Below are 104,078 nucleotides of genomic sequence, written 5' to 3' on the forward strand. Positions count from 1 at the left end.
ATAAAGTGGAGAATTCAAATAAATTATTTGAAATTCTGCAGATTTATCCCTTCTCCTTCATTTATTTATTCAAACATTTATTGGCCAGGTGTGGTGGCTCACACCTATAATCCTAGCACTTTGGGAGGCTGAGGGAGGCTGAGGCAGGCGGATCACTTGAGGTCAGGAGTGCAAGACCAGCCTGGCCAACATGGTGAAATCTCGTCTCTACTAAAAATACAAAAATTGGCCAGGCGTGGTGGGCGCATGCCTATAGTCCCAGCTACTTGGGAGGCTGAGGCAGGAGAATTGCTTGAACTCGGGAGGTGGAGGTTGCAGTCAGCCGAGACTGTACTACTGCACTCCAGTCTGGGTGACAGAGCAAGACTCCATCTTACAAAAAAAACAAAAAGCAAAAACATAAACAAAACAAAAACCCTTTATGTCAGTATGGATGGCCTCATGGATATTTATTTTAGGCTTTGGGTATTTATTTTGTTGCTCAAGTTGTTTCAGTTGTGGCCGCTGGAGCTCTTTCAGTTGGCGTGTGTGTGTGTGTGTGTGTGTGTGTGTGTGTGTGTTCGTGTGTTTTAAAGAACTTTCTGCCCAGTTTGGTGGCTCACCCCTTTAATCCCAGCACTTTTTAATCCCAGTACTTCTGGAGGCTGAGGCAGGAGATCACTTGGGCCCAAGAGTTCAAGACCAGCCTGGGTAACATAGCAAGACCTCACCTCTATAAATCAGCCAGGTGTGGTGGTACACAACTGTAGTCCCAGCTACTCTGGAGGCTGAGGCAGAAGGATCGCCTGAGCCCAGGAGGCTGAGGCTGCAGTGAGCCGAGATCTAGCCACTGCACTCCAGCCTGGGTGACAAAGCAAGACCTCACCTAAAAATTAAAAAAAGAACTTTCTTATTTTCTGGCAGTACAAGCTGCTCCAAAATCTTTTTAATTTTTTTTTTTTAGATGGGGTCTCACTCTGTCACCCTGGTTGAAGCTGCAGTGACATGATTATGGCTCACTGCAGCTTCAACCCCCGACTCAGGTGATGCCTCAGCATCCGAGTAGCTTGGGATTACAGGCGCAGGCCACCATGTCCAATTTTTTTTTTTTTTTTTTGAGACCAAGTTTCTCTCTTGTTGCCCAGGCCGGAGTGCAGTGGCGCCATCTCTGCTCACCACAACCTCCTCCTGTTGGGTTCAAGCAATTCTTCTGCCTCAGCCTTCCTGAGAAGCTGGGATTACAGGCATGCGCCACCATGCCTGGCTAATTTTGTATTTTTAGTACAGAAGGGGTTTCTCCATGTTGGTCAGGCTGGTCTTGAACTCCCGACCTCAGATGATCTGCCCATCTCGGCCTCCCAAAGTGCTGGGATTACAGGCATGAGCCACCGCGCCCGGAACGCCTAATTTTTGTGTTTTTTTGTAGAGACCAGGTCTCCCTATGTCACCCAGGCTGCCCTTGAACTCCTGAGCTCAAGCGATCCGCCTGCCTTGGCCTCCCAAAGTGCAGGATTACAAGCTTGAGCCACCGTACCCAGTTCTCCAAGATATCTTGTATATTTCTTGCCCCGGTTCAGGGATCACCATTCCTCCAAAGATCCCTGGTTCCTTTTATTGGAATATGGTATAAGAAACCAAATCTGGGTGCTAGGTGTATGCCTTGCTACTGGTGTATCATGGATTCTAGGATCTCTCTGGCTAAGATTTTTTAAAGTTTATTCTACCCCTATAGAGGGGTAAAAACTCTTCTGATTTTTTGCAGCTACAAATTTTTTTTTTAAATAATTAAATTTAAATTTAACGTAATTTAGTTTTGAGTCATGCTCTGTCACCCAGGCTAGAATGCAATGGTGCAATCTCGGCTCACTCACTGCATCTCCGCCTCCCAGGCTCAAGCAATCCTCCTGGCTCAGCCTCCCAAAGTGCTGGGATTACAGGCATGAGCCAGCTCGCCTGGCTGAACCTTATTTTAAATTAACATTTTTTACCTGATCAGCCAGCTTCTAGTCATTCTACTTCCCCTGCACCCCCTGGAGTTTTCTGCCCTCTTTGTACACGTCGAATGTAGGGAAATGCTGGCAACTGTCTCAATGCTAAGATGACTGTGGCTCAGGACCTAGCTGTTAATTGTTTTACATTGCCATTTAACATTAATGGTAGGTCAGAATGATACCAGTAAGAGTTCAAATAAAATAGTTGCATATCATATATTGGGTCTCCCCAAGCTTCATATCTGTAAAACAAGAGCATGACTACTGTTCAGACCTTCAATTTTTTTTTTTTGAGACAGAGTTTTGCTCGTTTCCCAGGCTGGAGGGCAATAGAACGATCTCGGCTCATCACAACCTCCGCCTCCTGGGTTCAAGTGATTCTCCTGCCTCAGCCTCCCAAGTAGCTGGGATTACAGGCATGTGCCAATATGCCTGGCTAATTTTCTTTCTTTTTTTTTTTTAGTAGAGATGGGGTTTCACCATGTTGGTCAGGCTGGTCTCGAATTTCCGACCTCAGGTGATCCGCCCACCTTGGCCTCCCAAAGTGCTGGAATTACAGGTGTGAGCCACCGTGTCCGGCCCAATTTTTTCTTTTCTTTTTTTTTTTTGAGATGGAGTCTTGCTCTCTTGACAGGCTGGAGTGCAGTGGCATGATCTCGGCTCACTGCAACCTCTGCCTCCTGGGTTCAAAGTGATTCTCCTGCCTCAGCCTCCCGAGTAGCTGGGACTACAGGCGCCTGCCACCAGGCCAGGCTAATTTTTGTGTTTTTAGTAGAGACGGGGTTTCGCCATGTTGGTCTTGAACACCTGACCTCAGGTGATCCATCCCCACCTTGGCCTCACAAAGTGCTGGGATTACAGGCGTGAGCCACTGCACCTGGCCAGACCTTCTATTAGTCTGAGCTAGATACTATTGACACCGTAAGCTTAACTAAAGGCTCGATATAAACTATATACTTTTGAATTTAGTATGCTTCTTGGACAAGAATCTAGAGTGGATTATTAAAAGGATGTTTCCACAATACAATTAAATAGAAGTACTATTCACAAAGGACCAGGAATTTTTCAATTATGCCAAATTTTTGATAGTATAACTACAGCACATTTTCTCACAATAACCTTGGAAATAAGATAAATGGAATGAAATGTCAATAAATTAGGTTGTTTTATAAATATTTCAATAACTGTAGCCAAATACCAAAGATTCATGTTTCATTGATAATTGAGAAGACTCCAGCAGTGGGCCTAAAAACTTCATTTCATTTAACATCTTTCTGGCTGGGCATGGTGGCTCTTGCCTGTAATCCTAGCACTTTGGGAGGCCAAGGCAAGTAGATTGCTTGAGCCCAGGAGTTCAAGACGATCCTGGGCAATATAGTGAAACCCCAACTCAATAAAAATTGCAAAAATTAGTCAGGCTTGGTGGTACATGCCTGCAGTCCCAGAAACTTGGGAGACCGAGGTGGGAGGATCACTTGGGTCCAGGATGTCAAGGCTGTAGTGAGCTGGGGATCACACCACTGCACTCCAGCCTGGGTGACAGAGTGAAATCCTGTCTCAAACATCTTTCCTAATCAATGGGATGAAAGTGGAGAGAGCATGCTGAGCTAATTATGGAGAAAATAATAGCTTCTACAAAAGGTTCAAAGAAAATAGTCCTTTCCCATATTGAAATGAAATTTTTCTTAGAACAAGAAAGGCCCATATTAAGGATTAAAAACCATTTGTATTAACTTCCGAATATAGGAAGTGTGGCTTAGGAGTATCACATGTGAACACTTCAGAAAGCTGAGACAGCATTACAAAGGAATATCATTCCTATTAACAGGATGGCAAGATTTCTGTCATAATCAGCAAGGTAGACAATATATGAAAAAGTGTTTATCTTGCAAGTCACACTTAAAAGAGGGCCTCTGGCCGAGCACAGTGGCTCATGCCTATAACCCCAGCACTTTGGAAGGCCGAGAAGGGTGGATCACTTGAGGTTAGGAGTTCAAGACCAGCCTGGCCAACATGGTGAAAGCCCGTCTCTACTAAAAATACAAAAAATTAGCTGGGCGCACACCTGTAATCCCTGCTACTTGGGAGGCTGAAACAGGAGAATCGCTTGAACCTGGGAGGTGGAGGTTGCAGTGAGCTGAGATCGTGCCATTGTGCTCCTGCCTGGGCGACAGAGCGAGACTTAAAGTGTCAAAAAAAAAAAAAAAAAAAAAAGCCTTTGACGAAGAGGAGTAATTTTTAAAGGGAAAACCAGATTGTGAAAACAAGGTCAATTAACAGTGACTCATTGCTTACTATGGTTCAGATACTGTTAAACACTGTTACACTAAGACATGGGCCCTGTTCTTGATCTTGTGGCCCAGTAGGGGGAGACAGGCTCCTTAACACACTGCTTTGCGCACAATTTAAGTTCTGCACAATGGGCTTTTGAAGTAGAGTGCAATTTAGTCCGGATTGCTGGAGGCCAGTAAAAGCTGTCTGGAGAAAATGACACCTAGAAGGAGTCTTGAAGGATAAGAAGGATTTAGCCAAAAATGGCAAGAAAGAATGAGAAGGAAACCTTCACTGGAGAGACTATAATAATCAATTTTGAATATTTGAATATGTGATGAGAGGAATTTTGTGTGTGTGGCTCCTGAGATAAGACAGATGGAAGCAAATTTCAGTTCAGTATATGAATATTCATTTATTTAGTGAAACCCTACATTAAAGCATCCCAACACAAAGCAGATTCGAATATAACAACTGGTGATTGGCTCATCTCATAGGCTCACATATCAGTGTGTTAACATACAATAGGACTGTACCCTTTTACAGGATTGAGTGTTTTGGATCCCACTTACACACTAAAACCCTGCCATAAAGCTGTATCAATTAGAGCTGTTCAAATGTGAAACTGTATTGGAAAATGGGAAACTTTGTCTCCATATATATGTATATTTTTTGAGATGAAGTTTTGCTCTTTTGCCCAGGCTGGAGTGAAGTGGCACGATCTTGGGTCACTGCAACCTCTGTCTCCTGGGTTCGAGCAACATTCCTGCCTCAGCCTCCCGAGTAGCTGGGATTATAGATGCCTGCCACCATGCCCGGTTAATTTTTTTTTTTTGCATTTTTAGTGGAGACAGGGTTTTGCCATGTTGGCCAGGCTGATCTCAAACTCTTGACCTCAGGTGCTCCACCCACCTCAGCCTCCCAAAGTGCTAGCATTACAGGTGTGAGCCACCGTGCCTGGCCACCATATGTTTTTAAGTATACGTTGGATGATAATTTGTTGGGAATACCATAGAAAGGATAATGAAATTTAGGCTGGAGATGATCATCAAGGTACTTCCTACCTCTAAGATCCTGCAACCCTTGAAAGACACTCTATTTGATAGTTTCATGAATAAAGGCAGTGACAATGAACAAATTCATAAATTACGGTGTTATATTACATAAAGCTTAGTTTCTTATTAAAATTGGCAGAACTTGTCAACTGGCATGAAATGTAATGCTGTTAAAATATACTTTCTCTTATGGTTACAAATACTCAGTGGCTCACGCCTGTTATCCCAGCACTTTGGGAGGCTGAGGCAGGCTGATTATCTGAGGTCGGGAGTTTGAAACCAGCCTGACCAACATGGAGAAACCCCATCTCTACTAAAAATACAAAATTAGTTGGGCATGGTGGACAGGACAACATGATGTTGTCTTAATAGCGCAACTACAGGACAATATGTTGTCATTTAACGTGTTCTTTTGTCTCCTGTAGTGTCTGTAAAGACAGGTAAATCAGGTTCAGTTTTGTTGCAAGGAGTTGGGGAAGGACAGCTAGGCTGAAAACAGTCCTTAAAATGATATTTAGGGTAACAGCAATTATCTAAATTATCTGGTCTACTTTTCAGTGCTAGGAAAAAACCTACGCTGAGCTGAACAAGTGTATGGTTTTTACTTACTCCTGGAATGCCACAAAATGAAAGACAAGTAGTTTCTTCTGGGCAAGAGTATTTCATAGGTGGTGTTATTTATTCCTTTTGTATTACATCAGGAAGCACATAATATCTACTTGTCTACTTTTGTGATATTAGGATTGACAAGAGGCCAGGCACAGTGGTTCAGGTCTGTAATCCAAGCACTTTGGAAAACCAAGGCAGGAGGATCGCTTGAGGCTAGGAGTTCAAGACCAGCCTGGGCAATATAGTGAGACCCTATCTCTACAAAAAAAATTTTAAAAATTAGCTGGATGTGGTGGCACACACCTGTAGTCCCAGCTACTTAGGATGCTGAGGTGAGAGGATTGCTTGAGCTTGGGAGGTTGAGGCTGCAATAAGCTGTGATCATGCCACTGCACTTCAGCCTGGGTCACAGAGTGAGACCCTGTCTCCCCTACCTACCCCCTGCCCAAAAAAAAGTGTGTATGTGTTCCTCATCCTTCAGAGATGTACAGTGAAGAATTATGATTGAAATGCCATCTGGAATTTGCTTTACAGTGATCCAGAGCAGGGGTGGGGAATGAACAGCAGCAAAGACTGGCTGTGTGTTGTTAATTGATGAAGCTGGGCGATGAGTACATAGGTTAATAAAACCATCCTTTTCATATGTTTGAAATTATCCATAATAAAAAGAAAAAAACTTCAGATGCATTAAATTACATTCCAAATGCAATCATTACATGCAAAATACAAAACCACAAAATAAAAGGAATTACAGGTTATTTATATTAAAAGGAATTACAGGTTATTTATATAAACCTAGGACAGGACAGCATGCCAGGGAACAAAAAGTATTAAGAAACACATCAAATGATTTGGCTGGCATGGTGGCTCACACCTGTAATCCCAGCACTTTGGGAGGCTGAGGTGGGTGGATCACCTGAGGTAAGGAGTTCGAGACCAGGCTGGCTAACATAGTGAAACCCCGTCTCTACTAAAAATACAAAAAATTAGCCGGCTGTTGTGGCGCACGCCTGTAATCCCAGCTACTCGGGAGGCTGAGGCAGGAGAATCGCTTGAACCTGGGAAGTGGAGGTTGCAGTGAGCTGAGATTGCACCACTGCACTCCAGCCTGGTTACAGAGCAAGACTCCGTCTCAAAAAAACAAAAAACAAAAAACAAAAACAAAACACCAAGAATAAAAGCCAAGTTTTAAAAGAAATGCAAATTAAATCAAATAGGCGTTATAGCACTAATCATAATAATGAGAAGCTGGAAACATGAAATAATAATAGGCAACCAAATGAAATAAATTATGGTACACACACATATACCTTAGAATATTACATAGCAGTTTAAAATGATAATAGAAAAAATGTTAGGGAACGTGCATCCACAAATATGTATATTTCATTTTATTAAAAAATTATACACATTGATGGATAGAAACGGATATGAAAAGAATATTGTCTGTTTGAAATTCTAAGTACTTAAAATTTTCTTTTGACTTTGCTTTTTCTGTAATTATTTAGTAGTAACAAAAAGTCTTTAAAAAATTAGTCCCAGCAATAATACTATAGACAGATCAAAAACCCAAAACCCCTGAGGTAAAGTGGCATTAAAAGACTTGAAAATAGGTAGGGCGCCGTGGCTCCCGCCTGTAATCCCAGCACTTTTGGAGGCCGAGGCGGGCTGATTACCTGTGGTCAGGAGTTTGAGACCAGTCCTGGCCAACATGGTGAAACCCTATCGTCTCTACTATTAATACAAAAATCAGCCGGGAGCGGTGGCTCATGCCTGTAATCCCAGCATTTTGGGAGGCTGAGGCAGGTAGACCACGAGGTCAGTTCAAGACCAGCCTGGCCAACACAGTGAAACCCCATCTCTACTAAAAATACAAAAATTAGCTGGGTGTGGTGGTGAGCACCTGTAATCCCAGCTACTTGGGAGGCTGAGGCAGGAGAATTGCTTGAACCTAAGAGACGGAGGTTGCAGTGAGCTGAGATCATGCCATTTCACTCCAGCCTCAGCAACAAGAGCAAAACTCCATCTCAAAAAATATATATATTTATTAGGACAGAAAAGCAAAACCTTACCATAATTCCATAACTATGATTATTGGAATTACAAAGTAAATGAACACTTCAATTGTCTAATAGCAGTGATTTGTCATTAAGGTCTCAGGTCAATAATACATTTAAAATCTAACAAAGTTTGGAAAGATAGTATCATTAAATTATCTTAAAACACTACATTAGTTCATTATTATCCCTGCAGACAAGGATAAAGATGGTTGGTAAGACTATAGGTGGCTAAAACAAAGTAAAAGAATTAAAATGGCAAAATTATTTACTCTGATCATATCATTTGATGAATCACACTTTTATCTATCACATTTTTAGTTTGGAAATAGTTCGCTTATCAATACAGAATTCTACTTTATTGCACAATGTCCAGTTTGGCAACTTTCAGCTATGCTGTGAAGCTAAACAAAAGCAAAGTTGGGTCTAATGAGCTGAAAGAGTTCTGCTCAAAAACCTATTCTGAAAAAGGAACTTGTCAAAACATTTTCACTTTAAAAAAATTCCAGGCCGGGTGCAGTAGCTCACACCTGTAATCCCAGCACTTTGGGAGGTCGAAGCGGGTGGATCATGAGGTCAAGAGATCGAGACCATCCTGGCCAACATGGTGAACTCTGTCTCTACTAAAAATACAAAAATTAGCTGGGCGTAGTGGCGCACACCTGTAGTTCCAGCTACTCAGGAGACTGAGGCAGGAGAATCGCTTGAAACTGGGAGGTGGAGGTTGCAGTGAGCCGAGATTGCACCACTGCACTCCAGCAGAGCAAGACTCTGCCTCAAAAAAAAAAAAAAAAAAAAAAAATTGAACACAGCTATACATTTTTGTCATTTTTGCTCTACTCAATTCTTTCTGAAAAAGTTTATTATTATAATTAAGGAAATAAAGTGTGGAAGGATCATAGGAAATACTTGCAATAAAAAGAATAATCGTTAACATTGGCAACTGCCACTAGGAAGGTGTATACTCCACATGCTACTGATAAAAATTGTAGGAACCCATTGGTAGTTCCCATAACCACCAATGATGTGTTAATTCCCACAACATCAAAAATACAGAACTAGTTCCACAAGCTGTCTGTCAATAATACTCTGAAGGCAACCTATTCATCAGCACCAGAATCCCATTGATTTTCTTCCGCATGTTCACAATCTTTTGCCATCAGTCATCTACTGGATTCTACAACTGTTTGGGAGTGTCAGGCTAACAAAAGTCAAAACTGGGCATTGACATTAATGGTAGTTTACTGATGTTTCCCCTGCAAATCTCGTATGTTCTGATAATAAAATTTTGCACAGAAGTTGGATTTCAAAAGGCTAATGTTCTATCTGAAATCTTATAATTATAGTACTTCTAAGAAAAAAGATGTCTAGTAACATAAATTGCTTCTGCATCGGTTCCACAAACAAGACAAGGACCTAAAACATCCAAACTGTTGACAGACAGAGACCTACTGGGAAGTAAGCTTGTGATTTCAATTCGGTCTTTTGCAGGATCAGTGCTGAGCCAGGAGCTAATGGCAGACTGGTGAACATTAGCTTGGTTACTAATGCTATGAGACAAAAAAGTACTGCTTCTTCCTCCTGGGAGAAAAAAAGAAAAGGAAGAAATCTTTCAAGATGACTTTTATATTAGTAAACATCCAAACTTCTACTGATATTTAGAAAGGTGATAATATCAATGTGTTTAGTTCTCAGAATAATAGGCTAATAATTCCATTATTATACATCACCACTTTGGACCAAAGGCTTATTCAGTGATATTAAATATTCAAATTTCCATAGGATAATATGGATACCAAACTTGAAGTCTTCAGGAAAAGCAGATTATTTCAACTGACTGTCTTTCTGTTCATCTTTTAATGGAAAGTCTCAGAAAGGTAGCAAAACGGCCAGCAGACAAGTTGAATAAAGAAAGAAAAAAAGAAACCAAAGATGTAGGTAATATATGGAAATATAAACTCTTGGGTAATAACAAAATAAAATGATCATGAGAAAGAATTTCTAGACATATTTCTAGATGAACATTTCTAGAAATATATTTCTAAATATATATTTGTTACTATATTTCTAAAAATATAATTGCTTTACCTCAAATCTTTCATTCTTATGCTTTTTAGATAGACGTTCTTACAAGTAGATTAGAACACTACTAGATTATAAGGTTTTATCTCTAACAGTGCATTGTACTTACTATAGAATAAAGTGAGGCAGAGGCAGTATATTTCAATTTTAGTCATTGTTCGCAACTTACTTTCCTCTCAACTTGCTATCGTATCAAATAAGTACAAATTTAATTCACTCAACAAATGACTGAGTACCTACTATGTGCCAGGCTCTGTGCTGAGTGCTCTGTGCCAAGTCCCTATGTCTTGAAGCTTAAAGATTAGTACATTTAAAATCTTACTGATCCTTTAAAATATGGCTGAACTTCCTTCTCTAAGAAACCTTTGAAGACAACCTCTACTTCATGTTTTTCTCTTTCCTCGAACCCTCAGCACTTGTATGTACCATTAATTTACTACTTTATAACAATTCTTATATCCTAATTGAACTATCCATGCCTCTGTCCATGACTAAGTATGTCTTAAGAGCAGGATGCATATTTTATATTTGTTTTACCTTTTCACAGTGTCTAATACTGTGCCTTGTAATAGTAGACACAGAATAAAGTTTTATTTCCAGTCTAACCAAGGTTCCTTAAAAGTAAACTTGCAAGTTCAAGACTGTGCGGTTAGGGGAGGAAGGAAGTAAAAACGAAGTACATACTTAGTTAATCCTTAGATGAAACTGTTTGTTTCTCTGTAGATGAAGTTATAGCATGCACATGCATGCATGCTCCACACATGCTCTCCGCTCCAGAATTTTTCTGGAGAAGTTTTAGAATTTTTTTCCCCTTAGTTTTTCTGTTTATCTTTTACTGCCCCTACATTTTACATTGCTCTTGGACACTGTAAAGATTAACACATTATTCAAGCCACTGTGATAAGACTCCTTTCTCATCTCCCTGTTTCCACTTTTCTCCTCCCCCTTCAGTAAGTCTAAAGTCCTTATCATGGGCTACAAAGTCCCAGGGCTCCTCAGCCACCAGTCCTTATCTCCCACCACTGTACCCTGCTGCCTGAGCTGCAACCATGGTGTCCTTGCAGTTCTCTGTCTCAGGCCCTCAGCATTTGCTGTTTCCTCTGCCTGGAATGCTTTCATGTCACTTACGCCTTCACTTCTCTTAAGTCTCTGCTCAAATGTTCCTTCTGCCAAGTGGCCTCTTCTTATGACTCTCACTAGAGTGGCTCCCCTCACCCGTCTTTATTCTTTATCCTCCTACTCTGCTGTATTCTTCTTCATGGTAATTAGCAGTGTATTTGGCCATGTTATTTTCCTTTTTCTTTTCTTTTTTTTTTTGAGACGGAGTCTCGCTCTGTTGCCCAGGCTGGAGTGCAGTGGCGCGACCTTGGCTCACAGCAACCTCCAACTCTTGGGTTCAAGCTATTCTCCTGCCTCAGCCTCCAGAGTAGCTGGGATTACAGGCACCCACCACCACGACCGGCTAATGTTTGTATTTTTAGTAGACACAGGGTTTCACCATGTTGGACCACGCTGGTCTCAAACTCCTGGCCTCAGGTCATCAGCCCGCCTCAGCCTCCCAAATTGCTGGGATTACAGGTGTGAGCCACTGTGCCCGGCCTCCTTTTTCTTTTCAGTCTCCTTTTCCACTTTTCTGTGCTCCACTATATACTGTAGGAGGTGGAAGTCGGCAAACTCCACTTTCCAGGCTGCTTTGCCATCTGCCATCCAGATGGGCCTTGCCAATAGCAGGTATTAATAGTGGGTGACTGGAAGGCGGAGGGGAGAAGCAGCTCCTTCCTGCTCCAGGTTTCTGGCAACAACACTAGTGGTAGTTCCAGCCTGGTTGAGGGAGCGCCTTTTCTCCTAATTCAGAACAAACTTTAACAGCATTTTCAGCAGTGCAGTAGCAGGGGTACTAACAATTATTATTTCTGGGTGTTCCCTTTTCTTTCTATTTGTTCTCCCAGCACCCCTCCTATTACCTTTTGTTTTCCCAGCCCTTCTAACACATGAGACCAATTCCTTCCACATCTAAGGTAGTTTCTGACATTCTAATTGGACTCTTAATGATACATTATCTATTTTTTAACTGTCTACTAGAATATTTGCTCTATGTATGTCGACATTTCGTTCTGCTCACTGTTATATGCCCAACACCTAGAAGAATGCCTACCACATGGTAGGCATTCAGTAAATATTTCTGAATGAATGAATAAGCAAAAGAACTTTGGAACCACAGACAAACCCTCAAAAACAGGAAACTTGGAAAATGCAAAAACACATAAACCCTGATTACAAGTGCATGGTTTTTGGCTGACCATAACCTACCACTGACTGTAATGAGGAAAGCAGGCCTTTTTTTCTTTTTGAGATGGAGTTTCACTCTTGCTATCCAGGCTGGAGTGCAATGGTGCGATCTCGGCTCACTGCAACCTGTCTCCCGGGTAAAAGCAATTCTCCTGACTCAGCCTCCTGAATAGCTGGGATTACAGGCATGAGCCAGCACACCCGGCTAATTTTGTATTTTTAGTAGAGACGGGGTTTCTCCATGTTGGTCAGGCTGGTCTTGAACTCCCAAACTCAGGTGATCCACCTGCCTCGGCCTTCCAAAGTGCTGGGATTACAGGCGTGAGCCACCACACCCGGCCTGAGACCAGGCCATTTAACTTGAGAAGAAACCAGTACCCTCAGTTACATCAAATATCAACTTTTTTCTTGCCATTCACACAAACTTGGCAATGCAATATAAAAGATTTGCCTGTGTCTATGCTATGGCATGAGGGTCCAGGTTAATGGCACTCACAAAGGAGAACCTTGGCTGTCTCAAGTGAGCCAGCTTATAGCATTTCTAGCCATCAGCCATACAGTAGTAAGTAACTTGACAGATTTCAAGCCCTGTGATACTCAAATTTACTGAGGCAAGAGAATAAAAATGTTTTGCCATTAAGTAAAAAATACGAGGATGTCTAATTTGGTACTTAAAAGTATAAAATGGCTGGGTACAGCGGCTCACGCTTATAATCGCAACACCTCGGGAGGCCCAGGCAGGAGGATCGCTTGAGCTCAGGAGTTTGAGACCAGCCTGGGCAGCATAGTGAGAGCTTGTGTCTACAAATATATATATATATAAAAAATTAGCTGGTTGTGGTTGCAAGCATCTCTGGTCTTAGCTATTTGGGAGGCTGGCGCAGGAGGATCGCTTGAGCCCAGGAGGGTAAGGATGTAGCGAGCTGTGATCATGCCACTGCAGTCCAGCCTGCATGTCAGAGTGAGACGCTGTCTGAAACAAAACAAAACAAAATAAAAGTATGATAAAATTACACATAACGGGCTGGGCACAGTGGCTCACACCTGTAATCCCAGCACTTTGGGGAGGCTGAGGTGGTCAGATCACTTGAGGCCAGGAGTTTGAGACCAGCCTGGCCAACATAGCAAAACCCCATCTCTACTAAAAATACAAAAAAATTAGCCAGTTGGCTGGGCGCGGTGGCCCACGCTTGTAATACCAGCACTTTGGGAGGCCGAGGCGGGCAGATCACGAGGTCAGGAGATCAAGACCACAGTAAAACCCCGTCTCTACTAAAAATACAAAAAATTAGCCAGGCGTGGTGGCGGGCGCCTGTAGTCCCAGCTACTCGGAGAGGCTGAGGCAGGAGAATGGCGTGAACCTGGGAGGCGGAGCTTGCAGTGAGCCGAGACTGCGCCACTGCACTCCAGCCTGGGCGACAGAGCAAGACTCAGTCTCAAAAAAAAAAAAAAAAAATTAGCCAGTTGTGGTGGCACACACCTGTAATCCCAGCTACTAGGGAAGCTGAGGCACAAGAAAAGCTTGAACCTGAGAGGCAGAGGTTGCAGTGAGCTGAGATTGCACCACTACACTCCAGTCTGGGTGACTGAGTAAGACTCTGTCTCAAAAAAAAGGTCAGGTGTGGTGGCTCACTCCTGTAATCCCAGCACTTTGGGAGGCTAAGGCAGGCGGATCATTTGAGGTCAGGAGTTTGAGACCAGCCTGGCCAACATGGTGAAACCCCATCTCCACTAAAAATACAAAAAAATTAGCCGGGCATGGTGGTGCGTGCATATAGTCCCATCTACTCGGGAGGCTGAGGCACAAGAATCGCTTGAACCCAGGAGGCGGAGGTTGCAGTGAGCTGAGATCGTGCCACTGCATTCCAGCCTGGGTGATAGAGTGAGACTCTGTCTTAAAAAAAAAGTACACATAACAGTATTCATTAAAAAGTTTTACCTTGGTGAAAGAGTGACGACTTTTCAGGTACATCTGTGGAAGCATCCCAGTGCCAGAGGGATCCATCTTCAGAGCAGGTAAACAGATGATCTGGGTTGGATGGGTGAAAGTGAACTTCCCACACTAAGAGACAAGAATCAAGAAGCTCATTCCTGTGTAGATTAGCTGAACAAACAACATTAAACCCCCATCTCTAGGCACCATCTTCCATTATCCTCCATCACATACCTTCAAGCCTCAAGTCTGTCATAAAAATTAAAGCCTTCAGAATTAAAGAAAAGACATAACTTTCCAATGGCTATAACACATAGAAAGGAAAAAGAACCCTATGGGAGGCTAAGGCAGGTGGATCACCTGAGGTCAGGACCAGCCTGGGCAACATGGTGAAACACCATCTCTACTAAAAATGCAAAAGTTAGCCAGGTGTGGTGGCGCATGGTTGTAGTCCCAGCTACTTAGGAGGCTGAGACAGGAAAATCACTTGAACCTGGGAGGCAGAGGTTGCAGTGAGCCGAGCTCGCACCACTGCACTCCAGCCTGGGCGACAAAGTGAGACTCTGAGGAAAAAAAAAAAAAAGAAAGGAAAAAGAAGCCAACTAAATTTGTGTACTGGGTAAGGAAATAAATGAAAATAGTAGCCGGGCGCAGTGGCTCACGCTTGTAATCCCAACACTTTGGGAGGCCAAGGTGGGTGGATCACTTGAGGTCAGGAGTTCGAGACCAGCTTGGCCAACATGGTGAAACTCCGTCTCTACTAAAAATACTAAAAATTAGCCAGGCATGGTGGTGGGTGCCTGTAATCCCAGCTACTCAGGAGGCTGAGGCAGGAGAATCGCTTGAACCCGGGAGGCAGAGGTTGCAGTGAGCCAAGATCACACCATTGCACTCCAGCCTGGGCAACAAGAGCGAGACTCCGTCTCAAGGAAAAAAAAAAAAAAAAAAAAGTCCAGGCTCAGTGGCTCACGCCTGTAATCCTACCACTTTGGGAGGCCGAGGTGAGTGGATCACCTGAGATCTGGAGTTCAAGACCAGCTGACCAACATGGTGAAACCCTGTATCTACCAAAAATACAAAAAATTAGCCCAGCGTGGTGGCAGGTGCCTGTAATCCCAGCTACTTGGGAGGCTGAGGTAGGAGAATTGCTTGAACCCGGGAGGCAAGGTTGCAGTGAGCTGAGATTGCATCACTGCACTCCAGGCTGGGCAAAAACAGCAAAACTATGTCTCAAAAAAAAAAAAAAAGAAAGAAAAAAAAATCATTGCTAAAACATTTAACCCTATTACTTTATGAAAATGCTTCATTTTATTTTTTTAAATAGAGACAGGGTTTTGCTATGTTGTCTACCTTGGTCTTCTACTCCTGGCCTCAAGCAATCCTCCTGTCTCAGCCTCCGAAAAGTGCTGGAATTACAGGTGTGTGCCCAGCTAGGAATGACTGTCTTTTACGGAAAAGTTTTTTTTTAATTGGTAAGTTGTCTTATTTTTCAATTCCTGTGTCATTAATATATGAAGATTATATTATTGGAAAAACTGAGAAAGACCCTAATGAAATATAAAAATGAATTTCTAAGAGGCAATATCCAATATTGGTTAATGCCAAGATGCTGAATACTTCTGGTCTTTATCACAGAAATAGCAACTGACTTCTAGCAAACCAAAATTTGGAAATGTTCCAAGAATTTGGATCCAGTTGCAGATGGAGGGCTTTTTATTTTTTACTTGTTGATTATTTATCAAGAGAAACTATTTCTTAGCCCACATATTTATGCTTCATACTTTAGGAACATAGGGCAGTGACAAACTTCTACACAATTCAACTCAAAGAAATTCTCTCTCTTTTTGAAACAGGGTCTTGCTCTGGCACCCAGGCTGGAGTGCAGAATGGCATGGTCATGGCTCACTGCAGCCTTGACCTCCGAGGCTTAAGCAGTCCGCCTATCTCAGCCTCCTGAGTAGCTAGGACTACAGGCATGCATCACCATACCTGGCTAACTTTTGTATTTTTAACAGACAAGGGGTTTCCCCATGTTGCCCAGGCTGGTCTCAAACAACTGGGCTCAAGCGATCTGTTTGCCTTGGACTCCCAAAGTGCTAGAATTACAGGCATGAACTACCGTGCCCAGCCCCAAAGAAATTCTATATATTTCAAAATCACATTCAATTCTGAAAGATACCAGTCTTCCTCATTTCCTCAGAATCTTTTTTTTTTTTTTTAAGACGGAGTTTCACTCTTGTTGCCCAGGCTGGAGTGCAATGGTGCGATCTCGGCTCACCACAACCTCTGCCTCCCAGGTTCAAGTGACTCTGCTGCCTCAGCCTCCCTAGTAGCTGGGATTACAGGCACGTGCCACCACGCCCGGCTAATTTTGTATTTTTAGTAGCAACGGGCTTTCTCCATGTTGGTCAGGCTGGTCTCGAACTCCTGACCTCAGGGTGATTGACCTGCCTTGGCCTCCCAAAGTGCTGGGATTACAGGCATAAGCCACCGCCCCCGGTCATCATTTCCTCAAAATCTTTTATGGAATCATAATTTCTATAGAAATCTAATAATAAAAAAATTAGCTAGGTGTAGTGGCACATACCTGTAGTCTCAGCTACTCAGAAGGGCAAGGCAAGAGGATCACTTGACCCCAGAAGGTTGAGGCTTAAGTGAGGTACCATGCCACTGCACTCCAGCCTGGCCAACATAGTTAGACCCTGTCTCTACAAAAAATAAAAAATTAGCCGGATGTAGTGGGGGTGCGTGCCTGTAGCCTCAGCTACTCGGGAGGCTGAGGTGGGAGGATTGATTGAGCCAGGGAGGCAAGGCTGAGGCTGCAGTGGGCTGTGATCACACCACTGCATTTTAACCTGGGTGAGAGAGACCCCATTTAAAAAAAAATACACAGGGCTGGGCGCAGTGGCTCACACTTGTAATCTCAGCACTTTGGGATGCCAAGGCAGGCGGATCACCTGAGGTCAGGAATTTGAGACCAGCCTGGTCAACATGGTGAAACCCCGTTCCTACTAAAAATACAAAAATTAGCCACACATGGTGGCACATGCCTTTAGTCCCAGCTACTAGGGAGGCTGAGGCAGAAGAATGGCTTGAACCCAGGAGGCAGAGATTTCAGTGAGCCACGACTGCCACTGCACTCCAGCCTGGGTGACAGAGCAAGACTCTGTCTCAAAAAAAAAAAAAAAAAAAAAAAAAAAAAAAAAAGTATAATCCATTCTGGCATGATATCAAAGACAGAGTGAGAAAATGAAAAATTTCTGTCTGGCTACATCATCTCCACCAGAATCAAAAGAAAAAAAAAAAAAGCTATAAATCTATTGTTCATGTTAAAAAAATGATGTGATGCAATAATAAATTGAGGAGCACAACATTTATTAACAAATATGACAAAGAGCCTGCATTTGCATGGGAAAAGGGCATTCTTGCACACTTCACTACAGCATATAAAATGGTATAATTTTTATCACCTTTTTTCAGGGAGTGGGGTCTCACTATATTGTCCAGGCTGGAGTGCATAGGTACAATCATAATGCACTACAGCCTTGAATTCCTGGACTCAAGCAATCCTCCTGCCTCGGCCTCCTGAGAAGCTGGTGCATGCCACCCACCTGGATTAAACTAGTATTATTAACTTTTTAAAGAGGTTATGTTGCCTAAGCTGGCCTCAAACTCTCGGGCTCAAGCAATCTTCCTGGCTCAGGCTCTTGAGTAGGAGAAGCCTGGATAGGCATGTGCCAATGTGCCTGGCTTAAACTGGTATTATTTTTGTGTAGAAAAATCTGTCAATGTGCTATGCAAAATGTTTGGCCTAGCAATTCTACTTCTAAAACATTATCCTAAGAAAATAAGTACATAAGGCCGGGCATGAGCATAATGGCTATGCCCAGCACTTTGGGAGAATCGTGTAAGTCCAGGAGTTCAAGGCTGCAATGAGCTATGATCACACCACTACTGCACTCTGGCCTAGGCAACAGAGACCCTGTCTTCAAAAAAATAAAAAATAAAAAAAATACACAGAGATAAATATCTAAGGATTCTCACTACAGTTTTGGGTATAAGAATGAAACCTGTAGTTGGTGTGGTGGCTCATAACTCATACCTGTAATCTCAGCACTTCCTGAGGATCACTTGAGCCCAGGAGTTTGAGACCAGCCTGGGCAATAAAGTGAAACCCCATATCTACAAAAAAACCAACAAACAACAACAAAAAATCAGCTAGGCATGGTGGCACACACCTATAGTCCTACCTACTTGGGAGGCTGATGTGGGAGGATCACCTGAGCTGTGGAAGTCAAGGCTGTAGTGAGCCGTGACTGCACCACTGCACTCCAGCCTGGGCGACAGAGCCAGACCCTGTCTCTTAAAAAAAAAAAAAAGCCGGGCATGGTGGCTCATGCCTGTAATCCCAGCACTTTGGGAGGCCGAGCTGGGCGGATCACCTGAGGTCAGGAGTACAAGACCAGCCTGACCAACATGGAGAAACCCAATCTCTACTAAAAATATAAAATTAGCCGGGTGTGGTGGTGCATGTCTGTAATCCCAGCTACTCGGGAGGCTGAGGCAGGAGAATCGCTTGAACCTGGGAGGCGGAGGTTGCAGTGAGCCAAGATAGCACCATTGCACTCCAGCCTAGGCAACAAGGGTAAAGCTCCATCTCCAAAAAAAACAAAAACAAACGTTAAAGAACTTAAATATCAAGTAAAAAGAAATTACATAATTATTTAAATGTACACAATTCAGCCATTAAAAGCTACGATGTAAAATGATCCACATGTATCATTATGGAAAGGTGCTTATTAGCTTATTATATGTCATATAACTCACCCAATATAAACTTTCTGTATCTCCACAATACTTACTTTCAGCTTCATGAGCCTTCAGCAGAGATACAGGCATAGTACCTTGTCTAACATCCCAAATACTCAACATTCCATCTTGGCCACCAGTAGCTACAACATGCTGTTGGTTGGGATGTCTATCAACACAGTGGAGTGGCACTCGGTCACCAGTCCTTTTGTGGGAGATAACGATGACATAAAAATCAAATAAAGTATAATTTATCTTTGTGTAACATAGGAAACACGTTTTTTGTTTGTTTTGAGACAAGGCCTCACTTACCCAGGCTGGAATGCAGTGCTGCAATCATTGCTCACTGTAGGCTCAAACTCCCTGGGCTCAGGTATCCTCCCACCTCAGCCTCCTGAGTTGCTGGGAGTACATGTGTGTACCATCATGCTTGGTAAACTTTTTGTATTTTTGTAGAGATGGGGTTTCTCCATGTTGCCCAGGTTGGTCTCAAACTCCCAGGCTCCAGTGATCTAGCCACCCTGGCCTCCCAAAGTGCTGGGATGACTGGTAACTGTGCCTAGCCTGCTTTTTTTTTTTTTTTTTAAGAGGCAGGGTCTTGACCAGGCTCAGTGGCTCACACCTGTAATCCCAGCACTTTGGGAGGCCAAGGCAGATGGATGACTTGAGGTTCAAGACCAACCAGGCCAAAATGGCGAAACCCCATCTCTACTAAAAATACAAAAACTAGCCAGGCGCCGGGCGCGGTGGCTCACGCCTGTAATCCTAGCACTTTGGGAGGCCGAGGCGGGCGGATCACAAGGTCAGGAAATCGAGACCATCCTGGCTAACACGGTGAAACCCCGTCTCTACTAAAAATACAAAAAAAAATTAGCCGGGCGAGGTGGTGGGCGCCTGTAGTCCCAGCTACTCAGGAGGCTGAGGCAGGAGAATGGCGTGAACCCCCGGGGGCGGAGCCTGCAGTGAGACGAGATCGTGCCACTGCACTCCAGCCTGGGCGACAGCGAGACTCCTTCTCAAAGAAAAAAAAAAAAAAACCTAGCCAGGCACAATGGCACATGCCTGTAGTTCCAGCTACTTGTGAAGCTGAGGCATGAGAATAGCTTGAACCCGGTAGGCAGAAGTTGCAGTGAGCCAAGATCATGCCACTGCACCCCAGCCTGGGTGACAGAGTAAGACTCTGTCTCAAAAAAAAAAAAAAAAAGGAGAGAGAGACAGGGTCTTGTCTTGTCACCCAGGCTACAGTGCAGTGGCCTATCTACAGCTTGCTGCAAGCTGGGCTCAAAAGAGCCTTTTGCCTCAGCTTTCCAAGTAGCTAGGACTACAGGCACATGCGACCGTGCCAGGCTATTTTAAGAAATTTTTGTAGAGATGGGGTCTCACTGTGTTGCCCCAGCTGGTCTCAAACTTCTCACCGCAGATGATCCTTCCAAAATGTTGGGATTACGGGCATGAGCCACCATGCTCAGCCAAGAAACACGTTTTATATGGTAACTAACTAAGTGACAACTTAGTGGCTGGAGCTACTGGCTGAATCTTTTTTTTATTTGAGACAGAGTTTTGTTCTTGTTGCCCAGGCTGGAGTGCAACGGCGAGATCTTGGCTCACTGCAAACTCTGCCTCCCAGGTTCAAGTGATTCTCCTGCCTCAGCCTCCTGAGTAGCCGGGTCTATAGGCACGCGCGACTATGCCTGGCTAGTTTTTGTATTTTTAGTAGAGACGGGGTTTTACCGTGTTGGCCAGGCTGGTATTGAACTCCTGACCTCAAGTGATCTGCCCGCCTCGGCCTCCCAAAGTGCTGGGATTACAGGCGTGAGCAACCACGCCCGGCCTGGCTGAATCTTAATGATACCAAAAAAATGAACTAAATTAGATATATTTCTAAATAGTACAATTTTGAAATAATTCAAGGCCACAATTATTCATTTTCACTTCAATTTGGAGACATGGAATGAAAGACAATCTGATGGTAAGATATACAAATCACATTTCCACTTATTAGATTATTTAAAAACTCATACATCAATTATACTAAATATTATTTAGCATCTTATTTAATGCTTAGTTTATGTAACTATTTTTTCAGTGTGACACATTGTTTTCTTATGAGAGAAGGTTGTACACCTAAAAAGGGGGATTTCTGCTCAGAAAAAATATTTGGAATTATATTTTTCCCCCAATCATTACATCTGGAGTATATTTTATCTACTAAACAATCACTGAAAGAGCAGAAATAAGTTCTCCATGAAATAATACAAACTTCAAAGACTAAAGGCTCTGAATCACTATAACTAATTACTAAATGAAGCATAGTAGTATCAACCCCGTCAAGTTATGCTTGCTCTACCAAATTTTAATCAGGGATCTCCCTCTTAAAATGCAATTAAAATACAATATGGCTTAAAGCCAGTAGCTATAAACAACCTAACACATTAATTTGTGGATTACATTACTGAAATTACAAATCAACACTTACAGTGACAATATCTGAGAAGGCTCATTTCCTTGTTGTCTGAAATCCCATATTTTCAACTGTCCAATTGAATTTACAGTAAGAATCTCAGGAGTTCGAAGAAAGGTTACAGCATGGAGTGTACTACTATCTGCATTGTCTAGAAATTTAAAAAATGGTAGTATGTGTTAGTGAGTCCCCTTTTTTTCCAAGAAAATCTTAAATCACACTCCTTTCATGGATTGATATATTACAATTTCCAGTAACTTATAATTTAAATTTCTATAGAAAAATGCATGGTTAATGTATATATTTAAATGGATTCTCTTTGGATGGGAAAAATATTTACTCACAGGACATCTGAACTGTTTTCTGTTTCTTTTTTTTTGCTGTTGTTGCCCAGGCTGGACTGCACTGGCGCGATCTCGGCTCACCACAATCTCCACCTCTCGGATTCAAGCTATTCTCCTGCCTCAGCCTCCCGAGTAGGTGGGATTACAGGCATGTGCCACCACACCCAGCTAATTTTGTATGTTTAGTAGAGACTGGGTTTCTCCTTGTTGGTCAGGCTGGTCTCGAACTCCCAACCTCAGGTGATCCACCAGCCTCGGCCTCCCAAAATGCTGGAATTACAGGCGTGAGCCACCACGCCTGGCTTACTGTTTTCTTTTTCTTTTTCTTTTTTGAGACGGATCTCGCTCTGTCGCCCAGGCTAGAGGGCAGTGGCGCACTCTGGGCTCACTAAAACCTCCCCCTCCCAGGTTCAAGCGATTCTCTTGCCTCGGCCTCTCTAGTACCTGGGATTACAGGTACATGCCACCATGCCTGGCTAATTTTTGTATTTTTAGTACAGACGGACTTTCACCATGTTGGCCAGGCTGGTCTCAAACTCCTGAGCTCAAGTGATCCGCCTGACTCAGCCTCCCAAAGTGCTGGGATTACAGGCGTGAGCCACCAGGCCCGGCCTTGAACTGTTTTCTAAATGGAAGGCTGAGTTTTCATACGTTTCTTTTTAACTCTTAAGATTGTTACCCCACATTTCTGAGAGAGTTGTTCAAGCTCCTCTAAACCCAATCTTACTTCCCACTAGTCCCTGACCTACAACTTCCATTTTACTGAGCCAAACCCCAGTGCTTCCTACAGAGCTCATTCTAACCTTGTGTTATTCTGCAGACTCATCCCAAATCTACTCATTTTCACCCTCATCAACTCTCGCCCTCTCCATGAAGTCATTCCTTATTGTCATAATGGCCCTTTTTGTTGATTTCCTAGTGTTTAGAACTTACGCCTCATAATTTAACATACACTTTATGGACTTTAGTTTGTGCCACTCCTCTACACTGCCACCAGGCAATGGTCATTAATTAACAAATAAGTGATGTCGCCCAGTGCAGTGGGTCATGTCTGCGATCTCAGCACTTCGGGAGGCCTAGGTGGGCAGACCACTTGAGCCCAGGAGTTTGAGACCAGCCTGGGCAACATGGTGAAACCTCGTTTCTACAAAAATTAGCTGGGCATGGTGGTGTGCATCTGTAGTCCCATATCCCTGGAAGGCTGAGGTGGGAGGATCGCTTGAACCTGGGAGGCAGAGGTTGCAGTGAGCTGGGATCATGCCACTGCACTCCAGCCTGGGTGACAGAGCAAGACCCTGTCTCAAAAAAAAAAAAAAAAAAAAAGTAATGCAACTTAACTCAGAAATGAAAATCATAATAAACATCACAAAAGGCCAGGTACAGTGGCTCACGCCTGTAATCCCAGCACTTTGGGAGGCCGAGGTAGGCGAATGACAAGGTCAAGAAATCAAGAACATCCTGGCCAACATGTTGAAAGCCCGTCTCTACTAAAAATACAAAAATTAGCTGGGTGTGGTGGTGTGCGCCTGTAGTCCCAGCTGCTCAGGAGACTGAGGCTGAAGAATTGCGTGAACCTGGGAGGTGGAGGTTGCAGTGAGCTGAGGTCATGCCACTGCACTCCAGCCTGGTGACAGAACGTGACTCCATCTAAAAAAACAAACAAACAAACACACACACACACACACACAATGGATTCATAGGCTTAATTCCTAGAGATTCTGATTTAAAAGGTCTAGAGTGGTCAACAGTTAAAAAATTTCCTCAGAGAAGTCTGGCTGAAGCATAGTTCAGAACCAATACACTTAGTTTTCCACCTAAAAGATATAACCTCTGTGATTTTGCATTATAGACTCTTTGCAATCTGGCCCCAGTTTACTCCTCTCTTGCTTCATCTTTCATCTCTCCTACATAAATATCTAAAGTCGGGTCAAACTATACTTTTTGTCATTCTCTGAATGTCTTTATCCTGCCTCTGGCCTATTCCCTTTGTCTAGCACGCCATCTTTTAGTATTACTTATGGTCTAGAACCTAGAAAAACTATTAATTACTACCTGCTTCCAGATGTTTTATCTGATAATGCCCTCTCGCCAAAAGAAAAGGTTTCTGTTTCCTCTAGTCAGTCATTCGTACTGGCCTCATCAACACACTCTCTTGACAAAGGGATCCTGCCTTGCGTGTGTTTGTGTGCATGTGTACATATATTTTTTTGAGACAGAGTCTTGCTGTCACCCAGGCTGGAGTGCAGTGGCGTGATCTTGGCTCACTGCAGGCTCTCAGTCTCTCAGGTTCAAGCAATTCTCATGCCTCAGCCTCCCAAGCAGCTGGGATTACAGACGTGTGCCACCATGCCCAGCTAATTTTTGCATTTTTAGTAGAGAAAGGGTTTTGCAATGTTGGCCAGACTGGTCTCAAACTCTTGGCCTCAAATGATCTGTTCACTTTGGCTTCCTAAGGTGCTGGGATTATAGGCGTGAGCCACTGCACCTGGCCATATATTTTTATATCCCTCAATCACTTAACATTGTGTTTACTTTTTTTTTTTTTTTGAGATGGAGTTTCGCTCTGGCACAAGGCTAGTGTGCAGTGGTGTAATCTTGGCTCACTGCAACCTCTGCCTCCCAGGTTCCTGTGATTCTCCTGCCTCAGCCTCCCGAGTAGCTGGGACTACAGGCATGTGCCACCACACCCAGCTAATTTTTGTTATTTTCAGTAGAGATGGATTTTCACCACATTGGCCAGGATGATCTCGATCTCCTGACCTAGTGATCCGCCCGCCTCAGCCTCCCAAAGTGCTGGGGTAACAGGCATGAGCCACCGTGCCTGGCAGTATTTACTTAGTATATGGTAAATACTCAATTACTCTGATGGATGAAAGGAATACAATGATTTTTCCTTTTTTGAAACAGAGTCTCCCTCTGTCGCCCAGGTGGGAGTGCAGAGTGCCATCACAGCTCACCGCAACCTCCACTTCTCAGGTTCAAGCTATTCTCCTGCCTCAGCCTCCTGAGTAGCTGGGATTACAGGCATGTGCCACCACGCCTGGCTAACTTTTCTTTCTTTTTTTTTTTCTTTTAAACAGAGTTTCACTCTTGTTGCCCAGGCTGGAGTGCAATGGTGCAATCTCCACTCACTGCAACCTCCACCTCCCAGGTTCAAGCGATTCTCCTGCCTCAGCCTCCCCAGTAGCTGGGATTACAGGCATGTGCCACCATGCCCGGCAAATTCTGTAGTTTTAGTAGAGACAGTGTTTCTCCATGTTGTTGGTCAGGCTGGTCTCGGACTCCCTATCTCAGGAGATCCGCCCGCCTCGGCCTCCCAAAGTGCTGTGATTGCCAGGGTGAGCCACCACACCCAGCCTAACTTTTGTATTTTTAGTAGAGACGAGGTTTTGCCATGTTGGCCAGACTGGGATTTTTCTTACCTATGGTTCTTACAGCTTCCTTGTGATCAGCTCTGAAGAGATTTATTCGACCATCCTCTCCAACTGTAACGATTTCTGGGTTGTTGCACACAACACCTGTACATGGTGCACTGCTATAGGAAGGACTGCCAGGGCCTGTGTGGTAATGAGCTGTAGTCCACTGCTGGTTGAGTGACAGAGTCTAGGCATCAGAAATGAGGATACTATTAAAGCAAAGTACTAAGGAACTAGCACTTCTTCCCAACAAGAGTATCTTTAAATTCTGACTCACACCCTTCTACAAGAATAAATCTCTCCTTTTTCCTTTAGAATAATGAAATCTATTAACTACTGCCATCAAAGTTCTATATACACTGAATTAGATTCAAAAGGAATATTGTTTAATAATGCCCCACATTTATCTCAAACTACAGTAATGACTTTTAGGTATCAAGCAGTTGGATGTTCAAAAGCAACTCTTTGTATTCTTATGGGAATTAACCTACATCTAAAATATACATATCTGGCCCACGGCTGTGGCTCATGCCTGGAATCCTAGCACTTTGGGAGGCCAAGGCAGGCAGATCATCTGAGATCAGGAGTTCGAGACCAGCCTGGCCAATATGGCAAAATCCTGTCTCTACTAAAAATGCAAAAATTAGCCAGGTGTGGTGGCACGCGCCTGTAATCCCAGCTGCTTGGAAGGCTGAGGTGGGAGAATTGCTTGAACCAGGGAGGTGCAGGTTGCAGTAAGCAGAGATCGCGCCACTGCACTCCAGCCTGGGTGACAGAGACTCTGTCTCAAAAAAAAAAAATAAATAAAATAAAAATAAAATAAAATAAATAAAATATTAATCTCTATAGCTTTTTCTAAATGACTCAAAAAAAAACCTTAACATGAACTGGACCTTATATTAACTAGGCATGTCTATTAGAAAGGTTATCTTTGGCTGGGCGCAGTGGCTCACACCTGTAATCAAAGCACTTTGGGAGGCCGAAGAGGGCTGATCACCTGAGGTCAGGTGAGACCAATTTGACCAACAGGGAGAAATCCTGTCTCTACTAAAAATATAAAATTAGCCGGGCGTGGTGGCATGTGCCTGTAATCCCAGCTACTTGGGAGGCTGAGGCAGGAGAATCACTTGAACCCAGAAGGCAGAGGCTGCGGTGAGCCGAGATTGCGCCATTGCACTCCAGTGCTTGGGCAACAAGAGCAAAACTCCGTCACAAAAAAAAAAAAAAAAAAAAAAGAATCACTTTCAAACTAAAGTTCTTTACCTGGTTATTTGGATGGTGAAGGAAAACTGTTACACATCCTGTTGATGAAGCAGCGACAATTCTTTCCTGGTCAAAAAACTAAAGAGAAAATTTCTGCTTGTTAAAGATTCAGAAATATCAGCAGGGAGGAAGTCCATTTGTTTATTTAACTCAATTAGTAGCAAATCTTCTAACAATTTTAAAAAGCAAAGAGCCTATGAGTGTTAAGCAAATAAAATGTGCAAATAAAGCTGAAAGGCCAAACTGCCATACAAAGTATTTTCATGAATAAACAATATTTTTTCCTAGACACATTCACCCACAATTGATTTAATTTGGGACCAACACAATAAAACCTTAGGAAAATATTATTCCTGGCTGGGTGTGGTGGCTCATGCCTGTAATCCCAGCACTTTGGGAGGCCTAGGCGGACGGATCGCTTGAGCTCAGGAGTTCAAGACCAGCTTGCGCAAGACGGCGAGGCCTTGTCTCTACAAAAATACAAAAATGAGTTGGGGTTGTAGGGAAGCGGAGGTTGCAGTGAGCCAAGATTGAGCCCCTGCATTCCAGCCTAGTTGGCAGAGCAAGACTCAGTTTCAAAAAAAAGAATAAAAATTTTAAAAAAGAAAAGCCAGGCACGGTGGCTGATGCCTGTAATCACAGCACTTTGGGAGGCCGAGGCAGGCAGATCACGAGGTCAGGAGTTCGAGACCAGCCTGGCCAATATGTTGAAACCCTGTCTCTACTAAAAATACATAAATTAGCTGGGCGTGGTGGCATGAGCCTGTACTCCCAGCTACTCGGGAGGCTGAGGCAGAAGAATCACTTGAACCCAGGAGGCGGGGTTGCAGTGAGCCGGGATCGTGCCACTGCACTCCAGCCTGGGTGACAGAGCAAGACTCGTCTCAAAAAGAAAAGGAAAATATCGTCTGGGCACGGTGGCTCACACCTGTAATCCTAGCACTTTGGGAGGCCAAGCCAGGTGGACCACGAGGTCAGGAGTTTAAGACCAGCCTAGCCAACATGGTGAAACCCCCATCTCTACTAAAAATACAAAAATTAGCCGGGCATGGTGGCATGTGCCTGATGTCCCAGCTACTTGGGAGGCTGAGGCAGGAGAATTGCTTGAACTCAGGAGGCAGAGATTGCAGTAAGCTGAGCTTGTGCCACTGCACTCCAGCTCGGGTGACAATGTGAGACTCCGTCTCCAAAAAAAAAAAATGTATCTTTCCTAGAGCTAGATAGCTTTCTTTTTTATTTTATTTAATTTATTTTTTATTTTTTATTTTCGAGACAGTTTCGCTCTTGTTGCCCAAGCTGGCGCACTGTCGGCTCACTGCAACCTCTGCGCCTGGGTTCAAGCGATTCTCCTGCCTCAGCCTCCCAAGTAGCTGGGATTACAAGCGCGCGCCAGGGCTAGGTAGCTTTCTATGGAAAATGCAGGGGCTCTCCACACCAGGATTTGAAAACTTAATTTCGGCCGGGCGCCGTGGCTCACTCCTGTAATCCCAGCACTTTGGGAGGCCGAGGCAGGCAAATCACCAGGTCAGGAAATCGAGACCATCCTGGCTAATATGGTGAAACCCCGTCTCTATCAAAAATACAAAAAATTAGCCGGGTATGGTGGCCTGCGCCTGTAGTCCCAGCTACCCGGGAGGCTGAGGCAGGAGAATCGCTTGAATCCGGGAAGCGGAGGTTGTAGTGAGCCCAGATCATGCCACTGTACTCCAGCCTGGGTGACAGAGCGAGACTCCATCTTAAAAAAAAAAAAAAACAAACTCAATTTCATCCCCACCACTCACTACTGGTTTTGAGACTTTGGCCAAGTTAAGTTCACTAAATCGTGGTAAATCTTTAAAACGGGAGCACTAATCTCTACTTAGGGAGTTGTTATGAGAATTCAAAAAACAAAATGTTATCCCCCTGCACAGTATCTGTCACATAGTACATGCTCAAGATATAGTAGTCTCAGTTTTCTCATTAGTAAAACAAAGTAACGATACTTGATTCACTGGCATGCAACAATTATTAATTTTTGTAAAGCTCCCCAAACGGTATTTAGCACATAGTCGATAGTCAATTAATAAAAAAGTATGATTAAATCTACATCCCCTTTCCCAGTCCTTTTTCTGCCACTAAATGGCTAAATGATGTTGGGCAAATCATAACTTACAGAGCACTCAGTTTTCTGTAAACGATGGGTGACACCAGACAACTTTTACGATGCTCTGCTTGTTTAAATGTATTACTTAGGACTTTCAAAGTTAGCTTTTGGATGATACACAGATTTACCTGTAAATCCATTACATCACCATGGTGTCTGATATCACACAATAACTGATGGTCTCCTTCAAACCCTCCATCAGAGTCCAAGTTTCCAAAATCTCCAATAGACCACAGTGAAACATAATTTTCCTGTAAAACAAAAAGTTTTGTCTTGAGATGACATAAACGTCAACTCTCGGAAAATAAAAGTTGTGCTCCCGTCCGGAAATGTTGCTCCAAAACATCTCAAATGGTATGGTAAGCTTAAAACACAACGAGATACGAGGCTCAGGCATGCCATCACCGGCTCTGAGCTACGGAGCAACCGCGCCTGAGACAGGGTTCCGGGGGACCTAGAAGTGCGAGAAGAACCAGCCAGAAGGTGGGAGTTGGCGCGCGGGAGGCCAGGTGTCAGCGCAGCCGGAGAGAAGGAGGAGGTAGGGGCTCGTCCCTATCAGCGAGGATACCTCATTGTCCCAAGATCCTGTAGCGAACGTCTCCGCGGTCTGTAAACTTCCCGGAGGCAGCGGTCGCCAGCGGGTTTTGCTGATTTTCTGAGACACAAACTTCGCATAAATTTCCTCCATGCCGAAAGCAGCCGCAGCAGGTACTGCAAAAAGCAAGCACAATGCGCGCCTCTCAGCCCCGCCTCTTCCCGCGGAACCCTGATTGGATGGGACTTTAGGAGGGAGACGGTGGCTGCAGAGAGTCAATTCTCGTCGGTAGCCAGTGTGGGCACAGTCAGTATGCAAACTGGGAGAACCTAGACTGAGAGGCCCATCCATCTCACAGAGCGGCTCTGAGCAAAGGCAAGAGCGCTTTGGCCTTTGAGCAGTAGGACTTGCTCCTAATCTGCAATATCAGTATTTTCTTGTGTTCAATAATTGTGCAGTGTAAAATTTAAGAGCAAATATAGAACAAAATCGATGCAGTAGAAACCACCTTGAAACCACACCTAAGCAGTTGCAGGTCACTGCGCATAGAAAACGATTCAAAAATCCTTAAATACTCGTGGAAGTGCCTCGAATAAAGTGCCAACCTACTATCCTAAACCTCTCCCTCTTGTCGCCCAAACAAATACTTTGCTTCAAAGTTAATACACACTGTCAGAGCCTGGAGTTGGAATTCTGAAAGACTCCAGTTTTAGTTTTGATGCCAATTGCCTAGCTTTGGTCAATTCAATATGTACATGATTAAGAATGAAGTTCGTGATACTTTTTTTTTTTTTTTTTGAGATGGAGTCTGGCTCTGTCGCCCAGACTGTAGTGCAGCGGGGCGATCTCGGCTCACTGCAGGCTCCGCCCGCTGGAGTTCAGGCCATTCTCCTGCCTCAGCCTCCCGAGTAGCTGGGACTACAGGCGCCCGCCACCTCGCCCGGCTAATTTTCTGTATTTTTAGTAGAGACGGGGTTTCACCGTGTTAGCCAGGATGGTCTCGATCTCCTGACCTCGTGATCCGCCCGCCTCAGCCTCCCAAGGTGCTGGGATTACAGGCGTGAGCCACCGCGCCCGGCCGAAGTTTGTGATACCTATTGTCAACGGCCCAGGAATCAGTTTTCTAGGTTCCTTCTGTGCTTTTGGTTACATCTATAATATTCTTCCCTTCCTCTTTACTCCTCACAATCCTGCCTATCCTTCAAGGATCTGTTCTTTCCTTTACCATTTCCTGATGACCCCAGCCAATGTTGATATAAATCAACACCATTTTTTTTCTTTTTTAAGACAGGGTCTCACTCTGTGGCCCAAGCTGGAGTGCAGTGGTACAATCTCAGCTCACTGCAACCTCCGCCTCCGCCTCCCAGGTTCAAGTGATTCTCCCACCTCAGCTTCCAGGGTAGCCGGGACTACAGGTGTGCGCCACCATGCCTGGCTAATTTTTTTTTTTTTTTTTTGTAGAGACAGGATTTCACCATATTGCCCAGGCTGGTCTCGAACTCCTGACCTCAGGTGATCCAACTGCCTTGTCCTCCCAAAGTGCTGGGATTACAGGCTTGAGCTAGCATTTGATATCTAGACCACTAATGACATGTATTTTGGATATATTTTATTGTTAGTTTTCTTTAGATGCATATTCCTCCCCCATTAGAATGTAAATCCTACTGAATACAAGAGGTATGACTTATTCATCTAAAAAATGAACCTCTTTTACACTATAGGTATTCATAACTGTATGTTGGTTGTTTTTTTAAAAAGGGCCATTATGCTACTGTTGTTTTTATGTGATATTGGTAGTCCTACTTCACAGGGACACTGCATGTAAATGCAATCCATCTGGGTCAGCTTTAGAGTTATCAGTTTCCTATCAAGGATTTGACTTTTTTCTTTTCTCCAAATGGAAGATCATCAAGAAACTGTAGAAAGATGAAATGGAAAATATTAAGTGGGTTACAGTCCCAAATCAACAATTTTATTCATGTTTAATATTGAAGTAAAGAACTCTGTTTTGGCCAGGCACAGTGGCTCACGCCTGTAATCCCAGCACTTTGGGAGTCCAAGGCAGGCAGATCACGAGGTCAGGAGTTCAAGATCAGCTTGGCCAACATGGTGAAACCCTGTCTCTACTAAAAATATAAAAATATTAGCTGGGCATGGTGGTGCGTGCCTGTAATTCTAGCTACTTGGGAGGCCGCGGCAGAATTGCTTGAACCGGGACCTGGGAGGCAGAGGTTGCAATGAGCCGAGATCATGCCACTGCATTCCAGCCTCGGCTACAGAGCGAGACTCCGTCTCAAACAAAAACAAAAAAACAAAAAGAAACCATTTTTGCCTGTAGTTTCATTTATGGTCACAGAATCCCAGAAAATGGGTAATGTTGATTTTTGATTGGAAGTAGGCCAGTGTCACATTTTACAAAATCGCATAAGAACTAGAATTTGAAAATTGTGCTGACACAGTGGCACATATGTCTTAGCTTTGTTTCCTTCTAAAAGATTACTGGAGGCCGGGTGCTGTGGCTCACTCCTGTAATCCCAGCACTTTGGGAGGCCGAGGCGGGCGGATCACAAGGTCAGCAGATCGAGACCATCCTGGCTAACGCGGTGAAACTCCGTCTCTACTAAAAATACAAAAAATTAGCCGGGCGTGGTGGCGGGCACCTGTAGTCCCAAGCTATTCGGGAGGCTGAGGCAGAATGGCCTGAATCCGGGAGGCGGAGCTTGCAGTGAGCCGAGATCGCGCCACTGCACTCCAGTCTGGGCTACAGAGCGACACTCCGTCTCAAAAAAAAAAAAAAAAAAAAAAAAAATAGATTACTGGACTAAATGATGGCTGGATTCTGTCAGTCTCAGGTCTAATTAGGAGTCAGCGATTTGGACGCGACAAGCAATGTTCTCAGTGAGCTTCTCACTCATGGTCTTGCAGAGCTGATAGCAATAAAGCCACGGTGGAATTTGTGAGGCTTAATTAGGTGGAAATGCACACTTACGTCGGGAGAATAACACGTTCACCAAAGGACACAGTGGTATTTTTTAACCAATCGCAACTCTTTACGTTCGCATTATTCTAAGGCAGCAAAGCTTTGCCCCAACCCCCACCCCCATGTCCTGGTACCCTTCCACTCTCTGAGAGCTTTAGAACCAGGGTTCCAAAGTCTCTGCTTAGCCTAACAGTGACGTGCTTGTCACAAAGCCAGAGGCCGGTGTACTCGGGTTAGAGAGGGCCTTTGTCGTTGGGTTTTATTCTTATTGTATTATTCGGGCTCCGCCGACCCAAATATTAGTCAACTGGGTTGGGCGAGGTAGGACGGATGAAGCCCACCGTCCAACAATCTGGACATCTATAGGAGCAGATCCGCAGCTCGAAACAGCTGACCCAGCGGCGACTGCGGAACCACTAGCAGCGTCTGCACAGACCGACCCCGCCATCCCGCCGTCCCGCCCCGGAGACGCAGCGGGGAACGCGACTGATCAAGCTACCGAGCCTGGCCGCAGGGCGAAGGAGGTGCGGTCCGAGGCCTCATAAAGGGACACGCAGCAGCGGCAGTGGCGCTGACTCAGCCCGACATCCCTGCAGTCCCCTGGCAGCCGCAGCAGCCACAGGGGCGGGCGGCTGGGCCACACGCATCCCCCGCCCTCGGCCCCACCCGGCCGCACCCTAAGCCGCGCGGCGTCACAGAGCGCATGCGTGCCGCGGGGGATGCCGGGAGCGCGCAGTGGCGGCAGCGGCGGCGACGGCAGTAACAGCGGCAGCTACAGCGGGGACGCGAGCGGGGCGGTGACGGTGTGGGAGGTGGTCTCACTCTTGGGAAAACTGCTGGGCACCGTCGTCGCGCTGAAGGTGGTTCTGTACCTGCTCCGAGTGTGCTTAGCGATGGCCTGGAAATCCGGCGGCGCCAGCCACTCGGAGCTAATCCACAATCTCCGCAGTAAGTGCCACCTCCGCCCGTTGTAGGGCAGCTGGGGCAGGCTGGGCCTGGACCGGGTACCCCTGGGCCGTCCGGAACGTTCTGTCTGCCCCCGCGCGCCTATTGGAGGGCTTCGGCGCAGAGTTGCCCCGGTAGTCCCGAACGGCGTGCGCTTGCAGTCGCCTCCCTCGGGACCTGTCATTCGTCGACGACGTGGACTGGAAGGGGAGAGAAAGAACCAGGGGCCGCTGCTGGTGGGGGCAGGGGCAGTCGTCTCCCTGCAGGCCCTGGGGGAGGGAGTGCAGTACAGGTGGTGCTGCTGTCACTCAGGTCCGCGTCCGGGTCCGGCTTGTGAGGGGCGTGCCTTCGGGGTGGGAGCGTGTGGGCTAGGCCTTATGGAGAGTGGGCTGGCGCTCAGGAGACCCCACCCTCGTCCCCTGCATTTTTCTCACCTTCCTCCTCCATAATCAACCTCGCTGCAAGCTTTCCCTCTTATGCAGCCTCCCCCGCCCTCCGTTTTTTCCCCTGGAGGGAGATGCCACCGTCTGATACAGGCGAGGGGAGGAAGATGAGAGTATTGCCATTGCAGATGCTGGGAGAAATTTCTCGGGCGGCTGTCCAGTGGAAAGCTCCGTGGGGGGCGGAGAAAGAACAGGGGATGCTGTTCCCGAGAGACTTGTATTTCAGGAGCCTTTGCAGGTCCTGGATCAGCAAAGGGTTGTGTGTCTGGTATTCTAACTTTTTTCAGGGCTACCATAGGCTTTAAAAACCTTGTGTGGAGTTTCTTTATATCACTCTCTTTAGTTACTGTATTCCTTCTTCTGATGATAATTTTAGGATAGGATGAGTGCTGTGTCACTTTCTTTTTTTAAATCGAAATATAGCGTCCCCGTTTTGTTGGGAGACTACAAAGGCCGCAGTCTATAATCTCTCTGGTCAGAATTTATAGCATTCTTTGCTACTATGCAGTAATCATATCTTGTCACATGGTATTTTTAATTGTCCTGTGTTACTTAGCTTTTCATGTGTTTGTCTTATCTCCCAACTCGATTTGTAATTTCCTTAAGGGCTGGCACCATTAAAAAAATTTTTTTTGGCCGGGCTCGTTGGCTCACGCCTGTAATGCCAGCACTTTGGGAGGCCAAGGCGGGTGGATTACCTGAGTTCAGGAGTTCGAGACCAGCCAGGCCGACATGGTGAAACCCCGTCTCTACTAAGAATACAAAAATTAGCCGGGCGTGGTGGTGCCTGCCTGTAATCCCAGCTACTTGTGAGGCTGAGGCAGGAGAATCGCGTGAACCCGGGACGGGGAGGTTGCAGTGAGCCAAGATCTTGCCACTGCACTCCAGCCTGGGCAACAAGGGCGGAAACTCCGTCTCAAAAAAAAAAAAAAATTTTTTTTTTGAATTTTCTCTAAGAATTTAAGTCATCCCTTTTTTTCATAAATGCCCATTAAGTGTCCGTTATATGCCTAAATCTGTGCTAGACAGACAAAGGTGATTGAGAGAAATTAGGAGTACTGTTTGGCACATGGTTGGTACTTTTTTTCTTTTTTTTTTTTTTGAGACAGAGACTCCCTCTGTAGCCCAGACTGGAGTGCAATGGTGCGGTCTTAGCTCACTGCAACCTCCGCCTCCCAGGTTCAAACAATTGTCCTGTCTCAGCCTGCTGAGTAGCTGGGACTACAGGCGCCCGCCAGCACGCCTGGCTAATTTTTGTATTTTTAGTAGAGAGGGGGTTTCACGATGTTGTCCAGGCTGATGTCGAACTCCTGACCTTGTGATCCGCCCACCTCAGCCTCCCAAAGTGCTGGGATTATAGGCGTGAACCACCGTGCCCGGCCAGTACTTAATATATTAGTCATTTTGAATTTTTTTTGGCGGAGTATTTTTCCACAATACTTAATGTGGAAACTGAGTCTTTAGTGTTTGGTTAACAGAGAATGTTTATTTTTTTTAGACAGGGTTTCACTGTCACCCAGGTTGGCGTGCAGTGGCGTGAGCTTGGTTCACTGCAACCCCTGCTTTCCGTGCTCAAGTGATTTTCCCACTTCAGCCTCCTGAGTACAGGGGTGCCACCATGCCAGGCTAATTTTTGTAGGGTTTTTTTTTTTTTTTGGTAGTTTATGAGATGGGGTCTTGCCATGTTGCCCAGGCTGGTCTTGAACTCCTGGACTCAAGCGATTTGTTGGACTCAGGCTCCCAAAATTTTGGGATTACAGGAGTGAGCCACCGCATCTGGCCATGGTGAAAGTTTAGATATCAACATTTTTTTTTTTTTGAGACAGAGTTTTGCTCTTGTTGCCCAAGCTGGAGTGCAATGGCGTGATCTTGGCTCACTGCAACCTCTACCTCCCGGGTTCAAGCGATTCTTCTGCCTCAGCCTCCTGAGTAGCTGGGATTACAGGTGCCCACCACCACGCCTGGCTAATTTTTAGTATTTTTAGTAGAAACGGGGTTTCACCATGTTGGCCAGGCTGGTCTCGAACTCTTGACCTAAGGTGATCTGCCTGCCTCGGCCTCCCACAGTTTTTGAATTACAGGCGTGAGCCACCACGCCCAGCCTAGATGTCAATATTTTGTTAAGCATTGTCAGGTTCATTTTATGCAATGATGCTTGATTGGAAATGGACATTTATGTGCTACAACAGTAGTATGAAGTATGATTTGGGTTCTCATGGATGGCACATAAGCTGAATATGTTGTAAATATTTTTACGAAATCCCTTAACATGATCTCAGTGCCTTCTATTGCAGTATATGTACCTGAAACATTTTGTACACAAATTGTGATTAAGTAATTTTCCACCAGTAGGTTATCATAGTAGGCACTTGGCTGTGGCAGAAATTTGTAATCAATCAGGCTCTTAAAGTCTCTCCTTTTTGGGCCAAATTTGTGGTAAGCCAAGACTAGATAGATCTTTTCCCGGTGGTTTCATAATCACTTTAATGTATTGCATTACTGTTCTTAGCTGAAATTTCTAAGGATCTTTTTCTGTCAGGAAATTTAATAAGGAATATTTAACATACATAGATGTTGATTTTGCAAATAGTTTTATACTAGATTTATGATTGGTAAGAGGAAATTAGAGTAGTATAGTTGTTTAGCCTCTTTTGTAACACTTGTGCAACTTTAGTTTCAACTTCTTGCTGAGGTAATTCAGCTAATAGACTTCTTTTTATTAGCTTATTATAAAAGTAATATTTGCTCATGTGAAAATTGCAATTGACATAAAATTTGAAAATATTGCCTTCCTTCCTCATTATTCTACTGTGTATATTCTTCCTAAATTAAAGGCTTTTAATTGAAATCTTAGAAAAATATAAAAATGTGATTATGTTGATGTTGAAATGAAAAGGGGCCTGCTTACTAGAAGAGGAAGGAAATTACAGTTTTAATGTTTTTTTTTTTTTTTTTTGAGACAGTTTCGCTCTTGTTCCCCAGGCTGGAGTGCAGTGGTGCGATCTCGGCTCACCACAACCTCTGCCTCCCAGGTTCAAGCAATTCTCCTGCCTCAGCCTCCCGAGTAGCTGGGATTACAGGCAGGTGCCACCACGCCCAGCTAATTTTGTATTTTTAGTAGAGACAAAATTTCTCCATGTTGGTCAGGCTGGTCTTGAATTCCCAACCTTAGGTGATCCGCCTGCCTCAGCCTCCCAAAGTGCTGGGATTACAGGCGTGAGCCACTGCGCCCGGCCAATGGTTTTGTTTTTTTGTTTTTTTTTTAAAGAAATGAAGCTTAATATAATTTGTTAAGAATATTTCATTTTCCTTTTCTATTAGAATCTATCATAATACAAATATGGTTGTGTGATTTCATAGTTGGTGCATGATTTATAGAATATTTCAGATTGTAATGGTAGATTTCTTATGTCATGGCTTGTATTATAACCACTCTTAAGTAACTTAGAACAGTGACTAAAACTTGAGGATGCTTCAAAATCTCCTGGACCACCTGGAGAGCTTTTCAAAACACAGATTGCTGGAGCTTGAGAATTTGTATTTCTAACAGATTTGTAAGTGGTGCCACTGCTGGTCCAGGGACCACATTTTGAGAACCAGTGACATGGAGAATTGAAAATTATAAGGTTGAATTCTGCCAGCATTTCAGCTAAATCAGTTTTATGCTTTAGAATAATGTTTTAGAAAAAGTCTATAGCAGTCTTGCCCTATAGAGTGCTTGGTGATGTTCTCTATGTTGTGCAGTGTGGTAGCTACTAGCTACATGTGGCATTTGACATTTGAAATGTGGACAACTGAAGAACTGAAATTCAGTTTTTTAAAAAATTAACTTAATGAAATAACCACATGTATCCAGTAGTTACCATATTGGACAGCACAGGTCTCTAGAAATGAAAAATACAATTATTTTATGATTATGGACTGGTAATGTGCTCGTGAAACAAATTAGCTTAATTTAAAACTGTGAGCCTGCTTAATCCAGGGAATGTGACTGTTTAAATAATGTTTATATTAGAGTTTACTTTTTACTTGTATTCAGATAATTTCAAGCCATGGTAAAATTTAGGAAGATAGCCAGAGTAGGGGTAGGTGAGGTGATGTTCTGGAGCAGGGGTATTTAAACCAGAGGGTTTGTGGGAGGTTAACTTAATGGATCGGCTTCAAATGCTATACAGTAGTCCCTCCCTTATCCCATGGTTTTGCTTTCTGAAGTTTCAGTTACCCCAAGTCAACTGAGGTCTGAAAATATTAAATGGAAAATTCCTGAAACAAGCAATTCATAAGTTTTAAATTGTGTGCCATTTTGAGTAGCGTGAGGAACTCTCTGGACGTCCCACTTGATCCTGCCCGTGACATGAATCATCCCTTTGTTCAGCATATCCATGCTGTCTACACTACCTGCCTGTTTGTCACTTAGTAGCCTATTTGGTTAGCAGTGACTGTCATGGTATCACAGGGCTTGTGTCCAAATAATCCTTATTTTACTTAATAATGGACCCAAAGTGCAAGAATAATGGTGCTGTCATGTAATTATACTTGTTCTATTTTATTCATTATTTTTGTTAATTTCTTAATTGTGCCTAATTTATAAACTAAACTTTATTATAGGTATGTTATGTATAGGAAGAAAACAACATACAGATGGTCCCTGACTTAACAGTAGTTTGACTTACAAGTTTTTTACTTTACTGGATGTAAACCTGTCACATAACCTCTTATAAGTTAAGGAGGGCCGAGTGCGGTGGCTCACACCTGTAATCTCAGAACTTTGGGAGGCTGAGGCAGGAGGATTGCTTCAGTCCAGGAGTTCGAGACCAGCCTAGGCAACATAGTGAGAATAACATTTGTCATTTTCTCTACAAAAAATAAAATTAGCTGCGCGTTGTGGTGCATGCCTGTAGTCTCAGCTACATGTGCTACATGGGAGGCTGAGATGGGAGGATCACTTGAGCCCGAGAGGTTGAGGGTGCAGTAAGCCAAGATCATGCCACTGCACTCAAGCCTGGGTGATGGAGCAATACCTTGTCTCAAAAAAAAAAAAATGTTGAGCATCTGTATGGGCTGTATGGGCTTTGGTACTGTATGCGGTTTCAGGCATCTATTAAGGGTCTTGGACCGTATTCCCTGTGGGTAAAGGGAAACTACTGACCACTGAAAGCAATTGTTCTTTTATCTATTTTTATTTGTAAAAATAATTCAATCCATTCCCCTAATGATCAGTTATTTCTACTTAACGTTTCTTTTGCATTCTTGATTTTGTCATTTTACATATATGTTTATGGAATTTGTCATTTAGTCAGCTGATATTTGAGTGCCTTCTATATGACAGGCACTGGAGATACAGCAGTGAAGAAAATAAACATCCACTCCCTCTTGTAGCTTCTAAGGGGAGCAGCCAAGTATAGTATGTCACATGATAAGTGACAAAGTAGGGAGGGAGGACAGAGTGTGTGGAGCAGTAGGTTTATAGTTGTAGAGAAGGCCTCAGTAAAGTATCATTAGACCAAAGATTTGCTGGAGGAGTAGACACATATCATGCAGGTAGACTTGGGATAAGCATTCCAGGCAGAAGAAGTAGCGAATTCCAGATTTGGATTTAGGATCTGGCAGAAAGATTGGAGGCAAGGATCCAACACCAAGGTTTTAGGCCTTGGCAACTGGAATGATTTGCCATTTTCTATATTGGAAATGGTGAGTGAGTGAGCAGCCACGTTTATTCTGTGAGGAGGGGACTGTGGGAGATCAGGAGATTATTTTGAGGAATGCTTTTCTTGTAAGACATTTAAGTCAAGATTTTTAGTAGGCATTTGAATATGCAAGAATTACGATGATTTGTAGTTTTTATATCCTGAAAGCATTTACTTTTGTAACTAATGAAATTATTTTCTAATTCTATCTACAGCACCAGTTCTTAGCCACTAGTAGGTGTTGCTAGTAGAAAAGAGCATTTATTCTTTCTTTTTTTTTTTTTTTTTTTTTTTGAGACAGAGCCTCTTTCTGTCGCCCAAGCTGGAGCGCAGTGGCGTGATCTTAGCTCACTGCAACCTCCGTTTCCTGGGTTCAAGCGACCCCCCCATCTCAGCCTCCCGAGTAACTGGGACTACAGATGCACACCACTATGCCTGGCAATTTTTTTTTTTTTTTTTTTGGTAGAGGCGGGGTTTTGCCATGTTGCCCAGGCAGGTCTCAAACCCCTGGGCTAAAATGATCCACCTGCCTCAGTCTCCAATATTGCTGGGATTATAGGCATGAGCCCCTGCGCCCAGCCAGCATTTAGTCTTAATATTCCACTACTTTTGTATGTACATGGGAAAAATAGAACCAGCTAGTAAAATCGTTAAGAAATTGGAGCCTCAGAGTCCAGAGGCCTTCTCATTTTGACTTATTTCAAGCCAGTCTTATGGATAGGTACTAGTAAGTAAACTTGAAATCCTATGTGTATATTTAAATTTAAATTATATAAAAATAAATAAAATTGGCCGGGCATGGTGGCTCATGCCTGTAATCCTAGCACTTTGGGAGGCCGAGGTGGGTGGATCACCTGAGGTCAGGAGTACAAGACCAGCCTGGCCAACAATGTGAAAACCCGTCTCTACTAAAAATACAAAAATTAGCTGGGCATGGTGGCAGGAGCCTATAATCCCAGCTACTCGGAGGCTGAAGCAGGAGAATCACTTGAACCTGGGGGGCAGAGGTTGCAGTGACCCGAGATCGCTCCATTGTACTCCAGCCTGGGTGAAAGAGCGAAACTGTCTCAAAATAAATAAATAATTAAAATTAAAAATTTATATCTTTAGTCATACTAGCCACATTTCAAGAGCTCAGTAGCCACATGGAGCTAGTGACCACCCTGTTGGACAGTGCAGATAGAGAATAGATCTGCCATCACTGAAGGTTCTTTTGGATTGCAGTAGATCTTGATGCTTGGCTGTATTTACATTCTAGTTAATGAGATCTTAGGCTGTAGGAGGGGAAAGATTCGATTGTGCTGTTACAAAAATATTTTTATTAATATTATATTTAGCTTTGGTTAAATGCTTTCAGGGTGGCAGTGTAAAACTAAAGATTATTGGATAAGGGTGATGAAGATAACAAGAGGATCAGCATCTTACATGGTGCTTTGAAGGGATGGAGGTGGTTTGGTTTAGCAAAGCCTTTAGGGAGCAGTGGTGTTTAAATCTGAAGAAATGTCATGTAGTAGAGGGTCAAACCAGGACAAATGGGAGGCAGATTTTGGCTCATCATAAGTAAGTATTCACAAAGCTATCCTAACAATCAAAAAGTTGGCTTTGAAAAAGTGTTTTCTGTCACCGAATATGTTGAAGCAAAGAATGGTTGACCATTTCAGTGTAAGGGATATTGTAGAAGGGATTTTGTCATCAGATTTGAATGTACACTAGATCTCTAAGGACCCTTCCAAATCCAAGATTCTGTGATTTTTTTCCCCAGTGGTCCCTTGGTACCTAGATTTTATGATTTAAACAAATATTTTATTTTTTGAGACAGAGTCTCACTCTGTTGCCCAAGGTGGAATGCAGTGGTGTGATATCAGCTCACTGCAACCTCCGCCTCTCCAGTTTAAGTGATTCTCGTGCCTTAGCCTCCCGAGTAGCTGGGACTACAGGCACATGCCACCAAACCCAGCTAATTTTTGTACTTTTAGTAGAGATGGGGTTTCACCATGTTGGCCAGGATGGCCTCGAACTCCTGACCTCAAGTGATGCACCCGACTTGGCCTCCCAAAGTGCTAGGATTACAGGAGTGAGCCACTGTGCCCGACCAATTTTTTCTTTTCTTTCCTTCCTTCCTTTCTTTCTTTCTTTCTTTCTTTCTTTCTTTCTTTCTTTCTTTCTTTCTTTCTTTCTTTCTTTCTCTTTCCTTCTTTCTTTCTTTCTCTTTCCTTCTTTCTTTCTTTCTCTTTCTTTCTTTTTTTTTTTTTTTCTGAGACAGAGTCTTGCTCTGTCATCCAGGCTGGAGTGCAGTGGCGCAACCTCAGCTCACTGCAACTTCCCCGGTTCAAGCAATTCTCCTGCCTCAGCCTCCTGAGTAGCTAGGATTACAGGCATGTGCCACCACGCCTGGCTAATTTTTGTATTTTTACTAGAGATGGGGTTTCACCACGTTGGCCAGGCTGATCTTAAACTCGTGACTTTGTGATCTGCCCACCTCGGTCTCCCAAAGTGCTGGGATTACAGGCGTTAGCCACTGCGCCTGGCCCAGTGTTTTTCTTTTTAATAGTGTTATGGATTGCATGAAATTACTTATGGAGTGTATGTGTTTTAGTAGCCAGCTACAGAAGTTTAACATTAACTTCTGTTACCTGCATTTTAGGTTTTGTATAACATTGTAGTTTGTTAGAGATGTAAAGGAATCCAAGGAACATATCCTTTGAGAAATAACATCTAAATACTATGTATCAGTTAAAAGTTATTAAGGTATAGTGAAACATCCATTTTATTTTTTTTCCCCATTGGTTGGCAGAGAAAGGTACATATTTTAAAATAATCTCTGGTACTTAGAGAATATGCTTTTTTTTTTTGGCCGGGCACGGTGGCTCATGCCGTAATCCCAGCACTTTGGGAGGCCGAGGCGGGTGGATCACGATGTCAGGAGATCGAGACCATCCTGGCTAACACGGTGAAACCCCGTCTCTAGTAAAAAATACAAAAAAAAAAAAAATTAGCCGGGCGTGGTGGCGGGCGCCTGTAGTCCCAGCTACTAGGGAGGCTGAGGCAGGAGAATGGCGTGAACCTGGGAGGTGGAGCTTGCAGTGAGCCAAGATTGTGCCACTGCACTCCAGCCTGGGCGACAGAGCAAGACTTCTCAAAAAAAAAAAACAAAACAAACAAAAAAGAGAATATGCTTTTTTTTTTTTTTTTTTGGAGACAGAGTCTTGCTGTCGCCCAGGCTGGAGTGCAGTGGCGTGATCTCGGCTCACTGCAGGCTCCGCCCCCCGGGGTTCATGCCATTCTCCTGCCTCAGCCTCCCAAGTAGCTGGGACTACAGGCGCCCGCCACCTTGCCCAGCTAATTTTTTGTATTTTTGGTAGAGATGGGGTTTCACCATGTTAGCCAGGATGGTCTCGATCTCCTGACCTTGTGATCCGCCCGCCTCGGCCTCCCAAAGTGCTGGAATTACAGGCCTGAGCCACTGTGCCTGGCCGAGAATATGCCTTACCATAACCTGCCATCACATAAAATTCTTCCTTAATTATATTGTGAATTTTTTTTTTCTTTTTTGAGATGGAGTTTCGCTCTTGTTGCCCAGGCTAGAGTGCAATGGCGCAATCTCGCCTCACCACAACCTCCGCCTCGCAGGTTCAAGTGATTCTCCTACCTCAGCCTCCCGAATAGCTGGGATTACAGGCACATGTCACCACGCCCAGCTAGTTTTTGTATTTTTAGTAGAGACAGGGTTTCACCAAGTTGGCCAGGATGGTCTCAATCTCTTGACCTCATGATCTGCCCAGCTGGGCCTCCCAAAGTGCTGAGATTACAGGCGTGAGCCACTGCGCCCGTCCATATTGTGAATTTAAAACTAATTCCTTTCAGACTTTTGCAGTACAGAAAGTACTTTGGGAGTGTCTCAGCTTCTACTTAGCATGTATCATGCCTAAGCATTCTGAATGGGAAGAAAAAGGTGAAAGTTTTGTTAATTTCTTATTGTTTTTCCAGATATGTTGATAGCAGAGAAGAAATGTAGGGTAGATGGTTAACAGCTATCCAAGTCTTATAAACTAATATAATAAGGTAATATTTCTTTTATTTAGATGTAACCTTGTAAGAAGTTTAGAAAGTTTCTATATGACTTGAAATCCATCTGCAGCTTATTTTCTTTTTTTCTTTCCTTTTTTGAGATGGAGTTTTGTTCTTGTTGCCCAGGTTGGAGTGCAGTGGCGGGATCTCAGCTCACTGCAACCTCTGCCTCCCTTGTTCAAGTGATTCTCCTGCTTCAGCCTCCCGAGTAGCAGAGATTACGGGCGCCTGCCACATCTGGCTAATTTTTATATTTTTAGTAGAAACGGGGTTTTACCATATTGGCCAGGCTGGTCTCAAACTCCTGACCTCAGGTGATCCACCCACCTCGGCCTCCCAAAGTGCTGGGATTACAGGCGTGAGCCACTGCTCCTGGCCTATTTTCTTACCTGTATTTTCAGTGATTCATACCAACACAGGCCCTCTTTATTTTTTTATTTCTGCCAGAGTTTTCAGCATTTTTCTATTCCCTTAGATCATATATCTTAGAATAATCACTGATTTTTTCAGACTGTCATCAAATTAACTCAGCAGTTCTTACAAATGCCTTTCATAGCCATCCCTTTCACCATATTTTCATTGATACCATCCCAGCACAGGTTCGTAGTTGAAACTTACGAGTAACATACCTGGTGTCTGATTGGTTGTCATACTTTTCAGTTTCCCTCCCTTCAGATCCAATCCATTCTACACATTATACTGATTTTCCTAGTGTACTGATTTCTGTTATGTCACTTTGCTGCTTAGGCTTCTTAATGCTTACTGTATCAGGTCTAAACACCTTTTGCTTACCTTTCCAGGCCTTTTTAGAGTCTTATATAGCTTACTCGCATGCTCCAACTCCAATCCCGTTCTTCAGGCTGGTCTTATTTGCCTCTTCATATGCCTTGTGCATGAGGGTACATTGTTCAGTTGCTATAACAAAGACCAAACCACAATACCCTAAACAAAATAAAAGTTTCTCTCTCCCATAGCAATCCAAACAGTTCAAGACTAATATGGTGGGTCCATGGTGCTGAAGACCTAGACTCCTCTCTTGTTGCTCTGCTCTTTCCCTCATCTACAAGGTTAAAGATAGTTTACCTTCACCATTTCCCTCTTCCAGCCAATGGGGAGGTAAGCAGGAGAAAAAGGAAAACACCCATTCCTTTTAGGAGCATGATCTGGGCCATGCGCAGTGGCTCATGCCTGTAATCCCAGCACTTTGGGAGGCCGAGGTGGGCGGATCACGAGGTCAGGAGATTGAGACCATCCTGGCTAACATGGTGAAACCCTGTCTCTACTAAAAATACAAAAAATAGCTGGGCATGGTGGTGCGTGCCTATAGTCCCAGCTACTCGGGAGGCTGAGGCAGGACAATTGCTTGAACCAGGGAGTCGGAGGTTGCAGTGAGCCAAGATCACACCACTGCACTCTAGCCTGGCACAGAGCGAGACTCCATCTCAAAAAACAAAACAAAACAAAACAAAAAGAGCATGATCTGGAAGTTGTATCCATAATTTTTACATATGTTCCATTGACAAGAACTTAATTGTAAGGGTTCACATAATCACAGGGAGACTAATTGGGAATGCACCCAAATAATTCTGTCACTATATACTGGATTATAGAGGATGCAGGTAAAAAGAAAATTGTGTGTGTGTGTGTGTGTGTGTGTGTATACACATATATAAAACTGATATAACTATATGAAGGAAGGGGATAGGTTTGTATTGTGTAAATACTCATCCATCTTGGCAGGAGGTCAGCAGATGTCTAAAGTAGATAAAACATGAAATACACACACACACACACACATAAAATAAAATTTTATCACTGTGAAAGTAAAGCAGTACTTGCTGTATCTTGCTAATTGTAAGGGTGGTTGTGTGTGTGTACACATATATACACATACATACTATCTATGATAGGAGAATTGAGAATATTAATTTTTAATCAAGTAATATATGTACATATTTAAAAGATACAGAATAAGATGAGCTTATAATGAAAAACAACATTCTTCCCCATTCCCAGACTCGTTGCTTAGAGTGAACCACTTTTAACTGTTTTTGGTTCTTGTGATTATCTTCATATCTCTAAATCATATGCTTAAATTGATATTTCATGTTTTATCTACTTTAGACATCATCTGCTGACCTCTTGCCAAGATGGATGAGTATTTACATGATACAAACCTATCCCCTTCCTTCATATAGTTATATCATAGTTTTTGGTTCCTCTTTTGTGGTTACCTTTGTAACTTTGAGTAATAGACTTTAACCTGTGTTTCTTGTTCCATAATTTATAAACTGAGACTACCTCTTAACCCGTCCACTTGGTAATAAAGGGTATTAGGGAGTTCCTGCTCTTATTTTGTAATTGGTTGACAGTTCTTTTACATTGTCAAAGTTGATAACATTTACATTTTGTTTTGAGCAGTAAATAAATCTTCTGCACCTTATTGTTGATTTCAAAAGTTGAAAATCAGTAGCCATCATTAATATTTATGACTGTATCCATACTTTGCTGAACTATGTAGTGTATTGAGTTTATTCCCTGCCCTTTGTTTCCTATATTACAGACCTTCTACTGTTGAAGACTGTCAAATGTTTTTCCTTTTTTTTTAATGCTTCATCAGTTGCTTTAAATCTTGCCACATTTTAGTTTTCCTTATATGTAAATCATAACTCTTGTATAGTGTTTTTGTTTTTTTTCCTGGAATTTGATTTATCCTCTGTGCCCGTTTTCACCCACGCTTCAAGTTGGGAAAAGAAACGTATTTTTCTTACCATGACCCTAATTTTTTCAACGTTTTTATTATTTGGCTGATAGCTTGGATTCTATTGTATTCTCCTTTTTGAATCCTGTTTTCATTTGGATCAGTTGCGTATTTGGACCAACATTAGCCATTATTATAGTCATTTAATTAGGGTCTTTAGACCCTAGGGCGGCAAGCAGATCGGGTATGGGTAGCTCTCAAGCTGTTCTGTATTTCAGAAAAGCCTAATGGTAATTGCACGTTTACCCCTAATTAGCCTGTACATGCAAAGTAAAACATCAAATTACTTTTCTGTTTGTTAGAAATATTTTAGGGTGCTGGCAGTTATATATATTGTAGATTACCAACGATAGAAAAATTGTTTAATAACTTAGTAAATATATAATAGTTTGGTTTAAGCATCTTTTAAAACACAGGATCCTGGGCAAAAATAAATAATAAGAAACTTGTGAAAATTTTGGAAACCACCCAGTAATGCCTAAAAAAGCTTTATTCTGAGGCTTGATGGGTTCAGCTTTTTTTTTTTTTTTTTTTTTTTTTTTTTTGAGACAGAGTCTGGCTTTGTCCCCCAGGCTGGAGTGCAGTGGCGTGATCTCGGCTCACTGCAAGCTCCGCCTCCCGGGTTCACGCCATTCTCTTGCCTCAGCCTCCCGAGTAGCTGGGACTACAGGCGCCCGCCACCACACCCGGCTAATTTTTTGTATTTTTAGTAGAGATGGGGTTTCACCGTGTTAGCCAGGATGGTCTCGATCTCCTGACCTCGTGATCCGCCCGCCTCGGCCTCCCGAAGTGCTGGGATTACAGGCGTGAGCCACTGCACCTGGCCTAGGGTTCAGCTTTTTAATAAATGACTGATGGCATGCTATTAATAACAATTTAGAGTTTTTAGTAACTTCCATGTGCCTTCATATCTATAGAGCCAAAGAAGCTCACATAAATTTGATAGAAGTATATTACTGAGCTTGAAGGAAGTGATTAATTTACTTTGATTTTTAGAATGTGCCTCAAGTAAAATCTTTAAGATGTCACACTTTAAGTATCCATCTAGAGAAGAATGAATACAGTGAATATGATGATGGTTTCAAAAATTGATGAGTAATTGGCAGTGTTGAGTGAAGCTGCCTAACTTGAAAAAAATAAAGCTTGAGGTAGTCATGATTTATCTTTATGTAAAAAATGGTTGACTAGATAGAAATTCAATATATTCTTTGTGGCTTTAGAGAATAACACTAAGAGTTTCATGTGAGTGAATTATGAAAAGGGAGATTCATCTTAATACAGGGAAATTGTCTTAATAATCAGAGTGGTCTGAATGAGCTAGTTAAGAACCACAATAATGGAACTCTTTTAGAAGAGAATATGGTACCAATTTATGAAGTTAGATTCAATGGCTCCTAAAGCCTCTTGTGACTTTGAGAGTCTATGAATCACCCTCTGGAATTTGAATTAATTTCAGGGGAAATGAACCACTCAAGAATTATTTTGGGAAATGAATTAGTAGAACTCACTAAGCTATTTGAATATGTTAGTAACAGTATAGTGAAGTGATAATAGAAATCTAACATCTTAATTTGAGTAACCCTACCCCTTATTTGCTCTGTTATCTTGGACTACTTAACTATTCTTTCTAACCTCAATGTTATGATCTGTCAAATGAAATAATAATAGTGCCTACTTTATAGGCTTATTTGAGACAACATAAGATTCTGTTTATTAGAACTGTATCTTTCACATGGTAAACATTAAGCGAATATCACTGCTATTATTACTCTGCTTTTAAAACTTAAAAAAAAATGCTTTCAGGCTAGGGACAGGGGCTCACACTTGTAACCTCAGCTGAGGTGGGAGGATCATTTGAGGCCAGGAATTTGAGACCAGCCTGGGCAACATAGCAAGACCCACTCTCTAAAAAAAAAAACTTTTAAAAATTAGCCGAGTGTGGTGGCATGCACATGTAGGCCTAGGTGTTGGGGTGGCTAAGGCAGGAAGAGCACTCGAACTCAGGAGTCTGAGGTTATAGTAAGCTATGATGGTGCCACTGCACTCCAGCCTGGGCAACAAAGCCAGACCATATCTTTTTAAAAATTAAAAAATGGGGCTGGGCGTGGTGGCTCAGGCCTATAATCCCAGCGCTTTGGGAGGCCGAGGCGGGTAGATCACGAGGTCAGGAGATTGAGACCATCCTGGCTAACACGGTGAAACCCCATCTCTACTAAAAATACAAAAATTAGCTGGGCCTGGTGGCCGGCGCCTGTAGTCCCAGCTACTCGGGAGGCTGAGGCAGGAGAATGGCGGGAGCCCAGGAGGTGGAGCTTACAGTGAGCCTAGATCACGCCACTGCACTCCAGCCTGGCGACAGAGTGAGACTCCATCTCTAAATAAATAAATAAATAAAATAAAATAATGCGCCCAGGTGCAGTGGCTCATGCCTGTAATCCTAGCACGTTGGGAGGCCGAGGTGGGCGGATCCACGAGGTCAGAAGATTGAGACCATCCTGGCTAACATGGTGAAACCCTGTCTCTACTAAAAATACAAAAAGTTAGATGGGCGTGGTGGCGGGCGCCTGTAGTCCCAGCTACTTGGGAGGCTGAGGCAGGAGAATGGCTTGAACCCGGGAGGCGGAGGTTGCAGTGAGCCGAGATGGCGCCACTGCACTCTAGCCTGGGGGACAGAGCGAGACTCCGTCTCAAAAAATAAATAAATGAAAATTAAAAAATGCTTTCAGTGTTTTATTCTAATGACCTATTTGGGTAGCTTGCCTATGCTTCTTTGTGTAGAAATAATATTTTCTTTTTTTTTTTGAGACGGAGTTTCACTCTTGTCGCCCAGGATGGAGTGCAATGGCGCATTCTCGGCTCACTGCAACCTCCGCTCTCAGGTTCAAGCAATTCTCCTGCCTCAGCCTCCCGAGTAGCTGGGACTACAGGCGCCTGCCACCACGCCCGGCTAATTTTTTGTATTTTTAGTAGAGACGGGGTTTCACATTGTTAGCCAGGATGGTCTTGGTCTCCTGACCTCGTGATCTGCCCACCTCGTCCTCCCAAAGTGCAGGGATTACAGGCGTGAGCCACCACGCCTGGCCTCTATTTGGGTAATTTATCCAAAATTTATATTTTAAGATGGAAAGACCATCTAAGTTTGTCTTTGCTAGTTTATTACTATTTACATTGTTTTCTCTATTTGATGTGCCTTTTTTGCTAATTTTAAAAAATATTCATTGTTATTTGGAAAGTTTGTATTTATACCTTTTATAGTGTCATTAATTGACCTCATTTTTTTATTTTTTATTTTTTATTTTTTTTTGCTAAGCACGATGGCTCATACCTGTAATACCAGCACTTTGGGAGGACGAGGAAGGTGGATCACCTGAGGTCAGGAGTTTGAGACCAGCCTGACCAACATGGTGAAACTCCACCTCTACTAAAAATACAATATTAGCTGGGTGTGGCCATGGGCACCTGTAATCCCAGCTACTTAGGAGGCTGAGGCAGGAGAATTGCTTGAACCTGGGAGGTGGAGGTTGCAGTGAGCGGAGATTGTGCCACTGAACTCCAGCCTGGGCAACAAGAGTGAAACTCTGTCTCAAAAAAAAAAAAATAAATTTTTTTTTTTTTACTATCTGGTTTATCAGTATGAAATGGTATCCTTTGATTCCTTCTATTACCTGTACAACAGTCAGTGATCTAATTCTACTTTCCCTTTTTTCCTCCTCCCATTGTTTTTAGTTGTATTCTTTCTACTTTGTCAGAACATATAACATTTAAGTGCTATTATTTCACCCATGTTCGTATCCTTATTTTTGTCTTTGCTATAAAATTGGGTATGTGTCCTTTGCCAACATATCCCTGGTTATCTCTTGGTTAGATGAAACACATCCTCTAGAAGATTCCTCAGAAAGGGCTTGTGTGTACAGCATTCTCTGAGTTCCTGCATATTCAAAATGTTTTTTTCCTTCCTATAACCTTGATATTTGAAGGACAGCTTGGCTGGGTATAAAATCGTTGGCTTACGCTTAAAAAAATAAGCTTTATTGAGGTATAAGTTATATAAAAATTCACCAATTGTAAGAATACAATTTGAAAAATGTGACAAACAATGTGTAACCACCAACTTCATTATGATGTAGAACATGGGTCAGCAAACTACAGGCCACAGACAAAATTTGGCCTGCTGCCTGGTTTTATAAATTTTTATTGGAACACAGCCACATTTGCATTTATGTAGTGTTTCTGGCTGTTCTTGCATCACAGTGGTAGTGCTTAGTAGTTGCAACAGAGATTATATGGCTTGCAAATCCTAAAATATTTACTATTTGGACCTTTACAGTTGTTTGCTGATCTCTGCTATAGAATGCTTCTTTCACCCAAAAAGTTCTCTGGTGTCTCTTTGTAATTAGTCTCCTCCCTTCTCCTATCCCCTAGCAACTACAGACGGGCCTTCTACCACTATGGTTTTGGCTTTTCTAGAATGTGTTAAAAATGGAATCATATGTAGTCTCCTTGCCTGGCTTCTTTCACTTAGATTAGTGCTTTTTTTTTTTTTTTTTTTTTTTTTTTTTTTTTTATAATTTAGGTTTTAGGGTACATGTGCACAATGTGCAGGTTTGTTACATATGTATCCATGTGCCATGTTGATTTCCTGTACCCATTAACTTGTCATTTAGCATTAGGTATATCTCCTAATGCTATCCCTCCCCCCTCCGCCCACCCCACAACAGTCCCCGGAGTATGATGTTCCCCTTCCTGTGTCCATGAGTTCTCATTGTTCAATTCCCACCTATGAGTGAGAACATGCGGTGTTTGGTTTTTTGTCCTTGCGATAGTTTACTGAGAATGATGTTTTCCAGTTTCATCCATGTCCCTACAAAGGACATGAACTCATCATTTTTTATGCCTGCATAGTATTCCATGGTGTATATGTGCCACATTTTCTTAATCCAGTCTATCGTTGTTGGACATTTGGGTTGGTTCCAAGTCTTTGCTATTGTGAATAGTGCCGCAATAAACATACGTGTGCATGTGTCTTTATAGCAGCATGATTTATAGTCCTTTGGGTATATACCCAGTAATGGGATGGCTGGGTCAAATGGTATTTCTAGTTCTAGATCCCTGAGGAATCGCCACACTGACTTCCACAATGGTTGAACTAGTTTACAGTCCCACCAACAGTGTAAAAGTGTTCCTATTTCTCCACATCCTCTCCAGCACCTGTTGTTTCCTGATTTTTTAATGATGGCCATTCTAACTGGTGTGAGATGGTATCTCACTGTGGTTTTGATTTGCATTTCTCTGATGGCCAGTGATGATGAGCATTTCTTCATGTGTTTTTTGGCTGCATAAATGCCTTCTTTTGAGAAGTGTCTGTTCATATCCTTTGCCCACTTTTTGATGGGGTTGTTTTTTTCTTGTAAATTTGTTTGAGTTCATTGTAGATTCTGGATATTAGCCCTTTGTCAGATGAGTAGGTTGCAAAAATTTTCTCCCATTTTGTAGGTTGCCTGTTCACTCTGATGGTAGTTTCTTTTGCTGTGCAGAAGCTCTTTAGTTTAATTAGATCCCATTTGTCAATTTTGGCTTTTGTTGCCATTGCTTTTTGTGTTTTAGACATGAAGTCCTTGCCCATGCCTATGTCCTGAATGGTATTGCCTAGGTTTTCTTGTAGGATTTTAATGGTTTTAGGTCTAACATTTAAGTCTTTAATCCATCTTGAATTAATTTTTGTATAAGGTGTAAGGAAGGGATCCAGTTTCAGCTTTCTACATATGGCTAGCCAGTTTTCCCAGCACCATTTATTAAATAGGGAATCCTTTTCCCATTGCTTGTTTTTGTCAGGTTTGTCAAAGATCAGATAGTTGTAGATATGAGGCATCATTTCTGAGGGCTCTGTTCTGTTCCATTGATCTATGTCTCTGTTGTGGTACCAGTACCATGCTGTTTTGGTTACTGTAGCCTTGTAGTATAGTTTGAAGTCAGGTAGCGTGATGCCTCCGGCTTTGTTCTTTTGGCTTAGGATTGACTTGGCGATGCGGGCTCTTTTTTGGTTCCATATGAACTTTAAAGTAGTTTTTTCCAATTCTGTGAAGAAAGTCATTGGTAGCTTGATGGGGATGGCATTGAATCTATAAATTACCTTGGGCAGTATGGCCATTTTCCCAATATTGATTCTTCCAACCCATGAGCATGGAATGTTCTTCCATTTGTTTGTATCCTCTTTTATTTCATTGAGCAGTGGTTTGTAGTTCTCCTTGAAGAGGTCCTTCACATCCCTTGTAAGTTGGATTCCTAGGTATTTTATTGTCTTTGAAGCAATTGTGAATGGGAGTTCACTCATGATTTGGCTCTCTGTTTGTCTGTGATTGGTGTACAAGAATGCTTGTGATTTTTGTACATTGATTTTGTATCCTGAGACTTTGCTGAAGTTGCTAATCAGCTTAAGGAGCTTTTGAGATTCATTCAAGCTGAGGGTGGTGGCTCACATCTGTAATCTCAGCACTTTGGGAGGCTGAGGCGGGTGGATCACGAGGTCAGGAGTTCGAGACCATCCTGGCCAACACATTGAAACCCCGTCTCTGCTAATAATACCAAACTTAGCTGGGCGTGCTGGCAGGCCTTTATAATTCCAGCTACTTCGGAGGCTGAGGCAGGAGAATTGCTTGAACCCAGGAGGCAAGTTGCAGTGAGCCAAGATCACGACACTGCACTCCAGCCTGGGCGACAGAGGAAGACTCTGTCTCAAAAAAAAAAGAAAAAGAGATTCATTCATGTTGGGTATATCAGTAATTCGCTCCTTTTTTTTTTTTTTTTTTTTTGCTAGTCTTCAATTCTTGGGCTCAAGTGATCCTCCTACCTTGGCCTCCCACAGTGCTGGGATTATAGGCATGAGTCACCGCACCTAGCCGTTCACTCCTTTTTATGATTGACTTGCACTTTCTTTCCTTGAATTTCTTGAAAATGCTGCTTTATTCTTACTTTGCTTTGAATCTTGCTCTTAATTTTTATTTTTATTTATTGAGACAGTGTCTCACTCTGTCACCCAGGCTAGAGTGCAGTGGCATGATCAGGGCATACTGAAGCCTTGACCTCCCAGGCTGAAGCAATCCTCCCACCTCAGCCCCCTGAGTGGCTGGGTCTACAGGTATGTGTCACTACGGCCAGCTAATTTTATAAGTTTTTTGTAGAGATGGGGGTCTCTTCATGTTGCCCAGGCTGGTCTCGAACTCCTGGACTCAAGTGATCCACCCACCTTGGCTTTCTAAATTGCTGGGATTACGGACGTGAGCCACTGCATCTGGCTTATTTGTTGCTCTTAAGAAACCTGTAGTGACCTAATTTTTTGTTCGTTTGTTTGTTTGTTTTGAGACGAAGTCTCGCTCTGTCACCCATGCTGGAGTGCAGTGGCGCGATCTTGGCTCACTGCGACCTCCACCTCCCAGGTTCAAGCGATTCTCCTGCCTCAGCCTTCTGAGTAGCTGGAATAACAGGTGTGCACCACCACACCTGGCTAATGTTTGTATTTTTAGTAGAGATAGGATTTCACCATGTTGGCCAGGCTGGTCTTAAACTCCTGACCTCAGGTGATCCACCCACCTTGGCCTCCCAAAGTGCTGGGATTACAGGCATGAGCCACCATGCCCGACCTGTTTGTTTGTGTTTTGAGACAGGGTCTTACTCTGTTGCCCAGGCTGGAGTACAGTGGCATGATCAAGGCTCACTGTAGTCTCAACTTACTGAGCTTAAGTGATCCTGCCACCTCAGCCTCCAAGTAGCTGGGACCACAGGCACATGGCACCATACCTGGCTAATTTTCAATTTTTTTTAAAGAAACGGGGTCTCCCCATGTTGCCCAGGCTGGTCTTGAGCTCCTAGGCTTAAGCAATCCTTTTGCCTTGGCCTCCCGAAGTGCTCGGATTACAGGCATGGGCCACTGCGCCTGGCCCCTAATTTTTAAAATTCTTATTATAATAGGTAATTTGATCTTCTTGTCTTGATTTTTTATTTTTTTATTATTATTTTTTTTTGAGATGGAGTCTCACCCTGTCACTCAGGCTGGAGCGCAGTGGCATGATTTTGACTCACTGCAACCTCCGCCTCCCAGGCTCAAGCGATCCTCCCACCTTAGCCTCTGAGTAGCTGGGATCACAGACATGCACCACCATGCACGGCTAATTTTTTTTTTCTTTTTTAATTTTTTTTAAAGACAGAGCCTTGCTCTGTTGCTCATGCTTGAGTACAATGGCGTGATGTCAGCTCACTGCAGCCTCCTCCTCCTGGGTTCAAGCGATTCTTGTGCCTCGGCCTCCTGAGGAGCTGGGATTACAGGCATGTGCCACCACGTCCAGCAAATTTTTGTATTTTTAGTAGAGATGGGGTTTCGCCATGTTGGCCCTGTTGGTCTTGAACTCCTGACCTCAAGTGATCCGCCTGCCTCAGCCTCCCAAAGTGCTAGGATTGTGGACGTTAGCCACTGCACCGGCCTGGCTAATTATTTTTGCCTTGATGTTTTGAGAATTTTTTTCCTTTCCTTTAAAATATAATAGTTTCATTAGAATGTATTTTGAAGTTAATTCTTCCTGGTAATATGTTTACTTCCTGGCACATTTTCTTAGAGTATAGTTTTAAATACTGGTTTTGTTTAATCAGCAGAAATGTTTTTATTTGCATTTAGTTTCCTTTTTACATTGGTTTTGAATGGCATTGGTTTGATTTCTTTTTTTTTTCCTACTTTTAGGCATTTTGTGGACAGAGTTCATTGTGTACCCCCTCCTGTTAGTATAGCACCCTGCACCTTCTTTAATGGATGATGATATTGGTAGTGGGGAGGAAAGGGGAAATTAGCACGTGTTTGTGCAGGATTCTTTTTATTTTTTATTTTATTTATTTATTTATTTATTTTTTTTTTTTTTGAGACGGAGTCTTGCTTTGTCGCCCAGGCTGGAATGCAGTGGCGCAATCTCGGCTCACTGCAAGCTCTGCCTCCCGGGTTCACGCCATTCTCCTGCCTCAGCCTCTCCGAGTAGCTGGGACTACAGGCGCCCGCCACCACGTCCGGCTAATTTTTTGTATTTTTTAGTAGAGACGGGGTTTCACCGTGGTCTCGACCCCCCGACCTCGTGATCCACCCACCTTGGCCTCCCAAAGTGCTAGGATTACAAGCGTGAGCCACCGCGCCTGACCTCTTTTTATTTTTTTTGAGACCAAGTCTTACTCTGTCACGCAGGCTGGAGTTCAGTGGCACGATCTTGGCTCACTGCCACTTCAGCCTCCGGGTTCAAGCAGTTCTCCTGTCTCAGCCTCCTGAGTAGCTGGGATTACAGGTGTGCGCCACCACACCTGGCTAATTTTTGAATTTGTAGTAGAGATGGAGTTTCACCATGTTGGACAGGCTGGTCTCAAACTCCTGACCTTGAGTAATTTGCCTGCCTGGGCCTCCCAAAGTACTGGAATTACAGGTGTGAGCTACCATGCCTGGCCTTGAGACAGGGTCATGCTTTCTCACTCAGGCTGGAGTGCAGTGGTATGATCATACCTCACTATAACCTCAAACTCCTGGGCTCAAGCAATTCTCCCACCTCAGCCTCCTGAGTATTTATGACTACGTGCTTGTGCCATGATCCCCAGCTAATTAATTTTTTTTTTATTTTTATTTTTATTTTATTTATTTATTTTTTTTTTTGTGGAGACAGGGCCTCACTATGTTGCCTTGCCTGGTCTCAAGCCCCTGGGCTCAAGCTATCCTCCCTGTTGGCCTCCCCAGGCTTTGAGATTACAGGCATGGGCCGCTGCACCCGGCCTTAATCTCAACTAATTGTTGGGGAAGGCAAATATATATTATTGATCTTGCTTTCCTTCTTGAGAAATTCACTTCTCCTGGCTCTACAACAGTATGGTCTGGTCTTCATCCTGCCTCTGTGACTGCTCATCATCTTTGATGGCTCTGTTTTCTTTGCATATCTTTTAGATGTTGGCTTTGTTTGTCTTCTCTATTTATTCTCTGGCCACTTTGAATTCACTTTGATTGCTTCAGTTGTGATCCATAATAGATAGAAATCTTTATTCTAGATCTCTTTCCTGAGCTCCAGATCCATGTGTCCAGCTGACTACAGAGTATCTCCAGTTGTATGATCTGAAGCCCCTAACTGAACAGATAACTTACCTTTTTACCCCTTAACTTTGATCCTTCTATAGCATTTCTTAAATCGGAAAATGGCATCAGCATATCAATGATTACCCCCACTCCCACCCCCAAATCCAGTCAGTCAGGTATATATTACCTACCAAATATAACTCATTATCCTTCTAATTTTCTGTGTCCTTGCTGTTACTAAAGACCAGGTTGGGCTGATCACGGTGGCTCACGCCTGTAATCCAGCTTTGGGAGGCTGAGGTGGGTGGATCATGAGGTCAGGAGATGAAGGCCAGCCTGGCTAACACAGTGAAACCCCATCCCTACTAAAAATACAAAAAATTAGCTGGGCGTGGTGGCATGTACCTGTAGTCGCAGCTACTTGGGAGGCTGAGGCAGGAGAATCGCTTGAACCTGGGAGGTGGAGGTTGCAGTGAGCCGAGATGGCACCACTGCACTCCAGCCTGGGCAGCAGAGCAAGACTGCATCTCAAAAAATAAATAAATAAATAAAGCCGGGTGCGGTGGCTCACACCTGTAATCCCAGAGCTTTGGGAGGCCAAGGTGGGCAGATCACAAGGTCAGGAGATCGAGACCATCCTGGCTAACACGGTGAAACCCTGTCTCTAAAATACAAAAAATTAGCCAGGTGTGGTGGCGGGTGCCTGTAGTCCCAGCTGCTTGGGAGGCTGAGGCAGGAGAATAGCGTGAACCCAGGAGGCGGAGCTTGCAGTGAGCCGAGATTGTGCCACTGCACTCCAGCCTGGGCAACAGAGCGAGATTCTGTCTCAAAAAAAAAAAGAAACCAGGTTGCCATTACCTGGGCCATTATGACAACTTCCAATCATTCTCTTTTCCAGTTCAGTCTCTACAGCACAGCTGGTGTAATTATTCTCAGATATGTCTGATCATGTCTGTCTCTTCTGAAAATATTTGCCTCATTTGTTTCAGAAAATGGAATCATCAAGACAGATAAAGTATTTGAAGTGATGCTGGCTACAGACCGCTCCCACTATGCAAAATGTAACCCATACATGGATTCTCCACAATCAATAGGTAAGCTTTAGATTTGTGAAAATATCACAGTTTTCATCATTTACTTTATGATTTTTGGAAGTAGAAAAAGCCTGAGACACAGATATTTATCTATTATTACCTTCTTAATTTGAATTTTACGAAACAGCAAGTTTCATAATCCCAAACATACCTGTTTTAATAAAATTATATATGTTTTTCTGTTTTCTCGAACAATATATAATATGTATAAAAAATTAAAAACATTTTTTGAAATAAAATATTTTATTGAAAAAAAACTTTTGTTTTTGGAGACGGAGTCTCACTCTATCATCCAGGCTGGATCGCAGTGGCCCAATATCAGCTTACTGCAACCTCCGCCTCCTGGGTTCAAGTAATTCTCCTGCCTTATCCTCCCGAGTAGCTGGGATTACAGGTGCATGCCACCACACCCGGCTAATTTTTTGTATTTTAGTAGAGACGGGGTTTCAGCATGTTGCCCAAGCTGGTCTCAGAACTCAGGCAATCCGCCCGTGTTGGCCTCCCAAAGCACTAGGATTACAGGCATGAGCCACCACACCCTGCAATAAAAAAAAACTTTTAATGAAAACTTACAGTATTAGCTGAGTGCTGAGTTTTCTTTAGGGGCCTTAGTGTTGACTAAAGATTAGTTTTCAGGTTAGGATTAATTTTTTAAATCAATATTTAAATCAGTAAGTGTGCTTAAGTTATTACTGACTTCTCTACTTTATTTGCCCTGCTTTTTTGGCTTGTGTTTGTTTTTAGAAAGTCCTGTATTTAACTCCTTCTCCTGAAGCAGGTTTTGCTGAACTGCTGAGCCTTGGCAGTGGGCGCCTTTGAGGCTTAGAAGTGCCTCAGGATTCTGTCAGTCGGCTGCCATGCTGTCTTCTTTTGAAGCACTATAACAGTCAGCAGAGAAGATCCTGGGGAGCTTCTGAACCCCGAAGGCACCTGCCACCACCGCTCAGTGAAACTTGCTTCAGAGGCAGAAAGAAGCAGGTAAATAAGTTTTGAGAAAGCAACACCAGAAGAAAAGAAACTGAAAGTTAAGAACCACGAAAAGATTGTGCGAATTAACATTAGATGATAAGATAAAGAATAAAATGAAGTAGTTTATTGGTCTTTCAAGCTACTTTTTCAGTTATTCTAGTTTTTTTTAAGTTGACAGAAATATGAAGCAATTTAATTTTGCACAGACTTTGTATACCTATTACATATGAAAACTTATTTTTAAAAAACAATCTGAAGGTAAAACAAGCCAAAAATATATCAACTCCCAACTTACTGAAATTCTTCCTTTCTTAGCTGACTCTACAGAAGAAGAAATATTTAGCTGCCGTACTTTAGAGGGACTGTTTTACTAGATGAGCACATTACCCTTTGGCATGATTATATTTTCTAATTTTAACTGCTGGGTGACAGTACTCTAATAGAAGTAAGTTTTATTTTTTTGAGATCATAAAACCTAAAAAAGAATTATTGTGAAAAATAACGTATGGATGGTAGAAAAGAAATTATGTGAAATAGTATATTTTTACAGCTGACTGTATCAGTAGTTCTCTTCTTGTTTTGCAGGTTTCCAAGCAACAATCAGTGCTCCACACATGGTAAGTTAAGTTTGTTCACTTGGTTACAAATGGATCACATTTTTCTGTATAATCATTTTCTGTAGTAAAAAAGATTTAAAGAAAGTTTTAAATTTTTAGTTATATCAATTTATCATCTATGAGTTATGTGAATTGATAATGAACATCATTTTGTTTTTTGAACATCTTATTCTTAATACAGGGTCTGTAGAAGGAGTTTTTGTTTTGTTTTGTTTTGTTTTTTTTGAGATGCAGTCTTGCTGTGTCACCCAGGCTAGAGTGCAGTGGCACAATCTCAGCTCACTGCAACCTCCCACTTCTGGGTTCACGCCATTCTCCTGCCTCAGCCTCCCCACGAGCTGGGACTACAGGTGCCCACCACCACGCCCGGCTAATTTTTTATATTTTTAGTAGAGACGGGGTTTCACGGTCTTAGCCAGGATGGTCTCGATCTCCTGACCTCTTGATCCGCCTGCCTCGTCCTCCCAAAGTGCTGGGATTACAGGCGTGAGCCACTGCGCTCAGTCCAGAAGGAGCTTTTTAAGGTAGAAACTGGCATATTAAAGTTTTTGGTGGTTGTCAGTATCTGTGACATGTAAAAATTGAACATAAAAGGTTATTTAGTAGAGAGTTAATTAAAGGAGATAATATTTTAAATAGTATAATGGACATTTTATAGAAATCTCAAGTTGAATATTATTTCACATTTTATGTGGAAAATTCATTAGGGAGTGGTTAAGTATAGGAGCCATTAAGCTGCATAGCTCCTTGAGAAGGACTTACTTTGAGTTATCTAGCAGTTTTAATCTGTTGGGAATTTTCTTGGGTTTTATTTTATTTTATTTTATTTTTTATTTTTTATTTTTGAGACAAGTTCTTACTTTGTCACCCAGGCTGGAATGCAGTGGTATGATCATCACAGCTCACTGCAGCCTTGACTCCCGGGCTTATGCAGTCCTCCCACCTCAGCCTCCCAGAGTGCTAGGATTACAGGCATGAGCCACTGTGCCCAACCTTTTCTTAGGGTTTAGATGTCAGTATTTGAGTGAGTACTCTTGTTTTATTTTGTAGGAAAGAACAATAGCTTTTCTTTTCTTTTTCTTTCCTTTTTTTTTTTTTCCAAGATGGAGTCTCACACTGTCGCCCAGGCTGGTGTGCAGTGGTGCGATCTTGGCTTGCTGCAACCTCCGCCCCCTGGCTTCAAGTGATTCTCCTGCCTCAGCCTCCTGAGTAACTAGGATTACAGGTGCCTGCCACCACACTCAGCTAATTTTTTGTATTTTTAGTAGAGACGGGGCTTCACTATGTTGGCCAGGCTGGTCTCGATCTCCTGACCTCATGATCTGCCTGCCTCGGCCTCCCAAAGTGCTGAGATTACAGGCGTGAGCCACCCCGCCCGGCCTTAACTTTTTGTATTTTTAGTAGAGACAGGGTTTCACCATGTTGGCCAGGCTGGTTTTGAACTCCTGACCTCAGGTGATCCACTCGCCTTTGCCTCCCAAAATGCTGGGATTATAGGCGTGAGCCACTGCGCCTGGCCAGAACAATAACTTTTCTGATTCTCTGCAAGTATTTGGGGTTGGAGAAGCTCTTATTTAAACTTAATACTAAAATAAATTGTGTATGTATTTATAGTGAATTGATAATTATACTAGAAGAAAAAAGCAGACATTTATAAAAATTGAATAGAAATGTCTTTTTGAAACAAGACAGAAAACACAGAAGCCATTAAAAAAACCTGATACATTTTGAAACTTACATATCTAGGATTTTTGTGGAGAAAAAATGTTACAAGCAAAAATTAAAGAGGAAAAATTGGCTGTGCGTGGTGGCTCACACCTATGTAATCTCAACACTTTGGGAGTCCGAGGCAGGAATATCGGTTGAAGCTAGGAGTTTGAGACCAGCCTGGGCAACAAAGCAAGACTCTGCCTCTACAAAAAATTTTAAAAATTAGTTGGATGTTGTGGCAATGTTCCTGTAGTCCTAGCTACAAGGGAGGCCAAGGCAGAAGGATTGTCTGAGTCCAGGAATTTGAGGCTGCAGTGAGCCATGATTGTGCTACTGCACTCCAGCCTGGTTGACAGAGAGAGACCCTCATCTCAATAATAATAATTAACAATTGAGGGAAATATTGTAATACATATGACAGCAAGGGAAAATTTCAATATGTAGACATGTATGCATACATTTGTGTTTGTGTGTATCCTGTTAATAAGTAAAAGACCAGTAAGCCCAAAAGAAAATGCGTAAAGGACAGGATTGATAGTTCATTGTGGCCGGGCATGGTGGTTCACGTCTGTAATCCCAGCACTTTGGGAGGCCAAAGTGGGCGAATCACCAGAGGTTGGGAGTTTGAGACCAGCCTCACCAACATGGAGAAACCCTGTCTCTACTAAAAATACAAAATTAGCTGGGCATGGTGGCACATGGATGTAATCCCAGCTACTTGGGAGGCTGAGGCAGGAGAATCGCTTGAACCTGGGAGGCAGAGGTTGCGTTGAGCTGAAATTGCGCCATTGCCCTCCAGCCTGGGCAGCAAGAGTGAAACTCTGTCTCAAAAAAAAAAAGCTAAGATAGTTCATTGAACAGAAATACGAATGACATTGACATTTAAACAAATGAAAAGATGTCATCTTCACGTATTTAATTTTTTTTTTTTTTTTTTGAGACAGAGTCTTGCTCTGTTGCCCAGGCTGGAGTGCAGTGGCGTGATCTCGGCTCTCTGCAAGCTCTGCCTCCTGGGTTCACGCCATTCTCCTGCCTCAGCCTCCCGAGTAGCTGTTTGAGACGGAGTCTCGCTCTGTGACCCAGGCTGGAGTGCAGTGGCATGATCTCGGCTCTCTGCAAGCTCTGCCTCCTGGGTTCGCGCCGTTCTCCTGCCTCAGCCTCCCGAGTAGCTGTTTGAGACAGAGTCTCGCTCTGTGACCCAGGCTGGAGTGCAGTGGCATGATCTCGGCTTACCGCAACCTCCGCCCCTTGGTTTCAAGCAATTCGCGTGCCTCACTCAGCCTTCCTCGTAGCTGGGATTACAGGCGTTTGCTACCATGCCTGGCTAATTTTTGTATTTTTGGTAGAGATGGGGTTTCGCCACGTTGGCCAGGCTTGTCTCCTGACCTGACCTCCTGACCTCAGGTGGTCTCCTGACCTCAAGTGATCCACCCGCCTTGGCCTCCCAAAGTGCTGGGATTACAGGCGTGAGCCACTGTGCCTGGCCATTAAAAATTTTTTTTGTAGAGACAGGGCCTCACTTTGTTACCCCAGATTGATCTTGAACTCCTGGGCTCTAGTGATCCTCTTGCTTTGGCCTTCTAAAATGCTGGATTACAGGCATAAGCCACCATGCCCAGCCTCATCTTCACTTATACTTAGTGCATTGCAAATTAGCACTATAATGAGGTACCAGTTTTCACCTATCAGATTGTTACAGATTAAAAAATTTGATACTTTGTATTGGAAATGGAAAACTGGCAGTCACATACTTTTTTGTGTGGGAGAGTACATTGAATGTTTTTGGAAGACAATTTGGCAGTATCTATCGAAATGTGAAATAAATATAACTTAGATTTCCCAGTTTTATTTCAAGATATTTATCCCATAATATAGTTACATGAGTGCAGAATGACTTAACTGAAGTTATTTATTGATATTTATTATAATTACAAAAAATAGCAATGTCCACAAAATGGTGGATAGTTAATAAATTATAGTACAGATGCTCCTTGACTTACATGGGGGTATGTCCTGATAAACCTATCATAAGTTGAAAATACTGTAACTCTAAAATGCATTTAATATACTTAGCCTACCAAGCTTCATAGCTTAGCCTTGCCTACGTTAAATGTGCTCAGAACACTTACATTAGCCTACAGTTGGGCAAAATCAACTAGCACAAAGTCTATTTTATAATAAAATGGTGAATATCACGTGTAATTTATTGAATATTATACTGAAAGTGGAAAATAGAATGGGTGTATGGGTACTTGAAGTACAATTTGTACAGAACGTGTATAATTTTTACATCATCGTAAAGTCGAGAAATCATATGTTGAACCACTGTTAAGTCAGGGACCATCTTAACCTCCATGTTGTGGACTATTGTGAAACTGTTAAATGAAAGAGCTCTGCAAGTACAAATATGACAAAGTCTTCAAGAAATACAGTATAATACTTACAGGTGGTTTTTTGGGTGGGAAAAATAAGAATGAAACAGTATAAAAGTTGAGTCCCAAAGGGTATTTAGAATATTCTGTAATGTATGAAAATCACATATGCACACATACATGCACACGTATGTTTTTCTTTGGGAATGAAAACTAAAAATGATTTCTTTTAAGATAGGGAATTAGCTTATTTAGGATATATGAGTGGAATTGAGATCTGATTTTCACTCTGTGTCCTTGATCTGTTATCAATTTCTTCCTTCCTTCCTTCCTTCCTTCCTTCCTTCCTTCCTTCCTTCCTTCCTTCGTTTCTTTCTTTGCCTTTCTTTCTTTCTTTCTTTTTTTTTTTTTTTTTTGACAAAGTCTCACTCTGTTGCCCAGGCTGGAGTGCAGTGGGGTGATCTTGGCTTACTGCAACCTCTGCTTCCTGGGTTCAAGTGATTGTCCTGCCTCAGCCTCTCAAGTAGCTGGGATTACAGATGTACACCACCACGCCTGGCTAATTTTTGTATTTTTAGTAGAGACAGGGTTTCCTCACGTTGGCCAGGCTGGTCTTGAACTCCTGGCCTCAATCTGCCTGCCTCGGCCTCCCGAAGTGCTGGGATTACAAGCTCGAGCCACTGTGCCTGGCATGTTATCAATTTCTTTATTCCTTTTCCTTGATTTTTTTAACATTTTAATTTATTATTATTATTATTATTTTTGAGATGGAGTCTCCCTCTGTCACCCAGGCTGGAGTGCAGTGGCACAATCTCAGCTTAGTGAAACCTTTGCCTCCCAGGTTCAAGCAATTCTCCTGCCTCAGCCTCCTGAGTAGCTAGGATTACAGACATGCACCACCACACTCGGCTAATTTTTGTGTTTTTAGTAGAGACGAGATTTCACCATGTTGGCCAGGCTGGTCTCAAACTCCTGACCTCAAGTAATCCACCCTCCTTGGCCTCCCAAAGTGCTGGGATTACAGGCCTGAGCCACTGCGCTGAGCCCTTAATTTTTTAGTTTTTGTTTTTTTTTTGAGACAGAGTCTTGCTCTGTTGCCAGGCTGGAGTACGGAAGCATGATAATGGCCCCCTGCAGCCGAGAACTGCTGAGCTTAAAAGATCCTCCCACCTTAGTCTCCTGAGTAGCTGGGACTATAGGCACATACCACCACCCCTAACTTTTTAAAATCATTTTCTGTAGAGATGAGGACTCACTGTGTTGCCCAAGCTAGTTCTGAACCCTGGAGCTCAAGCGATCCTCCCACCTCAGCCTCCGAAAGTGTTAGGATTATAGGCATGAGCCACTGGGCCTGACTTTCTTTTTTCTTTAAACCATAGATTAGGAATGGCTTTTTTGTATATTACCTATTCAATAAGTGATTAAAAAGAAAAGTTATAGTCTTAAAATAATCTGCAAACAGTTTGAACTACTACTGAAGGGGGAATTAATGAATTTTATAAGAATAATGGTAGAAAAATTTATTCTTTTTCTTGAAGGTAGAATGTAATATAGCCCCACCCCCCCCCACACTCTGGCAGGGGTGCGGGTTAAGAGAGAATATTAACTGCTTATCCCTCCTCTATGCCCAGAGAGGCTTATCTGTGTTCCATCGTTTTACATTCCTTGAGGTACAGCGAGTTCTTGCTTCCCTCCCTAGCTCGGCTGTAAAGTCACGAGGTTGATAAGCAATTGCTACAAAAGCATGTATTCCCAAGGATGTAAGACATACGGTGTAACAAATGTAAAAGAGTAATTAACTGCCTTTGTTCTCGCTTCTGCAAGTACGCTTCCTGCAGCACCTAACTCCCGCCACAAACTGCTTCAAAGGTGATTGATCCCTTTGTTCAGGGATCAGACTTTCTGGACCCTAGTACGACTGAGCCAGCAATGACCTTAATAATTAAACACTCTCCTGAACTGTGCTCGGTCTCTCCCATCTCTGATTTGTCCCACAACACTACCTAAATGAAAGATTTATATAGAAGCATGAATGTGACTGGGCGGGGTGGCTCACGCCTGTAACCCTAGTAATTTGGGAGGCCGAGGCAGGTGGGTCACCTGAGGTCAGGAGTTCGAGACCAGCCTGGCCAACATGGCAATATCCCGTCTCTACTAGGAATACAAAAGTTAGCCAGGTGTGGTGGCAGGCGCTTATAATCCCAGCTATGCAGGAGGCTGAGACAGGAGAAGCACTTGGACCTGGCGGGGTGCAGGTTGCAGTGAGCCAAGATCGTGCCATTTCACTCCAGCCTAGGTGAAAGAGCAAAACTCTGACTCAAAAAAAAAAAGAAGCATGAATGCTAAAAGTCATTTTGGAGAACCAGTATCTAGTATGATTGGGAAATTGACTGGAGTGGTATGCTTTCAGGTATTAAGGGAAATACTTTGTGATTTTTTTCTTTCCCCTGAAGTTTGATCTGGGTGTCCAGTTCATTGCTGAACAAAGCATAGCAGTTACTTCATGGCAAAAGATGCATTTTAAAACAACAATACAAAACAGCTTTATTAAGATATAATTCTTGGCTAGGCACAGTGCCTTGAGCCTGTAATCCCAGCACTTTGGGAAGCCGAGGCTGGAGGATCACTTGAGCCCAGGAGTTTGAGACCAGCCTGGGCAACACGGTGAGATCCCATCTCTACAAAAAATAAAAAACATTTAGCTGGGTGTGATAGTATGTGCCTGTGGTCCCAGCTATTCTGCAGACTGAGGTGGAAGGATTGCTTGAGCCTGGGAGATGGAGGCTGCAGTGAGTCATGATCACACCACTACACTCCTGCCTGGGTGACAGATCAAGACCCTGTCTCAGAAAAAAAAAAAGATATAATTCTTGTACTACAGAATTCATCCTTTTAAAGTGTAGAATTCTGTGGTTTTTAGTTTATTCAGAGTTACACAAACATCACCACGATCTAATATGAGGTTTTCATCACTGCAGAAAGAAACCTTCCTTATACCCATTAGCAGTCAGATCCAAACCCCTGCTCTGCTCAGGTCCTGGCAACTAGTAATCTATTATTTGTTTCTATAGATTTGCCTATTCTAGACATTTCATATAAATAGAATCGTATAATATGTTGCCTTTTTGACTGACTTTTTAAATTTAGCATAATGTTTTCAAGATTTATCCCTGTTGTAGTGTGAATCAGTATTTCTCTCCTTTTTATGACTGAATAATATCCCATTGTATGGATATACAACATTTATCTATTAACTGTTGAGGGACATTTGGATTGTTTCCAGTGTTTGGCTATTCTAAATAATGCTGCTGTGAACATTTGTATACAAATTTTTGTGTGTTTTCATTTCTCTCGAGTATTTACCTAGGAGTGGAATTACCAGATCATATATGAAAACTCTGTTTAACATTTTGAGGAATGGCCAAACCGTTTTTCAAAGCAGCTGCACCATTTTACAGTCCCACTAGCAATGTATGAGGGTTCTAGTTTCTCTGTTTTCTTGTTAACATTTGTTATTTTCTTTTTTTAAAAGAATTTTATCCATCCTAGTGACTATGAAGTGGTGTCTCATTGTGGTTTTGATTTGCATTTCCCTAATGACGAATGATGCTGAGCATCTTTTCATGTGCGTTTTGGCCATTTCTGTATCTTCTTTGGAGAAACATTTATTCAGTCTCTTACCCCTTTCTTGTTTTTGTTTTTTTTTTTTTTAATAATTAAAACTTTTTTTTTTTCTGAGACAGAGTCTCGCTCTGTCACCCAGGCTGGAGTGCAGTGGTGCCATCTCAGGCTCACTGCAACCTCCGCCTCCCAGATTCAAGCAATTCTCCTGCCTCAGCCTCCTGAGTAGCTAGGATTACAGGCACGTACCACCACACCGGGCTAATTTTTGTATTTTTAGTAGAGACAGGTTTCACCATGTTGGCCAGGCTGGTCTTGAACTCCTGACCTCGTGATCTGCCCGCCTCAGCCTCCCAAAGTGTTGGGATTACAGGCGTGAGCCACCGCACCCGGCCAAAAAATTTTTTTTAAAGACAGGGTCTTGCTGTGTCGCCCAGGCTAGTCTCAAACTCCTGAGCTCAAGCAATCCTCCTGTCTGTGCCTCTCAAAGTGCTGGGATTACAAGCATGAGCCACCATATCTGGCCTCTTGACCATTTCTTAATTGGGTTATTTGTCTTTTTATTGTTAAAACTGTATTTTATATAAATGCATTAAAATTTTTAATTGTGTTAAAAATACACATAACATAAAATTTACCATCTTAACCATTTTAAGTGTACCATTTAGTAGTGTTAAGTACATTTACATTGTTATGCAATCAGTCTTCAGAACACTTTTCATCTTGCAAAACTAACACTCTACTCATTCAATAACAATTTCCCAGTTTTCTCATTCTTTCTTTACCTCAGCCCCTGGCAACCACCATTCTATTTTCTGTTTCTATGAATTTGGTTCCTCTAGGTACGTCATATAAGTGGAATCATAATGTGTTTGTTTGTCTTTTTGTAACTGGCTTATTTCACTTAGCATATGTCATAGCTTATGTCAGAATTTTCTCCCAAAATGGATGCATTTTTAATTATTTATATTTTGTGAGTTATCTATGACTGTTAATAAGGAAAACTTGTGTATCTATGTATGTATATGGTCACATGAAACATCTATATGAATGTTTATATATATGCACATGCAGACAATAAGCATCCAGTGCAAGATGTGAGTAGGGTAAAATATTTTTAATTGTATTATATGAACAAGCAGTTGTCATCTTGAATCATTTATTGCATAAATCTCAGCAGTATTATAAGAGAAGCAGAAAGTGAGGATGAAAAGAGAAATGACATCTACATCTAATGAACCTTAAAATCACAAGCTTGGAATTAACTATAATCCTGGAATATTTTCCAAACCTGTAAAGAAAAATGTGATGCGTGCAGTGGTGAAGAGATTAAAAGCAGCCTGTTAAAATGGTATCCTGGTAGCAGTGAGCACACCTGGCATCCAGGTTTGGGATCCTAAATACCACTGCTTACTAAAAGAGTTGAGTGCTCCTTGGAGTAGTGACTGATATCTGTCAAGTGAGGAAGTATTCAAAGGCTGAGGAGGTAATGTCAGAAGGACATACGAGCAGATTTGAAGAGGCTCCCAAAGGCCAACTTGGAGAGAATTTGAGAATCAACAAGAATAATGATGGTAACAGATTATAGCACAGTGAATTGAAAAACAAAAATTCATGAGTCTATGGAGACTTAAAAAAAAACAAAAAGAGCAAGATGGAAAAATGAAAATGATTGTTTTCAGAAAAACAGAAGAATGTTAATGAATAAATGTGGAAGGAATAATGAAATTTTAAAGATCAGTATTTTGGCTGGATGCAGTGGCTCATGCCTGTAATCTCAGCACTTCAGGAGGCCGAGCGGGCAGATCCCTTGAGCCTAGGAGTTCAAGACCACCCTGGGCAACAAAGCAAGACCCTGACTCTACAAAAATAAAAATAAAGGTCACTATTTTGTAATCATCAATGTAATGAATTAGGCAAAGATTATTAATGAATCTAAAACGATTAGGAGGAAGATTGTTGGAGAACAAAAATACTCATGTAGTCTCAAATTAGTACTCCACATATTATTATTATTTTTGAAGTCATAGTCTTGCTGTGTCACGCAGGCTGGATGCAGTGGCGTGATCTCGGCTCACTGCAGCCTCCGCCTTCTGGGTTCAAGCAATTCTCCTGCCTCAGCCTCCCGAATAGCTGGCATTACAGGCATGCACCACCATGCCTGGATAATTTCTGTATTTTTAGTAGAGACAGGGTTTCACCATGTTAGCCAGGCTGGTCTCGAACTCCTGACCTCATGATCTGCCCACCTCAGCCTCCCAAAGTGCTGGGATTAGAGGCGTAAGCCACCACACCCGGCCCACAAATTATTCATTATAAAGAAAAAAATATGCCTTGAAAGTAGAGTGATCTATTGGTGACCCCAAATTTACTGAGTGGTTGAGGTTGACATGTCCAGTGGTGTGGTGGCCCAATATTATATACTTCCTAATGTGATGCTCTGAGGGAGTTGCATAGCAAGACCTGCGTGTGTTCCTGTTAGAAGTCTTTGATCTGAATCTAACCCTGAGGAAGTAGACACATCTAGAATGTGGTGCATTATGTGTGGGGACAACTGGACAGGACTCTTTTTTTTTTTTTTTTTTTTTTTTTCCCCTGAGACAAGATCTTGCTCTGTTGCCCAGGCTGGAGTGCAAAGATCATAGCTCACTATAACCTCAAACTCTTCAGCTCCAGTGATCTTCCCGCTTCTGTCTCCCAAGGAGCTGGGACTATAGGCATGTGCCATGACCCACACTCAGATAATTTTTAACTTTTTGGTAGACATACGGTCTCGAGTATGTTGTCCAGGCTGATTTCAAACTCCTGGTCTCGAGTTATCGTTCCACTTTGGCCTTTCAAAGCACTCAGATTATAGGTATAAGTCACCATGCCTTGCCAGGACTCCTTAAATGAGTCAGTGTCCTAAAGAACAGAGCAAAGTGGTAGGTGGAGGAAGATAATTGGGGGAACATTCTAGATTGGCAAATGTAATGCATGAACCTTGAATATATTAGGGAAAGAAACAGCCATTTAACACATATTTGTGTGTTACCCCTAAAAGGTTCTGTGGAACATTGAGGACTTTCTGGTTTGAAAGTTTGAAATGTCTTGGATTATGTGAGGCTGTATCAAAGGCCTTCTCTCCATGTATTAGTTGGGGGAAAAGATAGCTTTAACTTTTTAAAAATTCTTTTTTTAAGCTCCCAAGTGCTTGGAAACCTTAGCTTTAAATAAAAACACAACTTTTTATTATGGAAAATTATGGAAGAGTTCCAGTGCCATATATACAAATAAAATAGTATAATGAACCTATAAATCACCCAGCTTTAATAATGACCAACAATTTACTAATCTTGTTTTATCTAACTCTCTCTCTCTCTTTTTTTTTTTTTTTTCCTTTGAGGCAGAGTCATGCTCTGTGGCCCAGGCTGGAATGCAGTAATGCAATCTTAGCTCACTGTGGCCTGCTGGGCTCAAACCATCCTCTCACCTTGGCCTCTTGAGTAGCTGGGACTACAGGTGTGCACCACCACATTCACCTCATTTTTGTATTTTTGTAGAGATGGGGTATCGCTGTGTTGCCCAGGCTGGTCTTGAACTCCTGAACTTAAGTGATCCGCCCACCTCGGCCTCCCGAAGACTGGGATTACAGGCTGTGAACCACTGCTCCCGGTGTAACTCTCTCTTTTGCCAAAGTATTTTAAAGCAACTTCCAAACATACATAATATTATTTCATCCATGGATACTTTATTATAAATCTCAATGACTTTAAAAATAAACTACAATGCCATTATCATACCTAACAATGTTCCTTAATATCTTATGTCTACTCCATGTTCAAAGTTTGCCAGGTGCTTAAAAATTTTTATAGTTAATTTGCTTAAATCAGTAACCACACAGAGTCTATACATTGCATCTTTTTGGTCTTGTTTCAGTTTTTTAAATTATCATTTAATTTTTAAAGAAAGACCCCTTTCTTTTTTTAAATGCCATTTGTTTATTGACAAAACTAGTTCATTTGTTATATAGAATTTCCCATGTTCTGAATTTGGTTAATTGTTTCCTGGTGGTGGCTGACTTATTCTTTAAACGTTTTTTTTTTTTCTTTAGGAACACTTCCTAATGGTCCTTCCTGTTGCATCATATCAGGCGGTTCATAACGTCTGGTCATCCACTTTTAGTGATTGGAATAAGTAGTTGTCAATTTTTTTTTAATTGTTACGTGGAATAGGGCATTTTCGTTCTTTCTCTTTGGCATTGGCTATTTTCGGTGATAAAATGCTTTTAATTTTTTTTTTTTTTTGAGATGGAATCTCGCCCTGTCACCCAGGCTGGAATGCAATGGCACGATCTTGGCTCACTGCAACATCCACCTCCCGGGTTCAAGTGATTCTCCTGTCTCAGCTTCCCAGTAGCTGGGATTACAGCTGCCACCATGCCTGGCTAATTTTTTGTATTTTTAGCAGAGACAGGGTTTCATCATGTTGGGCAGGCTGGTCTTCAACACCTGACCTTAGGTGATCTGCCCGCCTCGGCTTCTCAAAGTGCTGGGATTACAGGCATGAGCCACTGCGCCCAGCCCAAATGTTTTTAAATCTTCGACATAATTTCTGACTTGCAGAAATATTATACAGATAGTACAGTTCCTGTATACCTTTGTCCACACAGTCTTACCATTGGTAAAGCAAATCTCACCATTTGCTTTGTCATTTATTCTCTCTCCCTTCTTTATCGCCTCTCTCCTCTGTGTGTGTGTGTGTGTGTGTGTGTGTGTGTGTGTGTGTGTGTATGTGTGTGTATTATATTTCCTTTTTTCCGAGCTCTTTGAGGGTAAATTACAGGCATAATGCTCTTTACCTTTTTTTTTTTTTTTTTTGAGATGGAGTCTCGCTCTGTTGCCGAGGCTGGGGTGCAGTGGCATGTTCTCAACTCGCTGCAAGCTCCGCCTCTTGGGTTCACACCATTGTCCTGCCTCAGCCTCCCAAGTAACTGGGACTACAGGTGCCTACCACCACGCCCAGCTACTTTTTTGTGTTTTTAGTAGAGATGGGGTTTTACTGTGTTAGACAGGATGGTCTCGACCTCCTGACCTCATGATCCTCCTGCCTCGGCCTCCCAAAGTGCTGGGATTACAGGCGTGAGCTACCGCGCCTGGCCAATGCTCTTTACCTTTAAGAATAAGGACATTCTCTTACATACCCATAGTACAATTTTTGAAATCTGGAAGTCAGCATTGATATAACACTATTAGCCAATTTACAGACCTTATTCAGATTTCATCAATTGTTTTGATAATGTTCTTATAGGAAAAGAAAATGGTAGATTGTGAGTTTTATTTGATTGTCATGTCTTTTTAGTTTCCTTTAAAGAATGACTGAGAAATGGTTCCTTATTCTTTTACGGCTTTGAAAACCTTGAAAATTTTTACGAATATGGGCCACTTATTTTATATAATGTCCCTCAATTTGAGTTTGTTTGATGTTTCCTCATAATTCAATATGGGTTATGCATTTTTGCCTGGCATATCCCAGAAATGAAGTATCTTAGCAGAGGCATTTGATGTCAGTGTGTCCCATAATTGTGACATTAACTTTGATCATCTGATTAAGGTAGTGTTGACCAAGTTTTTCCACTGGAAAACTTTTTTCTGAACTCCACTGTAAAATTACTATTTTTCCTTTTGTGATTAATAATTATTTGGGGCAAACCCTTTGAGATTATGTAAATATCCTGTTTATTTTTCAAATGTTAGTCCACTAGTTTTAGCTTCCATTTATGATTTTTACCTGAATCAATCAGTTATTATTGAGATGGCTGCCCAAAGGATGATTTTCATCATTTTTTCTACATGTATTCATTATGTATCATATATTTGTTGGGAACAGTTTCTCCTATTTTTCATTTATATATGTATGTATTTGTATATGTATATATATGTAGAATGATGTATTATCACTATAGATTAATGGATGTGTATTTTTATCAACCAAGATCTGGTAGTAAATGTGTTTACTCCTACTGGATCTGATTTTTTTTTTTTTTTGAGATGGAGTTTCGCTCTGTTACAGCCCAGGCTGGAGTACAGTGGTGTGATCTTGGATCACTGCAATCTCCCCCTCCCGGGTTCAAGCAGTTGTCTGCCTCAGCCTCCCGAGTAGCTGGGATTACAGGCACCTGCCACCATGCCCAGCTAATTTTCTTGTATGTTTAGTAGAGATGGAGTTTCGCCATCTTAGCCAGACTGGTCTTGAACTCCCGACCTCGTGATCCACCCGCCTCAGCCTCCCAAAATGCTGGAATGACAGGCCTGAGCCACCACTCCCAGCCTGATCTGATTATTTTTAATAATGAGAATACTGGCTGGGTGTGGTGGCTTATGCCTGTCATCCCAGCACTTTGGGAGGCCAAGGTGGGCGGATCACCTGAGGTCGAGAGTTTGAGACCAGCCTGACCAACATGGAGAAACCTTGTCTCTACTAAAAATACAAAATTAGCGTTTGTATTTTTGTATTTGCTTATATATGCAAAGAATCAATTCCTTCCTTTTTGGAAGGAGTCACAAGAAACTAGTAATATTGGTTACCTTTACAGAGAGAAACCTGGATGGTTGGAAATGGGAGTAGGGTGGAGACTTTTCACTTATAAATCTTTTAATCTTTTTACTGAATTAATTAAAAGTTAAAAATTCACACACTGGAGGTCTAAAATTACTGAAACACATGATCTGAATGTAAGAATTCTAATCAAACAGTTTTCTTAAGTAATACCTGGGCAGATAGCCAAGATAACTTGGTTATCTTGGTAGATGACAATAGTAGAAAAATTGCTAGAAAGTTGGCAACTTTGTTTATATGCCATGATGTGTGTACTTTAGTCTTAATGAATATTTTGTTTTCTTTTGGCAGCATGCATATGCGCTAGAACTTCTATTTGATCAGTTGCATGAAGGAGCTAAAGCTCTTGATGTAGGATCTGGAAGTGGAATCCTTACTGCATGTTTTGCACGTATGGTAAGAGTTTTATTTCTCATTCTGGCCCCAACAGAAGAATATTATATGATTTGGCTGTATGTTTTTTTAACTAGTGGTTTTTGTGTTTGTTTGTTTGTTTATTCTATTAGGATAGCAGTTGGAATGAGCATCACTTAGGATTTCGTTGTTGTTGCAAGTGACAGAACATGCAACCCAAACTGTCAGAGCTAAAAGGGAGTTTATTTAGTTTATATAACAGAAAAGTCTAGGGGTATATACGGTCTGTTGTGTGGCTGGATTTAGAAGTGCAGGTGTTGTTATTGACAATAGGGTTCTTTCTGTTTCTTGATTTGGCTTTACTTTCCTCCACATGTTGGTGTCATTATCCAGTAAGCTCTACCCTTGTAATCACAAGATGGTGGCCAGTACCTCCCAAACTACCTTCTTCCAAGTTCTCATTTGGCAGAAAAGAATAAAATGAGCCTGGTTTTCTTCTCTTTTTTTTTTTTCTTCTTAAAAACAGAGGTTTTATTGCATTTGGTCCACAGTTGGTATTTCACTTTATCTCATGGTGCAGGGACCCTGGGTAGGGGACTGTATAGTACTTGGTGGGGCATGTGGCTGGGGGAGACGGAGCAGGATAGCTGGTCAGGCCCAGAAGGGGAGAAGGAGGGCTGGGGGCTCCTTAAAACCTACTGAGGGGCCGGATGCGGCAGCTCACACCTATAATCCCAGCACTTCAGGAGGCCTAGGCAGGCGGATCACATGAGGCCAGGAGTTCGAGACCAGCCTGGCCAACATAGTGAAATCCCATCTCTACTAAAAATACAAAAATTAGCCACACATGGTGGAGCACCTGCAGTCCCAGCTACTCAGGAGGCTGAGGCAGGAAAATCCCTTGAGCTCAGGAGGTGGAGGTGCAGTAAGCCTTGATTGCGCCACTGCACTCCAGCCTGGGCAACAACAACAACAAAAACCTACTGAGGCACAGTGTGGGGGTTGGGGTTAGCATGGAGAGGGGGTCAGGCTTAGCCCCGACAACTCAGGATTCTACTTCCTTGTACAGCCCTCAGTTTCCCCACCGGGCCCTGGGACATGTCTGAGGGTCCCAGGGAAATCCAGCCACTCAGAAGCCTGAGATATTTAGCATCGTAGCTGGGCCCCGTCTCCCAGGGGACTCATTTGCCAGCACCCTCTCCACTGTTCCTGCCCAGAATGAGCTTGGTTTCTAAACATTCCTACAGGTTTACCAGGATGAAGGTAGAACTTCTGCATTAGAAAAAGTGCTCTTAGAAAAATAATGCCTTGTTATTACACTTCTGCCTTTTCTCATCAGAGCCTTATCTGGTCAATGGCTATCCAGAGTATTAACTGGGGACCCACTAATATATGTTGGAGTAAAGGTTGATCATTGCTTAGATCATCAAATCAGTTTGATTTGAGAAATATCGTGCCTGGAGGCCAGATTGGAAGATTCTGATCTAGTTAAATTAGGAGTTGTGGATCCACCTTGGACTAGAATCCATGTAACTTGCTATAAATGTATGATCAGCAGACTTACTAGAATGTAAGCTCCAGGGAGTTGGGAATTTTGTCTGCTCTTTTTTTTTCATTGATGGTATCCTAAACATCTAAAACAATGCCTGGCACATAATAAGGACTCATATTTTCTCAGATGTTTTGCTCATTTTGTAGAGGTTAAGTCCTCATTAATGGATATCAGTGATTTTTTTTTAAGGTTAGAAATGCCATTTAATAAATGACTCATTCTCTATACTTGACATGTTTATAGTTTTAGAGGATGTATTCATTTTAAAAAATCATTTGGTTTGAGTTATTTTTCATAAAATGGCATTAATGTTTTTCACACATTTACCATGTGTGAAAGTGCTTTGTGTTTTAAGCACTAGAGCCTGTATTCTAAGTGCTACCCCATTTTTATGATAGGGTATATGCCTTTTTCCTCCGCATTTTGTACTGAGGAACCTGATTCATACAAGGAATGATTGGCTGGGTGTGGTGGCTCATGCCTGTAATCCCAGCACTTTGGGAGGCCGAGGCAGGCAGATCACCTGAGGTCTGGAGTTCGAGACCAGCCTGGCCAACATGGTGAAACCCTGTCTCCACTAAAAATACAAAAATTAGCTGGGTGTGGTGGCACACACCTGTAATCGCAGCTATTTGGGAGGCTGAGGCAGGAGAATTGCTTGAGCCCAGGAGACAGAGGTTGCAGTGAGCCGAGATCACGCCCCTGTACTCCAGCCTGGCCAACAAAGCGAGACTTTATCTCAAAAAAAAAAAGAAGGAATGGTTAACTTGCCAAGGTATGTATGTATGTAAGTGATGACACTTAGACAAGAACCCAGATAGTCTGACTTCAAAGCCTTTATAAGTGTTCATTTTTAAAATTTTTATATTTTTTCTTAAAACATGTATACTTAATATTTTAATTTACAAATAAATAAATATGCAAAGAAGGGATGTTTGTTGTTGTTGCTTTTTGTTTTTTGTTTTCTGAGACAGGGTCTCACTCTGTCATCCAGGCTGGAGTACAGTGGCATGATCTCAACTCACTGCAGCCTCTGCCTCCCAGGCTCAAGTGATCCTCCCAACATGTCAGCCTCCTAAGTAGCTGGGACCACAGGCGCATGCCACCACACCTGGCTAGTTTTTGTATTCTTTTGTAGAGATGGGGTTTTGCCATTTTGCTTAGGCTGCTCTCAAACTCCTGTGCTCAAGCAATCTACCTGCTTCTGCCTCCCAAAGTGCTGGGATTATAGGTGTGAGCCACTGTGTATGTTTTCATGTTTTCTACTAAAAGCAGTAGAATCAAATGTAGAAATTTCTTCCCATCAGGTGGGAGGCAGGGTGTGTGGTGGCTCACTCCTGTAATCCCAGCACTTTGGGAGGCCGAGGTGGGCAGATCATGAGGTCAGGAATTTGAGACCAGCCTGACCAACATGGTGAAACCCTGTCTCTACTGAAAATACAAAAAAATTAGCCAGGCATGGTCGTGCGTGCCTGTAATCCCAACTACTCAGGAGGCTGAGGCAGGAGAATCACTTGAACCTGGGAGGCGGAGGTTGCAGTGAGCTGAGATCGTGCCACTGCACTCCAGCCTGGGTGACAGGGCAAGACTCTCTCAAAAAAAAAAAAAAAAAAAAAAAAAAGGAAATTCCTCCCTGTCAAATTCTTTATGTAACATTTTAATATTTAAAGTTATACTTTAGATGGAATTTAAGTAAAAAATTATTGTACTACTATTAAATATTGGTAATTTTCTTCAAAGTTCTAGATTTGATCTAAGAAACATAATTTTTCTTAGTATTACAAGTTTTATTAAATGAGAGTGATAGTTGAGAAAGTTGTATATATGGTAAATAATTTATGATAAACTGAGTGTTTAGCAATCTATAGAAAAGGCTTAAGCTATTTTTGTTTTCTCTTTGCAGAATATGACTTTAGATAAGGAAAAACTTCCATAATACTTTAGAAAAACAAATTTAGCCCAATGAGCTACTGAATTGTTTTCTCTTTTCCAGGTTGGATGTACTGGAAAAGTCATAGGAATTGATCACATTAAAGAGCTAGTAGATGACTCAATAAATAATGTCAGGAAGGATGATCCAACACTTCTGTCTTCAGGGAGAGTACAGCTTGTTGGTAAGTATCAGGAAACTTTAAAAATTTCTTCGGAGGATTTTTATTTTCAGAAGATCCAATGCAAGCTAAATAATACTCAGGTAATTATTGCTCTTTTTTTACAATCACTTTTAAGTACTAAAAAATAAAAACGATTATTCTTTTTGCTCACCTAGTGAGTGTTTTGCAGCCATCTCTTTGTGAGTTTAATTTTGTATTTTCCTATTTACCTCTGAGATTGAATTTTTTGTAATGTCTTTGGACATTTGGATTTTGTCTTTTGTGAAGTGCCTGTTCAGATATTGGATTGCTTGTATTTTTGACTTATAGGGCTTCTAGCCCTTTGTCTATATATATAAATACATTTCTTCTCCCATCTGAGGTGTGCCTTTTCATCTTATTTGTACCCTTTTGATAACAAATTCTTAATTTTAATGTGGTCAGACTTACCAATTTTTTTCAGTGCTTTCTGTGTCCTTTTTAAGGATACTCTGAGGCCATGAAGATATGTGTCTTATTATTTCTTAGAACCTTTATCTTTTTAGCTTTTCATGTTTAGGTCTTTGATCTTCCTGATGTTGGTTTCTGTGTATGTATGAGGTAAAGGTGCAGTTATATGTTTTTGTATATGAATATCCAGTTGTATTCCCCAGACACACTCAGTTCTGTTTAAAAAATAAAATATTGGCCAGGAGTGGTGGCTCACATCTGTAATCCCAGCACTTTGGGAGGCTGAGGCGGGCAGATCATGAGGTCAAGAGTTTGAGACCAGCGTGGCCAACATGGTGAGACCCCGTCTCTACTAAAAATACAAAAATTAGGGGGGCGTGGTAGCACATGCCTGTAGTCCCAGCTACTCAGGAGGCTGAGGCAGGAGAATCGCTTGAACCCGAGAGGCGGAGGTTGCAGTAAGCTGAGATCGCGCCACTGAACTCCAGCCTGGTGACAGAGCTAGAGTCCATCTCAAAAAAGTAAATAAATAAAATAAAATAAAGGCCCAGGCAGCTCTAGTAGCCACAGCCGCCTGAGTGGCTGCCTCCACAGCCACCTCTAGAGGGATCTGGCTGAGGAGGAAGTAGAGGTGTTGCTGGCCTTGGCCTTTGCCGTGATCCTCTGTGGACGCTGAAAGGGGAATACAGGAGTAAACCACACCAAAATGAGTCTCGTGTTGCCAGTGAGGGACATGAGAGATCAAGAGATAGATGAAGGTCAAGTGACAGATCACAGGATTCATCTCATGAAAGAACAGAGTCTCAACTCACTTCTTGTATTAGAAATGTTACTTCTCTGGCTGGACGTGGTGGCTCACGCCTGTAATCCCAGCACTTTGGGAGGTCGAGGCAGGCAGATCAGTTGAGGTCAGGAGTTCGAGAGCAGCCTGGCCAACATGGTGAAACCCCGTCTCTACTAAAAATACAGAAATAAGCCAGGCGTGGTGGCAGGCGCCTGTAATCCCAGCTACTCAGGAACTTGAGGCAGGAGAATCACTTGAACCCGGGAGGCGGAGGTTGCAGTGAGCCCAGATCGCGCCATTGCACTCTAGCCTGGGGGACAAGAGCGAGACTTCGTCTCAAAAAAAAAAAAAAAAAAAAAAAAAAAACCACACAAAGAAATGTTACTTCTCCAACACGACAGCACCATGTTGCATGAGAAAAAGATCACAGTTCCTCTCGTCCAAGTAGTCCCTGTTCTCCAAAAGCCTCCCCAAATGGTTCCATTAGCAATGCTGGGAACAGCAGTAGAAACAGTAGTCAGTCAAGTTTAGATAATAGCTGTTAAGATATCTGGGGAGATGGTGTTTGTATTTGAGAATGCAAAAGAAGGAGTTCGAAATATAAGAACATCTGAATGAATAGCACCAATAGTGAGTAACACTAGATTTGTTGTAGACCCATCCGTTTCTACTGCACAGCCAAATACAGTGTTGGGCAGGATGTTTGTTTGGATCTGGCCGAGAACATAACTTTACACAACCCAATGAGAAAGGAGAGTATGAAGTAGCAGAGGGAATTGGTTCCACTGTGTATCAATCTATTCTGGATTACTATAAAATAGGAATTACCTGTTGTCCTGATGGCATAACTGTTCCTGAATTGAGAGAAGCATGGGACTATCTATGTATATCTTTTGAATGTAGTACTATTAAGGTACTATATCTTAAGTTAACTTAAATAGGTGCTTCTGCCAAAGTATTCCTCCAGTAAAATTCATATAGTTTGCTGCCCATAAGGAGCAAAAAATATTTATCTTGGGCTTATTTGAATGATTAGGATGAGATTTAAAACGGAACTTATCAGTTCCGTTATCTCCAGTGCCGTTTCATTCTTTAGAGTGAGTCACGTGCAGGGATTGTGAACGTCAGAGGTGGTTTATTATCCAGTCTGCCTTATTCTTAATCTGTTCACAGATATTTATTTACTAATGCTTTCGTTCTTAAGAGTTGTGGGATAGAGGCTGGGTGCAGTGTCTCACACCTGTAAACCCAGCACTTTGGGAGGCTGAGGTGGGTGGATCACCTGAGGTCAGGAGTTCAAAAAAAAGAGTCGTGAGATAGGAAAATGAAGTGCTTTTCATTTACTAAATGATTGTTAACTCCAGTTTTTAATCAAAATAAAATTCCATTGTTTTAATGTTTCTGACCAAACAAAAAATAAAATAAAATGAGTTAAAAACAGCAAAAAAGTGAATATCCAGTTGTCCCAGGATCATTTATTGAAAAATCTATCCTTTCTCCATTGTAAATCTCCTGTACTAGAATTCTTCACATTAAGTTTGATCTAAACAGGTTTTTAAAGCATAGCTGTTTTTCTTTCAGTGGGGGATGGAAGAATGGGATATGCTGAAGAAGCCCCTTATGATGCCATTCACGTGGGAGCTGCAGCCCCTGTTGTACCCCAGGCGGTGAGTCGGGATTTTTTCTGTTTTTGTGTTTTTATTCAACTAAAACTCTACAAGACTTAAATAGAAAAGACTTCTAGATGATGTTCAAAATATAATTAGACTTTTATATCATACATTTTGGTTACAATGAGCTGTTACTCTTTTCTTTTTTCATATGCAAACAATTGTATAAATAACGTGAAAATTACTAAATCCCAGTTTGTGATGCTCATATTTGATCCAGGTAAGAACTAGGACAACAGTAGAATTGGGAAAATCCCTCTGGAGTTTATGACCTGATAATCAGTTTTATTTTATTTATTTATTTTTATTTTATTTTTTTTGAGGTGGAGTTTTGCTCTTGTTGCCCAGGCTGGAGTGCAGTGGTGCAATTTCAGCTCACTGCAACCTCTACCTCCTGGGTTCAAGTGATTCTCCTGCCTCAGCCTCCCAAGTAGCTGGGATTACAGGCGCCTGCCACCACGCCCAGCTAATTTTTGTATTTTTAGTAGAGACGGGGTTTCACCATGTTGGCCAGGCTGGTCTCGAACTCCTGACTTCGGGTGATCTGCCTGCCTCAACCTCCGAAAGTGCTGGGATTACAGGCGTGAGCCACTGCACCCGGCCAGTTTGATGTTTTTTAAATACCAGAATACGTAAGGCTGTATTTGGTGTATGGGAGATATGAGAAAGTATTTGCCATACATTATATTTTCACAAAGCTTGTATTCTAGAAGAGATATGTCATATATGTAACCGGGAAATTAGCAATATGATAGCATATAATTAACACAGGATATCTATTGGAAGGAAAATAAAATATGCCTATGAGGGAGAGAATTGTGCAGTGAGTGGTCAAGGAGACATCACACATGGATGGAACTTGAACTGAATCTTAAAGAATAGTAGGATATATGGCCAGGTATGGTGGCTCATGCCTGTAACCCCAGCACCTTGAGAGGCCAAGGTGGGAGGATTGCTTGAGCCTAGGAGTTTGAGACCAGTCTGAGTTACTGTTAAAAAAAAAAAAATTAGCCAGGCACAGTGGCGCATATGCCTGTAGCCCCAGCTACTCTGGAGGCTGAGGTGGGAGAACTGCTTGAGCCCAAGCAGTTGAGGCTGCATTGAGCCCTGTTTTTGCTGTGGCACTCTAGCCTATGGTCCTAGATTTCTGTTACATATGCCTTTTGCGTAGTTCTTGACTAGATGACCAGGGGATGAAGGTGACACTGTTTCTTCTGCCTAGTCTCATCCGTTTTTTTTGTAGGCTTAGATCAGTTATGGGAAGCTGAAAGTTGTATAATTTGTTCTGGTCATTGACTTGCTGCTTATTGGCCGAGTGACTGGGAAAATGACTTAATTGCTTTGGCCCTGTTGATTATCTGTTTAAAAAAAAAAAAAAAAAAAAAGTAGCTCACGCCTGTAATCCCAGCACTTTGGGAGGCTAAGGCAGATGAATCACTTGTGCTCAGAAGTTCGAGACCAGCCTGGGCAACATGGCAAAACCCCATCTCTACAAAAAATACAAAAAATTAGATGTGGCAGGCGCTTGTAGTCCCAGCTACTCAAGAGGCTGAGGTGGGAGGATAGCTTGGATTGTGTGAGCCTGAGAGGTTGAGGCTGCAGTGAGCCATGCTTGTTCTACTACATCATTCCAGCCTGGGTGACAAAGTGAGACCCTGTCTCAAAAAAAAAAAAAAAAGGTAGATTGAACTGGTGGTTTTAACACATTTTTACTGAAGTATTAATATAATGTAGAAAGTTTTACAAGTCATAAACGAACAGCTCAATTAATTTGAACACATGACCAATGGGTTTTTAACTTTTCAAAAAAAATATTGACAACCTAGAGTGAACAGTTAAAATCTGAAATAGAACTGTGTGCTTAAATGAGGGGCGTGGGTGCAGGGCCCATTTCTCCCTACTGGGACCCTGAAGTGATCTTGAAAGATATTTCTAGATTTAATTAAATTGAATTTAAATATTGTAGTAATACTTGCAAGTATTATAGGGGTATGTACACATCTGATTTAAGATAGATGTACTGAAGGGGCTTTCCAGTTTTAAGATAGCAGAATGAAGATGTTTATGCCTTCTCTTGGATATCACCCCAAGATAACCAGAAAAACAGAAGCATAAACTCCATACTCAATTAACTAGGAGACTATACCTGCAATCCTGAACTCCACAGTGTGTGAAGATAGAAAGCAGTTGGAATAATAGCTGACCCAGGAGGGTGGAGGAAGTAGAAACTAAAGAGATTACAGAGTGAAATATTATGCATACGCAGTTTGCTCTGCAAAACTCTGAAAAGGCTTAGGAATTGGTGGCATCAAGACCTTGAAAATCATAGGTAAAGCATGGGTCTGAAAGGAGGGAATGCTGCTTGAGACTCCGCATGAGGAATAATTGGCACTAAATCCCTGAGTAAGAAATTTTCTAAAAACTGATGGACATAATTCTAACACAAAGAATTTTTAAAATAAGAAAAAAGAACAACCATATCATTTATATTCAGAATATTAGGGGATAAAGAGAAGATTCTGAAGGCCTCTAGAGGCCAGGTGTGGTGGCTCACATTTGTAATCTCAGCAGTTTGGGAGGCCAAGGAAGGAGGATCGCTTGAGGATCTGAGTTTGAGACCAGCCTAGGCAACATAGCGAGACCCCATCTGTACAAAAAAATTTAAAAATTAGCCAGATGTGGCAGCCTGTGCCTGTAGTCCCAGCTACATGGGAGGCTGAGGTGGGAGGATTGCTTGAGCCCAGGAAGTTGAGATTTCAGTGAACCATGATTGCACCACTGTATTCCAGCCTAGGTGACAGAGCAAGACCCTGTCTCTAAAAAAAATAAAAGCTTCTAGAAAAATAAAACAGATCTCCTGTTAAGGACTGGTAATCAGAAAGGCATCAGACTGCAAACAGCATTAGAATTTGTAAGTCAGAGTACCAAACCATCAAATTCTGAATTGAAAATTATTTCCAACCTTGAATTCTGTATGCACACACATCACCAAGATAGTTTTAGGTTTGCAAATCTCCATCTCTTTCTTTTAATACATTCCATGCAGTATTTCACAAAATGCTTCTGAAGGAACTTTCTTAAATGATTAAGGTGTCTTAAAATGTCTTAAAATTTAATGTCTTAAAATGCCATTTTTGTCATCCAAAATTGAAATGAGGGAAGAGACAGACAGTAGGAAAAAACCAAAAGAGGAAGCCACATAGGGCATCTTGATCAGGCAGAGGCATGGAAGTTTGTGGGATTGTTACAAAGGCAAGGGCCTGGATGGAAGCTGTGCAGCAGGCCTGGAGAATAACCAGCTCAGATTTGGAGCAAGAGGGGGAAAGGAAACAATCATTGGATACTTCTTGACTCAGCAGCAAATCATAGTTACACAGTCATAACTAAAAATGATTTTAATAAAAAATGATTCGTTGGACTGGGGGAAGGAAGCAGAATGTAGATTAAGAGAGTTCAATCCTTATCTAGCATATGTTTTGAAATATAAAGGTAAATACTAGAAGACATAGCTAAAAGGATTTGAAATTACTGGATTTAGAGAGCAAGGGTGGGGGTAGGGAGAGGAAGTCAGCTGTTTTTCATTATAAGCCTTGAAATTGAGAAAAACAACAAGATAGACTTGCAGACAGCCAAAATTTTGATTGAGGGCACCCTTTCCTGAGGTAGTAAATATCCAAAGTAAGGTTTCTGGCTGGGCATGGTGGCTCATGCCTGTAATCCCAGTATTTTAGGAGGCCGAGGTGAGCGGATCACTTGAGGTTAGGAGTTCGAGACCAGCCTGGCCAACACATTGAAAGCCTGTCTCTACTAAAAATACAAAAAAAATTAGTTGGGCTTGGTGGTGGGCACCTGTAATCCCAGCTACTTGGGAGGCTGAGGCATGAGAATTACTTGAACCCGGGAGGCGGAGGTTGCAGTGAGCTGAGATCGTGCTGCTGCACTCCAGCCTGGGTGACAGAGCGAGACTCAGTCTCAAAACAACAAAAAACTACAACAAAAAACAAAACAAAAAACCAAAGTAAGGTTTCTTCTTTAATGTTTTTTATTAATAGTGATCTGTAAAGCTATATGAAAATGGTAACATCATTTAAAAGTTTTCTGACTGTAAGAGCTTTCATTGAGTACTCTTGGTTCTTCATTGACAGGAGTGTCCTCATTCTAATGCTGCAGGGACTCCAGCCCTTCCTTCCCTCCTTATGGTACCAGTAAACCTCAATTGAATCGTATAACTAGGGTTCCCTTATCCCTTCAGTGATGCCCTAGATTCTACAATAATAGGATAGGGATTCCTTGCTGATTTTCTACACTTCCTCTCCTCCCCTCCTCCTTCCTTCAAACCCACAAAGATTCAAAACAGGCACACAGGCATTAGAATTCTATGCTCTGCCTTTGGCCCGCCAAGAAGATAGTTCTGTATTAGTTGGTTCAGTTCAAACATTTTGAGCACTACAGTTGTACCAGGTACTGTGTCAGATGCTAAAGACACAAAGATGAATAAGACACAGTCCCCATCCTGAAGAGCTTGTCGTTTATTAGAGGCTGATAGTTGAGTAATAATATAACAGTCAAAGTATATATAGGGTGAGTATCCCTTATCCAAAATGTTTGGGACCAGAAGTGTTTTGGATTTTGGATTTTTTCAGATTTTTTTGCATTTTGGAATATTTACATATACATAATGAGATATCTTGGGAATGGGACCAAGTCTAAACATAAAACTCATTTATGTTATACCTCTTACACACGTAGCCTGAAGGTAATTTTGTATAATATTTCAAATAATTTTGTGCATGGAATAAAATTGTGAAGGCATTTTGACTGTGACTTGCCACACGAGGTCAGGTGTGAAATTATCTACTTATGGTGTCATGTTGATGTTCAGAGTTTTGGATTTTGGAGCATTTCCAGTTTTGGGTTTTCAGATTATTGATGCTCAAGCTGTATATATATACTATGTATTTATTTTTAAGACAGAGTCTCACTCTGTCACCCAGGCTGGAGTGTGGTGGCGTGATCTTGGCTAACTGCAGCCTCCATCTGTGGGTTCAAGCAATTCTCCTGCCTCAGCCTCCCGAGTAGATAGGACTACAGGCATCTGACACCATGCCTGGCTGATTTTTGTACTTTTTAAGTAGAGTTGGGGTTTCACTGTGTTGGCCAGGCTGGTCTTGAACTCCTGACCTCAAGTGATCTGCCCACCTTGGCCTCCCAAAGTGCCGGGATTACAGGCGTGAGCCACCGTGTCTGGCCTTAACCTGTATATACTAAATAAAGAACGTTTCTGCTTTCTGCCTATGGATACTAAAAGTTGTTTATAATGATGTCAAATGACTATTAATATAAAATCTGGGCCAGGCACAGTAGCTCACGCCTGTAATCCAAGCACTTTGGGAAGCCGAAGTGGGTGGAGTACTTGAGGTCAGGAGTTCGGGACCAGTGTGGCCAATATGGTGAAACCCCGTCTCTACTAAAAACACAAAAATTAGCTGGGCATGGTGGCGTGTGCCTGTGGTCCCAGCTACTTGGGAGACTGAGGCAGGAGAATCGCTCGAACCCAGGAGGCAGAGGTTGCAGTGAGCTGAGATTGTGTCACTGCACTCCAGCCTGGGCGACAAGAGTGAGACCCTGTCTCAAAAATAAATAAAATAAAATCTGTAACTTGGTGTGTATGTGCTTTTTTTTTTCTTTTAGCTAATAGATCAGTTAAAGCCTGGAGGAAGATTGATACTGCCTGTAGGTCCTGCAGGCGGAAACCAAATGTTGGAGCAGTATGACAAGCTACAAGATGGCAGCGTCAAAATGAAGCCTCTGATGGGGGTGATATACGTGCCTTTAACAGATAAAGAAAAGCAGTGGTCCAGGTGGAAGTGATTTTATCTTCTGCTCTTTCTTCTTCCACACATGCAAGGTGAAAGGGTGTGGATTTTAAGACATTAGACTACAAGAGCTGTTTTTGGTTGTCACCTTTATGCTCCTCCATTATAACATCAGAAATTCATTACATTAAAAATGTGAAAAATGTTGCATGGTCTGCCCTTATTTGGGTTTAACATATATATCTTTGGGAAAGGGAGGTTGAGACTTGTTGGCACAAAGGCTTTTTTTTTTTAGAGAGACTTTCAGCTTCAATTCAGTACTTTGTAAGGATTTTTTATTCATTATCAACCACTCTGCTTTTATATTTTTAAATTATTTTTATAGCACTGGATGGGCATGGAAACCATGAGTTTGGTCTGTAAAAGAGGCCAGGCGGAGTGGCTCATGCCTGTAATCCCAGCACTTTGGGAGGCCAAGGTGGGCAGATCACTTGAGGTCAGGAGTTTGAGACTAGCCTGGCCAACATGGTGAAACCCCATCTCTATTAAAAATACAAAATCAGGCTGGGCGCGGTGGCTCAAGCCTGTAATCCCAGCACTTTGGGAGGCCGAGGCGGGTGGATCACGAGGTCAGGAGATCGAGACCATCCTGGCTAACACGATGAAACCCCCTCTCTACTAAAAAATACAAAAAAATTAGCCGGGTGTGTTGGTGGGCGCCTGTGGTCCCAGCTACTCGGGAGGCTGAGGCAGGAGAATGGCGTGAACCCAGGAGGTGGAGGTTGCGGTGAGCCGAGATCGCGCCACCGCACTCCAGCCTGGGGGACAGAGAAAGACTCCGTCTCAAAAAAAAAAAAAAAAAAAAAAAAATACAAAATCAGCTGGGCGTGGTGGCGCAGGCCTGTAATCCCAGCTACTCAGGAGGCTGAGCCAGGATAATTGCTTAAACCCTGGAGGCGGAGGTTGCAGTGGGCCGAGATTTTGACACTGCACTCCAGCCTGGGAGACAGAGCAAGGCTGTCACAAAAAAAAAAAAAAAAAAAAAAAACAAGGGGCCATCATTTCCTGCCCTGTTTATTGTACCAACAAGGAGAAAGAAGGGGAAAGATAACAGTCGTCTCAGTTTTCTAAAATGTCAGAATACCAGAGAGGACATTCTACCTCTCAGCTTGGTTTATCTGTTTCAACCAAATCATAGATACCTGACAGCCCATGCCTATTTTTCATTCAGCCTTGTTTAAGAGTCACCTTCTCCCCATTCTATAGAATAGGCCAGCCACTGTTTAAGCTATTCTGGCTAAATTCCTAGGGAGAGGCAAGGATTCTACAAGTTACCCAATGAGTGCCCAGGTCTCACAAACCCACCCAAAGGGTCAGCAGCATGCAGCAACTTTCAGCACAGCATGGCTTATAAAGAATGTCCACTTTTGTTTTATGTCTCAGCATAATCTGAATATTTTGTTTGAAGCCAAGATTTCTCTTCTCTTTTCCTCCCCTTCCCACTCCCTTCCATGAGAGAGAGTGACATCAGTACATAACAGTGCCATTAGCTCAAATTACTTGAAATTAAATGCCAAAACAAGAAATGCTTTACAGTTTCCTTGTCTTAGAATCTATTTTTATAAAGATCCTTATTTTAAAATAGTTCTTAATAAGTAAAAGAGGTGATAATAAGTTTAATAGATCTCTCAATTTTGTTTTTATTCTTCACCAATAGCTATTTTCGGTGAATTAGAGCATGGAGCACAGCCACTGAAAAAAAAAAAAAAAAAAAGCATTTTAGGCCAGGCATTTTGGGAGGCTGAGGCGAGCCAATCATCTTAAGTCAGGAATTTGAGACCAGCCTGGCCAACATGGTGAAACCCTGTCTCTACTAAAAACACAAAAATTGGCTGGGCATGGTGGCTTGCATCTGTAGTCCCAGACACTCAGGAGGCTGAGGTAGGAGAATTGCTTGAACCCAGGAGGCGGAGGTTGCAGTGAGTCGAGATCACACTACTGCATTCTAGCCTGGGTGACAGAGCGAGACTCTGTCTCAAAAAAAAAAAAAAAAATTAAAAAAACTAAAAAGGCATTTAAAAAATTACTGGTTTCTTCAACTGGAATCAGATGTAGTTATTAACAACTAACTAAAACCTTCCTTCACTTTGCTTCTAGTATGGTTTATACAATTACGTAATTGTGAGATTATTATAGTATAAAAGGGGCAAATATGTTACTGAAATTACTGAAATTTGATAAGAAGAGTTGATTTTCATTAGAAACTTAGAAATTTTTCTTTTTATCTACAGTAAATATTAGTGTTGAACATCTTGCCTATAATTTAATTATGAAGGAATTATAAAAAGAGAATTTCGTTTTTATGACTAGAGGTAGATTTACTGTGAAGCTAACAAAGCTGAAGCTGCAGAGTCCTTGCTTGCCTAGGTTTTCTCTGACCCTGTTCTTAATTTAATTTAATTAAAAAAAATTTTTTTTGAGACAGAGTCCTGCTGTTACCCAGGCTGTGTAGAGCAGTGGTGCAATCTCAGCTCACTACAACCTCCGTCTCCCAGGTTCAAGCAATTCTCCTGCCTCAGCTTCCCAAGTAGCTGAAAGTATAGGTGCCCAGCTAAATTTTGTATTTTTAGTAGAGAAGGGGTTTCACCATGTTGGCTAGGCTGGTCTCGAACTCCTGACCTCAGGTGATCTGCCCACCTCGGCCTCCCAAAGTGCTGGGATTACAGGTGTCAGCCACCATGCCTGGCCCTGTTCTTAATTTTATATTATGCATAGTCTTACTGATTTTTTTTAACTTCATGGAAAGGTTCCCCTGTTCTCTAATTATATAAACCTTAGGCCCCCACAAAACCTGAATCCACTTTTGATAAAACCAAACTATTTGTATTAACAAATTTAAAATAGGGCCAGGTACGGTGGCTCATGCCTGTAATCCCAATGCTTTGGGAGGTTGAGGTGGGAGGATCACTTGAGGCCAGAAGTTCAAGACAAGCCTGGGAAACAGTGAGACCTCGTATCTACTAAAAATTTAAGAACTAGCCAGGCGTGGTGGTGTGCACCTCTAGTTCTGGCTACTTGGGAGGCTGAGATAAGAGGATCACTTAAGCCCAGAAGTGGCTGTGAGCTGTGATCACCACAGCATTCCAGGCTGGGCAACAGAGCAAGATCTTATCTCTAAAAAATATATTTAGAATAATTTTTAAATTTATGGACAATTATTCAGTCATCTGCTTAAACATTAAATGTATACCTGCTTTTAGGCTGGGTGCAGTGGCTCACACCTATAATCCCAGCACTTTGGGAGGCCGAGGTGGGTGGATCACAAGGTCAGGAGATCGAGACCATCCTGGGTAACATGGTGAAACCCTGTCTCTACTAAAAATACAAAAAAATTAGCCGGGCGTGGTGGCAGGCGCTTCTAGTCCCAGCTACTCGGGAGGCTGAAGCAGGAGAATGGCATGAACCTGGGAGGCAGAGCTTGCAGTGAGCCGAGATCGCGCCACTGCACTCCAGCCTGGGCAACAGAGCGAGACCCGTCTCAAAAAATGTATACCTGATTTTCTTTTTTACCTTCAAAGTTTTTTAAAAATTGAGCAAATTTAGGCTGGGCACAGTGGCTCACGCCTGTAATCCCAGCACTTTGGGAGGCTGAGGCAGGCGGATCACGAGGTCAGGAAATCCACCATCCTGGCCAACATGGTGAAACTCCATCTCTACTAAAAAAAAAAATACAAAAATTAGCTTGGCGTGGTGGCGGGCACCTGTAGTTCCAGCTATTCGGGAGGCTGAGGCAGGAGAATCGCTTGAACCCGGGAGGTGGAGGTTGCAGTGAGCCTACATTGTGCCACTGTACTCTAGCCTGGCGACAGAGCAAGACTCTGTCTCAAAAAAAAAAAAAAAAAATCGAGCAAATTTACATATTTGCACCATCAGAAAAAAAAAATTTCTCCAGCTGTACCAGGAGGACTTTCTAATTTTTCTGTTGTAGATGCTTTTCTTTGGCCATTTGTTCAGTTGTTAAATATTTTTCAGTGTGAGGATCTTCTTAATATTATTCGTGAATTCAACCAATATGCATATGCCAACTAGGCCAGGCACTGTACTAGGTGCCAGGAGTCGTCAGCTGTGAATTTGAAACTGACTGCTCTCATGGAGCTTACAGTAACGTAGGAGATGCAAAGACCAAGATGAATAGGCAGTTACAGGGTAGTGTTCACACTCCCAGTAGGGAGCCAGGCATTGAAGTGATCAGAATTACATGTCAGAAAGATAACTCTAGCTGTCATGTAGAGAGTAGCCTGGGAAAGGACAAAAGTTGAGTCAGAAACAGGAAGTGGTTATAGCAATTCAGGGGTGAAATGATGGTCTGCATTAAGGCAGTGTTAGTAAGGATAGAGAGAAGTGGGTGGATAGCTACATCTAAAATACTGTCACTGTTTTCTGGGAATTATCATCTAAAAAGTTCCCTAGTCAACTTCTTGCCAGGCTACGTGATTTCTGTTCTTTCAAACTTTCTGTTTTTGTTTTTGTTTTGTTTTATTTTGTTTTATTTTGTTTTGTTTTGATACAGTCTCTCTGTCACCCAAGCTGGAGTGCAGTGGCATGATCTCTGCTCACTGCAGCCTCAACCTCCTGGGCTCAAGCGATCCCCCCTGCCTCAGCCTCCTGAGTAGCTGGGACCACAGGCTGTGCCACCATACTCAGCTGATTTTCTTGTTTTTTTTTTTTTTGTAGACAAGGGGTTTTGCCATGTTGCCCAGGCTGGTCTCGGACTCCTGAGCTCAAGCGTTCCACCCACCTCAGCCTCCCAAAGTGCTGAGATTACAGGCTTGAGCCACCAGCCTCAAACTTTCTTCAGGATTACTTTAACTCATTATAATACTTTCCTAGGAACCTTCTTTTGTGTCTCACCAGCTTTCCACCTTTCTTACTGAGGAATAATCCAGAGCTAATTGCGGTGCTCTGATGAGGGTGAGGTCCCATTTTTGCTGAGGAGATGTGGCAGAAACTGTATTTTTAAAAATGAGAATTAGTGGACATGCGGAATTCTAGTACCAGGTAAAGATCCAAACTTGAATGTAGACTTGAGTCTTTTTACACTTGGTTGGAAAGATGTCACTTGTAATTTTGGTGGATTAATAGAAGGGGAGAGACAATGCCAGATCTATAGGCCAGAGACCTAGAATCTGTGGAATTGTGTTCATAACTATGGACATGTAATAGTTGTATTAGTTGCTACAGAAAGTTAATAGTTCTTAAGTATGTATTTTATTTTAAATAAATTATATGTAAAAATATTTTGTTAATCTTCTGGTAAAAGCTTTATTTTTATTTTTATTTATTTATATATATTTTTGAGACAGTCTTGCTCTGTCGCCCAGGCTGGAGTGCAGTGATGCGATCTCGGCTCACTGCAACCTCCACCTCCTGGGTTCAAGTGATTCTCCTGCCTCACCCTCCCGTATAGCTGGGACTACAGGTGTGCACCATGAGGCCCAGCTAATTTTTGTATTTTTAGTAGAGACGGGGTTTCACTGTGTTGACCAGGCTGGTCTCAAACTCCTGAAATCAAGTGATCTGCCTGCCTCAGCCTCCCAAAGTGCTGGGATTACAGGTGTGAGCCACCACACCCAGACTATTTTTGTTTTTAGTAGTCACAAGAGTTAGTGTAATTGGTCCATCTTTAGTTTGTGAAACTGAGGAATGTTCAAGTTTATTATTCCATAAGCTCTTTGTTTATTGATGTCTTCTTAAAGTGCCTTGCATCTATGAAAAAGATGTTAGGAATTGACTGCATTTCCAAGATTGACAGTATTGGTGCTAAGGGATCCAATTGATCCTGTGTTCCATACTCTATATTGTTCCTTTTTAATCTTTTTACATATGTTCCAGTATTGTGACATACATTGCATCCTTAAAAGCAGGGATATATTCTGTTACTTTTGGAATTCTTTTTGTCTCTCATAATGCTTCGTACAAAGCAAATTGTACAGCACTTTTATTACCTTGGAAGATCCATGAAATTATTAGAAAACATTCATGGATTTTGACTGTTGTTTCCTTACAGTATATCTTTTCATTCTTGGTAAAGAATGTATAAGACTAAATGTTAGTATCATAGAGTTACTAAAATCTAATAAATAAATTATGTATAATTATATACCAGTAGAAATATATAGTTATTAACCTAATGAATATATTTAGCATAGTATAAAGCAATTTTAAAGAGCCTTTTGAAAAATTTAGTACATACTTTTTTTTTTCTTTTCTTTTTTTAAATTTTATTATTATTATAGTTTAAGTTTTAGGGTACATGTGCACAATGTGCAGGTTTGTTACATATGTATACATGTGCCATGTTGGTGTGCTGCACCCATTAACTCGTCATTTAGCATTAGGTATATCTCCTAATGCTATCCCTCCCCCCTCCCCCCACCCCACAACAGTCCCCGGAGTGTGATGTTCCCCTTCCTGTGTCCATGTGTTCTCATTGTTCAATTCCCACCTATGAGTGAGAACATGCGGTGTTTGGTTTTTTGTCCTTGTGATAGTTTGCTGAGAATGATGGTTTCCAGTTTCATCCATGTCCTTACAAACGACATGAACTCATCCTTTTTTATGGCTGCATAGTATTCCATGGTGTATATGTGCCACATTTTCTTAATCCAGTCTATCATTGATGGACATTTGGGTTGGTTCCAAGTCTTTGCTATTGTGAATAGTGCCGCAATAAACATACGTGTGCATGTGTCTTTATAGCAGCATGATTTATAATCCTTTGGGTATATACCCAGTAATGGGATGGCTGGGTCAAATGGTATTTCTAGTTCTAGATCCTTGAGGAATCGCCACACTGTCTTCCACAATGGTTAAACTAGTTTACAGTCCCACCAACAGTGTAAAAGTGTTCCTATTTCTCCACATCCTCTCCAGCACCTGTTGTTTCCTGACTTTTTAATGATCACCATTCTAACTGGTGTGAGATGGTATCTCATTGTGGTTGTGATTTGCATTTCTCTGATGGCCGGTAATGATGAGCATTTTTTCATGTGTCTGTTGGCTGCATACATGTCTTCTTTTGAGAAGTGTCTGTTCATATCCTTTGCCCACTTTTTGATGGGGTTGTTTGATTTTTTTTTGTAAATTTGTTTAAGTTCTTTGTAGATTCTGGATATTAGCCCTTTGTCAGATGGGGAGATTGCAAAAATTTTCTCCCATTCTGTAGGTTGCCTGTTCACTCTGATGGTAGTTTCTTTTGCTGTGCAGAAGCTCTTTAGTTTAATTAGATCCCATTTGTCAATTTTGGCTTTTGTTGCCATTGCTTTTGGTGTTTTAGACATGAAGTCCTTGCCCATGCCTATGTCCTGAATGGTATTGCCTAGGTTTTCTTCTAGGGTTTTTATGGTTTTAGGTCTAACATGTAAGTCTTTAATCTATCTTGAATTAATTTTTGTATAAGGTGTAAGGAAGGAATCCAGTTTCAGCTTTCTACATATGGCTAGCCAGTTTTCCCAGCACCATTTATTAAATAGGGAATCCTTTTCCCATTGCTTGTTTTTGTCAGGTTTGTCAAAGATCAGATGGTTGTAGATATGTGGCATTATTTCTGAGGGCTCTATTCTGTTCCATTGATCTATATCTCTGTTTTGGTACCAGTACCATGCTGTTTTGGTTACTGTAGCCTTGTAATATAGTTTGAAGTCAGGTAGCATGATGCCTCTGGCTTTGTTCTTTTGGCTTAGGATTGACTTGGCGATGCGGGCTCTTTTTTGGTTCCATATGAACTTTAAAGTAGTTTTTTCCAATTCTGTGAAGAAAGTCATTGGTAGCTTGATGGGGATGGCATTGAATCTATAAATTACCTTGGGCAGTATGGCCATTTTCAAGATACGGATTCTTCCTACCCATGAGCATGGAATGTTCTTCCATTTGTTTGTGTCCTCTTTTATTTCATTGAGCAGTGGTTTGTAGTTCTCCTTGAAGAGGTCCTTCACATTCCTTGTAAGTTGGATTCCTAGGTATTTTATTTTCTTTGAAGCAATTGTGAATGGGAGTTCACTCATGATTTGGCTCTCTGTTTGTCTGTTATTGGTGTATAAGAATGCTTGTGATTTTTGTACGTTGATTTTGTATCCTGAGACTTTGCTGAAGTTGCTTATCAGCTTGAGATTTTGGGCTGAGACAATGGGGTTTTCTAGATATACAATCATGTCATCTGCAAACAGGGACAATTTGACTTCCTTTGTAAATGATCTATGCATGTAAGTCAGATAAAGAAATGGTCATACAGAATTTTGAACATTGGGAAAAATTTAATAACTTGAAAGTTACATGGATTTTAGAGTATTAGTCTTTTACAAGATTGTGCATGTGCTGGCAGCAAGTTTTTGTTTTTCCCTAGCACCCCTAATTTTAAAATTCAGGTCTATAAACCTAATTTCTTTTCCTTTTTTAAAGTATTTTTTAGACGGAGGGGATAGTTGGAAAAATGGTACTATGTTGTTGAGGGGGCATTAATTTATTTACAATATACTTAATGTCTTGCAGCAGGTAAATTGTAGTAAATTATTATTATTGTTTTCTGAGATGGAGTCTCGCTCTGTCGCCCAGGCTGGAGTGCAGTGGTGCGATCTCAGCTCGCTGCAACCTTTGCCTCCCTGGTTCAAGCAATTCTCCTGCCTCAGCCTCCTGAGTAGCTAGGATTACAGGTGCATGCCACCACACCCGGCTAATTATTTGTATTTTTAGTAGAGATGAGGTTTCACCGTGTTAGCCAGGATGGTCTCGATCTCCTGACCTCATGATCCCGCTGCCTTGGCCTCCCACAGTGCTGGGATTACAGGTGTGAGCCACTGCCCCTGGCCAAATTGTAGTAAATTATTTAAAAATAACAGTATCTTTGGCTTGGGCACAGTGGCTCACACCTGTAATCCCAGCACTTTGGGAGGCTGAGGTGGGCAGATCACTTGAGGTCAGGAGTTCGAGACCAGCCTGACCAATGTGGTGAAACCCTGTCTACTAATAATACAAAAAAAAATTTAGCCAGGTGTGGTGGTGCCTGCCTGTAATCCCAGCTACTCGGGAGGCTGAGGCAGGAGAATTGCTGGAACCTGGGAGGCAGAGGTTGCAGTGAGCCGTGATCACGCCACTGCACTCCAGCCTAGGCGACAGAGCGAGACTCTGTCTCAAAAAAAAAAAAAAAGAAAAAAGCCAAAACAAGAAAAACAATATCTTCAATTCATATTCTAAAAAGCAGAAGTGAATTTTACTTTATGAATAGAGCACTTTGCAAGTAATTGTTTGTCAACCAAATATTTTAATGCCTGCATGAGTTTAAGTAAAAGCTGTTCTATGAGAATTATAATATTGTTATTTGGAAGAATATACTAAGAGGAAGCAGACTTATGATTTGTCATTTAATAGATAATCCAATACTGTAGGATAAAGGCAGCTTATTGGAGAAATAATTTTAGAAATATTTTCTTGTACAATTTACAAAATTTAGTTTAAAAAAATTGTCCAGTAATTTACCCCCACTTACTTGTGAAATTATGAGCTCTTTTCTTCTTCCCTTCAAATTTATCTTAACGACTTTTTCAAAACTTTTAACTTCAATTTTTATTGCCGACAAGTTGCTAGGATAGTACAAATAACTCCTAAATCTCTACATCCAGAGTTATCAATTATTATCATTTTTCTACATTTCTTTCCCCTCTTTCTATATATACATATATGTAATTTTTTTCCTTTTTCTTAAACCACTTGAGACTTAATTATCAATATCATGCTTCTTTACCCCTAAAGTTCTTGTTTTTGTCACTCAGATTACCTTCAGCTATGAGGCTTGTGGGCTTTTCTCGTGGTTTTATTCATTTTTTCACTTTTAACAGTTTTACTGAGGTATAACTGAGATACCATACAGTTTATTTTAGACTGTATTTTTATTCCTTCCTTCCTCTCACTGGCAGTTGCTGGTACAGTGCTGCACCTGGCTGAGCGAATGGTTTCTTTTGGAGCTGATAAAGCTGCCTTATGAAATCAGCTGACAGGTATACGATACCTACAGATGATGCCTTTTCTCTCAGAGGGCTTGGGTTGAGATTGACCCACTCCGCAATTGCTAGTGGACATTCTGAGCAAAAGACCACATTTCTGTCCAATTTTGTGAATGTAACTATTAACTCATTTGAACTCTAAAACACTTAAGTTGTCGTTTTACTATAGTGTAAAGATGACCATAGTTCTAAAAGATAATTTTTCTGAATTTTGACATTGAAGGAAGAAATCTGTTTTTAGAAATCAAAAATGAAGAACTCACGCCCTTTAGGTTGCATACTTGGTTCTGGAGTGGCATGGAAGATGTTTGGAATGGCTGACCCTCTGTTGCTTTCACTTGGGTTGTTTGGTTTTTTATTTTTTAAATATATTGCTTGGTGATCAGCGCATTTTTATTTACTTAATAGTTGTATCTAAACTATTATAAAGCCAAATTGGGCAGTGTGTAACTTCTACTAATGTATTTCTCTCTTTTTTCCTCACAGGGATGAATTGTAAAAGCAACATCAGCTTGACCAGTATAAAATTACAGTGGATTGCTCATCTCAGTCCTCAAAGCTTTTTGAAAACCAACACCATCACAGCTTGTTTTGGACTTTGTTACACTGTTATTTTCAGCATGAAAATGTTTGTTTTTTTAGGGTTTCTGATTCTTCAAAGAGGCACAGAGCCAAATTGGTAGAGGAAGGATGCAAAGTATAAATTTGTGTAATATTACTTTAACATGCCCATATTTTACTTGGAAATATTAAAGGAAAGGGTTCTGTAAAATGGAAAACTTAGTTTGTGAATTGATTTTGAGGAGTGATTTTTCTTTTCTTGGACACTTAGTTCTGTTCTGATATTAATTTATCAGATTGCTTTTGTGCATTGGATAACACCACCATTCACAAGTTAAGATTCTTGGTATTTGGATGTCTGTTAGATGCTACTAAGAAAATAGACATGAGCTTTCTTTTTAAAGCTTTTGATGTGGTGTCATAGAATAGCATGTTGTAGATACAATCAGCTGCTTTGTTACCTTAAAACTAGGCATTTGTAAATATTAAACCTTAAGATGGCAGGTGATGTCCTGTAAACACTCAGCTGTTCAGATTGGACATAACTGACTTAGTTCTTCCCTTCTCTCTCTCTCAAAATTATAGGAGACTTGTAGCTTAGTGTTGTTTTCTGTTTCTAATTTGCTGCTGATAATGTATATGAACTTAACATGCTGTGTAAGCTGTGTCCTAGTTCTTGAACAGTTTATGCAGTGCTGCTTTGCCAAATAAAGTTAAAAGTAAAAGAGGCATTGGTTGTTTTTGAATATAGAAGAAAGAACAGCAAGTCCACCAGATAGGGAGTGTTTATGATCACGGGAAAAAGACTATTTCTCTGGTTGTTTCCTTTTGCGAAGTCTGAGTAAGTAAATAGCATTAATCCAACTGTACATTGTAGAATGTGACTACACTACTCCGGGGCCAGGACCGTACGTCAGTCGTCGTTTCTCTTTGACTCCCTAGCCCAGGGCTTGTCCTGTAGTAGCTAGACAGTAAATGCTGGTGAGTGAGTGGTGAATGTATTGACTTAAAGTCAGGAAAGAACAGAATTGAGGATGAACAGGCCAAAACCCATCTCTCACCTATACAAAGATTTATTAATACAATGACTATAGCTGAATTTCTAAGAAGGCAGTAGCACTTTGGGATCTTATTTAAATGTTGTGATTTATGACTTTTATAATAAGAAATTCTGAACTGAGGAAATATAAGCTCCAGAATGAGCAGAATCAGCACTCCCAGCAAAGCCCCTCTACTGGGTGCATGTGTGGGTGCGTAATTCTGGCAAAGAACCTTTGTGGGCATGTGAGACACTCCCCCCAGCTCTTGAAAAAAGTCTTAAATATTACTTCTTTACAAATGGCTTTTAGGCTGGGTGCGGTGGCTCACGCCTGTAATCCCAGCACTTTGGGAGGCCGAGATGGGCAAATCACCTGAGGTCAGGAGTTCAAGACCAGCCTGGCCAACATGGTGAAACCCCCTCTCTACTAAAAATACAAAAATTAGCCAGGCCTGGTGGCACACACCTGTAATCCCAGCTACTCGGGAAGCTGAGGCAGGAGAACTGCTTGAACCGGGGAGGCAGAGGTTGCAGTGAGCCAAGATCGCACCATTGCACTCCAGCCTGGGTGACGAGTGAAACTCTCTCAATAAATGAATAAATAAATAAATAAATAAAATGGCTTTTAAAACTGATGCATCTTTTCACAAGTGCCTCTTCTTGGGTAAGGTTTTAGACACAGGAAACTAGCATTATTTGGTGCCCAAAACTTGAGTTTAAATTTATTGTTGGCTTCAGTTTGCTGCTGTTTATTGCTTCCATACTCAGGCCATGAACCCCTGTGGTCCAGGACTAGTCCATTTTAAATAGTTATAAAGGTCAAATATTCTTTTTTTTTTTTTTTTTTCGAGATAGAGTCTCGCTCTGTCTCCCAGGCTGGAGTGCAGTGGCACGATCTGCTCACTGCAAGTTCCACCTCCCGGGTTCATGCCATTCTCCTGCCTCAGCCTCCGGAGTAGCTGGGATTACAGGTGCCTGCCACCACGCCTGGCTAATTTTTTGTATTTTTAGTAGAGATGGGGTTTCACCGTGTTAGCCAGGGTGGTCTCAATCTCCTGACCTTGTGATCCCCCCACCTGGGCCTCCCAAAATGCTGGGATTACAGGCAGCCAAGGTCAAATATTCTTTACAACTTAAATTAGTTCTTAAATGTATCCACTGATCTGTGCCTTTCATAGCCATTACCAACATTTTACTATATGTGAGTCTCTATGTTTGGTTTTGGGGATAGAAAAAGGCCTTTACTCTCAAAAGTGTGAAGTCTGTTTGAGGAGACAATTATATAAATATGATAAGACAAACAAGTGCCACCTGATTAGTACAGACAGTGCTATGCCTTCAGCATTGTTCAAGCACTGCTCTTGGACTTTACATGTTTATGAATTAAAATTGTAGAATGTTGAATAAACAGGTATGGGCTTTAAGGGAGCATGAATAAATGGGTAGAAATGGAAATAATGGGTTTTAGCTAGGCCTAAGGGTTTTTTTTTCTGTAAGATATACGTACGTGTGTGTGTGTGTGTGTGTGTGTGTGTGTACAGGTTACAGTCAAGAAAAGTCTCCTTAATCTTTAGTATTCATAGTTTCTAAAACATTTCCTTATGTCATTTTCCTTAAGAGAAGTGATTACATAATATGAAGGGCAACAATGAAAACATTTCAAAAAGTTTCAGTCTAGTGAGATCCTGTTGAGATGAGATTTTTTCTACAGATTTGGTTTTATTAAAGGCCGAATCAAGCTCTCAAAATTTATGTAATCTTGGCCAAGCATGGTGGCTCAAACTTGTAATCTCAGCACTTTGGGAGGCTGAGGGTGGAGGATTGCTTGAGGCCAGGAGTTCAAGACCAGCTTGAGCAACACAGTGAGATCTTGTCTCTACAAAAAAACAAAAATTAGCCAGGCATGGTGATGTGCTCCTGTAGTCCTAGCTACTTGGGAGGCTGATGCAGGAGAATTGCTTGAGCCCAGGAGTTCGAGGCTGTAGTGAGTGAAGCTATAGTGAGCTATGATCACACGCTACTGCACTCCAGCCTGGGCAATGAGTAAGACTCAGTCTCTCCCCCTCTTTTTAAAAAACTCTTTTCCTCCACCCTTCTAATAGAAACCTAAGAACCCTATCTCTTAAAACAAAAACCACTCATATAATCTAAGCCTGAATTATGAATATCAGCTTTTTATTGAGGGTTTCTTTTTTTTGAGTGCAATGGTGCGATCTCAGCTTACTGCAACCTTCGCCTCCTGGTTTCAAGCAATTCTGCCTCAGCCTCCCAAGTAGCTGAGATAACAGGCAGGCACCACCATACCCGGCTAATTTTGTATTTTTTAAGTAGAGACGGGGTTTCGCCATCTTGGTCAGGCTGGTCTCGAACTCCTGACCTCAAGTGATCCACCCACCTTGGCCTCCCAAAGTGCTGGGATTACAGGTGTCAGCCACTGCACCTGGTCAAGGGTTTCAACTCTTTTCCAGTCAATAACATTAGAAGAAAATGACATTCTGGGGGGAAAATAATCCATTAACATTGTTCATGCAAGTATTTTAAATTCCACTGCCCTAATTTTAAAAACTGCCATTGTTCAAAAATGTTCACTGTGCAGTGGTGCAATCTCGGCTCACTGCAACCTCCGCCTCCCAGGTTCAAGTGATTCTCCTGCCTCAGCCTCCCACGTCACCACGCCCAGCTAATTTTTTGTATTTTTAGTAGAGATGGGGTTTCACTGTGTTAGCCAAGATGGTCTCCATCTCCTGACCTTGGGATCTGCCTGTCTTGGCCTCCCAAAGTGTTGGGATTACAGGCGTGAGCCACCGTGCCTGGCCCACTGAACTTTTAAAATTGGTATATAATGCACCTCTATTAAAGCATCTTAAAAATTCAATTGATCTAAAATAGAATAACATCTTTGAGTAATAATGCTCAAGAATTTTTGAAGCTATTCTTGGTGTGTGATTGTCAGCCAGGAAACAAAGCTGCTTAGTTTTGTTTCATTAGCCAGGTGAGTATTTTTGGTTTTCAGCTAAATGTTAACAAATTTTCAACAGTTTGATATGTTACTAAAATATATGAGTATGGTAACTGAACACTAATATTGTGAATGAAATAAATGGATTATTTTTAGTTCTAAATGGGGTTCAGAGGCTAATACCTTATTTTAGGTAAGTGCTAAAATTCTTCTAGGTATAAATCATTGCCTACAACTTATTGTGTTCTTAAAGAACTGAACAGTAAAACAAATGGGTTCTGATTGGATTTCAGCTGGATCTCTGGATTCCTCTGACCATTTTCCAGAAAGATGAGTGTTGTCTTCTCACTGAACCTAGCACGTGGCTCAAATAGAGGGCTGGTGAAAGAATCCCACTTGAAGAAAACCAGCTGACCCAAGGGGCCAAGGAATGTTTGTGTATTGTAATATGATAAAAAGGAAATCAGGCTGGGCGCGGTGGCTCACACCTTTAATCCCAGCACTTTGGTAGGCCGATGTGGGTGGATCACCTGAGGTTAGGAGTTCAAGACCAGCCTGACCAACATGGCGAAACCCCGTCTCTACTAAAAATACAAAATTAGCCAGGTGTGGTGGTGGGTGCCTGTAATCCCAGCTACTTGGGAGGTTGAGACAGGAGAATCACTTGAACCCAGGAGGCAGAGGTTGCAGTGAGCCGAGATCACGCCACTGCTCTCCAGCCTGGGCGACAGAGCCAGATTCTGTCTCAAAAAAAAAGGCGGGGGGGGAGAATCAAGTCCAATAATTTCCTTATCCTTAATCCTTCTAATATCATTGCTACAATAATGATTGTTGGTTCCCCACTTCTGGCTTCATCTTTCTGGCTTTTTTTTTTTTTTTTTTTTTTTGAGACAGAGTCTCACTCTTTCTCCAAGCTGGAGTACAGTGGTGCAATCTCGGCTCACTGCAACCTCCGCCTCCCAGGTTCAAGTGATTCTCCTGCCTCAGTCTCCCAAGTGTCTGGGACTACAGGCACGCGCCACCATGCTCAGCTAATTTTTGTATTTTTAGTAGAGACAGGGTTTCACCATGTTGGCCAGGATGGTCTCGATCTTTTGACCTCGTGATCCTCCCACCTCAGCCTCCCAAAGTGCTGGGATTACAGGCGTGAGCCACTGTGCCCAGCCCCAGCTTCATCTTTTTAACTGACTTTGTGTTGTTTCAACCAGGAATCTCTGTGAAATGGCCCTTTGCTTGGTGGGAGAGAAAATAGAGTAAAATCTGACTTTCAGTTCCCATATAGTGCTGTGCTGTGCTGTGCTAGGGGGCCCTCAGAACCTCTGAGGCATGCTTCTGTCTGTCCCTCCTCTCACCCTCCTCAGTTTTTCTTCATCTTTCCACCTCCCTGGCAGAAAAAAAAAGTTAAAGCTGTGGTCTCATAGATTGCAGTTCATGGTTCTGATTTCTTTATTTTTCTATACACAAATCTCTAGATCATATATTTAGAGATTTATCGAGATCTCTAGTTTCATGTGTAGAACTGTTTTGTTTAAATGTAAGAACTCTTTTGATTCATTTGGATTTTGAGTACTTGGTCATATGAAATGACTATGAAAATGAAAGAGTACCTTTAAAAAAAAAAAGCCCCTACACTATTTTCCTGAGCTTTTTTTTTTTTTTTTTTTTTTGAGATGGAGTCTCACACTGTTGCCCGGGCTGGAGTGCAGTGGTGCTATCTTGGCTCACTGCAGCCTCTGGCTCCTGGGTTTAAGCGATTCTCCTACCTCAGCCTCCCGAGTAGCTGGGACTACAGGCACACACCAGCACGCCCAGCTAATTTTTGTAGTAGCGACGGGGTTTCACTATGTTGGCCAGGCTGGTGTTGAACTCCTGACCTCGTGGTCTGCCCACCTTGGCTTCCCAAAGTGTTAGGATTACAGGTGTGAGCCACTGCGTGTGGTCTTTTTTTTTTTTTTGAGATGGAGTCTTGCTCTGTTGCCCATGCTGGAGTGCACAATCTCAGCTCACTGCAACCTCCACCTCCTGGGTTCAAGTGATTCTCCCACCTCAGCCTCCCAAATAGCTGGGCTTTACAGGCTTGCCACCATGCCCAGCTAATTTTGTATTTTTAGTAATTTTTGTATTTTTAGTCTCACCGTTTTGGCTAGGCTGGTCTCGAACTCCTGACCTCAGGTGATCCGCCCACCTCGCCTCTCGAAGTGTTGGGATTACAGGCATAAGCCACTGCACCTGGCCCAATTTCCCTAAGCTATTTTTGTAAAAGTTAACATTATTTTTGTATTAAAATATTTTGAGAAGTTTCCTAAATTTTGAAATAACTTCATAAAAGGATTTAAGCTGAATAATATTATAAATTGATCTCTTTCCAATTTCCAGGGTGATGACATAAGATTTTAAAAACTGATGTGATTTGAGAATTAAAATAAGTAGGAAGGAAGAGATGCTTAGACCTAAATATGGGAAATATAGGAGAAGGCTCAGTTCTAACCAGTCAATTCCCAAAAACATTCAGCTTTGGGATGTCTAACCTTATTTTTGTCCTTGGTGGTTTTGTATTTAGCTGGAGAATCTGTGTTTATCCACTAAAGTAGCTATAACTTAAAATATTCATTTTATTTTTAGAATACTAGAATCCAGTAGGTCGGAAAATGGGGACAGGAACAGAAAAGTCTGCAACACAGATGCTTAAAAAAAGCCAATAAGACGAGAAATTTGTGAATGGCAAACTGCAAACTAAGCTTCTCCCTCTTTGTATTCAGCTTGGGCAGTTCTTTGTTAGAAATTCTTGTTCAATTTTAATCCGAAAAATTGTAGAAAACCTGAAGTCCAGAAAACAAAACATTAAAGTAATTCTGCTAGGAATAAAGTGGCATAATCCATTTTGAGAAAGCAAGCCAAAACATGAAATTGTTTTGAGATACTATAATTGAATTTAACAAGGAGCCCAGATTACGGAATCTCAGGCTCAGATGCTGCGTTAAGAGGCATCATCAACATGATGTTGAGGGAACATCTGAAGGTAAGGATGGTGGCTTGTGTTCTGGGGCACAGCATACCTGTTTGTTTACACAGGTGAAGTAATCAACAGAGTTGGCCTTGAACAGCAAAATGGAAAGGGAAATAGAAATATGCATCTCAGCCAGGCGTGGTGGCTCACGCCTGTAATCCCAGCATTTTGGGAGGCCGAGGTGGGTGGATCACCTGAGGTCAGGAGCTCGAGACCAGCCTGGCCAACATGGTGAAACCCCATCTCTACTAAAAAAATACAAAAATTAGCTGGGCATGGTGGCGCACACCTGTAGTCCCAGCTAATCAGAGGCTGAGGCACGAGAATTGCTTGAACCTGGGAGGCGGAAGTTGCAGTGAGCTGAGAGAGCTGAGATCACACCACTGCACTACAGCCTGGGCAACAGAGTGACACTCGGTCCCAAAAAAAGAAAAAAAGCATCTCTATGTGTGGGTCAAAGGAAAATCTAGTAAAGGGCAATGTGAACAGCCATCAGTAACTGAAGAGAGGTGTTGCTGAGTGGGACTGAGTTGTGGGGCCAGACCACAGGTTT

The 104,078-nt window shown here is 42.1% G+C and overlaps 2 protein-coding genes across 6 annotated transcripts; one reads left to right on the plus strand and one right to left on the minus strand.

Moving 5' to 3' along the window:
- Positions 1-7,932: 7,932 nt before the first annotated feature.
- Positions 7,933-29,431, minus strand: NUP43 (nucleoporin 43). Its single transcript, XM_030809829.1, has 8 exons — positions 29,271-29,431; positions 28,831-28,953; positions 26,560-26,637; positions 25,303-25,483; positions 21,552-21,687; positions 19,129-19,280; positions 14,273-14,395; positions 7,933-9,543 (listed from the first exon to the last, which is right to left on the minus strand). The coding sequence occupies exons 1-8, from the start codon at positions 29,388-29,390 to the stop codon at positions 9,314-9,316; spliced, it is 1,143 nt and encodes a 380-aa protein (XP_030665689.1). The 5' UTR covers positions 29,391-29,431; the 3' UTR covers positions 7,933-9,313.
- A 3,195-nt stretch (positions 29,432-32,626) lies between these two features.
- On the plus strand, positions 32,627-97,251 carry PCMT1 (protein-L-isoaspartate (D-aspartate) O-methyltransferase). Of its 5 annotated transcripts, none has more exons than XM_003255867.3 (8): positions 32,630-33,165; positions 57,195-57,299; positions 58,854-58,885; positions 73,477-73,581; positions 77,085-77,205; positions 80,000-80,085; positions 85,780-85,949; positions 96,446-97,251. In XM_003255867.3, the coding sequence occupies exons 1-8, from the start codon at positions 32,937-32,939 to the stop codon at positions 96,456-96,458; spliced, it is 861 nt and encodes a 286-aa protein (XP_003255915.1). In that variant the 5' UTR covers positions 32,630-32,936; the 3' UTR covers positions 96,459-97,251. The 5 variants fall into 5 exon arrangements, with proteins under 5 accessions (XP_004087711.1, XP_012361461.1, XP_003255915.1 ...); XM_003255866.3 differs by having other exon boundaries at positions 32,632-33,165; positions 85,780-85,996; XM_004087663.3 differs by lacking the exon at positions 73,477-73,581 and having other exon boundaries at positions 32,627-33,165.
- The last annotated feature ends 6,827 nt before the right edge of the window (positions 97,252-104,078 follow it).

This window comes from Nomascus leucogenys, chromosome 3 (genome assembly GCF_006542625.1).
Source record: "Nomascus leucogenys isolate Asia chromosome 3, Asia_NLE_v1, whole genome shotgun sequence".
Lineage (NCBI taxonomy): Eukaryota > Metazoa > Chordata > Mammalia > Primates > Hylobatidae > Nomascus > Nomascus leucogenys.

Bases quoted from the DNA above. Each gene is read 5' to 3' on its own strand.
- NUP43 (XM_030809829.1), bottom strand. From the start codon at position 29,390: ATGGAGGAAATTTATGCGAAGTTTGTGTCTCAGAAAATCAGCAAAACC. The intron at 21,688-25,302 runs GTAAGAAAAATC...TTAAATTTCTAG, and splicing joins GGAAGCTGTAAGAACCATAG to ACAATGCAGATAGTAGTACA. The intron at 9,544-14,272 runs GTAAAACTTTTT...TTTTTCTCCCAG, and splicing joins GTCGTCACTCTTTCACCAAG to GAGGAAGAAGCAGTACTTTT.
- PCMT1 (XM_003255867.3), top strand. From the start codon at position 32,937: ATGCCGGGAGCGCGCAGTGGCGGCAGCGGCGGCGACGGCAGTAACAGC. The intron at 58,886-73,476 runs GTAAGTTAAGTT...TTCTTTTGGCAG, and splicing joins CAATCAGTGCTCCACACATG to CATGCATATGCGCTAGAACT. The intron at 80,086-85,779 runs GTGAGTCGGGAT...TTTTTCTTTTAG, and splicing joins CCCCTGTTGTACCCCAGGCG to CTAATAGATCAGTTAAAGCC.